The sequence below is a fragment of the Apodemus sylvaticus genome, chromosome 5 (genome assembly GCF_947179515.1).
Source record: "Apodemus sylvaticus chromosome 5, mApoSyl1.1, whole genome shotgun sequence".
In the NCBI taxonomy this organism is placed as follows: domain Eukaryota; kingdom Metazoa; phylum Chordata; class Mammalia; order Rodentia; family Muridae; genus Apodemus; species Apodemus sylvaticus.
Window position 1 is genome coordinate 45,408,244 of NC_067476.1, and position 135,923 is coordinate 45,544,166.

At 40.3% G+C, this 135,923-nt stretch overlaps 1 protein-coding gene and 1 non-coding gene across 4 annotated transcripts; both read right to left on the reverse strand.

Moving 5' to 3' along the window:
* Window positions 1-17,220: 17,220 nt before the first annotated feature.
* Window positions 17,221-62,598, reverse strand: Slc38a11 (solute carrier family 38 member 11). Of its 3 annotated transcripts, XM_052181145.1 has the most exons (12): window positions 62,560-62,598; window positions 62,035-62,155; window positions 60,047-60,121; window positions 56,532-56,666; window positions 54,809-54,874; window positions 53,264-53,370; window positions 49,521-49,600; window positions 37,218-37,288; window positions 35,439-35,600; window positions 30,928-31,040; window positions 26,893-27,024; window positions 17,221-17,533 (listed from the first exon to the last, which is right to left on the reverse strand). In XM_052181145.1, the coding sequence occupies exons 1-12, from the start codon at window positions 62,596-62,598 to the stop codon at window positions 17,240-17,242; spliced, it is 1,395 nt and encodes a 464-aa protein (XP_052037105.1). In that variant the 3' UTR covers window positions 17,221-17,239. The 3 variants fall into 3 exon arrangements, with proteins under 3 accessions (XP_052037105.1, XP_052037106.1, XP_052037107.1); XM_052181146.1 differs by lacking the exons at window positions 54,809-54,874; window positions 62,035-62,155; window positions 62,560-62,598 and having other exon boundaries at window positions 60,047-60,107; XM_052181147.1 differs by lacking the exons at window positions 49,521-49,600; window positions 53,264-53,370; window positions 54,809-54,874; ... (2 more) ...; window positions 62,035-62,155; window positions 62,560-62,598 and adding an exon at window positions 41,636-41,670.
* A 49,454-nt stretch (window positions 62,599-112,052) lies between these two features.
* LOC127686541 (small nucleolar RNA SNORA48) lies at window positions 112,053-112,193 on the reverse strand. The gene has a single exon (XR_007978158.1). It is a non-coding gene; the product is annotated as a small nucleolar RNA SNORA48 (small nucleolar RNA).
* Between the last annotated feature and the right edge of the window lie 23,730 nt (window positions 112,194-135,923).

A 135,923-nucleotide genomic window follows, 5' to 3' on the forward strand; every position in this document is an offset into this window, starting at 1 on the left:
CCTGTGAAATTTGTCTTCTGAAACTTTCTCACAGTTTAATAGAAATTCCGAGCCTTTTTGACTCTTCCTTCAGCCTATCGTTCTGTGGTCCCCAATGAGTGCTGTGGGTGGCTATGTCCTAACACTGCTATGTTGTTGTGAACAGTGTGCCTGGGTGTGCCTGGGAAGAAAAGTGAGAAGAGTCAAAGGCAAGAGATGCCCTTGTGTGGTCTTGGTGGGAATGACCTGACAAGTGTGGTTACGAAGAAACTTTTCTAAAATAAGAATTAGAGGAAGCATCATTAAGAGAAAGGTTTATTGAGGCTGTGTGGTTAGATACTGTAAGACTTATATGTTCTGTGTGTTTGTAAACTATATTTATGTAAAAGTTCCTAGCAGGTAATAATTATGTCTACCCATGGATAAATGCTAATCATTCTTTGGCTTAGATTCTACCAAGCTTCATTTTTAATGTTAGAAAAAGAAGAGCTCAGAAAGAATACTCAATGATGGCATTTTCATGTGAGTTTTCACTTTTTGAATTTTATAGTTTTATAACAATTTGAAAGTCATGACAAAATTAAGAATAGGGGATAGAGATTTCTCCATACACAACCCACATGCAAAGGATTCTCCATAGTTAGACTTTTACACTAGAGCAGCCCAGTGACTGCTAATGAACCCCTTCACATCAGCATTACCCATCTACCAGTTTGCACTGAGATTACTCAGTGTTACTGGACCAATGTATAGTGATATATCTATTATTTTATGTCATACAGTGTCATAAAGACAAAGGAGTATCTTGACCATGACCTGGTCATTCCCTCTCCTTTGTAAATCTCTATTAATTCTTCATCTACACTACCTGCTGACTAGCCATCTCTACAGTTCTGACAGTTCCATGCAACAGAAGTCATATAGTATGTGGCTTTTTCAGGTTGCTTCTTTTACTTCATAGTGTGAACTTGTTACTTCCGTGTATTTTCATTACGAGATAGCTCATTTCTTATCCTTGAATAAAATTCCAATTACTAAATAAAACATTCCAATTTCCAATGAATTAAATCATGTGCATCACAGCTAATGGGTTTATCTTCCCAGTGCAAGGAATCATTTTTGCTGAACAGTTTTCAATTATCCATAAAGCTGCTGTGGTGATCTGAGTGCAGGTCTGTGTGAGCATAATTTTTCAATGTCTTCGGGTAATTACTAGGTAATCTTGGATAATTACAATAGCACGCAATTGCTGGATGCAAGTGTGTGCTTTGTTCTGTAAGAATCTTGCCAAACTGTCTTTCAGAGTGAATCATCTGAGTTCTCACCGGCAATGAATGAGAGTCCTGTGGCACCCCATCCTTATCTACAGTTGTCATTGTCATAAGGTTTGGCCGAGTGGCTGTGGAATGGTATCTCATTTTAGTTTGTATTTCCCTGATGATATAAAACCATAAGAATCTTTTCATCACTATGTGCAATCTATATACCTCTTTACTTGCAAGGTATCTATCTGGGGACCATTTTTAATCAAGTTGCTTTTATTGGGTTTCCTCTTTTCAGGGTTTGATTATTTATTCTTTTGTTACTCTTAAGAACTCACATTTGACTGCAATTAGATTTAGAAGTAGAAGCTCTCTGTGAGAGCAGCCCATGTCTCCTGGCACTCTGGTATTTCTCTTTGGTGTCCTTCCTTCTCTGCCAGAAGTTTAGCATATTCACCAGACTTCTCCATGTTTTTTCTAGTTGTTTCCTCAAAGTAATGCAGCAGTGTTTTGAGTTGCAAAACACATGAAGTAATAAGACACTGAATCTTGGGGTGCTTTGGTCCTGGGCTTCTGACGTTCTTTTTTAAGGGCTTTCTGATAACATATTGGAGGACATCATCATCTTAAAGAGTTTGAAAAGTATCAGGATTTTGCTAGATCCTTTGGGCCATACCAGTAAGGCACAGTCATATGTATCAGTCCAGGAACATCCTTTTCTCCTTTCTTTACGATAACCAAGTTGAGGACACTCAGATTGGCATCCATTGTGCATCCTCAAACAGACTTGGGCTTCTTTTATCCAGTTCTTGATCTGTAACAAGAATTTTGTTTACTCAACAGCAGGCAGACTCTACTGTGGGAGGCAAGGAGGCTCTTTATCTTACAGATAAGCACCTGGGGAACCAGGAATGTTAAGCTCACAGCATTGTCTCTTCAAAGGGAGGAATGCACAATCTGTTTTCCTTCAAGAAGGCTGGGAGAAGGCATGGGTAATAGTCTGGTAGCCTTTCGGCTATCTGAGTGATAGAGACCAGACCAGACTGGATCCTCCTCCAGACCCACATGTTTGTCAACCTATAGAACCTATCTTTCTTCAAGGTGTCACTTGTACTTAACAAAGAATAGTGATGTAGTCATGTCTTAAATTTTACTGTACACAGAGGATTAATTATCACCAGGAAAGTTCTTACCAAATCATGCTGTGCTTAAATATGCCTAAAATAAACTACTCTGGGTCTAAACTACTCAGACTCAAGTTTGAACCAACTACTTAGTCTTGTTGAACCAACTTACTTTCTTCCTGTGGATTGTTACTCTGCTGGTCATGGTGGTCACAGAAACCACTGCACTCTGCCATCGGTTCAGATACCTTACTTCTTGGGAAGTAAGAACCCTTGACTGTCCTTCTTGCTACTTATTCAGACCACACAAACCTTCTACTCTTCACCTAGAGCACCAGAAGCTATTTCCATGGACATGGGCTTCCCATAGAAAATACAAAGTTTGCCTTCATCGTGCAATGAGTTTCTGACAGCTGGTGGCTAGGAAGGGGATACACAGCTTGACCTTGACACAGACAAAAGAAAAGAATTGTTTTTATTGAGTTTTAAGGAAAATAAGCCAGGCTTAGAAAGAAAAATGACATGTTTTCTCTCATATAATATCTACATTTGTGTTAAGTGCAGGTGGGTAGCTTTGGGTAGCATGTGAAACCAGAAGGGTGACCATGAGGATAAGAAGTCTACAAAGAGGGAAAAGTGTAAATATGAGAGAGTAATAATATATCATGAAGTAGAAGAGGCTGCTATTTGTGAGGAGGATGAAAATCAGCAAGAAATTGGGGGCAGAGGAGAACTTGGGGTGAGCAAGAAAAAACAAAGAACAATTCTGTATGCATGAAAATATAACAGTGAAACCCATTCCTTTTATGCTAACCAAAAACTTAATAAAAGTTGCATTTATTTCACTTTGTAGCCAAGAAAGTATCACACCCATTCCAAGAGTTGTGGTTATCCAATCATAATACACCGTTCTTTCTTAAGCCGGGCACAGATATTCCATGAATGAGAACATTTCTTTTACAGTGGCCAAAGATTATGAATGAACACATTTTTAATGCCAGCAAAATAATCATGCCTAGCTCCCTAACTGTGCCTTAATGCAACTTCTTCTCTATGGACCTAAAGTGTTGCTATGATTTCATTCGTACCTTTCTGGGTGATCTTCCCATAAATGTTTTGATTTTTTTTTAAGCATTGTGGAAAATGTCAGACATCTACAAGAGAGCATAATGTAATAACCCCCCTTTATGACCACTCAGCATTATAACTCATCCGCTATTGGTGATGATATCAGGCTTTGCTCTTTACATCTCTAGATATGCAACAATTGATGATCTGTGTTTCAGTCTATTAATCAGAGAACCATAAAATGATGATATTTTTACTCTCTTCACTTATAACCTGATTTTTTTTTAACAGAGGGGAAATTTTTCCACCAATTGTTTGGATATGCACTTAGCAAAGCACGTAGAGGAAAGGCTGTACAACTGTGCTTGATTCTCTTCCTTGAAATTGATTTGCCAATAACACATGAGATTCTTCTAATCCTCTAATCCTCAAAAGATAATAAGTTTTGCTTTTAAAAAGTGTACAGGCAAGAACAATGATTTTGGCCACCCAGACGCCCCAGCACTCCCAGGGACTAAACCATCAACCAAGGGGTACATATGGTTCCAGCCAAAAATGTGGCAGAGGAAGGCTTTGTTAGGCATTAGTGGGAGGAGTGGTCCTTGGTCAGGTAAAGGCTCAATAGATGCCCAACAAAGGGAAACTGAGGGGGGGGAGGTGGGAGTGAGTAGGGTGGAGGGGCATATAGGTGGAGGCAGAGGGTGGGAGGAGGGTTTGGGGGCCTTTGCGGAGGGGGAAAATCAGGACAGGTTTTACAATTGGCAGTGTAAATGAAGATGATATTCAATAAAAAAAGAATATTAGAAACAGTGACCATTAAAAAAAAGTGCACAGGCTATATTTTAAAACATTTACTATTCTGACTGATGCTCATGGTTCCCCATTTTTTTGTTGTTGTTGGTTGTTCCTTCTGGTTGATTGACAAATTCATTACCAGTGAAAATATTTTTTCTTTCACTGAATGCTGATAAATTCTCATATCATACTTTTTTGCCCTATGTCTGCAATTTCTCCAAAGCATTCCAAAGAAAGATATTTGTAGATCAAAGTGGTGGTGATGTGTTCAGTGATATGTTCAATAATGTGTTCAATGCATGTATTATCATTTCCAGGTCATTGCAATAAGCATAACTTGAAAATATGTTTTTCAATTTTTTTGATGATGAAATAGTTTTAATTTATGCAGCCATTTCCAGTTCACTTTTAGGGGTGAAGGAACTCTACACCCCTACAAGTTCATTGAATTTTCTTTATCCTGTGTCTAAGTTCTTGATTTTTTTAGATTTATTTTATTTTATGTGTATAAGTGTTTTTGCATGCTTGTATGTCTGTGCACCATGTTGCTGCCTGCTGTGAGCAGAGGTCATAAGAAATCATTGGATCATCTGTAACTGGAGTTACACAGATAGTTGTGAGCCACTATGTGTGTTCTTAGAGTTGAACCTGGGTCTTCTGCAAGAGTAAGTATTTTCAACCACTGAACCATAAATAAGGCATGGGAAAAATGCTGAATATAATGGTATTCACCAGTATATCTGAGTGCTTTAGACACAGGAACAAGAAAATTGATGCAAATTGAAGGCAAGCATGGGCTCCACAGTAAGATTCCTTCTCTCTCTCTCTCTCTCTCTCTCTCTCTCTCTCTCTCTCTCTCACACACACTTATACACACACAAAGAAAAGAAGCAAAACACAAATTATGATAGAATTCATTAAAATGACCAATAAACAGATAGAAAATCTCCCACATATCTTCTATTTAATTATTTCTTCATTTTATGGATGAGGACAAGTAATCATAAGATGTTCAAATATGGATGGTGAGATGGCTTATCACCTCCTGCCAAGCCTAATGGCCCAATTTTTATCCACATAAAGGTTGAAAGAGAAAACTAACTCCACAAAGTTTTTCTCTGACCTCTGTATGCACACACCATGGTATATTTGCACCTGCATGCATGTGCAAGCACACACACACACACACACACACACACACACACACATGCTCACATGCACATTTTTGGAAAGTTCAAATCAAACAAATAATGACAAGGTTGAGGCTTACCCTTATATATTTGTGGTGGTTTGAATATGCTTGGCCCATGGGAAATGGCACTATTAGGAGGTAAAGCCTTATTGGAGGAAATATAACTTTGTTAGAGAAAGTGTGTCACTATGGAGCTGGTGCTTTGAGTTCATTTTATGGTCAAGTCTGGCCAGTATGATCCATATCCTCCTCTGAGATGCCTATGGAAGACAGTTTCCTTCTAGCTGCCTTGAGATCAAGATGTAGACCTCTTGATGCTTCTAGCAACATGTCTCTCTGCAGGCTACCATGCTTCCCACCAGGATGTTAGTGGTCTAAACCTCTGAAAGCCATTGTAAGCCATCCCCAATTAAATATCAGCCTTTATAAGATTAGCTTTGTTTAAGTTATTTCTTCACAGCAATGGAACCCTAACTATGATAGTGTTAGATATCTTTCTGTTGCTGTGATAAGATACCATGACCAAAAAGCAACTTAAAAAACCACTGGCTTATTGTACCTTAAGGTTCCAGAGGTATAAAGGCTTCGCAGCCTGGAAGGCATAGGGTGGCAGCAAGAGCAAAAAGTTGGCTGTGAATTATATTTCCATCCAGACACAGGAGGCAAAGACAGAGAACAGGAAGTGGATGAGGCTATGAACCCTCAAGCCCGCCATTTTGTGACAGGCGTACTTCTTCCAGAAAGGCTTCACCCACTAAAGGTTCTATAACCTCTCCAAGTATTACCACCAACTGAGGATCAAATGTGAGAGTATATAAATCCATCAGGGACATTTCTCATTCAAATCACCACACCTTGGAACTTTTTTTCTCAAACTCTGCCACATGAAGGAACCTAAGGGGCCCAAACTCAACCCAACTGTTTTGCTGGTCCAGACCATACTTTGTGAGTTCCAGCAGGACAAACAGTTCCCAGATCTTTGTGTGTGGGAGTGTGTTTACTTGCATGTGCCTTTGTACCTTACAAACATGCAGTGCCCACAGAGGCCAGAAGAGGTTTTTAGTGGGTATGTGAGCCCTGGGAATTGAACCCAGGTCTTCTGGAAGAGTAGTCAGTACTCTTAACCACCAAGCTAAGCTGTCCTTTCAGCCCCACCTCCCAGATATTAATCCAATACGTGGTGCTGCAAACATGTGAACCCAATTGTTGACTCTGTGCACTTACATTATTATCTGTGTTCCTTTCTGCTTTGGGGGAATTCCTTTCTACAGAAGAAGATTGACTATGTAATTTATTTATTTCCTATCACTATTAAGCAATTTACTGTTTCTCATCCATTACCTGTCTGTTAAGTAGAAAAAGCAGGAAAGATTGTTGGAATGAAAAGAATGTAAGCTGGTGTCTCACACAGGAGTCTCAACAGTTTCTGTCCATGGAATTAGTGGTAGAGAAAGCTGTCCCAGAGTTCTCTGTGGAAGGCATCTTCCTTAATACCTGAACTTCAGAGATCTGGTTGTTCCTGATCTGTTTGAATCTATTTCATGGATTATCCTCTTTCATTTCCTACTCTATCCCCCTTTAAAATCATCTATCGGGGTCCAAACCATATATTCTTAATTCTTATTCTGTATCAGGTGGTCTAAGTCCTAGAAAGAAATGAATTGGCTGGGTTCTGACTGCGTAAGACTCGAATGTCAGTGCTTTGGAGACTGAGGCGGGAGAGTCAGGATTTCAAAGTTAGCCTGGGCTACTTAATAAGATACTGTTGAAAAAAAAGAAAAGGAAGGAAGGAAGGAAAGAAGGAAGGAAGGAGAGGGAGATAGAAAGAAAAGAGATAATGGCACACAGAGAGGCAGAGAGACAGAGAGGCTGAGAAACATAGGGACAGGGGCAGTCAGGCTAGGGAGAGTGCTGTCTGCTTACAGTCCTAGTGCTAGAGAGGTAGAGATAGGAGAATAGCTCGAGTTCACTGACAAGCCAGCCTCATCTAACCCTGAAAACTCCAGCTTCCAGTGAAAGACTTTGTCTCTAAAATAAAATAAAATAAGATAAAATAAAATAAAATAAGATAAAATAAAATAAAATATATTTTTAAAAACCATACTTTAAAAAAGGAAGATGAATGGTTGTTCAAATGAAAAATACCCCAAAGTTCACCTCTGGCTTATACACGCACACACACACACACACACACACACACACACACACACTTATGCACACATACATACATAAATGCATAAAAGGAAGAAAGGAAGGGAGAGTGAATGTCTGTTTCATGTTCTTGGATGTTTAATCACTGGGTACTTTTTTTGTTTAACCATGTACTTTTAAAAGGTCACACAAGCAGAAGTAGCAGCTGTATTTTATCTCAACAGACACAAAGCTCAGCAAGGGGCGGGGCTTTGAGGGTATTATATTCATTATGTGGATATCATACCTGTCAGACCCCTGTCTAAGTTATCCAGAACAGAAGGTCCACTAAGTTAAGGAGTATCTCACAGTAACCTTGGTCAGTTACAATGCATCGGAATGCTTATTCACACTGGATTGTTCCTTTCCTGTCATTAGCATGGGCTATCCACAGACTGCAGAGGAAGAAAAGTTATCATCCACTACAAAGGCTAGAGAACCCTCAGAGTGGAGGATGTATGGATGTCAACTTAAGATTCTGTGAGAATCTGAAGTGATGGAGAGGAAAAGGCACCCTTATTATTTTCCTAGAATCGGATTTACTAAGGATTAGTTTTGATCTTCTAACTTATTCTCCAATGTTAATGAAGTTACATATCTCATACTCTGTTTAAAAAATTCACTTTTATCTTGCTGTGTTGCAGATTGAACCCCAGGCCCTGCACTGCTGACAACTGCTGTATCACTGAGCTCTGTCCACAGCTCAGATGTATCTGCTCTAAATAAAGGAATCAACAATATGCCCAATACCATAATAGCATTCCAGAGATGATGATTTTGAAAAATAGATGAATTTAGAGTGTGCAGACACTTTATAACATATGGTGATCCATTATGGCTGGGCTGTAGCACCCGTCTAGCTCTGAGGGGCTATTTTTATCCAGGAGGCAAAGCATGCAGACATACAGCTGGTGTTTAAAGAAGAGAGACTATTAACTGAAACAATACAATAGCTGAAGAAAAATGATTAAGGCCCGAGAGAGCATGGTTTAAACTATGTGGATCAGTGCACTACGTCAACATCATGGGAGTTACTCATTACTGTCTGGATAAAGTAGCTCCTTCTTAAAGCTAGGAGCCCAGGTTTTGCTTTCATACAAACTGGAAGCCCGGTTTTCTCATTCCTTGGAATGCAATTCTGAATATAAATGACAAGAACTTATATGTCAGGGAATGGAAAAACAATTCTATTGATAGTTTATATCTGAATTGTTCCTAAGAGGAAAATAATACCTTTTGTGTCAGGAAGTGAAAGAGACACTATGGAGTAATGAATGTGTGTGTTGAGGGTCGGGGAGCTTCTAGAGGCTGCAAGGACTGAGGTCCCCCAAAGGAAGGTGGAGAAAAGCATTTCCTTGTTCATTTCAAAAAGTGAAAAAATGGAAAGAATGAAGGGAGGACTTGGATGACAAAGCATGAAGGTTGGTGGAAGAACCTCTCAAAAGGCTCAGGCTTCGAAAGAGGCAACAAGAAGTAGAAAAATGTATAAAATTCTTGAAGTGAGTGCATTTTAATGGAAATGATGAGAAAGTTGTTTGTTCTCTAGACAGAGAACAAACAACCTGTGGGTTTCCATCCCTTTCATAGGGGTCATATATCAGATATCCTGAATTGTCAAATATTTACATTACAACTCATAACAGCGGCAAAATTACAGTTATGAAGTAGCAACAAAAATGATTTTATATTGGGGGGATCATCACAACATGAGAAACTGTATTAAAGGCTTGTAGTATTAGGAAGGCTGAGAAACACTGGTCAAGAGTATTGTGAAGATTTATGCGAAAGAAAGAGCAGTTATGGTTTATAGCAGCCAAGAGAGTGTGAGAAAGCAAACCAGAAGATTTGCAGAAATTATAGTGCAAGCCCCTCTGAACTCTAGGATGGGGTTTAAGATGAAGCTTAAGTAAATCAACTGGGTACCAGACATACTCAGATGATATTTAAGGTACACTCAGCAAATTATTTATTCCTAGGAAACTTTTTACATGAATCTAACATTTTAATGGCTTCTTTTAAAAGTGTACTTCAAAAGTCATATTGTCTCTGAATAGCTCCTGGTGTGTTTCTGCACACAGACAGCCCCTCCAACAAACCCTGGGCTTTCAACTCCCAATTTCCCTCAATATTTAAACCTACTCTTCTTCTCTCGGATGCTTTTAATGCTTGAAGCAAAAAACTAACTTAAAAAAATAAAGAAAAAAAAACCTTGCATAATTACTAATAGAATGGTATGTCCCATTCTGATGTACTCCACGTTGTATAAAATGGTAGGTTTTGAGGCTCTGCTTTGCCCTAGAAAACTCCATTTACAAGCAATTTTGACCCCCTTTGGAGGAAGAGGGATGACTCACCACCCACCCACCCAACACAGAATGATAAGTGATTTATTCCTGGAAATAGAAAGGTAGCTGCCCTGTAGTAGAAGTGGGGGAACTGAGAGTTTTGGAGCACATGGGTATATTAAAATCATATCTGGGAAACCACAGCCGAGAACTTATTAGGCATGTGAGACCAGACGTGTACTCTACCACATAGGCCTCATAAAGTGGCAGACACCTTATTCTATGATAATATGGCTTCATACCAACCCATCAGCTGCTACCTGGTATGCGTCAAGTACTGAGGACTCCCCAACTGTTCTTGGAGCTTTGATTTAGGTCTGTTCCCTGTTGTTAAAGTAACCTACCTGACTACCTGTCTGCTCACAGGTTCACTGTTTGCTTGTCTAGACCTGGACCTGGACCGCAGTTTCCTGCTGCTGATCTACCTCTGGCGTTTCACCTTGAAGCTGAACTTGGCAGCTTCCTTCTTAAATCTGACTCCAGTAGCTCTTACAGCAGCTCCCTCATGGCAGTGGCTTGTCTGTTATCTCATTTGAGCCTCTTCCTCACTTCTGAAACCCCATGAATTCTGCTAAAGTCTGTTTAACCTGGATTTGTCTCATAAACCATATAGATGCATATAAACACATAGATATATTTACTGTGTGATCTGAGAGTCATTTAGTAGGTAAGCTTGGAATAAAAGAGCTTGTATTCACCTTGGCAAAGCTAGGCATTCTATGGCAAATGTGTGTCACTGGAACTGGTAAGCCTTACAAATTTACTGTTGTTCAATAAATTCTGACTTTATGGAAATACACATTTATGTTCATCTGTGTTTCTGGAATAGTGTCCCCAGGACAGTGGTGAAGACCTATAATCCCATCGTCACTCAAGTGGTAGAGACAGGAAGACCAAAAAAGTTCAAGGTTATCTTCAGCTGCATAGGAGTGTGAAGCCAGCTTGGTCTAAGTAAGACCCTGTCTCAAAACAAAACAAATCGAAGAGAATACAAAACAAAAATGAATGGGATGGCATTGAACTCATGTTGCACTGTTTTGAGGCAGCAGAGACCATCAAACCCGAGGACATTGAACTCAGTCTTTAGTATACATTGCTGTTCATAGAACCATTGTAGAGAGAACATCTTGTGCCTTGTATGGGCGTACCACCTGTCAATTAAAAGGCCTATGGCCTGCTGCTTAGGCAGGAAATAGAAGGTGGTACCTGGAGAAGAAAGAATTCTGGAGAGAAGGAGGCAGGAGATTTGCCAGGAAGATGTAATGAGCTGAACACATGATACCCGAGGACAGGTAACCAGACACATGGTAGAATATAGGCTGGAATAAATGGGGTATTTTACATCATATCTAGTCAGAGAAGAGCCTAGCTATATGGCCAACGTATTTGTAAATATATTCTGAGTCTGCGTCTGCACCTGGGAGCCCGGGACTAGAAGGAAGAAGCAAGGACCAACTTCTACAAACCATAGTTATTTCACATTTTTTCTTACAGGAGGCTCTACTGTTTTCTTTTCCAGGACCTAACAAGTTCAGCATTGGTGTTATGGAGTTAATCTAAGGAACCTGGGCTGAATTTCTTCTGTAATTAGCCTTATTATCCTTAGGAAAAGACAATTTTATACATATATAGACTTAGAAATAAAAGAATTTCAACATCTTTCAAAGGTTAAAGTCTCAACAGATATTGCTTGAATTTCTAAGTGTCTCTTCTCAGTGTCATACCAAACTACAAAGTCATCTGCTGATGACCAGCTAATGTTAATTGAACCTACACCATAACTGGTTTGATTTAAGTATTCAACAGATTCTGTTTCCTGTAAATCGAGTAAAGGGACCAGTGCAAGGTTTTCTGGTGGGATCTAAATTTTAATATGGGTTGAATTTATCCAGGTGAGAGACAATCAGGAAATGTTTATTGAGTGAGTGTATGGAAGAACATATTCAAGCACATACTGGCCAAAAATATGAGCTAGTGATTAAGAAAGCTGCATGAAGTATTAATTTAGCAATTAAAACAGCTGAAAAGATCAGCACAGGTTAGTATGTATGTGCTTGAGTCATTTGAAGACTATTACACACACACACACACAGAGATATACATATTAGATAGATATCATAAGACAACAAGAAATCACTTTAATTCTTTCAACCAGGTTTTTTTTTTTAATAATTGCTTATAGTTGCAAAATCCAATGAAAACATTTTTACTGTTACTGATTTTTTTTAACCAGTTTGTCTTTCATACTGTAAAATCCATGCCAAATAATTATTTACTATATTATAAGGCACAGTTAAGTCACAGAGAATAAGAGGTTTTAAAACACATTCTGTCCCCAATGATTTTTTTTTCTTTTTAGCCTTGATGGTTAGACAAGGCTCCTTCCTATTATAATAATGACAAGAATCACAGAAATACAGAGGAGGAAGGAGTCAGTTAGGGCTGCAGAGGATGGCATTTGGAGGGGACTGGTGAGCTGATGGAATTTGGGGGGTGGGTTGGGCATCTCAGATGGGAAGAGTGTAAGATTTCAGGATCAAGTCTGAAATGTACTCAGAACAGTTTCAGTGCAGAGTATTGGTTTCTGATGTTAGGATAATGGGATCCTTCTCTTGTAGTCATGGCCCACGTGGCTGCACAAGAATGTCGTGGCCACATAGTACAAATTTTGAATAGTTCCACTGGAATTTGCACTTTATCCCAGGAAAGATTTTTGAGCAGGCAGGCAATACTGTCAATGCGGGTCCAATGAGGTGGTTCTTGAGGAGAGCTACAAGTTAATTCTTAGAGAACCAAGGCAGCATGCTCAGATTAGGGGTCTTGCTTGTGTCTAGATATAATTTTGTAAAGACTGGAATCAGGCTACAAAAGGAAGAAGGAAGAACAGACAGAACCCAGTGCTGGTTGGCTGGTGTAGTTTTGCTTTAATGGAACACTTACCCATTGATATAAGTGACTAACAACACAATGAAAATGCCTATTGGTAATCTTCATTGTAGTTGAACGAGCATTCATGGAATAATAGTTATAAATGGGAGCAGTATGAACTCTTTATCTGCATGACTTCATCAAGAACCATGTTCCCAACTCCCAGTGTGTTTTACTTATACAGTTCATTAAATATTTGAGGCAGGCCATTCTTTGAAAATTTAAGTCCTTGGAAAGCTTTCTATACTTTTGAAGAGCTGGTGTATTTTCATCTGTCCCACAATGAAGGCTATGAAGGTCAGAGTTCCCTGACCCAGGCTTTCAGCTGCCCCACTGCAGCTGTGTTGACTAGGTTATAGTCTCTCTTGCATTTTTTGTTCTTAATTCCTTGCCCCTCCCTACATCTTGCTGCCATTTTGTCCTAACACCTAAACAGATGTCTCTCTCTGGCTGGCACTCTCAGCCCATAAGCAGATGTCTTCATCTAGCACTTTCTTTGCCCAAATACTAAGCTTATATCCAACCAGACACCTCCCCCCCCCCACCAGCTCCCAGGGACTAAACCACCAACCAAAGATTACACAAGGAAGGATTACACATGGCTCCAGGTGCATCCAGAGGATGACCTTATCTGGCATCAATGGGAGGGAAGGTCCTTGGTACTGCAAAGGCTCAATGCCCCAGTGTAGAGGAACACTAGGACAGTGAGGCAGGAGTGACAGGGGTCCGTGGGGGAGCATGGGGAAGGGAGGATAGAATGGGGGGCTTGAGGAGGGGGAACCAAGAGGGGAATAATATTTGAAATGTATATAAATAAAATAACCAATAAAAATTTTAAAAAATAAAAATGCTAAAGGTTGAAACACATTGCTTTTATGGGTATCACAATCTCTATTCTGGTCAATGTGTCCTCCTGCTGATGGAGTCTCTGCTCTACTCTGTATGTTTAGTCTGTTATTCTGCTAAACTCTATATAGATTCTCTAGAGTATAAGAATTCTTTGTGTCTTCATTAGGGTTTCATTACTGTGAAGAAGCACCATGACCAAGGCAATTTGCATAAGGGACAGAATTTAATTGGGGTTGGCTTACAGCTTCAGAGGTCCAGTCCATTAACATCATGGCAGGAAGCATGACAGCATCCAGGTGAACATGGTGTTGTAGAAGGACTGATGGTTCTGCATCTTGATCTAACCACAGCCAGCAGAGAAACTGGCATGTTCAGGTAGTCAATAGGAAGCTCTCACATCCCACCTCCACAGTGATGTACTTCTTTCAACACCTCCTAATAATGCCACACCTCCTAATAATGCCACTTCCCATGGGCCAATCATATTCAAACCACCACCCTTTGTTTCTTCTATCCTGGGTATTGAACTTTGGGTTTCATACATGCTTGGTTACAGTGGAACTATATTCTTAATCCCTCTTCTTACTCTTTCCTTTGAAACAGGATCTAAGTTGCCTAGGTTGGTGAAATTTTACTCTTTGCCCAAGGCTGGTTTTGAATTTGTAATCTTCCTTGTCTCAATTCCTAAGTATCTAGAATTAGATGTATATGTCACACACCCCCCCCCCCACACACACACATATGCATATATGCACACACACATATACACACACATATAGGTATACATACCTATACGTTTGTATGTATACCCGTATTTATACATACATATATATGGAGCCTATCTACTTGTAGTTAATTACAAGTCTTCTGAGGGCTGGGATTACAGACACATGCCTCCACACATGGTGCGTGGGTTACTCCCTCAGCAGGCTTGAGCACATAAACCTGGAGCTTGCTCCTGTCTAAGATGCTTGACCTTAAGTGAATATACACATGACCTTGGCAGAGAAATAGTTGGGAATTTCTTGGCTCCCCTAAACTTAGACTCCTTATAGGAAAGAAAAGAGGTGTGGACTGCTGCTTGTTACCTGCGCTGCAGCCACTGGAAATGGTCTAGAAGAGAGAAAGGTTACTTTTGTGTACGCACACATACATACATATTTCATAAAATGTGCTCTCGATGTGTGCTTTAGAATGCCCACACTCCATTCTCATTAATGCCTCTCTGACTTTTAGGAGACACTTTAGAAGTTTAAAGGTATGACAGCCTAACAAGTTAAATGACAGCTTGAGAGTTGCTCTGTGAGCATTATGGAAGGAATGAACTTTGGTAGAGATCTCTTACTAAGTGAAGGCAGGACCCGTGGAGGTGGATGGTTAGGCTTTATTTTGCCCACCATGTTGTTCTACATTTCTACAAAACAACATTGAGTCCCTTAACTTCATCCTATCACAATGTGAAAGATGTTGGCAATAATGCTCCTGATAACTGTGTCAAAGGTGGTTTTGTTTTCCATTAGATTATTAACAAACAAACTCACACGTATCTGTTCCATATTAAAGGTGCATTTGATTCCTACAAGGGGACTTTTCATCTAGCTGCAGATGCAACATGTTTGGAGCAATACCCAAAGAACAAGATGATAGATTGCTAAGTATTAAATTGCATTGTCCTTGATGCACTCTGCTCACTCTTGGGTTCTTCCTCCACCTCTAATGACATTTTCTAATAAGTGCATGGTGGGCCAGTGCTTCTCAGTCTTCAGTGATCTATGCATAAGCTGCTACAAACATCTCTGACATTTCATTAGCATGGGATGAACATATTCTCATAAATGTTTCAATATGCACCATTCTAAAAGCATGTTCTTATTCTTAAAAGGGCATAATGGTGTAGACATATGACACTTGGTGGGATGGTAAAATATTTATAAATTGAAAATTGGAAAATCATACAGTCAACAGAGTTTGTATTTCTTTGGTGACATGGACGATGCTTTACTAAGACAAAACCTACCACCAGTCCCTGGGTCTGTTAATGTATAGTCCTGGGGCTTCTTTGGATCTTTCTTTACTAAAGATTTATTTGTATTCTATTTAATTACATGTACATTTGGGTATGTGCATATCAGCACAGATGTTCAAGGAGGCCAGAGGTTCTATATCTCCTGAAACTGTAGTTACAGACAGGGATTAGAAGCCTGACAGAGGTGTTGGGAATTGACTCCGGTCCTCTGAGATAGCAGTGAGTGCTCCTAATGATGAGCCATCCATCTTCCTTTTGTAGGCCAGAGGTTCAGAACCTGTGGGTCTCCATCCCTTCGTGGGGTGAAAGACCCTTTCACAAAAGTCCTATATCTGATATTCTGCATATCAGATATTTATATTGCAATTAGTAACAATAGCAAAATTACCATTATTAAGTAGCAATGAAGATAATTTTATGGTTGAGGGTTACCCCGACCTGAAGAACTGTGTTAAAGAGTCATAGCACTAGGAAAGTTGAGAACCATTGCTAGGCCTACTGGGCTGTTTGATGACTTAACGCTCACCACTTGATCAAAACTACTGCGAAACAGATTTACATAGATCCTGGGGGATATTTGGCCTGTGTGTTATACTGTAAAAATTTGTCTGGATGAACTCTGCTTTTAATATTGTCTTATAATTAGCATCAGGATGGCCCAAACTGATTGAAACCTTTTGCCTTAGAACAAGAGTGTGTGTTTCTGTTTTAAAATAGCTTGTTTGTCAAATTCCCATAACCGCAAAAGCCTAAAAATAGTTTTGATATCCCACAGAGAGATTTCTCTGCTTATCCAACTTATCATTTTGCTTCATTATAGGGGATGGTGTTGCTTATTCATCTGGGGACCTACTTCCCCCTAAACAAGGGGTGCTCCCTACATTAAAGTAAAGACCTTCTCTTTGCTTCTGGGGTAGCTACCCTATCTAAGAGTTACATTTCCCTCTCCCTTCAATACCATACACCCATTCAACATTTTGTTTTTCCTGAAGAAGCTCACCCTCAGTTCTAACCTATAGTTGCCTACTTATTTGGGAGTGCCATACAATGACTAAGATACAAGATAATAACAATAATTGTGGGGCTCAAAGCAGGTGCTTATGCCTACACTGGTCCTTCTTAATTAGATTAGTACAGTCAGAATAATATATCCATCCTAGTTTAAGATAAAAAATATGTTCACCTTTTTCTTTAAATTTTTTTTTTCTGGTTTTTCGAGACAGGGTTTCTCTGTGTGGCCCTGGCTGTGCTGGAACTCATTCTGTAGACCAGGCTGGTCTCGAACTCAGAAATCTGCCTGCCTCTGCCTCCCAAGTGCTGGGATTAAAGGCGTGCACCACCACTGCCCGGCTTCACCTTTTTCTTTAATTTTTTTTTTCACATTGCCATAAAGAGTAAGGACAAGCAAGTCTTGATGCTCATCGGTGCTAATTTTGTGACAAAGAGACAGACATAGGTGCATGTTGTTTAAAGCAGCCGGCTCACTGAAAGGTGCTGAGGTTCCGAAAGGAACGCTGTGCTGTCAGTTGAAGATGAGACCAGGAGATGTTCGCGAGGGAGGCGTTGCCAGGAAAGCAGTAGAACATTTCCTGCCCGTGGGTGCAGTCCTGAGGATTTGTGATAGCCATGACGAAGCCTGCCACCATCACCACCGCCCCAACGGGAAACAAGATGCAGGCCATTATCTTATCTGAGTGTGTCCTCGGTTCTTCAGATAACTTCAGATAGCACGCAGAGGGGATGATAAAAACCAAAGGAGCCGCACAGAGCACACCCTGTGTGTGGAAGACAAGACACAAGTGAATGTTAGAGGTGGTTTCTTCTTCGGGAGGTGTCTGTGTGCTCTGTTTTCCTGAGACAGGGCTTCACTGTGTATTCAAGGCTGGCATCACATTGCCGGTGATTCTCCTGCCTCAGCCTCTCAAGTACTAGGATTGCAGACCCTTACCTATAGTTTTAAAAACTATTACAGAAACATTTATTTTTGGAGTGGAGGGGGAAATGGCTCAGTAGGTAAAGATACTCGCCACCCTAAAATGCAAGTTTGGTGGCTTAAGTTCCATCCCAGGAACCAACACAAAGATGGAAGGTGAGAACTGAGCCTCCAAAGTTGTTTTCTACATATAGGACAGGGAAGGTGTGCTCTTCCACCTCCCACCTTTATATCACATGCACGCACGCGCGCGCGCGCACACACACACACACACACACACAGAGAGAGAGAGAGAGAGAGAGAGAGAGAGAGAGAGAGAGAGAAAGATAGAGACACAAAGACAGAGACAGAAAGAGACGTAATAGGTAAAAATTTTAATAGTCCAGTTTTAAGAAGACTTTTTGTTGCACATATTAAAAGTTTCATAGGTTCAGTGGAGACAGAAAGAAACAAGACATTAAGGAAAAACCATCTAAGTTTTTACTTTCCAACGGGATAGTTGGAAATGAAAAATGAACAAACAATATGCTTAAGGGCAGATGACAAGGTGGACTTCCGGCAAACTTGCAGCCTTCATTTTTAGTCACATCATCTTTTCTAATACTATCTATAAATCCCTGGATATCTACAGTGCCTTTCAAATCTGAGTGGTTTATATGCCATTTATATACAAAGAGGGACATTGGGAGGTTTCTTTGCTACTGTATACAGAGAAGGACATTGGGAAATTGGATAGGCATTTCTCTTTTCTCTTCATCTAAGTCTGTTTGAAACTAGTGCCTGTTTGTGTCAGATGTCAGAAGGAAAAATTACCCTCAGGCTTTAGCATTTTTAAGTCTCCTTTCAAGTAAAGCTAAATTCATTAATTACCCTAGACAGGAGCACTAAACGACAGTAAATTGCTACTCTCCCCAACTAGGTGCCAATAAAGCCAACCTAAGGGGAAACTCAGGTTGAAAATTACTGGTAGTAGAGTTGTTTACTGGAAAAACATGGACACACACTGACTTCAAAGGGAAAGAGGTTGTCCCTTTCAGTAGAACTCATTTTCACTAGAAACTTCCACAAACCACTGTAAATATTCAAATTCACCGTATTTTAGACAGCACCTTCTCCTCCTCATGTTAAGTATTGTATGTTATGTAAAACACTAGACATTTCTGACAAGCATTTCTCATTCTCTGTAAGAGTTTTCTCTGTAAGTAAACCTCATTGTATATATTAGAGGCTTACAACACAGTACTATGGGACCTATGTGGATAACATGTCACTCTAATGGGACAGTTTTAGAGGAAAACTCAATTACTTTTGCACACATGAAAAGAATAACTGGATATTATTTGGCCTAATTCTCAAACACAGCACAGTGCTGTTAGTCTTTGTCACTGTAAAGTCAGCCTCTAGACTTGTTAAGACCATCTGTTACTCTGTACCTTCTGCCCTATACCTCTGCTCTTTCTCTTAAACCACCTGCCTCCCCATAACCACATTTCTAGTCTCTGACTCTATTTGCATTTCTCTTTAAAAAAATAAATTGCACATAATCATCAAGATCATGAAGGTTTTTTTTTCATTCTGTGTCTAGCTTGTTTCACTTAGTATGATACTCATGCACAGAACAGCAAACACAAGGTTTCCTTCTTTGTAAACCACTGTGTATACAGGCTCTGTTTTCTTCACTCATTCATCGTTGATAGGTTGTCTCTATCTTCACAGATGCAGATAATGCTGCAGTAAACATTCTATGCAGACATGCGTATGAGATGTCAGTGAGTCAGTAAAACTTGAGTATAGATCGCTGACACCATGGTAGTAGTCATTTTTTTGAGTTGCTTCAAGAACTTTCCCCATAATAGATGACAACCTCCATTTCCTCCAAGGAGGTCCCTTTGCTAACATTTGTTTCCTCTTGTTTCTTGATAGTAGCATCTTAATTGAATGTGTAATGGTTTATCAATGGTGGTTTTAACCTGCTGTTTTCTGAGAATGTTAGACCTGCCATCCATTTTTATGTTTTCTTGGAGGTTGTTCGGGTGATTTTCCATTGATTGATTTATTGATGATTGATTGATTGAAAGCCAGGTTCTCAGCCCTTATATTCACTCTGTAGCTCAGTCTGACCTCTAACTTACAGAGATCTGTCTGTGTTTCCTTACTGAATGAGTGCTTGGATTAAAGACATGGGCCACTATGCCTGGCTTTTATTTATTTATTAATTTATTTATATACTTATTTGTTTGTTTGTTTCCTTACTTGCTTCTGAAATAGGGTCTCATTAGCTGAATAATACTTGAAAAGGTATTCTCTAGGACCAACCAATGCAAACAGAGTTTGAAATAGGTGTTGTAAAATTACAGACTATACCATAAATATCTTTTAAAGAACAAGTTTTTCTGTACTGCCCAATAAAATTATATTAGTTTTTACAAGAAAAAATAGTGATATATAGTATCAGTAGATATAACAGTATTTTTCGAATTGTGCATGTTCTGATTCTACTATAGTAAAAGACACAAGAATAGGAAAATACTAAGAGATGCCAATTTTAAAATTTAAAATCTTTAAAATCCTAATTTAAAATATACAGGGCTGAGGAGATGGGTCAGTCACTAAACTTCTTGGCATACAAGTGTAAGGATCAGAGTTCTGATCCCCCAAACCCATATAAATACCAAGTAGGCATGGTGATCCACTTGGAACTTATCCTAGCCTGATAAAGATAGGACTCCAGAGCAAGCCAGTTAGAGCCTGGCTATATTGGCAAGCTCTGTGTTTGATTGAGAGACCTAGCCTCAAGGTGGCAGAGCAGTTGGGGATGGTTGCCTGTATCAACTTTGGGTTTCCACATGAATTTGTATGCACACTCAAACCCACATGTGCTCACATATATACAAACATGCATATATATGCACGTATTACACAGAAGAGAGTCGGGGAAGAGAAAGAGAGACAGAGAGAGAGAGGGAGAGAGAGAGGGAGAGAGAGAGAGAGCGAGAGAGAAAGAAAGAAAAAAAGAGAGAAGAGATTAAAAAATGTGGGCCCCTATTTATAATTGCCAGAAGCTGGAAAGAACCCAGGTGTCCCTCAACAGAAGAGTGGATGCAAAAAATGTGGTATATCTACACAATAGAGTACTATTTAGCTATTAGAAACAATGAATTCATGAAATTCTTAGACAAATGGATGGAGCTGGAGAATATCATACTAAGTGAGGAAACCCAGACTCACAAGTTGAATCATGGTATGCACTCACTAATAAGTGGATATTAACCTAGAAAACTGGAATACCAAAAACATAATCCACACATCAAATGAGGTACAAGAAGAACGGAGGAGTGGCCCCCTTGTTCTGGAAAGACTCAGTGAAGCAGTATAGGGCAAAACCAGAACGGGGAAGTGGGAAGGGGTGGGTAGGAGGACAGGGGGAGAGAAGGGGGCTTATGGGACTTTTGGGGAGTGGGGGGCTAGAAAAGGGGAAATCATTTGAAATGTAAATACAAAATATATTGAATAAAAAAACCCTGTGGGCCCTGGAGAGATGCCTCAGCAGTTAAAGAGTATGTACTCCCTCTTCCTGAGTTTGATTCCCAACACCCATGTCATGTGGCTCACAACCTGTAACTCCAGCTCCAGGGAATCTGACACCTCTGGCCTCTTTAAACACCTGCACTGATATGCATATACTTCCACTCACCATCAGATACATACACAAATAAAAGTAAATAAGTAAGTCTTTAAAAGAAAAAGTGTCAGGAGTCATTTGTTGCTTCTCTAACCTCCCCCCCCCCACACACACACACACAGAGAGAGAGAGAGAGAGAGAGAGAGAGAGAGAGAGTCTGCCTGCCCTGCCAGACAGAGTCAAGGCAGGTCAGGGATCTGTTGGCAGATTTCTGAACTGCTGAGGCATGGACTGAACAGAGGGGGTGTGCCTGAGGCTCAAGGTGAGGGGCTGAAGATTCTACTGATGTTAGTGGAAGGAACAGGGGGATTTTGGGGGTGAGAACAAATGTCTTGTGTATGTTTCAGCAGAACTGTTTCTGTTAGCTTATTGCTTTGCTTCTCCTGGTACTGTATAAGAGGACTATAAGAAATACACTCCGGCTGGCATGGTATAGACCTGCAGTCCTCCCATAGCTGTCTCTTGCATCTTTTATTCTATCTTTCCTATAGTCATCCTCACTCCCCCTAAGAGGACTGTCGGACTTCGTACTGGTCCCAGTTTAAAAATAAAAATAAATATATAGACTGGTTGTTTCTCCATCTAGAACTTGAATAGACATAAGGATTTATGAAAGGCATATAGCAAATAAAAATTAATTATCAAATGGCTGAAACTGAATGGACTGTGAACTGTCAACAAATACTTTGAGTTACGTTATGGAAAAATATTATGGAAATAATGGGAGACAGTGATGGGGATGAGGGTGGGGTCTCACCAGGCTCCTTGCTGCAGCTGTCCAGGTAGGAGAATCAACCTTTCTGGCTGGATCTACTAGCATAGGCCTCAGATCCCAGGATTTGCAGACATGGTCTCTCTAGTCCTATCTAGGTGACTGCACTGAGGAGGGGCACCCAGGCCCTGGAGACAAGGGTGACAAGGGTGACAAGTGTGACCCATTTCTGATAGTCTCTGTTTCTTTCCCTGCTTTTACCCCTCAAGGCAGTGAAGTATGTGGTTTCTCTGGGTATGGAGACACAGCTAGTGAGATTGTCAAAGGCTCTGCAGGGTCCAGCATGCCAGCTGATCCTCTCTAGTAGCCAGAAAGGGCTGCAGGACAGAGAGAAAAAACAGCCTGGTTTTCTCTGAAGCCCCTTTCTCCTTGCTATTGGTCTTTGCCTTCCTAGCAAGCCTCCAGCGTATACCTAATGACCCTTGAGCTACTTCTGATGAAGCACGACTCCCCGCAGGCTCCGCCCCCTCTTGCCGAGTCCATATTTGCCCTGTTCCTGTTTCCTTTGGCTCCCCCAGGAGCACTTCCGGATCTCCCTGGGTCCCTAGAGCTTCTCTTATGCCTTCCTCTGTCTTCCTCCTCCTCCACTGCTGTGACTATTTAAAAGTGGAAATGAAAAAAAAAAAAAAGAGAAAGACAAAAAATTATCTATCTTTTAAGTTTCTTCTTTTTAATCAGCTGATACTCATGAAATTTATATCTTATCTTAGGAAAAAGATAAAAGGCTTTCATCCTAGGAAGTATGCCAACTTGGACTCCAGTTTTCTCACCCGATGATTATGTTTCTCTGTCTGGGTTCTCAGCGACTGCTTTCTTCTGCCAAGCAAGCAGTACACCGTGCTTTTGGGGCTGGTTCCTGTGGCCACAGCACCAGCTGTTTCTTTCTTTCTTTTTATCCTTCTATTCCCCCCCCCACCCCCTTTGTACAGCAAGTAGAAACCCACAGGGCCCAATTACTGCAGATACATTCTTTCCCCTAACAGCAAAATCCAGCCAAGATGCTGGATGGCGTCTTGCAACAGAACAGGTCAAGGACGTTTTCTTTCCCTCTAAAATGGATTCTTTAAAATTGAGACTGTCTCTGCCTTGAGAATATTTCATTGCTGTTCTCTGCTATGAAAACAATGAAACAAAAGCAGCATTCTAAATGTACTTTGGATTTTACCAGGTAACACAAGTAAGTTACCTTGTATTTATTCAGTTTTACGGATAACAGTATTTTTCTAATTGTGCATGTTCTGATTCTAACATTTATCTCATCTCTGTGCTATCTGAAAATCCACAACAGAGAAGAGTTTCTAAAACACTACAGTTAGTGACCTGACAAGGCTATGGTCATTCCCATCCATTCACAGAAATTCTATTACTTCATATGAAAACTACAAACAAAAAAATGAACACAAAAATCTTTACTTCCAACTTATTTGCAGCCTGGTATTTATTTTAGTCCATTAAAAAAATCATTTCATGTGTAGCATGGATTATTCTTAAGCTTATTAAAGGTAAATTTAATCTCTCTCTTACTTGCCCCACCCATCATTTTTTTCTGTGCTGTGTATAGGACTCAGACCCTTGAATAAGTTAGAGAAGTGTTGAATCCCTGAGCTATATCCCAGATTTTGTATGTGCAATGAATGTTATGTATTCATATTCATGTCGATGTGTTCATGCGTGTGGAGGTCAGAAGAAGACTTTGGGTTTCCTGTTATAGCAATCTCTACCTTATTCCTCTGAGGCAGAGACTCTCAACTGAACCTGAAACTTGATGTTTCAGATAGAATGACTACCTACTGGGGTCATATGGTGAATTCCTACTGGGAGAGTTGGTGTCAGTGGGAAGAGCACTTGCTACTCCTGCAGAGGGCCCAGGTTCAGTTCTAAGCACACACACACACACACACACACACACACACACACACACACACGGTAGCCTACTGAAGTCTCTATCTCTAAATTCAGAAGATTTGGTGCCTCTCTCCACTCTATCTTGCCTCTGAGGGTACCAGACATGCATCCACTTACATAAATGCAGGAAAACCATTTATACACATACGATTCTAAAAACAACTATGATCACCTGGCAGTATGGCTCAGTGGGTAAATGTGTTCACAGCACAGATCTGACGGCTTGAGTTCAATTCCCCAATAATCCATGGTGGCTAGAGATAACCAACTCCCAAAACACTGCCGACTGAGCCTTGTGCATTTATGCAGGGGCAGACATGTGCCTGCCCGCTCCATTCTTGCTCACTGACTCTCAGTCTCTCTCTTTCTTACACACACACACACACACACACACACACACACACACCATGCATGCATAATGAGTAAATAACTTGAAAACTTTTTTTAAAAACGTAAAAAAAAAAAAAGTTGGGAACTCCAATCAGATAACCCATAAACCCAGAAAGACCAAACAACATCAAGGTCCTGTGGCTTGAAGGAGGACCACACCCATGCATTTGCACACTTGGTCCCCAGTTAGTGCTGTTGCTGAGGAAAGCCTTGAGTCCTTTATGAGATGTGTCCTTGCTGGAGGAAACACATCAGTGGGGGCAGGCTTTGAGGTTTTATAGCCCTGGACCCATTTCCTGTTTTCTCTCTCTTCCACCCTCCCTCCCTCCTTCCCTCCTCCACTCTCTCTTTCCTGTATAAGTGGATAAAATGTGGTCAGTCTGCTTCCTGAATGCCAGGCTGGCCTCATCCTCCTGCTGCTGTGGCTTCCAGTCATGATGAACTGTGAGCCAAAGTGACAAAGTTCCTTTATCAGAGTATTTTATCATAGCAGCAGAAAAGCAACTGTATAAGGGCTCATTATTTTGGACATCTCTACACTATAGTTGAAATGTTAATGCTATCTACAACACTGTGATACATATACATATATATGTATATAGATGTATATATGCTATGCGATAGAAATACATATTTTCCTTAATTTCCTGCTTCTATTCTAGTGGATGCTCTTGTGTCTATGAATATTTATATAACTGGGTCCTAAACTATGGTCATAAGACATAATCACATATAATAATTTGAGCCCAGTGTTCTCAACACAGTACCCATTGTGGTGGACTATGACGAATGTCATTAAATATGCTTGTCTTCAAAGAGCTTACAGTTTGGTTAGTAAAGATATTTCATGAACAATACAAATATTATGTGTTTGAAGTTCTTATATAAAAGTTATTTTATAAGGTTAAATGGAAACCATTCACAGGAATTAAGATTCCGCTATGATTTGATTTCTGCCACATGTTTTAGAGATGAGGTCTTAGAACACTGCTCAGAAAGGGTTCAAGTGGTCCTCTTGCTTAGTCTTCTGAGAAGCTAACTAGCTGGGATCACAGAGTTGTACCAACAAGGCTTTTTCCTGTTGTTAATATAATGGAAGATCCCCTAGTGTCCCTAATGTCTTGGGGCTTGGAGAAGATGGAGAGTCTCCCTTTCCAAGTTATCTGATATAAGAAAAGTCCAAATTGTTTGCTCCTCAGCAGACTATTCTCTTCCTTTCATCTGGAACTTGTAGTCACATTGGCACTGGGACAACATAGGGATGTGAGTGTGAGGGATAAGCCTTCAGCTATCCCATAATTCTCATAGCGGGGGTGTGCGGATGAGGTGCATGTCTCCCGTGTAACTCTGTCATCCCTGTGGCACATGACCAGGAAATGCCAACTGGTTTCCTTCTGATTAGAAATCCTGTAAGGCTAGTGTAAGGGAAGAATAATGACCTTGCAGTGGTGGCTTTCCTTCATTGCTATCTTATCAAAGGACATCATTATCCTAGCTGGACGAAATAGAATGGACTCTTTCTTGATGTGCTTTTCTGTCCCTCTATGTTCCCAGTGGAATCTGTCACCAAAATGTGGTAATTTTGTAATTGTGTGTGTGTGTGTGTGTGTGTGTGTGTGTGTGTGTGTGTGTAGGGGGGGTTCCTCATCATCTACAAAGCAGCTAAAATTTCATGTTGGTGAGAAATGTTCGATTTTCCTTATTTCTTTTTGTCACTGTATTTCTGCTGTGTAATACAGAGCATTGCTCAATTTCTAATAAATAAATGAGTTAGAAGTTGCACTTGGCAATATTCTTTGTAGGATTTAGACAGACATAGAAAAATAATCATTGCAGGAGAAGGAACAAATGGAAAAACAGATAAGGCAAAGGACAAGAGGAAAGATCGATACAGCATAGTTACAGGTTAAAAATAAATCTAGAAGCTAAGGGAGCCTTTGGAGAAGTACATTGGAAATAAGTTTCCATAAAGGCAAGGGCTGGGTTATAGGACAACAGCATTTGCAAATGCTTTGAAAGAAGTGGATCAATTCCAACAGGACACAATAGAAACTTACATCTGAGTGGTATTAGAGATGACAAAAGTTTGGGGAGATAAAAAATATTTAAAACAACAGAAATTTGGGTCCTCCAAAGTGATTATGTGATTAGGCTAAATTTTTCCTCCTTCTATAACTCTAGCAAATGCACTAGATATTTAAATTCCACATCCAGTGAAGAGTTTAGTCAACTTGAGAAATACCTTTATAGTACAGGAACAAGACTTGTAACCATGGAAGTTCTGCTGTCAATTCTATGTGTCCATAAACAGCAGAGTTTCATCATTACCAATACTTACTATTATGTTGTGAACAGATTTTCATTATACTTTAGAACCCAATATTTACAAAAAGAAAAGCATATTTTGTATTAAGTGGATGAATTTTAAGAAAGGGGGGCTCAGTGTACTTACATTGAGTTCTAAAACTATTCCAAGGCAATCAATCAGCAATGATACCAGCGTGGCTGCAGTAACGATCACCACTGTTAAGATGGTGTGGAACACTGATGAAAGAGTCCCACCAAAAAACACATTGGCGACTACCTGGCAAAGAAACAGATCAGACTGAGAGATGCTCTTGAGGCTTACTAGAATCACAGTATCACTATGACTGTGTCATATCACTATGACTACCAGTGAGGCAATTTGTCAAGCCTTAGGTTACTAGGAACATTTCTATCTTTCCAAAGTATTTACATATTCACATACATAGCAATAATAAGTATTCTTTACTATGTTCTTTGCCAATCAGTGCTGTAGACCCAGAGCATGGCACACCACTGTTTTATATATATATATATAAAGTGGTGTGCCATGTTTTTTATATATATGGGTAAGAAAGCTCTTGGATCGTTGCCTTATTCTTCTTGTGCTGGCAGGGTTACCACTAAAACAAACTACCAATATTAATTGATTATTTAATGACCTCTAAGGAAGGTGTTGGGTTTCACCCTCTTCATGATACTGGATGAGTACTATCCTTATTAATAGGAAATCGATGCGATACAAATAAAACTCTCAAAGAGGAAAGGCAAACTAAGATGAGTTCATCACTTGTATTCCCTGAACACAAACCAGGAAGCTAATCTCTAGTCACCTGTTGGATGCATCCCATTCTAATAAATTTACAGTAAGAAGATCTCTAGGGAATAATTCCTGTTCTCAAGAACTGACATCCCAGCTGGGCAGTGGTGGCTCACGCCTTAAATCCCAGCACTTGGGAGGCAGAGGCAGGTGGATTTCTGAGTTTGAGGCCAGCATGGTCTACAGAGTGAGTTCCAGAATAGCCAGGGCTATACAGAGAAACCCTGTCTTGAAAAAAACAAAAAAACAAACAAACAAACAAACAAACAAAAAAGAGAATTGACATCCCCAAACAAGACCTATAACTTGTATAAAGAAACAAATAAAGAATAGTTTGTGGCAGAATGAAAAAAATCAAATATAGTTTAGAAGGCTCTCCAGGTGTCTTGAATGGTCCAGTGTGGAGAGTAGAGAAATTTCTGAATGAACAAGTAGGGAGCAAATGGAGACCCTAGTAAATGTGTAATATTCGTGTGAGCACAGTCATGTCAACAACCCCAAAGTCTCAGGCCAATGGGACTGGCCCACCCTTCCCAGGGTCCATATGCAGAGTACGCAGAAGTATACTCTGTCTTGGGTTTCTCCTTCCAGATGTTTACATCCTGAGACCTCCTCCAGGATGCGCTAACCCCTTCTCCTTACCCTGTATATAATAAGCACATTAGTTTCTAGGCTTGTCATAGTAGGTGCCTTCCACCAGAGTAAGCACATCCCACCAGACTCCAGCTTTTCTGTATGCATGTCTGTGTTTTTTCATTCCTATGTCACCCCAGGCAGGTTTTTAGAACTATGGCACACCAACTTGACAACCTCCCTTAAAGTATTCCTCTTTATGCTATTGCTGAAATGTGAGTGACCTGTCTGAGCTTGAGCTGGGGATAAAATTTAGAGTAGAATTATAAGCTGAGGCCACAGGGTACAGAAAAACAAAGGAGAAAAAAACATTTTCTATAGAAAGGACATTATTTATACAGGACAGAAAGAAGAATCTGAACATAGTGGTGATCATGTGCAAAAAACCAGAGCAACAAGAATTGTCATTTGGGAAGAGAGGGCCAGGTGCTGGGTACCATGAAGATGACATATGTTGAATCATCTTGAAGATGATATATGTTGAATCATCCAGACAGATGATATTCCCACAGATCAGCTGCTTCAGTGCTGTTTCTAGAGACCTAATGGTGATACTAATAACTGTAGATGATATGAGTTTGATGTTTCCCTAAATTCATCTTTAAACACAACTCTTCCATATGTCTTTAAAATGAGATTAGGATGCTGAAATAACCACTTAGGCATAATAGTGAAGCGTATATATCAGGGAAAATAGTCTTTTCATCCTCTTTAGGTGTGCCTGGCTGTTTTACCTATAAAGAGAAATAGTTGTGTTTATGTTGGTTTTGTGTGTGTATGTGTGCAGACAGCACCAACAACTAGTGAGACTCATATAGCATCCTACACGGTATAAGCTATCAAGGCAAAGATCTTTGTTTCTTTCTGCTTTTCTGTCATGACAGCTATAATAGAAACTTTTTCCCCATAGGAAAGACAGAAAGAAGTTGCAGGTGAAGTGACTCAAACCATCCACATACCCTTGACCAGAAGCCATCTAAGCCTGCACCATCTGCTGCTCCTGTTAATCTGGAGATCCAATCTGAATCTGCCCAGTACTGTGTAGATGCTGACAATAACTAGCAAAGCTTTGGAAGGATCTTGAAGTTTAAAATCCCACAGAAAGTAAGCCTTGGTTCACTCCTCCCTTCTGTGAAGGAGGAGCCCTAGCCTTGGGTTACACCATCCGTGAATCTGGGTGTAACTGGAAAGAATGCACAGTATTGAACATCCCCTGCTATGTCCCAGCATTGCCTCTCATTGCCAGAACTGGCCTACAGTGAGAAACCAGCAGCCTTGAGAAGCCTGCGGATTAGATAGGGAATTTCAGGCTCTGTTGGTGCTTAGCTTCCTACATTACACTCATTCACACAGTGCACTGGGTAAACAGCCTGTAGGAATAGATCTGACTAAGCCCTTTTCACAGCGGCTCTGAAAGAAGCTCTGTGAGCCAGGATGGTGGGTGCTGCTACGCAGTACACTGGATATCTAGCCAACAGCATAAGATTCCTGACAAGCCATGTTACCCAGTTTTACACTGAATAGACTCTCTTCCATCTACATAACTACCTGTATTTGTAACTATGTAAAATTTATATAAAACATTATATAACTATAGGTATGAAAATATATTCGTAGACCTATAGTTTTAAGTTGAAGTTTGATTCCTCATGATCTAATATTTTAAATATGTAAACATATTATTTATATTGTATAACATATATTTATATATAATATATGATATATTATGTAAAGACATATTATATAATAAATATAAAATTATATATTAAATATAAAATAAAACCAATTATTCTGGCCTATGGTAAATAAACAATGTCTTATGCAACATCTTGGCAAAATATAATTTTGGAAACAATGTCTTTAAACTTTCACCCTTAAGTTATTTTTTTTTTTTGACATTCCTTTAAAAATAAAAGGAATTTTATTTTGATTTGGCTGTCCTAAAGACAGCTACTCACTTGGGAAAGAAGTGGTATATTTGTGTTTATGGTAACATAGACTCAACCCTGGAGCAAAACGACACGTGAAACATTTGATTCTGTAAATATCTGAATATATATTTGCATGAAAATGAAGTCATGACCGCTCCCAGGTATGGCTGAGGAGAACATTTTTATTGCAGATATGAGGGAGAAAAAACAGCCAGAAGCATCTTCAAGAGTCTGGAGCAGGGAGAGAAAGAAGTGCATTACACATGGTAAGCAGACTGAACAGGGCCATGAGGGAGGGACAGAGGTAACAAGGCAAGAGAAGACACGAGGAGAAAGAGGAGGAGAGAGGGAAGAGGAGAAAGGGCAGACAGACCAAGAGAGGTGCCAAGGACAAGAGACCAAGAGAGGATTTGACTGAAATGGCTGGACTGTATAAGAATCATAAGGGCGGGTGAGGCATGCGGGGTTGGTAGGGAGTGAAGCTCAGGGTCTAGAGAGGTTTAGGGTAGGGGGTTAGGATGAGAAGCGTGGAGAGGAGAAGTGTGCAGAGGAGCCAGGATTCTGTGAAACTTACTGTGATTGTCTGGCTGCCTGTGTCTGCTTTGATATGTTAATAGGCACCTCAGTTGGCCATTTGTTCCAGGTTTCTTTGGAACCTAAGGATATTCATCTGTAGATTCTGATACTTAAAAGCTTAAAAAGAGAAGGCTGTATGAATCTATCCCCTGTCATCATGTGTTTGTGAATCTGCATATTGAATTATTTGTGTCTTCCTAAATGCAGTAGAGCCTGTGCTTACCTCTCGGGTCACAAAGCATTCAATCGGGTAAGTCAAAATGACAGTGATACCATAGCAAAGCCTTCCAAAGGTCACCAGGTCATCACTTCTGCAGTAATTTTCAAACAGGTCTCCTGGAGAACAAGAGAAAACATATTTTTTTTGCAATGTTTTGGGGTCAACTAACAAATGAGATACCACCTTTGTATAAAAGTGGTAGCCAACACACACCACACACACATACACACATACACACACACACACACACACACACACACACACACACACACACACGCGCGCGCGCGCACATAAAACCTCCCAAAGGTCACCAGGTCATCACTTCTGCAGTAATTTTCAAACAAGTCTCCTGGAGAACAAGAGAAAACAATTTTTTTTACAATGTTTTGGGGTCAACTAACAACTGAGATATTCCTTTGTATAAAAGTGGTAGCCAACACACACCACACACACACATACACACATATGTATGTATATATATTTCATTTCATATCATTGAAAACATAGATTACCAGGTCTGTATAGCATACTGCCTTTAGTAGTGCCAGGTTTATTCAGCTACTGACACTAGTGTATATTCCACTTGAGGGTAAACTTGTCACCAGTAGAGTTCCTATTTGTTTTTGGTACACTTGCCTTAAAGTTGTGCCAACTTTTGAAAAGCTACTTTGTCCATTGTTTTTTTTTTTTTCTCTTTCTTTTAATAACAGTATCAACTCCCTAAATTCTTATGTGTTAGCCTTTATAAATGGCTTCTGGTCTTTGTTTCTGGCTACGGTGTTATTCTTAACAAATGTCTATTAAAATAAACAAAATTCTCTTTGAAATGCTATCTTTAGATTGAGGACAGCCCTACAAGGAAGAGGAGAAGCAGGGTATGTGGGGAGCTGGGTTTCCTGTGCTTTAAGTATTCAGGTCCTGATGACAAACCCAGGACTACACCAAGGAATTCCAAAGATACACTGTCTTTCACTATACATGACACACCCAAATGTAAATGCATATTTCACTGGTTCAAAATTTAAAAAGGGGGCAATTTCAGCAAAGTAAAACTTTTTGAAAATGCTTATTTTCAAACTAAGTCTATCTATCTATATATCTATGCCAGTTCTTATTGAGATTCCTTTTTTTTTTTCCAGAAGTCTATGAACAAACACAGGGCTCTATTCCTAGATCATATGCCAGCACATTCTTGCTGAACACAGCCTTCAGGCCTCTTTATTTCCTGAACATAACATGGTTAAGTGGGCACACCACGGTTGCCTTTTTTTAATTAAACCAATTAGAAATCAGATGGAAGCCATATATTTTACAGCACTGTTTCAATAGAGCTTGTTTTTATTAAAGAGTGAGGAGATAGCCTATTCGCAATCCTCTTTTTGAGACACACTTTAAATGGCCATGTTCTTTCCCTCCACCAAGGACGCCAAATGTGCGTTACTTTTCTGCTGCCCATTCTGGGCAGAAAAAGATGACAGCACAAAGCAGTAGTGGCAGAAAACAAGCTTCAATGTTGACTGAGGAATCAACACTGTGAGAAACCTAAGAACGGAGGTTCCCCTTGCTAATCACTAATAACTAGGCCCTCCATCTTCTCTGAAGTCCTAGGGAATAGCAAAAGGACTCTAGACTTCCCATGGCCTTACAGGCTTAAATTTACCTGATAAACAGTAGAGTATGTAGTTTATACAAACAAGACCAGCTCGACTGTAAACATATATTTGCCAGATGTAATTGTTGTCTCCAAGGCTTACTGCCTCAGTCTGATCACCTAGGCCTGTCCGAAGCTTTTAGCCTCTGTACAATCTTATCTACACCTAGAATGTTTTCAGCCTCTGAGACTTGCTGCTGAATAAGGTTACCCCTGCTAGTTCTTTCTGACCTTTGGCTGGCTGGTTCAATTCAGCTGTTCTGGTTCAAACTCCTCTCCCAGCTGACTGATTCATTATGGGTTCTCTTGGCTTCTCTTGAATTGCTCTGCTTGGCCTCATACTAACTTTGCCAAAGTATTCTAATCTTTTGGTTCATCCTCATTCTCTGGCTTGTTCTGTTTTCACTTGTGTCTGGCTTGTTCTTTCTCTCCAGTCTGTCTCGGTACAACTGTCCCAGTAAAATTGCCTTCTCTTCTTTTCTACACGGTTCTCTCTGAACTAGTTTTCCTTTCCTCTCCTTGTGAGAATTGAGCATACCCTATTCTGTCAAATCTTTCCCCAATTTATCACTATGTCTGCCACTTAATTAGACATCACTTTCAAACATGGATGCTTCCTTCTACAACCTAACTTTATCTTCATTGTTTGCAACTAAAGGTGTGTGCTAAGGGCTTGTCTGTATTCCAGCCAGAGGGATTAAAGATGCATGCCAAGGGCTGAGCCGCACCACAACTAGAAACAGGTTTTTCCAGTAAGCAACACAATCTCGAGGCTCACAGTGAGATCAAATATCCTACAACACTTGACCTAAAGAGAAATGAGCTAAAGAAGCAATGTTGGCCAATTCCAGCCTGAATCTAAGTGTGTTACAGGGCAATATAGTTAAGAAAAAAGCAAAAACAAAATCAAGGGCAAACACAATGACATCAAATACCTGTCAGCTTTGATATGTGAAGACATGTGTGTGAGAGAGTATGTGTTTGTGTATGTGTGTGTATGAATATATGTAGTATGTGCATATATATGTTTGTGGGTATCTGCATGGGCTGTGGAGGCCAGAGAATACCAGGTATCCTGCAAAGCATGTTCTGCCTTTTTATTTTTGAGATAGAATTTCTTGCTGAAGCTATACTGGCAGGCAGGAATCCCAAGGGATCCTACTGTCTCTTCCTCATGCACAGGTACATGCACATGTGACCATCCTCAGCTTAAAGAGCCTGTGTCACACTTGTTTTCATGAGACAGAGTACTGCTATATAGTTCAGGCCTTGCCTTAGCTTCCTGTGTGTTGTGTTGGAATTATAGATATTGGTGACCACATACAGCTGTCATAAATATTACAGCATGGCAATATCTTATGCTAAAAACATTACAAAGATATCACTAGCAAAAACAGAGAGACATTTATAAACCAAGGTTACTGTGCATGCAGGAGCCCTTAGGCCATTCAGCTTGGTATATTATGTAGTAATCATGACTGGTACCTGGCAGGGTTTAAAACAATTCTTATCAAGACTTTCAAGGCTGCTTTTAACTGTACTATCCTGGAATAGATAGAACATACACCCACACATATATGTATGTGTGTGTATGTATATGTATGTATGTGTGTATATATGCATATTTATATGTGCATATATAGTGTATATATATATATATTACTATATTGGTATAACATTAATCATTCAGTTTTTAAAACATCTTTCTTATTTTCTAAGAAATGGATGTATATAATCATGGTGACCTATGACATCTATTCAGGTCAAGGCATTTCAAGAGTGCCAGAGTGTCACAGAAAACTAAGCCAGGAGGATCTGGACACTAAGAGACTATTAGAGGCTCTGTGCAGATGAAAACTTGGGGAAGTAGACAGAGAAGGGACAGGGAGACTATCTGAACTTGAGCATCAGTTGCTAGACGGGCATACTGGTTGCTACCAGCCAGCTGGGGCAAGTTACTTCTATTTCTGTGTAAGCAGGAAATAGAACTAGTTATTCCACTTACATTCAAAGGGTTGTGGGAAGGTCAAGTGAGATACTAGACCTGCAGGAATATAAGCTGCGGAATATATGGATTGTGGCATTTGACTGCCGTCAGGCTACCCTGAGTATTAAACCTTTAATGATTGGATGAAAGTATCAAAAGCAGGAAAAAGCAGACCACATAGTTACTGGGATCAAGATATATAAGAAAAGAGAAGTCACTTTGAAGGCAGGGAGGGAAAAGACTTTATTGGAAAGATGATGTTTGCAGTTTAGACCAGAATGAGAGGATTAGGAAGAATCATCCTATAGGTCTGGGCTTCAAGGAGAATGGGAACATCACCCAGAGTATTTGTCAAGAGAAAAGCAGGACGCAATCTCTGGGTGTGGTGCGGGATTAGAAAGGTCTGAGGAAGAAAACAACAAAAATAATAGCATGGAAAAAGAAAAGATGTAACAGAACAGTCATTCTTTCCCGAAGTGGGAGGCAGTTCATTCAATACAGCTGACTCAGAAAGGTTCAAAGAGACCAGAAGCAAAAAGGTTATCAGCTTCAACTCTGGAAGGCTGTTAGTACCCAGGAAAGGAAAAGTACAAAACTGCAGTCGCAAGGGGAACCAGAGTTCACGTCTGGAAACAAACAAACAAATGCGCCTGGGAGCAGAGTACGGATCACAGAACTAAATCTGAGAGATTAAGAAGAGAGAACTTGTGGAGCAGATGATAGACAGGCAGGAGGAGAGAGCAGGGGGAGGGTGGAAGAGGGCTGGTGTGGGATAGCCCCCTGGGCAAACTTTTCCAGAAATGAGCAGAACACTGCTTTACTGGTACCAGTGCTCAAGTGTGCCAGGATGGGCTGTGGTTTAGTCTCTCACGTTACCTTGAGTAAAGCCCGTAAACGTAAGGTACCCGCACGTAGCAAAGAGCACGCAGATGAATACAGAAACCAAGATGGATGTGTGGATGATCCGGCGCCACTTCGCTACCGTGGGCTCTTCGAGAGAACCATAGACTAGGAAGCAGTTATGGTGGCAAATGAACGCTGCAACATGAGAGAAAACCTCATTACTAGGGAAACAGCAGGACTGTGTTTCTACGTTGTAAAGGTGAGAGATGTATACTGCCTTAGAATATCAAATATCTAAAATGAAAATATATTAATTTATAGCACTGAATAAGCCAGAACATGAGGCCTACATACAAGGAACTTCACGGAAGACTTGCCTAGTAACTTCGTGTAACTCTCAACATAAACCAGACCTGTCCAACAACTCTCCCATTTTTTAATTCATCTCCCTTTCCTATCTTCAGGAAAATCTGTACCTTACTTTATTTGGTAGCTGAGACATACCTAGCCAATTCTTAAATCTTTTCTGCAAAGACTTTATACAAGTCTATGACATTTGCTGGACTTTCAAGTTATCAAAAACACTAACCATTGGTGGAAATGGGGTTGTAAGATGGTACAACCTCTGTGGAAATCAGTCTGGTGCTTCCTCAGAAAACTGGACATGACACTTCCGGAGGACCCTGCTATACCTCTCCTGGGCATATACGCAAAGGATTCCCTGGTATGCAATAAAGACACATGCTCCATTATGCTCATAGCAGCCTTATTTATAATAGCCAGAAGCTGGAGAACCCAGATGTCCCTCAATGAAGGAATGGATACAGAAAATGTGGTATATTTACACAATGGAATACTACTCAGCAATTAAAAACAATGAATTAAAGAAATTTTTAGGCAAATGGCTGGATCTGGAAAATATCATCCTAAGTGAGGTAACCCAATCACAAAAGAATACACATGGAATGCAATCTCTGATAAGTGGATATTAATTAGCCCAGAAGCTCTGAATACCCAAGGCACAATTAGCATAACAAATGACTCCCATGAAGAAGTAAGGAGAGGGCCCTGATCCTGGAAAGGCCTGATCCAGCATTGGAGGGGAGTACCAGGACAGAGAAAAAGGAGGGAGGTGATTGGAGAATGGGTGGAGAGAAGAAAGTTTATGGGACATATGGGGAGGGGGGAACTGGGAAAGGGGAAATCATTTGGAATGTAAACAAAGAATTTAGAAAATAAAAATATATAATAAAAAAAAAGAGGCACATTTACCAAAATCACACTGTGAAACAGGTCTCATGTGAGGGTTTTATTAAAGGGAGGGGTGACGAAGGAAGGAAAAAGAAGTGGTTTGGGGGTTGGAAAAAAGTGGCTTTTTATTGGGACCATAACACATTCACAGGAAGACATTTGACAAGAGCAACAGAGGGAATTACTTTGCCTCTGGGCAGCCAGTGATGATACGATTTGTTGCCTAGTCCCTTGGGGCTGGCTAGGAAGGTACCTAATTGCTAACATTGTCATGGGGCTCCCTTAGGGATGGCTGGGAATATGCCTGACTCCTAAAGACTGTAATGAATGCCCAGCATAAAAACAATGTTCACCAATTAGAAGAAAAATTTAGTCATTAATAAAAAAGTTTAGTAATGGACAAGAAAGTCTTGAGCCTAATTTTTCTCAACCTTAACTAGATTGCATGCTGCTAAAGGGGAATCTAAAGGTAGAAGACCCTCTATAGACATGCATGGACCAGAACCTCTCCACAGAACAAATGTGTCATATTGAAAATAGGCTTTGAAAGCAGGTACTCACCAAAAGACATCACCCCAACAGCCTGGATGGCATTGGGCTTTGCAAATACCCAAGCATTGTCTGTCTTTGGTCTAAAAGAAAATAAGTTAATTAGAGACATTATTAAACAAGTGTAAAAATAAGTTTATTGGAGAATAAGAAATAATGTCCCACATAAAAACTGAGTATCTTTCAATAGGAACTTAATAAGTGGGCCAGAGAGATGACTCAGAGTTTCAAAGTACTTGGTTTCCTTGCAGAGGACCCAGGTATGGTGCCTAGCACTCCCATGGTAACTCATGGCCATTTGTAACTCCAATTCTGGGGTTAAATGCCCTCTTATGAACTCCTTGGGTACCAGATACATGTGATACACACACACACACACACACACACACACACACACACACTCACACACACAGAGAGAGAGAGAGAGAGAGAGACAGACAGACAGACAGACAGAGACAGAGACACACAGAGAAGAGACAGAGAGAAAGAGACAGAGAAAGAACAATTTTTATAGACAAGAATAACCATACATATAAAATAAATAGCTTACTGAAAAGAGAAAGAAACAATAAGTGGCTTCCATTCATGTCATCAACATACCTTTTCTGGGGGGCGGGGCATCAGAGTTTCCTAACCTTACTGCTCTAAAATGCCTGTTGAACACTTGGACAGATTCTGTGTTTAATTAAACATGTAAAATACTCACTGACTGTGTGATTTGGGGAATCGATTTGCTCAATCAGTATAACAAAAGTTAGTACAACGTCATCACACAAGGGCCTAAGGGAGATAGATATACAATTGCCAGTATCCTATAACTGCTCTCCATTCACCTCTTCAGCTTTTCAGGTTCAATCCGCCTGAGAGAGGTGTAATGGGAGCTGTAGTTCACTGAGTGGGGTACACATGAGTTGATGCTGACTAAGGTTGTACTGTCTATTTCTGGGGAAATATATTGTGTTATTTCATTTGTTTCTTGCAGGGACATTCAAGAATTATCATCAGTTAGGCCAGGCATAGTAGTGCACACTGTTAACCTTAGCACCTAGGAAGCAGAGGCAAGTGGATCTCTATGAATTCAAGGCTAGCTTGAAGTACAAATTGAGTTTCAGGTAAGCCAGGGCCACACACTGAGACTCTGTCTCAACCCAAAACCCAAATCAAAACAATTATTTTTGTTTAACATCAGGGTTGTCTCTGCCTCATGATCTGGTTTGCTTAGCTTCCTTATGTGTTTTGTATAAAATCTTTTGTGTATTGGCCTCACATTTCTACCTGTTGGTAGATGTCTCAAGAGGAGTTTTGATCACATATCCTTTTTAAAATTATATTTTACTAATTATTTGTCTTGAGACAGAGTTCTAGGATGGTCTCAAACTTGTGATTGCCCTGCATTAGTCTTTATAGCTCTGGGATTAAAAGTGTAGCTTCATTATGCCCATTTATGCACTTTAAATTCTCAAGCAGCATAAATCCCAGTGGACTTAAAACATCCAGAATCAGCATGGATTGGTCTACCTAATACATACCTTCCCCTCTACCTCCAGTAATAATGAATATTACAGGCCTGGAGTCTGTTCCTCTGGCCTCTTCTATTTATTGGCTAAAGAATGTTGTTAGCTAAATTAATCAATCCCTGTTTCAATTTCTGCATTTGTGAAATGGGTATAACCATATTATCTAATTCCCTGAACTATTGTACCGATTAAATGAGATAAGGTATGTAAATCTTCTGAACGAGGGAGTGTAAGGCCATATGCATTCAATATATAGTCAGTTTTATCAGTACTATTTATTAATATTTGATTAGCATCCTTTCTTAAGTGTTCAAAGGCAGATAAGCATCTACAAGCATGACTACTGACAGGTTTGAATGAGACTCAAAAGAATGTATGGAGATTGACAAGGATCCCTGGAGAACATGCAGTCTCTCAGGGGTTAAATAAAAAGGGGAATTCTCAAGATAAAACCTCAACACTCATGTTTGTTATTCATTGTCTGTATGAAGACGACACAAACGAATTCCATTTATTTTGTCAACGTCTGTAGAGTTTGTGCAGTATATCATCTTTCTATAAATGAAGTGAGCAGCTCTCAGGGGGAAAACTGTCTTTCAGAAAAGCTAGCCTGAGAGAGAGAGAGAGAGAGAGAGAGAGAGAGAGAGAGAGAGAGAGAGAGAGAGAGAGAGAGAGAGAGAGGCCCCCCACTGTTTCCGGACCTGCTGGGAATCTCTGTTTTTTGAGTGGGAGATACTGCCACCTGCTGCCTCCACTGCTCTCTTTCTCTCCAATCAGCCTGGCAAATTCCAGCCTTAATGAGCAACTGAAACATGCACAGTTATTTAATATATTTATTAAATGAAATGATCCCTGTTGGGCAGTATTAGAAGAAGACTCTAGTTTTCTGATAGGCTCTGAGTGAGCAATGTGTTCCAAATCTAGGAAAGCTATAGAGGTAACAGGATGTGGGTTGTCAATGGTTTGTCACAGACTAGGACTGAGTTCAGAAACAGGTTCTCAGAGAGAGAGGGAGGAAGGGAGGCAAGAACGAACAAAGGGATGGGGATGGGGATGGGGAGGGAGAAAGAGACACGGGGAGGGAGGAAAAGAGAGAAGAGAAGAAAAGGAATGGCTATCTCCTCCTGGTACAATTTATGAAATGACATAAAATTTGGTACCCAACCTAGCAGAAAACAAATCAAGTTATAATCTTTCTGCCTTTAGATGACAAATGTCAAATACAAAAACATTAGCAATACATCCAAGCTTTATTATATGTATTTGTATGATTAATATATCACCAAAATGGCCTTCATATTAAATTCCAGGCTAGTCTTATACAAACATCTGTTAGTGCATGTACCATATTAACAGATTAGTGCAGAAAAGCATATGAATTTTAGCAAATACACAAAAGCACATGATTCAGTATTTATTTTCATAGACATAGCAAGCAAGCTGTTAGTTTTCCATAATTTTACCAAATCAAACTTATTGGATGTTTTAAACAGGCACATGCACTTAAAACCCAATTTGTGGTTTTAAATGAAGGAATATTTTTAAGGGTTGACTCTCATAGATTTCTTCCCAAAGATTCCATCTAAACAATAATTCTGATGTTTCTTACTCTTTCTTCTTTTAATCTTTGGATAACATATAGAGTAACAGAGATTAGAAACTGGCAGGTAAAGAAGGGACTCAGAATAAAGCTGGTAGAACATTTGTTATGTTTTGTATTTGAATAAAAATCTGCATATGTATGGAGCACCATGTGATTTTGTTGTGATGTGTGATACCAGGTAATTTTTAAATCAGGATGAACACACACATACACACAAACATACATGTGTAGGGGATGCTTCTGATGTTTTGATCAGGAATCTGCATGTGAATACTGAAGGTCCTATTCCCCAATTGGTTCTTGATCAATCTACCCACCCCTGTCTCTCTTTCTCTCTCTCACATGCACACACATGCACATACAAACACGTATACATACTCAATCATTTATTCTTTATCATAAAAATATGTAAAATACTTTGTTCTAGCCTTTTAACAATAAACAGTACATTATCATTATCAATAACCATTCCACTGAATATAGAACATGGAACTTATTTTGGTTAATTGTGTCTTCATATACCTCCTCCTCAGCCTCCTGTGGCAACCATTTGACTCTTTAACTTGTACGAAAGTAACTTTTTTTCTTTGCTTTTTGGGGACAAGGTCTCGCTATATACTTTAGCTGGCCTGAGATTCCTACAGATCTGCTTATTTCCACCTCTCTAGTGCTGGGAGTAAAGGCATGTACCACTAAGCCCTTCCTGAGATCAGCTTTTAAAATATTACACAAGTGAGTGAGATCATATAGTACTTGTCTTTCTGTGTGTGGCTTTATTTTATATAATGATTTTTAGTCCCCTGTTGTGGCACATGACATGAATTGATTTTTTTTAATGGTGGAATATTATTATGTTGTATGTGTTTGCTCCTTATTTATCAGTGGGTAGAAACTTACATTGTTTCTTTATCTTCATTATTAGAAATAATGTTGCAGTAATTAATTGGGTAATTTTTGAGAAATAATTACTTATCTATCTGTGACAGCTATTCTTGGTTGTCAACTTGATTACATCAGGAATTAACTAAAATCTCCAAATGGAGCACAATTGTGAGGGATTTTTTTTTCTTGATTTGAAGTGGGAAGTTCTACTTCTAATCTGGATAGTTGCCATTGTCTTCTAGATTAAAGAAGACACACCTTTAATCTAGATCTTTTGAGGAGAGAAGACCTGCTTGTAATCTGGTCCACTCCTTCTATTTAAGGGCATGGAAGAAGGAAGATTTTGCTTTTTACCTGCTTGCTTTCATATTGATAGCAAGCCCATTCCTCATAATTGTCATTAGCGACTACTTCTATGGAATTCCAACATATATGGAATGCCAAGTGAGATATTTATCCTCATAGACTGAGTAACTATTGGATTCTTGAAACTTCCATTTATAGGCAACCATTGTTCAATTAAGTGTACCATGGCCATAAACATATATATATATATGTATGTATGTATATACTCATTCTATATATTCTGCTGCTCTAGAGAACCCTGACTAATACACCAACCTTCTCCATTAGATCACAGCAGGGTATAAACTTCACATAGAAATAACTTTTCTAAGGCCTAAAATGTCTGAAATAATTAAAATTGCACTTACACTTCCATGCAAATCAATACTGAAAATTTTAACCTGGGTCTAGAGAGATGATTTGGCAGTTGAAAGCACTTCCTGCTGTTCCAGAGGATTCTGGTTCTCTTCCCACTATCCATACTGGATCTCTTCTTGCCTCTGCAGGTATCAAAACATGCACTCGAACACACACACACACACACACACACACACACACACACACACACAGTCCACTATCTAACTAAACAAGAGCAGATAGGATACATGGATTCCCCTTCTGTCCTGAAATCCCAGAATCTTTTACTAAAAGAAGAGACATCAATATTTTGTGAAAGGAAACTGGATGTTTAAGTCACAACTCTGGAGAACCATATGGAAGACACACACCATGAAAAAGAGTGGCTTGTGTCACGCCCGCTGGGAGTGGGTGGGACTCAGACACCAGTGAGCTACCCTTGGTGTGCTAGAAAAAGTCGAAAACAAAACAAAAACAAAAAAACAAACAAACAACCCCAGGGTGCTTTGGGATCCTGGAGGAGAGGGTCTGGAACAGGGAAGAGGCGGAGGGTGAGGGAGGGGTGGGGCATGGGGTGGGATCCCAGGGTGGTGGGGGGCGGTGCAGGAATGGACTGAGAGGTTGATCTCTCTAGAAGGCGCAGCAGGACAGGAGGCCTAAAAGTCAACAGGGCAAAGGGAGAAGAGGGTAGGAAGAGTAAGAGAAAGGAAGGGACTTCATTTTGAAAACTTTAGTGCCTATGAATTACAAATTGTGAAGAGAGGAAAAGATCATTTAGGGCTTGGCATAGAGCAGTTTGCTGCCTTAGAACAACCAGCACTTCAAAAAGAAACGATTGCTTCCTTTATATTAAAAAAAAACTTAACAGTTGTTCATTATATAATCTGTTTAGCCTGTTTGGTGGGAGGTACTGGGGTTCAAAAGCAGGTTTTCCTGCACGCTAACCACAGAGCTATACATAGTCCTATATGCTTTTAAAGAAATGACTTATTTTTAATCATTTTTATTTATATGTATGTCTGCGAGAGTATATGTCATGTGTGGGGATGCATGAAGAGGCCAGAAGACACAAGATCCCCTGGAGCTGAGATTACAGCTGGTTGTGAGCTTCCAGATGTTGGTGATGGTTTGGATTCTTGGATTCAGGCATCTTATCTTGATTAAGAACTTAAATTTGTTATCTTCACAATGGCTGAGGGATCAGAAATGTTGTCCTACCAAATAAATCTGTCTTCATGAAGTGGTAGAAACAAGCTTCAGGCTGGGCATGGTGTCTCACCTGAAATCTCAGCACTCAGGAGGCAGAGGCAAGTGGATGGATGTCTGTAAGATTGGGGCTAGCCTGGTCTACAGAGCAAATTTCAGGCTAGCCTGGGCTATATAATGAGCCCCTGTTTCTAATAATAGCAAAACAGCAACTAAACTTCAAGGTATTACTACTGGGTCTTAGGACACTGCACCTCTGGGTCCAGAGGCTCAGAACATGTTGTACCTTCTGGTAACACAGTCCAACTCTTCAGCAGAGCACAGGATGCTTCGGAGTAATCCAGTGTGGGTAGAACCTGTTCTAAATTAACTGCTTCAATCAGACACAGCTTAGAGTTAAATGCTCTGGATACCCCTAGGCACAGCTCAGCACTTCCTGTTTTCTGTCATAGCACAAGCTCTAAGTGACAGGCAGACCTGACCACTTCCCCAAGCTCAGCATCAGCTGGCCTCTCAGCCTCTGCTCCCTCCCATCTCATTGGTGTCTGACTCTGTTAGAGATCTGAGTTTGACATGAGCTGCGGGTGTGTGTGTGTGTGTGTGTGATCCTCCACTGTGATTACTCTCAATGTCAAAATGGATTCACTTACTTTAAATACAATTTTTAAAAATTGATTTAAAATTTCAGACCACTTAATGCTGATTTGGGAGAGGGGTGGGGCAGAATTTAGTTTTGCTCTGACAAAAACCAATCTATGTGAAACAAGTCATATAATCATGAACACGTTTCATCACTTGAGATATCAACTTCCTTTGATTCTGATTATCATCTACTCTTTGATTCCCCTGGACTGATTTGGCACAAACAGGCAGGTGGGTGGGAGTAGAGTAGGATCTTACTTCAGAAAGCGCCCCAGTGTAGGGAAATGCCAGAGAGGGAGTGGGTGGGTTGGGGAACACCCTCATAGAAGTAGGGGGAGGGGGTATATGATAGGAGAGGGGACGGGGAAAGGGGATAACATTTGAAATGTAAATAAAGAAAATATCCAATAAAAAGAAAAGAAAATACTTATGATTACCATCATTATTATCATTATTGGTGTGTGTTTTGTGTATCACTTGAAGAACACCATTTTGGGTATGGGTAAGAACATGAGCATGTAAAGGTCAGAGGACAACACCAGGGTCTTCCTCAGTCACTTTTCCATCATATCCTTCTTCCCCCACCATAATATTTCTATATATTCTTTGAGGATTTCATATCATATATCCCTATTACATTCACTTCCCAGTCCACCCTCTCCCCTGTGACCTTCCCCCAGCAAAAAAAAAAAAAAAAAAAAAGTCTAATGTGTGTTATCTCTATACTTTCTAGAGCTTGCTCAAATTCTCAGTGGCCTACCCCTTCAATAGGGCTGAGCCTTTCCCCTCCCACAGCCCTGCTGGAAGCCATCTATTGTGGAGAGCAATATTTTATCATCTTATCACAGTTTTTAAGAGGTCTCTTTAATGGCTTCCTATTATGATGTTAATATCTATTTGGGAAGGGGGAATGAACCTGGATTGGTTCAGACTGGTTGTCAAGCAAGCCCAAAAATCTTCCTGTCTCCATTTTCCTAGTGCTGGGATCACAAGCATACACCGATGATTTGGCTTTACAAAAGGGGTGCTAGAGAGTTGAATTCAGGTCCCCGTGCTATGCCATAGACACATTATGACTGAACCATCTCTCCCCAGACTTCCATTTTTTAATATTATGAATGTTTGTTAGAATTATGAGTGTTCTTTGGATTGCTGATGGTTATATGCCCAACTCTACCTTCAATAAACTTTAATAGACCCATAGAGGCATAGTGGGTTATGTTTACCTTTGTAACCCCACAACCTAGAACAACTGACTCAGTAGGCATTGATTGACACTAGACTCATCTATTTCAGCCTTTGGTGGTGAGTTCTGGATCACCTATGAATCCAGTTGTCTAAGCTAAAAACCTTGGTGTCAACCATCACCCTACTTAACTACTCTTGCTCCCTTAGCCCCTTCATGTAGTCACTAAGGCTAATTAACTGTATCAGCTTAAAGGCTCCTTCTTCTTCATGTCTACTCTCCATGTACATATACTGTACCAGTTTTCCTGTGCCTGGACTCTTGCCACGGGCAACCTTCTTCCAGGCTTCTGTTCTCCCCTTTGCCCTTACCTTGGGCTGCATGAATAGCTCAATTAAAATGGGAGCTTTATCTGGCCACACTTCTGTTTCAGAACTGTCAAAACTCTAGCTATGTCTTAAACACATTATCTATATAGTGGGGGAAGCAGGTGAAAGGAAAATGGGGGTCAGTTGTCATTATGATCTGGGTTTGAAAGTAAACTTAGAAAAGTTTTCCTTGATAGTAAATGCTTTCACAAGAAAATTACATTGCTTCAAATTGATTCCTATTTTTTAATTATATCAAAATTGGGTTCAGCCAATCCCGGGGATGAACTGACTTAAGCAAGAAAGCGTATGATAGCTTTCCAACTGGTGATCTGGCAATTCTTTACTGAGCACCGAAGGCTGTGCTGAACTTTCTGGAAAGCTAAGCATACAGCATGAAAGAGCAAATGTGACCTCTGTTCTATGGGTTCTTGTAGCAAGATGAACGACATGAAGTATCCTACAAGAAGATGCCTAAGAGATGAATACAGAAAATTCAACAAGAAAAATTACTGTTTTATCTCTAAGTAGAGAACCCTTCTCATTTCCTTTTGGTAAAAAGCTACAAACTTACAAAGCCAAAATACTCAAGTTCTGAGTCCTTTTCTGATCACCATTCCGGGACAGCAACAGAAGTTCCTGATGTCAAACTCGCATTGCCTACATGATCTCCATTGCATTTTTCCCTCTGTATCTTTAGGCCACAATTTCAAGAATGAATATCCCAGCTAAGGACCATGCAAACAATGCCCCAAATGCCTTCAAGAGTTCCTAGAAGCCGGATGTGGTGACACAGACCATTAATCCCAGCATTTGGGAGATAGAGGTAGATGGATTCTGTGAGTTTGAGGCCAGCCTGGTCTTCATGTTGAGTTCCAGGACAGCCAGAGCTACATAGTAAGACCTTGTCTCACCCCTTCCTTCCCAAATGAGTCAATATAGCACTTTTAGATTCATCTTTTGACTTGATCTATAATTTGCTCGATAGTTCCTACCTTTAAAATGAAACAAGGTATTTCAGCTCCTTTTTCACATTAGGCCAGTTTTGCCCACCACTTCACCTCATTCATACCCTTTATTAAACAAGAAGATTGGGAAGACAGAAGAAAAAAAGAGAGCTTTGTCTAGATTGTTTTCTACTAAAATAACTTACTGAACAGTTATACCATATGGTCTTTAAATACATAAATGACATGAAACACTTTGTTAGAAACACTGTGGGAGTTTTCTTTTTCTTTCTTTCTTTCTTTCTTTCTTTCTTTCTTTCTTTCTTTCTTTCTTTCTTTTTTCTTTCATTTTCTTTCTTTCTTTTGTTCTTTCTTTCTTTCTTTTTAAAATTTCATTAAACCATTTCTCCAGGTTCCAATAGGAGTATTTTTTTCCATGTGGATATTTATCATTTACTTATATCTTAAATTCTTCTCATACCATGTAATGAAACCCCTGTAATCTAAATGGGTACTGTAATTTGCAGGGCACACTGGCCCCCTCCACATTTCTAATCATTACTGCTTTGCTGTCTTTAGGGGACACTCATTTTCCTATTCAGTCTGAATGCATTCTTGGTGTGAGCCTATTCTTAGTTCCAAGGGTGGGTACCTAGCACCAGATCACAAGCAACTCAACACAGATCCTGGGGTAGGAATCTTTTATAGGGCCAATTGGAAATAATCCTTGCAGTGGACTGAAAGCACCTGAAAGAGAAGACTCTTTCTCTTTCTGTGGACTTAGACCTGAATAGATAAAAGCTGAGACTACCTGCTGTTCTCTTAAGACACTGAGCAGGCATTTCAAACAAGAGTAGGAAAAAGGGATGGAGATAAAGAAGAGCCACTTCTGACTTCATTAACTGAGCTCCTGGATATAACATACTGATTACCATACCCAGCAGCCAACCTTGAACCTTTAGTGTTGGGTTAATAAATTGTCTTTTACTGCAGTCATATTACCATTTGGTGATTATCATTTACAACAAAAGCAGCAACAATTCTTATGTCATAACAGTTAAGTGATTGACGTTTGTCAGAACTAATCAGAACTTTTCCTCAAATATGTACGTTTACATATTTTTTTCTCATTTTTTCCCTGATCCTCTCTTGAATCCTATCTAGTTTATTAAATTGTAGAGTTTCAGGCTTAGAATGGACAGAGTAAGGAAATTAATGTTTGCCAGATTCTAAGGTACATTTTTGTATATCTACATGTCCGTGTATAGTATAGACATATATACTCCAGTTGTGTTTAGAATGCTAAGTTATTGACTAAAATCCTTTAACAGATGTCTTACAAAAAAGTTTTAAGTTTGATTACATGTTATCATTTCCACACTGATTGTAAGATATAAATATTAATCATATTTCAAATAAAGAATGTTTTAAAATGCCTCTTATTTCAGTTACAAAAAATAGGAAAAAACCCAGGTGTGTTATTGCATTGTTATACTTACACCCTTTTTGGAAAACAATTAAAATGCCTTTCTACCCCAATTTTTATAAAGCAAAGATCTAGAAAATACAATAAAATTGAACATAATTTGCAAGAGGAACAGAAAGTTGTTGGGCTGTGGCTATTTGAAATCATACCAGAAAGCAGAATTTATGGCCCTATGAGTTATGGAAAAGGAAATTGAATTGTGTTTTATTTTTAAAACACAACCACTAAAAAGGTGTTTCCATGGTAACAAGGTCAATACCAGCAGCCGTTACAGACCTGCCTCTCTTCTGATAGTGGGTTTAAAGATCTTTTTTCAAATACCATTTTCGAAGACCTAGGGGGAGAGGAATCTACAGCTTTTCTGATCATTCATCTGAACTGAAAATGAAGAAAAGCACACACGGCGTATTGGATTTCTCATGTTTTATGGATGATAAGCATCTTTGCCTGTCTTATTTCCAGAAAGAAGCCTGCTTGGCTAGCTACTGTGCCAACCTCTACAGAGATTTCATTAGCCTGGTTGTAAACAGGGCAAGCAGAAGTTGTTTGCAGAGCTATTCAAACAGAAAGAGAAGGTGGCACCATATGAAAAGGCCTACGTCCTAGACATCTAAATATTGGGAGAGTTAAATAAATAATCCCCATCAGTGTAAAAATCCAGTCTCAGATAAAATATATTACCAGTAGAGGAAATTAAGGCTACATTTTGTTTAGAACCCAAACAAACAAGAGATCTTTAAGCTCTTTAGCCACAAAACGAGCTCATGTAACCCGACAGGAAGCGAGCAACCTTTCCTGATAGTTTCCCTGATAGTTATCTACGGAGGTTATTTCCCCACTAAATGGGGAGACCCTTGAGAGCAAAGACATTTTATTTCTCTTTGTATTCAGAACAGTCTGTCACATGACACTTTCCACATAAAAATAAATACTGGCAAGCACAGGTGAAGAATGAACCATCAACCATGGGCCAACAGGAAGAAACGGAAAGCCCTGGTTTCGTGTGGGGATGGAGGGGGGCAGCTGACCTATACTTGTGGCCAGTCTCTGGGTCAGAGGTTCTTTCTAGCTCCTAGCTCATGGATTCTAATTGTTCTGTAAGGAGTACAGTTGCCTGGCCCCTAAGCAGATGCTCTCAGAGGCTCTGTGGGTGGGGTGCAAGCACGTCAGTGATTTAAGCTAGTCAGGTGAATAGAATGTGCAGTGGAGATGGGAGCATTGTTTGCCCCTCCTGGAGCATAAGTGAGTTCTGATCCATCGACTTCTCAAGTTTCCTAATTCTCTCTCTCCCTTTCCCCTCTTTGATACTGCCTCACAGTGTTATATACATCCAGTGAATAAAACCCTTTATTATGTACGGCTGCATAGATTTATTTCTCCGTATAAAAGTTTAAGTCATTATACTTAAATTTGCACTGTTTAAAACATAGTGTAAATTAACTTCTATATTGTTTAGTACATTGCAGGTCTCTCAGTGCATTTACTGACTGTAAGTCTTTTATTCTTTTAAGTACTAACTATATGGTGTTTCTTATGACCTCCTTCTTTCTTCCTTTTCCCCATCTTTTCTTACTGATTTCCTATTTTGAGACTGAATCTCCTGTGTCTCAGTCTGGCCTTGACCTTGCTACATAGCTGAAAATGACTTTGAAATCTCGAACTGGCTGCCTCCTCACATCTGGCTGTATCTTTTCACTTCTGTATTTTACTTGCTTTCCAGAATATGCTATGTTCAAGCAAATCTCGATGTAAAATCAAAGATGCAACAACACTTACATGTTTGGCCCCAAGGAAATGGCCCTTGTCATTACAATTCCAAGAATTACAGATGTTAAAATTGTAGAGATGAAAGAGATCTGCAAAAAGAGATGCAAAGACATCATCAGTATAGGATGCAGATACATTATGCAAAACAGCGCACCATGTTAAAAATCTACCAACAAAGGAGAAGGAGAATCTTTAGAGACAATAGCCAGAGATTAGGCATGGCCTCCTGGTTGATGGATGAGGCCACCCACCCATCTCTAAAATTTTAAACCAGATTGCTCCTGTCTAAAGGAAGAACAGGGACAAAGAGTGAAGCACTGATTGTAGGAAAGGTCATCCAGAGACTGTCCCACCTGGAGATCCATCCCTTACGTAGACACCAAACCCAGACACTATTGCTGATGCCAAGACGTGCTCGCTGGCAGGAGCCTGATATCGCTGTCTCCTGAGAGGCTCTGCCAGAGCCTGACCAATACACCTGTGGATGCTTGCAACCAACCATCAGACTGAGCACAGGGTCCCCGATGGTGGAGTTAGGGGAAGGACTGAAGGAGCTGAAGGGGTTTATAGGAAGAACAACAATATCAACCAATAGACCCCAAGAGCTCCCTAGGACTAAATCACCAACCAAAGAGTACATATGGAACGTCCATGGCTCCAGACGCATATGTAGCAGAGGATGGCTTTATCTGCCATCAGTGGGAGGGGAGGCCCTTGGTTCTGTGAAGGCTAGATGCCCCCGTGTAGGGGAATGCTAGGGCAGTGAGGTAGGAGTGGGTGGGTGGGGGAGCACCCTCATAGAAGCATAGGGGGAGAGGGGATGGGATAGGGGGTTTGTGGAGGTAAAACAGGGAAAGGAGATAATATTTGAAATGTAAATAAGTAAAATATCCAATAAAAATAGAATTAACAACAACAAAAAAAATCTATGAACTTTTTCATAGATTGTCTTTATCCAGTCCCCAAGTGGTTCATACACATGTAGACTGGTCTCTACATTCGTGGGTATGTGACTACTTATCATATCATGATTTTTGTTCCTGAGCCACAAACAGAGGATCAAGTGTCCACCGTGATTTTGCAACAAAGCTTTAAGGGTTTTTATTTACTTCTGGCACAGGATACAAAGTGAAGATTTGCCCTGGAACTTCCTGTGTAGACCATGCTGGCCTTGAACTTATAGAGCTGTCAGCCTCTGCCCACCAAGGGCTGGGATTAAATGTGTGTACCACCACTGCCCGTCAATGTGAGGACTTTTAACTTAGGAAAGTAAGAGTGGAAATATCTTGTTTTCTTTGGGCTCCATTTTAGTATTGACTTACGGGGCTTTCTATCTATAATTGCTTCTATTTTTATCGCCCGCCCTTTCTTTTAACATAACATGCCAAACTATGCTACTCATACACTCATCCCCATTTTTTTTTAATGTCTGCCATTTCCTCTTTGTTCTCCAGCCCAGTTCGTCTATTTGTCTGGTGCAGTTTGCCCTTTGCTCTGTTTCTGGGTCTGTTCTTTGTCTTCCTCTCAGCGCTATACCTACTTCATCTGGTTAAAGCACAAGCTGGTGGGTGTGTGCATGTGCTCCCCTCCATATGTACACTTATTCCAGTAGGTTTGTGTCGTGAGTCTTCATTTAAAATGAGTAAGCACATTTGAGAAGGTTTCAATGACAAGAGGGAAAAAGTCTCAGAATGCTTTTGTTTCATGTGATTATTATTAACATTGGGTTAAAAATTTTAATGTTTATTTTGAAATTCATATCTATGATGAGTTTTTGGTCTTGTGAAGAACATGAAGAAAAATCAGCAAATTGAAGTTCACAGCTAGACAGTAATAGGTGGTATTCAAATGTCAGAGGCATATTCCAGAGGGGGCCAGTACTATGCTCTGTTCATCGGGATTTCAGTATGATACCTTCAGGGGACATGGAGGTAATTAATATGTTCAGTATTACCATTTTCCCCATACTGTTTTCCTTTCTACTCTCAGAAGGTTACATTTATATATCTATATTGAACTTGTGAAGAAAAAAATTGCTTACTCATTCATATAATAACTGACACATAAAAAATTTCCTTTTGATGCACTATTTTTTTTTTAAAGACAAGATCTTATTCTATAGCCCTTACTGGCCTAGAAGTATGGGTAGATCAGGTTGGCTTCAAAGTCATAGAGATTTGCCTGCCTCTCTCTACAGCTCCCAAATGCTGGGATTACAGGTATGAGCTGCAATGTTTGGCCTGCCTTTTAATACATCCTTGCTTCTCTCTGGGTGGACATTAGGGATGGAAAGCTTGGTGGTAAGGACACTCAGGAATGGTGACTGCCTAAATCTGCCTGGAAAAGGGGGACTCATCACTGAATGTACGATGTCAAACATGAAAGCAAGGAGTATTGCTTGGTGGTTGCAGTTTTCAATACAGACTAATAAAGTAGACTTAGTTTAAATATAGTATCTCATAATTTATCATTATCAGAATGTTTGACCATATAGACATAGTACTAATTATATTTTGGGTAAAACAGAAACATTTTTTGGCAATAAGAAAATAAAGTATAGGCAGATAGGGGGCTGGAGAGATGGCTCAGTGGTTAAGAGCAAGGGCTACTCTTCTAGAGGTCCTGAGTTCAATTTCCAGAAGCCATATGGTGGCTCCAACCATCTGTAATAGTAAAAGGTGCCCTCTTCTGGTGTGTCTGAAGACAGCAACAGTGTACTCATGTACATAAAATAAATTAAAACAATATACAGGCAGATAATAGATAGTTGATATAAATAAGCTTCTACGGGTAAGTTGAATAGTAATTTAATTTTATTTAAAATATTTAGCATCATACATCATATTAATTAATTAATCAATAAATTGATATTTAAATTTACTGAGTGGAAAATGTGCATAATAGATGTTGTAATTTACAAATAAAAAGATTTTACATTATTTCCAGGATAATTGGATTTACTGTTAATTTTGATTGATACACAAAACATAATATAGATTAGGGGTACCACAATAAGCATATATTATACAAAGTTACATGCATATATTATATAATGTTATATGCATATATTATACAATGTTACATGTACAGATTGTACAATGTTACCTGTATAGATTGTACAATGTTACATGCACAGATTGTACACTGTTACAAGTATAGATTGTATAATGCTTAACTAAGATTAAGCATTTATGTCTTCAAATGCTCAACCTTTCTTTGTCACACTTAGTTTAACTGTTGAAATTATCCATGAGAAGGATGGAACACTTTCTAATAAAGTAGACTTAGTTTAAATATAGTTCTCTATATTTTCTAAATTTAAAACTATTGTCTGATATCATGTTACCTATGTTAGTGAAGAAAAAGGAAGAACATATTTTCTTCACATTCAACCAGCAGTTTCCTCCAATGAGCGAATCACAGTTTGCTCAAGCATACTTGTAGCTAGTATACTAGCATGCTTGTAACTTGAATAAGCTGTAAATCCATAAAGCTGAGGGCTATTTAAAATGCAAACATGAGGCTGGAGCGAAGGCTCAGTGGTTAAGCGTACTGGTTGTTCGTACAGAGGACCTGGGATGGATCTCCAGCACCCACACGGCAGCTCACACCCTCTGTAAACACTCCAGTTCCAGAGATCGATTGTTCTCTTCTGACTCCTGCAAGCCTATGGTGCCGATCCCTACATGCAAGCAGAACACTTGTATACATAAAAAATAAAAATAAATCAATCTTTAAAATGTAAAAATTACCTTCCCAAGCTTTGCTATATCTCGGTACAGCGACAATGGCAGAGTACATGTAACCGTTGAAACTGCAATAATGAAGTGTCGACTAATAAACCAGCTTCCAGGATCGACTAAAATATAGTAAATAGTATTTAGTTTGCAGCTATAAATAACACACTGGTGACATATTAACTACCTAAACATTTCATTATGAACAATGAATTAAAAAACATAAATCATATATAAAGATTATTTTGAGTTAATAAACAAAAACAATCATGTTACAATAGAAACATACGAGGGCTGGAGAGATGGCTCAGTGGTTAAGAGCACTGACTGCTCTTCTTCTAGAGGTCCTGAGTTCAATTCCCAGCAACCACATAGTGGCTCATAACCACTTGTAAAAGGATCTGATGCCCTCTTCTGGTGTGGCCAAAGACAGCTACAGTGTACTCATATACATTAAATGAGTAAAAAAAAAATGTTAAAAAAAAAAAGACTGTGCAAGCTAAAAAAGAAAAAAGAAAAAAGAAACATACCACAAAATATAAACAATAATAAAAAATTAGCCTATACTTCATATGTTGTCATAGAATTTTGCATTCCTATAAATAGCCTCTTTAAAAATTATTTATTAATTTGTTTGTTTATTTAATGTACATGGCTATTTTGGTGTATGTGTGTCTTTGCATTGTATATATGACTAGTTCTCAGGGAGGTCAGGAGAGGGTGCAGGATGCCCTGGAACTGGAGTTACAGATGGTTGTGAGTCACCATATAAATACTAGGAATTGAACCCTGGTCTTCTGCAAGAATAGCCAATGCTCTTAACCAGGGAGCCATCTCTCTAGCCCCAATAGCCTCAAAGTCAGAAGGCAAATATATATGTGCCTTCTGAATCACTCTCATAACCAGGACATGGTAACATGATGAACAGGAAGTAGTTCTGTGATACATGCACAATTGCCCCACCATGGAAACAATACAAATGTTCCTTAGTGGAGCGACACATTAATTGTTTTCTATTACCATAGTATGGAATACTCCTAACAGCAGGAATATAAATGGGCTCTTGAGAGCGTCCTAGGGAGTGACAAATCTCAGCTACATACAGCCCACTGAATGAGAGAAGCAAGACTCAGAAAACTATATGTTCTTTGGTGGCATTTACCTGGTAATCTGAAAAAAAAAAAAAAGCAAAAGGAAGCTTATGAAGACTAGCTTCTTGGGTTTTGTTTTGTTAACACAGGGTTTCTCCATGTAGCTCTGGCTGTCCTAGAACTCACTCTATATACCAGTGTGACTTGGAATTTGGAGAGATCTATCTGCCTCTGCTTCTGGAGTGTTGGATTAATAAAACCATATACTTCCATGTCCAGAGAAAAATAGCAACTCTTAAAAGCTAATATAGATCTATGGCCTGGGATGGATGTGTATCGTGGGAACTGTGAAGTCTGTGAGGTAGTGCAACCTTTCATCAAATATTTTATTTATAAATATTTATGAATTACATGATGGCTATGCAACATAAGCTTATGCAAACACATCACATCTCTCATTTTTACCTACCTCCTGGGAGTCTTTGAAAAACTTTGCTCAAAGTGTCTCCAGTTATTATGTTGTAACTTATCATAGCTGAAAACACAGGGACAAGAATGGTCATTAATAAGGATGTAATATTTTTATCTTGCATATTCTAAATGCCAGAAGTTATTAGTTTCTAAATATTTACGTATTTTAACATGTATTATATATACTTACTAGTATATGCAGATTAAGGATAACTTGTAAGTTGAGGTTTGTTCTATTGCTATGTAATGTAATGCTATGTATTGTAATGCTAAATTCTATACCTAAAGGTCTATGAGTGACTTCTCATGTTTGCAAGCTTTTGTTGTGCAAATCTTGCTCCTTCATTTAAAACTATTGGTTAAATAAAATTGGCTACAGCCAACTACTGGAGGGATTAGAGATAAGTGGGTTTGGAGTGACCAGTTTGGGCGGGGAGGGAGATGAGAAGAGGAGGAGGAAGAAGGAGAGAGAGGAAGTGGCCAGGAGGCGAGATTGAAGATAAGCACACAGCCAGGAGAACTTGGGGTACACAGCAGGCCAGAGAGGTAACCAGGCCAACAGTTAGAAGAATAAATTAGGGGTGACCACCCAGTAATTGTCAAAGCCAAATAAAATAACCATAGTCTGAGTCGCATTTATTTGTAAGCTAGTCGGGGATAAGTTTAAATTGGTTGTACTACACTTTATACATTTACATCAGAGTGTCAGCTTGAGCTTCAGGAAGATTTTCACTTTAAAATTGGTTTACCCTAGAAAGCTCTCAAATATTGAGTTTGACACCCATTTAGAATGTGATTTATTTTGTTGTTGAAGGTTAGTTTCCAAACACTTTTTCAGGAACATATTGTGCTGCTTAAATTGAAATCAAATAACCACAGTAAAATTTAAAGGCATAACCCTCCTCAAATAACCTCAATAGAAATGCAGGGAGGATATTTTTATATTTTTGTGAAAACATGTGGACTTGCTCCAGGGTTCTTTGATTTTAATGTAAAATATGAAGTCAACATTGAAACTCTCAAAGAATGAATAAGATGTTTTATAAATGAAGTAAATTTGGTCATTCATTTATATGAACATTTTATCTATTTAAGAAAGAGTGGGGCAACATTTTCACAACTGTCATACAAACATGGGTACACAGCTCCCCCAAATCCTTATGTTTTCAAAAAACAAAATAAAACAAAAATAACTGTACTGAGCCTTAAGAGAGACTTTTTGTCACTCACTTTAAATCTCAAATCCTTGTGATTATACCTATGTGTTTGTGTGCATTTGTGTGTGTATATGCATGAATATAGGTGTACACATGTCTCTCTGTGTGTATGTGTGTGAGTGTGTGATATTTTTGTATATATGTTATACTTATATATATTCTGATGAGAGAAAGAGAGACAGACAGACAGACAAAAAGACAGAGAGAGAGAGAGAGAGAGAGAGAGAGAGAGAGAGAGAGAGAGAGAGAGAGTAGGACAGGTAAGGAAAAGTAAATCATTTACTAACTCTCCATTCATTTTAGAAAAAATGTTGACAGAATAGGTTGAAAGTACCAGAAAATCAGAAAGAAAATGGTTAATATGCAAACACTTAATTTGGAAAACACTACAACTACTAATTGTCTCTGATGACTCTCAAATGTCTACTTAAGCTACTGTTATTCATTCAAAAAAGACCATGCTGGTACCAACTATTGTGGCATCTGTCTTCATAGCCATCTTACCTATGAAAGGGTACATAAACTGCAGGGTAGAGAGCAGCAGGTACCCTGGAAAGCCAAAGGTCTTGCTAACCAAAGACTGGTAGGAGTCTGTTCCAGAGAGGGCTCCTCCTTTTATCAATAAAACTAGGGAAAAGTCTGAAGTGAAACAAAAGAAAACACAAATCATTTAATATAAAATGTATTTGATTAAAGCATTTGATACAAAGAGTTTGCATGCCCCAACTGAATTATGTTAGAAAACAAAAGAATGATCTTTAAAGCAAACGTCCATGTAGCCCAGGCTGACCCCAGACTTGCTATGCATGGTAGGATGACTTTGAACTCCTGATCTCCCTGCCTCAACCTCCTGAGTGCTGAGATTATAGGCAAGTGCCACCATGCTGGGACGCTGGAACATGGTCCGAGAATGGAATTGTGGGAATGCCTGTGAGGAGATGCCAAGAAATCACGACAAGGGGCTTGAGACCTCAGTTTCCTAAAAATACAGAACTGTTCTTGGAATGTGCTCTCCTGCCCCTCCCGGGTGTAGCAGAGAGGAGTGAGTCTCCAACATGCTTGCAGTAGAAGAATGACTAACATTTACTACCTGTTGATCTGAAGATTTCATCAGAGGCTTTAGGAAAGCAAAGGAGGCTTGGTGGGATGCATACATACACATATACTTATGCATATACATACATGCACACACCTTTAACACTAGCACTTGCAAGGCAGTGGCTGGTGGATCTCTGTGGGTTTGAGGACAGCCTGGTATACACAGTGAGTTCAAGGACAGCCAGAACAACACAGTGAGACTTAGTGGCATACATAGGCAAGAGAAAAACCATAGATGTCTGGAGATGGAGCTCACTTGTGGAACGCTTGTCTATCATATACAAACCTTGTGTATAATCCCCAGCAATACAGATGCCCCCTGCCTGTAATACTCAGTACTCAGGAAGTGGAGGGAATAGGAAGTTCAAGGTCATCTTCTACCCCATAGCAAGTTTGATGACAGCCTGGAAGTAAGATTTTGTCTCAAAGAAATCTAGAGATAAACCACCATTTAGCTGAAGTGTTCCTAAGTAATTTCCATAGGGCCAAATGGCTAATAAGGACCACAGGATTAAGGACACAGGATTTAAATTGCAACCTAACTTGAAAACTTAAGATTTTTAATTCCAATAGAGCCATAGCTTTTTAAAACAAAGACTGGTTGGAATACCCATGACACAATGCACATATCAAATGGTGCCCAAGAAGAAGGAAGAAGTTCCCCCCCCCCCCCAGTCCTGGAAAAGCTCAGTGCAGCAGGGAAGTGGGAAGGGATGGATTGCGGAACAGGGGGAGGGAACAGGGCTTATGGGACTTTCCAGGAGGGGGGAATCCAGGAAAGGGAAAATCACTTGAAATGTAAATAAAGAATATATCAAATATTAAAAAAACAATTTTAGTGTTAAATTTTTCTTTAAAGAAAAAATTAATATACTGTACTTGCAGATTTTGCTCTTAAAACATAAGAAAGGAAATTAATATATTGAGATATAAATTGTTTGGCTTTTGTGAAGGAAATCTTCACTTGATTAAAATTATTTAAGGATTCGGATGCTGTTAGTAAGTGAATTGGTCAATCATTACTACTGAGAGTAAGCTTATAATGCATGACTTTGGCAAGATTATACATTGTGGGTAGACCAGCAACTGAACATTCCACTTCCATTATGATTTATTTAGATGTAATAATGACATAGTTTTACCAAACTATTCATTTTCTTCCAATCCTGACACACAGGTATGATGTTTAATTTTGTCTGCCTGCTGATTTATAATTATGTGTTTACAATGCACTAAAGCTATGGTAATACACCTGGGTGGAAATTAAATATTTGTCATCACTAACTGGGAATCAGGAAATTAAAAAATGACGTGGTGGCTTTTGAAGATACTTGTATTCATATGCATAGATTACTGTTTCTCTCAGGACTGGTCAGAGGAGCTGCATTTTGCTGTGGGAAAAGGTTGATGGAGAGGATCCCAATGAGGGCTTGACCCTAAGTGTGACATATTTATTGCTCCTTCTAAAGTTCGGGAACATTGTATAACAGCGAGCCAAAGAATGTAGGAGCCAGCGGAATTGGAGGGGCTATGGAGCAGTGTCTTCCAGACATGACACAACACAGGTACTCATGAACTCTTTACACAAGATAGGGGTCTATTAACACCCCATCATGCTCACTGGGGAGAGGCTCATGAGACCCTACCCTTCCTTGTTAATGGTGTCTGGGCAGCAAGGGAATTTATCATTTTCTTCAGTGGTATAGCCAATGGTAAGTTGCCCGTGTTCTATTAATAACCTGTGCCTTTGCTTATGCAAGCTAGTGTAGTTAAACACACACACACACACACACACACACACACACACACACTTCATGGACTGAATGGATAAGGCAGAGGAAACAGGTGTCAAGGAGGAAGTCTTGAGTGGAGACTAGCAACACCCCAAGACTGATGGTGTATCTCTGGAGCCCCAAGTGCACCCCCCATTGCACTACCCCTTCCCCACAGTGGCAACAAAGTTTGACTGGTTTTTGGATTATTGACAATAATCCCTTGTAAAACTAAGTATATAAACTTCACAGGAGGGGATTCCTTGAGGCCTAGGCCATAGGTTTAAAGAGGGGACAGTTGAGGGATTTTCCACTAGTTGGGCCAAGGCATCTATCTAGGTTACTGCTGATAACTGTCACCACAGCAAAACAACCCTGTTGATAACTTACACCACAGCAAAACAACAACAAAACAAAAACAAACAAAAAGCCCCCCAAATGTAAACAAAAGCTCCCTGCATCTTAAAGACTGTTGGCTCTTTCACAGTGATCCTAAGTCAGAGGAAAAAGTTTCAGAAAGTAAGCCAGGGATGGCAGAACTGGCTGAATTGAGGATTACAGCGAGGAGACCTGGTCGGAGTGCTGAACCTGCATTTATCTGAGGAATGGCAACCTGTGGGTGTGAATAGATGTTGGATGAGTGGGGAGCAGAAGACAAAGTGATTTAGAAGCAGCTTTCTGCTGCGCAGGAAGGCTCTGGCAGACAGAGCACATGGGCAGCACAGGAGAGAAGGGCCAGCCTTGCCAGGTAAACACCCAAAGCCCAGCACCACCTACACAAACACAGCCGACAATGGCTGCCCATCTGCATGCACCTGCCACACAGCTCTGCCTTATATACTGGGGACCCATGTCCTCTCAGCTACAATCAGTCATGGAAAGGACTTTCTCACCCACCATGTTCTGCGTGAAGTGACAAAGGCACATGACCAGCTTTAGGCTTGGTGATACAGAGTGCTACTTCACTAATCTGTTTAAAGGATTAGGAAGTAAAGCAAATCTCCTCAGATGTGGTGCTTAAATTCCTTAGGACGCTTTGATGCACTTTTCTTAATTAAGTAGGAAATCCAATTGCAGGGTATATTTGTGTAAGCAAAGAAGTCGTTGCACAATTTAAGTTGTGGGGAGATGCAGTTGTATGCTATTTACCTGTGATATATGAGACCCAGAATAGAAGCAGTATTCCCAAGGGAAATCCAGCTTGCTTCATTGAATAAGGCAATCCTGGGAACACATAAAATGCACCAACCTCACATTAAAAAGACATCTAGAAAATGCAAAAAGCTCTCACAATTCATATATAGAAGGTAACATAAATTATGTTAGCGATTAAAAAATTGTAATGTGGGGTAGGGTAGTCCTAAATCAAATATTAGCACATTAGCACTTATTTCAGAATGGAATGTCATTAAGTTAAAGACCTGTCATGAAAGCAAGCACATGAGATGACAGAGGAAGAATTACAAAGCAGCACGTGAAAACCTGACTCCTGGTCACGCAAATGATGCTTATCTCAGAGTGATGGTTAGTGCCCTGGACCCCCGTGGAGAATGAAGACCCCTTCCTTCCATGCTGCTGTGGAAAGCACCAGGGAACAGCAGTAGGATCTTAGGGAAGACTGACTCTGGAGCCAAAATGGGGGAACCATGTAAAATATAGAGAGACTGTGGAGGAATAAGAAAGCAAAGTTACTTCTTCTCAAGCTCAATGAGGTTTATGACCTATCAGTTTCACTACCTTGTACATATGGGTCATTTTAGATTATAGACTATAAAATATCCAAAGTAAAATAATTTAAGCACTTCTTTCTGGAACATTTCTGTTTCAGAAAAAAAGATTTCTCTTTTAAATAATTCTGCTGAGGGCAGCGAAGGGGAACGTTTTGATATTGCTGGCCTGGATTGGCCTGGAAAAGTGTTCACATCAGGAATAAATCCTGAACCGCCCATACTTCCATGTACACGGAGATCAGCTTTTGGACAAACATGTGTCCCTGCTTGCCTCTGCTTCACCTCAGGGACCTTCAAATTATTGTTCACTTACAAAGCAACCATATGGATTAATGTAAAGCCGGAAATCACAGTACCTTGGGAAAAAATAAGGAAATTAAACTCAGGGGCTAGAGAGATGGCTCAGTAGTTGAGTGCTTTTTGCTTTTACCAAATACCCATTTCCCAGGACCCATGTGGCGACTTCCAGCCACCCTGGAACTCCTGTTTTGGGTTATCAGTCACCCTCAACTGACTTCTGTGGGCACCAGGCCTACATGTGGTATATACACATGCGGGCAAAATACCTATACATGCACATAAAATGAGATAATAAATAAATGAAGATTAAAAATCAACCCATTTGATCAACTTACACTTTTAAGTACATTAACATCTGGAAATTTTGTAGTTAAAGAGTTACATATTTGGTGGGCATCGTAGTAGATAGGGTCTTGTTTTCCCTGCCTTTTCTGAAATGGAATGCTTCCATCTACAAAAAGAGTAATAAACACTGGGAAATACTGCTTCTTAATGGAATGCAATACCTTCTAAGGTTTTTACTTTTTTAGAAGTTTCCCCTTGCTTCTAATTTGTTGGAATCACAGGGACTGTTCTTTCCAATTGAAAGTACTGTGGTAAATGAACTATATTAATGACTAGATATAAAAAAAACATTTCATAAATTCACATTTTAAATCATATAGGTGCACAAGAAGATATTATCTAGTTTAATTTTCATAGAATAATTAAAAGTCTCTCATTAAGCTTTTGTACACATAATATATGCAAGAATCTTCAGGTTTCACACTGATACTATGATTTTTGTAATACATTCTGCTTCAGAAGGAAGAAACAAATGAATTAGTCGAAATGATCAACTGACTAGGCAGTCTCGAAGAGCCCATTTTCCCAGTCCCTGTGCAGCCCCTCTCCCCAACTGGAGGATGCTATTGTCTGCCGTGGAGGGAAACAGGGCATCTTCTGCATAAAGAAGGCAGAACATGACTATGATGAAATAAATATAAAAGCTTTTAGTGTAAGAAAACTAGCAATTTCCCCATTGAAGTTTTAGCGAATAATGACACTTGGAAAAACTTGTCTTTTTACTTGATTCATAAGCAGAACCAGCAGACACAGGTGGCTTACCTATTATCCCAGATCCTATAACAGAATTGACTACGTTGAAAACAGCTGCAGACAGACTTGATTTCCCTCGGTGTTCATGTCTGGAGACCAGGCTTTCTCTGTCACTCGAGTCTGTCTCTCTCTATTTTAATAAATAAAATAATAAATCAATATTTACTAGTTTGAACATGAAAAATGTCAGACAAATTAGCAATTCACGGTTCAAACAGTAATGACATCAAGTTATGCCTACAGTGTTAATAATATGTCAATTCGCAGGGAAAACAAGAGTGGCCGGTAATCCAAAAGAACTTAAAGTCTATCCTTAAGTCTCCATGAGTCTCCATGTTGTGGCTACCCAACTGCTTTGACCCAACTCCAGAGTCTGTTAGGAGTCAAGCACATGATTTCATGAAATTAAAGAGGTTATTGATGTTATTGAAAAGTGTTTGCCAAATAGGTGTATGTCAGATTAAGTCAGATCTACCCCCTTTTGCCAAACCAAGATCCTAGCCTGAAACTTAAGGAAGTTGTTGCCAGTTTTACCTGCAGAGGACCCCTCAGCTGTGGCTGCTGATAGCTCATGTCTGCGCCAGGGAACGTCTGGGGAAGCAGGCTCCCAGATGGCCAAGCTCCTCCTACTTTTTTTGCCTGCAGTCAAGTTCCCCAGAGAGATGGAGGGAGCCAGTGCTGCAGGTGCCTGGGTATGCTGGGCGCTAGGCTGCAGCTCAGAGGTCTCCGTCTTAGCAGGGCGGGTACACCCTGCTGGCTGCTGCGGGTGAGGACACAGTGGGAAGTTTCCAACCCTGTAGCCCAGACTCCCCTCACTCAGGGTCCACCGCACCGATCTCTCTTCCTCCCTGAAACGTTTCAACCTGTTCTTCCCACAGCAGCGTTTCCCCTTGCTTCTGTCGGTTCCTGTGTCAGAGTCTAAAGCCACCTAAGAAAGCAGCAACCCAGAAGCACTCTTTTCCACAGAGTGAGTTTTCTACGGGGTGTTCCTCCCCCTACATCTATTCTTGGATAGAAAAAGGGCGGTGAAATGTTAGGGCTTTTATAATAAGTAGAATTTGGAAGCCGCATAAAGAAATAAACAGAAAGCAAACTAAAACACTGATCCCGGGACTTTAGCCAGCTTGTTTGCTGTGCGTGCCTTAGTCAAATGCGCCCTGGAAAATTTGGAAAAGGAGACACAGAAAGGCAAGATAGATTGATACTGGATTCAGGTAATGAACCTTTAAAAGGGGAAGGGGCAGAGCAGGGGCCAACAAAGTGAAGGAACCTAGAATATCTGGGTTAGGAAGAACCTCAAATGAACTATTTATCCTTTTGTATTAAACAGGATGAAACAGACTGGAAGTATAATCGGCCACTCAGATGGGTAGAGAATACTCTCTGGGATAATACAACAGGAATACATAGATGCTAACCGAAAAGAGAGGTTCTTTATTTTTGTTTTTTTGTGAATATTTAAAATTATGAAAAAAGTTTTAATATAAAAATCTGGGGTCTGGGGAGGTGGCTCCGTGGCCACCTTGGCATGAAAGCATAGAGACCAGAATTTGGGTCCTCTGAACCCCTTGACTGCCAGGTGACTGTAATGGAGACGGGATTCTCAGAGCAAGATGGACAGCTGGGCTTGCTGATGGGCAAACATTGGGTTAAACTTAGACAGGCTTCCCCAGTGAAAGAAACAGGGATCCACCTCAGTCCTGGGCCTTCGCTCATATAGGCAAACACATACTACACAACATGCAAAAGAAAGATAAAAGTTTAGAAAAACTAGAGCTATATTTTTAAAATCCTCCACTACTCTGTACCATTAATTAAAGAAGTTCCAAATGGACACTCAGTGTTACAGTAAAATCCCCACTGACTCCTCCCTTGTTCTTTGTTCCTCACAGCCCTAGAGTCAACCAATTCATGAAGTTATCAATACTTTTCCATCTATCATTCATATTTGTAACCATTAGTCTACACACACATACACACACACACACACACACACATCATTAATGGTCTATGATGTTGTAAACCACATTCAACACACTGTAATGTTTTTTTTTCAATTTACAGAATTATTCAATTTCTGTATTTCAATTATAGAAAATATTTGATTTAATGAAAGAACACAGAGAGATGGCAAGATATAATACTAGCTTAAGTATATGCTATTTTCCTTACCACAATAATAAACAATCGGATAGCATTTGAAAGAATATAATACTATCAGTGAATAGCAGTACAGTATAGTAATAAGTGTACAAATCCTTAGTAATAGTTGCAGCAAAGTACAATTATATATAATCTCTTCAGAGAAAGTCAGGACAATCAAGGGACACCAAATAAGGTATAAGTGGACAGATATCCTGTATTCATTCACAGAAAGGTTTGATGTTCTAAGATTACCAATTCTAAGTTTATCATACAGTTAATTTTACCATAGGCACCACGGATAACTGAGACTATAAACTGAAACATTTTGTAAAACTTAACTCTTCAATCAAAAAGAGAAATTACATTTGTAAGAAGCATAAAATAATGGGGAAAAGAAGACAGATAGCCAGGGGGAGAGGGAGGGGAGGGGCCGTAGAGAACAGGATGAAGAAAATGGAGTAGATGATGTAAAGACATGGTACCACACCGCTGTTACTCAGTGTGCTAACTTTAAAAAACATGGCATCATGGAGCCGTTGCTTTGTGTACTAACTTAAAAACTCATGTAAAAAAGAGTAGAGGGGCTGCAGGATGGCTCCATCAGCAAAAGTGCTTGCTACATGAGCCTGGTGGATTGTGTCCCATTACAACCTGCAATCCGTGGCTGAAGAAGAGAAATGACTCAAGAAAGATGTTCTCTGGACTCCCCAAGAACACCCTGATGTGCATGCCTGTTGGCTCCACCCCTGCCAATAACTAACGTTTTAAAGGAACAGAAAACAAAAAATAAAGTACAGATAGTTTTATAAATTGTCTTATTTCTGCTCCAGAGATCACTTTAAGATAAAGAAAACTGTGTGTGCTTGTCTGTGTATTTATTTATTTTTCTATTGGAGAACATAGAGTATGTGAGTTTTAAAATATGTCCATAAAGTCTCTCTCTGATGTTCCTGTCAAAAGTCATTTAGTTTATTTATTCATTCATTCATTTTTGTGACTGGACAAAGCTCAGTGATTCCCTTCTAGTAATCAGCTTTTGATAACAGAGCTGTGTGCCAATTCGGATACCAAGTCATAGAAGCGTCTGGGACCACTGAATTGTTGCTTCTTTGGTCATGTTAGGAATTCTAATAGTGTCTGGAGAGGCTCATGTGGTCAGGAATGCTGCAGTGTCATGTGGCTGACACATAAAGATTCTTCAGCCTCAATCTCCTACTTGGATCCTCTCACAGAAACTTAACTGTAACTCCATGAAAGACCCTGAGCTAGGCTGTCTAACCAAATTGATCCTAATTTCCTGATACACAGAAAATGTCTGATAACAAGTGTTATTGATTTCCTACACAGTCCACTAATTTTACAATTGTTTGCCAGAAAGAAATGCACAGCTAAAATAAGATGTATGTGTGTATGTATGTAGTATGTGTGTATATATGTATATTGGTTTATATATGCATGAATAATTGTTGAATAATCTTTCTTTACATCTTTAAATGATATTTTTTGAATGGACCTTCCCATGATTTCAAAATTATTATTATTTAGTATAATTTCAAAAGTACTAGATTCCCAATGAGAAAATCTGAAGAAGAAAGGTCAACATAGAATCACTGACAGTCCTCCCCCACAGAGGTAAACATAACCAATGCTCCGGAACCCTTTGGTTTAGACAAATTATATACTGCTTTCTCAGTAGGATAAGTGCATATTCACATGCAAAAGGAAAAACAACCACCAATATTATTGAATCTGTCTGTTGTAGCACCAGACTGAGGCCAGAAAACCAGACTCTCAGGAATATAAAAAGCCTTAATTTGATCTTTTTATAGAATCATACAATTATATAAAGCATATACTTTGATCCTGTAGGATATTGTTTTTCTTGTTTCTTTCTTTATAGTCTAGGCTAGTTAACTTCTAATAGCCCATGGCTTTCTTAACAATTCAAGGACAAAGATCCATGCAGGCACAAGTCTGGATTTTGAAAGCTCTTCCTAATGGTTAAACTGACCATTTTCTGACAGTGTTAAGGTGTGAGTAAGGAAAGGATTGTTCATTGGTCTGTAATAAAGCCTTAATAAATGTTTGCTGTACCTAAACAGAAAAATACTTTGTTGGGCCAAAACTGTACAACTGTCATCTAGCACAAAGCATCTATGTCTTAAGTTGAGTTTTCTTATTGCTGTGATAAAACACTCTGGGCAACAGCAGCTTGGGGAGGAAAAGATTCATTTCACCTTATACTGTCAGGTAACTGAAGGGAGTTACATTCAAGCGGAGAACTGAACACAAGAACTGAAGCAGCAACCAAGGAGGAGAGTCACTTGCTGGCTTTCTCTCATGACTTCCTCAGACTGCTTTCTTGTACCATTAGGACCATCTGCCCAGATATGGCAATGCCACGGTGGGTGGGGTCCTAACACATTAATCACTGATCAAGAGAAAGTTCGTACAATGTTAAAAGTTATAATCTTTATCTGGACTAGTTCCCAAATAAATGAGACATAGACATTAAAATTTATTTAATTAAGCTTTAAAGCACAATAGCTGAGCAGGTACTAATCTACTCTCTTCCTCAGAGGTAATCTGGCTACCTCCCAGCCAAAATCCCTGAGATCCTTGCATTTTGGTAGTGATCTGGCTCTCTCTGCTTCAGGTGTGTTCCCATGGTGGCTCCTAGACCTTTTACTCATGGAGAGCCTGTCTTCCTCCTCTCTCTACCCCTCCCCTGGCTAGGATCAGAAGCCCTATTCTCTGTTTTGCTCAGCCATTGGCTGATCAGCTTTTATTGACAAATCAGAGAATAAATAAGGGAGTAATGTTTACACAGTATTGAGACCGACCAGAGATTCTTAGAATAAGGTTTACAATGCCATGTCTTGATTGCAATCAGATATGGGAGCAGAGAAATCAGCATTCAAATAATACAAGGGTGACTTGACACAGTTCAGAGCAACATTATGCCTACAAGAAAATATCCTACCCTTTCCTACAGGCTAATCTTATGGAGGTGTTTTCTCAGTTATGAGTCCTTTTTCTCAGATATGTCTAGGTTTGTATCAAGTTGATTACAAACAATCAGCGTAATCGGATTCCTTTTCTTCCACCAAGAGTGCCTCTGAGATGGTCTAAGGCTTGTTGAGGAGAGTTGGAGAGTTCACCTGCACTTGGCTATGGGCATGTGGAGATGCAGGTGGAGGGGGAGTTCTGAAAGGGAAGGATGATTGCGTCTTTTCCTCTCTTTGGCACTAACTGAAGTTCAGAGCTGTGACTGATGTCCAGAGAGGGAGTGTTGTTCCGGAGCAGCCATCTCCTGGAAACACAGTACCAAGGATAACAAAACAACGAGATAAATATCTGGATGTTCATTAGCCATGTGAGCTTTGGAAGATATAAAGTTAATATTGTCTTTACCAGAGTTAACCTGAGGTCTTCTGTCATTTGCATTCATTCATTTCTTAATGTATTAATATTATAATCCTAACAGTCAAACAGGATCTGTTCACTTTAGGTTTTTTCACATGTGTAGTACCAGGAAAGGTTCTGAAATAAGAGTTCTCTTCAGATGCCACAGGGGAATTCAGTTTGTTTTCTTAGAGTGTACATTAGTAAAAACAACCATCCCACTCCTCCATGCATCATTAATAATCTATGAACCATGGGATTCTGAGGTGTGTAGTTTTGCCTCCCCAACAAACTGTTAAGAACTCTAGGCTGGGAGAATACTCTGGTTCCCGGTCTGCAGGTCACATGTGGGTTTTATCTGAGAAACTTGGGTGTGTGATCAGTGTGACTGGCCAGGTCTTGGTTTGGGATGTACTGAGCAATCTTGCTCCCTTTATGGAAGTGAGTTTAACTTGGAGAAACTGCATCCTGGTTGTCAAGTGCGTTTTCAGTGTCAGCTGCTATGTTGCTATGACTCTCTTGTAGAGATGGAGATTACAGTTTGAAAGCTTTGGTGGGGGAGGGGATGGCAATCTGAACTCAGTTAATCTTTCCTGTTATAGTTTTAATTCTTTCCTTTGAAAGGTGATGAAACATTTCTTAGCCTCTAGGCCAATGAGATGGCTGCCTGATCTTTTGATGCTCACTCTCGGGTGACTAACACAAAATGTGGGAAAACCAATTTGCTTTAAAAATATTAACTTTTACTCTTCATAAATAATTTTTCAACACATACACAAAGTGGCAGGTTGGAAAGAATGACGTTAGATGCTGTGTGCTTTTGAATGTGTCTTTGTCAAAGAATCTATGGATGTTAAACTGGAGTAATTAAGAGCTCATATATTTATCGCTTACCCCCTCCTGATTTTACAAAGTTTAATTTGACACATTTTAGTCTTATTATTATTAAACTAGAGAAAAGGATATTATTACCTGATAGGATGGGCTGGTTAAGAATTCACAAGAAAGTAGTTGTGATGACCAGCTAAAGTAACAAAAGTGAGGTAGAGAGTGGCGTGAAACTCTGAAAATAGAATGTTGGAGACACTTGTGGCTGCATCTTCTGTGAGTAGAGCATTGTCTTCTCATACATGATGCTTCCAAGAACACATTTGTGATAAAGAATGGCAAATGGAGCTAAAACTAGGATGTGAGTAAAGAGGCCAACGACCCTTGTGACTATAATCCCACATCTTCCCAGTGACAGACACATGGGCCAAGCATTCCCCATAGCTCCAAACCTTACTTACATCTCTGCACTTGTTAGCTTTAGTCAACTTGACAGAAACTGAAATCTGGGAGGAGCGAACCTCAACAGGTTCCATCAGACTGGCCTGTGGTCATGTCTGTGGAGCAGTTTCTTGACTAATGACTGATGTGGATGGGCCCAGACCACTGTGGATGTTGCCACTCTTGGACAAGAGGTCCTGGTTTGTATAAGGAAGGTAGCAGAGCAAACCAATAAGCATCATTCCATCCTGGCTTCTGCTTCAGTTCTTACCTCCAAGTACCTCATGAGTTCCTACCTAGATTTCCCGCAGCCATGGACTGTTATGTGGAAATATAAGATGAAATAAACCCTTTACTCCTCGAGTTGCTTTGGGCCAGTGTTTTATTGGAGAAACACAACTCAAATTAAAACAATTCCCTTCTTTCTGAATGTGAGTAATTTTGTTTACTCCTGAATTGTATTAATTCATTTTTTTTTACTTCCTGCTAAAGGTATGTGTGGTCATGTCTGTGGGAATAGTAATTCTATTGAGGGAAGGATTTATAATTGTCTTCATCAATCCATGCAGTGGTGATTCATATCGCTGCTGTTGCTCATTAAAAATGCATCAGATGTACATTACACCATGGAATACTCAGCTGTGAGAGTTTAAGGTAAATGGATGGAACCAGAAGAGATGACATTAAGTGAGGGGATCCAGACCCAGAATGATAAATGTTTTCTGTTCTCATCTGTGGCTCCTAGCTCCAAATCTTCAGATATAAATATATAATGTAGAATAACTGAAGAAACAGGAAGATAAAAAGGGCTAACGTCCACTACACGATGAGGTGTTGGAGAGAGCAAAGAGAAGAAGCAGCAGTGATCTGAAGTGGAATTAGGAAAAATGAGAGGGCTCTAATTACAGACAGGAGAGGGAGATTAATACAGAAGGAGCAAGGAGAGGAGATTACTAGTGAGATATCTAGAACATCCATAAAGAAGCATATTGTTATCGATATATCCAAAAGAAACCACAAACAGGATATATGTAAATGAATATACATGTACACACACACACACACACACACACACACACAGAGAGAGAGAGAGAGAGAGAGAGAGAGAGAGAGAGAGAGTTAGGGGCTGACAGTACTCCCCCCCAAGAGCCATAGCCTATCTAACAAAAACTCTATCGTCAGGAATAAGGAGGCCTCTTAGAACTGTTGGTCAGGAATGTCCAAGAAACTCCTGAAACATAATAGACTATTGCCGTTGTCATGTTGCCTCCTATTGCTGAAGATGCCATGCCCTTCAGACACAGGGCTCAGAAGATTTATTATGTTCAAACTGAACTGGAAGCTTCCTCTGTAGGCATATATTACGTTCCTCAACGTACTTTTAATAAGTGTTCAACATCCCCTCTAGCCCACTACCACCCACCAGAAGTAGTGGAAAAGAAGGGTTATTGGGATACAGGGAGAAGTGTACCTGTTGAGAAATAGTTCTTTGGGGTGATTCCAATCTTTGTTGTTCTCAGTTCAGCCCATTAGCAAATACCGAACACGAATCAGCCGCTGCAGTCCTATCTACTTGGCAGATACCACACATGAATCAGGAAGGGTAGTTCAATCCAGAAGAAATCGTGAGACTTGCCAACCAGCCCAAGTCCTCCTCAGAAGCAGCAAGAAGCTGCAGGAACCTCACAAGAAGTTCTTGGGTGAGTTTCTCTCTATGAAGTCGCCACAAGGGAAGCTCAGCAATGCAGTGTAAGATGAATCAATACATGTGTGTCTTTGGTGAAGACTAGCGAGGTGGAGCAAGGCAAACCAATGCTATAGCTCCCACTGTCTGTAGGGTCATATTCATTTTATTTCTAAATATCACATATCCTTTCAATTGTCTGCTTTAGCAAAACTTCCTTTTACCTGTGTGCCCCAGCAAAACATCATTTGGTAGAAATGACTTTCCAAAGAAACCAGAAGTTTCCACTTCACTCCTCACTGAGGATGAGGTTTCATAGTACCACAAGGTGCCATTTTAGCTTCTAAAGGAGGAAAGCAACCAGGAGGGAACCTAGTTAGGATGCCCATGAACCACAAGGAGGAGCATGCCATGATAACCCCAAGAATGCAGTAGTGGGATGCCTATCTAGGTGATAGCCAAGAGATCTATACCTGGAATTACATTCATTAAGACTGAAATCAAGCCTAGTACTGGAAACCCAGCCAACCCAGGGCTAGTGTGGCCATGGATCTTGGAAAAGAACCTTCAACTGCTACTTTATTAAACCATTTCTGGGTACAAACAAGTATAGTTTTCATCCCTAACCAAGAAAAGTTCTCTTTGCAACAGAAGGAGAGCATTACATAAAACTAGAACTGATTAAAATGTAGAGTTGTGGTGCCCAGTCCCAGCTGATAGATACATCTACCCAGTCCCAACTGATACATCTACAACACAATTCCTGCATACTAGGCTCAGTGATCACTGTATAATGGGGCAGAAATACTGTAAGATCCACAGAACAGTAAGTTTGCTGTGAGATTATCAGATTAGAGAAGGAACACTTTTGAATACTCATGAACATGACTGTTTAAACATAATCCAAAGAGGGAAAAAAGGAGACATACTGGGAAAGACCATGAGGTCTCAACCTTACACAAATAAATACAAGAAACGAAACTAAGAAAGGCTGAGAGTTGACAAAATAGTCTTCTACAGGAAGAGGATACCAGTTGATGATCTATACCAAATGGCCATCCCTGAAAATATACATATAGGTAGCACTATAGAGACTTAGCAGGATATATATATATATATATATATATATATAACCCTAAGAATGTAGTAGTGGAATGCATATGCATATATTGGTGATGCTGTGTATGTGTATATTTATATATCCTAAGTTTATAAATATATACATACATACATACACACATACAAACAAAAATGTAACAATAATTTTAAAAAGAGACATGAATATGAAAGAGAACAAGAGGGAGTATGGAAAGAAGGGAAAGGGAGAAATGGTAGAATCTCAAAAAATAAAAAAATGTTTTTTAAAAGGTCATATGCCACTATGACCCACTCAAAAGTAATACAATTTTATTTGTAGAAAATTTTATTGCTGAGTCTTTTGGATTTGTGAATTTCCTTTTACAAATAATAATAAATGAGTCTTACAAATAAATCAAATAGAAGGATGTTCTCAGAGGAACTTTCTAGGAAAAAACTGCAGGTATTACGTGGCAGTAACATTAGTGTAGACAGCAATAAGGAGCACCAGAGAACACTTAAACTAGAGTTGTGAACTCATATGCCTTTAGGGTCTCTTCTGAGAGGGTGAGAAATGCTTAGTTTGTTTCTGTTTATTGACATATACACAAAGTATTAAAAGATATTTCTGTGTATGTGATCTCTCTCTCTCTCTCTCTCTCTCTCTCTCTCTCTCTCTCTCTCTCTCTCTCTCTCTCTGTTGGGGAAGGGATGAGCAGGGGCTGATCATACAGCCCTGGCTGGCTTAGAACTCCCTGTGTAGATCAGGATCATCTAGAATTCACGAGATCTGCTTGCCCATGCCTCACAAGTACTGAGATTAAAGGTATGTGTCACAAGGCCTGGGAAAAGATACATTTTAGAAACAGGTAACAGAGCCATGCACATCACATCACATCTTTAATCCCAGCACTTGGAAGATTGAGGTAGGAAGATTGTTGTGAATTTGAGGTTAGTTTAGGCTACTGTCTTAACCACAGTTCTATTGCTGTGAAGAGACACCATGACCGAGGCAACTCTTATTAAAACAACAAGAACAAGAATACTTAATTGAGGGCCTGCTTATAGTTCAGAGGTTAGTCCATTATCACAGTGGGGAGCATGATGGCACACATGGCACTGGAGAAGTATTTGAGAGCCTTACACCATAAACTTCAGGTTCGGGGGGGAAAAGGGGGAACAGAGAAGGAGAGAGAGAGAGGTAGGGAGAGAGAGGGGGGGAGGGAGGCTGGGCCTAGCTTGGACATTGAAACCTCAAAGCTGACCCCTAGTAACACACTTCTTTCAAAGGCCACTCCTCTCCAGCAAGGCCACACCTCCTAATCCTTCTAATCCTTTCCAACAGTTCCACTTCCTAGTGACTAAGCACTTAAATAAATGAAGCTGGTGAGGGCATTCTTATTCAAACCACCACAGCTAAGACAAGAGATTTTGTCTCAAAATATTTTAAAAGGGTGGTAGTATTAATATAAAATCATTATATAATTTAAATGTTTCCAGTGAATAGGCTGATGTTGAGTAATGTTGTGAACTCAAACATAATAGAATGTCATTGTTAGTGAGACAGAAATGAGAGGATATTGCTGTATTCCTGTGTCTCTGAAGATGGACCTAACTGGAGTGTCCAGGGAATGAGGAAAGGAGAGACATATCTGAACACACAGACAAAGTAAAACAGCTTCTGGGTAGACTGTGCTCACTGATGGAGAAGCCGTTGCATGCCAGAAGCTCCCTATGTTTATTTTATACAGTTTAGCATGGAAGTGGGGTTATTATTATATACAGCTGAACACAAAGGCAGGTTTAATTAATCTTGGTAGGAGCAGTCTCTGTAGGAGAGCAGTCTTCAGGATGTAAACATCTAGAAGAAGAAAACTCGGTAGACATTTTCTGCATATGCCATCAACATTCATGGTTGGACTGAGGAAGTCTTTGCCATCCCACTGAGCCTGACCTAGGGAAGACTTTGCCACTCCTATAGGGCTGAGGATTGATCTTTGATATGGCTGTACCCCTGTCAAACAAGCCACATTCACTCAGAACTTCATCAGCTCCCTACAGAATGTGGTAAAATGTCTTGTTCACTCACAATGCTTGAAAATGGACTGTATTATAATGGGACATGCATTTAAAGGTTCCTATGAATACATATTTTAATTTTAACCCGTGTAGCTATACATATAAACTCTTTAAGCATTGAGGGCTGAAGTCAATGGCTCTTTTCAACCTCAGTGCAGGTCATCTACCTTAGAATAATGCTTAGTAGAAACATACTTAAAAAAAAAAAACAACTAATGATGCCCAATGATTTAGAACTGAAGTTATAAGCCATATACTCCTAAGTCCATGGGCTTATCTACTTGCTTTTTATGAAAGGAGTTGGAAAAATGTAATAGTTTCTCTTGACTAACCCACAGTAGTCACAAGTCTAGAAAAATCAAAAGTATTAACAAGAAAACACCATAGGATTCCCTGAATACATTTAAAATTGATTTTTTAAAAAAATAATTGTTAGTTAGAAGCTGAATCAGGTGGAGTTCAGTAGAGGAATATAACAAGAGAATGGATATATATTACCAGGCTGTGGATTAGACTATCTTAGATGATATAGGCTGGGAAGTATAACAATGGCGGTCTGCATGTTGTAAAGGCTGAGATGCAAGAGTTATTCAATCCACCATATCTCAGTAATTCTGATATGGTGCTAAAGGCCCAAGAAATTCCTGAAGATCTGATTGTTTTCAGACCGCATTGGAAGTCTGAAGAACCTGCGTTCTGGTGTCAGGGGAGGAAAGCAGCAGCAAAGCAAATGCACTCATGAGGAAGGAGGGGAGGGCAGGCAGGCAAGCAAACAAACTCTGCTTTTCTTTTCTTTTTTTTATTAAACATTTTGTTTATATTTCAAATGATATCCCCTGTCCAGTTATCCTTCCACAAATTCCCCATCCCATCCCCCACCCCTCTCCTTTATGAGGGTGCTCCCCCACCCATTTACCCACTCCGGCCTCACCACTCTAGCATTCCCTACACTGGGGCATCAAGCCTCCACAGAAACAAGGGATGTCAGATAAGGCCTTCCCCTGCTACATATGTAATTGGAGCCATGGGTCCCTCCATGGGTACTCTTTGGATTGTGCTTTTCACTCAGATCTTTTATATTTGGGCAGTCATGGAATCTGTTGCCTATAATGGGGAACTGTCCTTTCCTCTCAGTTAATCCTTTCAGAAACACCCTTGTAGACCTACCTAGGCGCAAGACTCCTACTTTGTTTTAGATGCTTTTAAGTTGACCATCAAGTTTGACCATGACAAGTTTTTTGTTTGTTTGTTTTTGTTTTTCCAAGACAGGGTCTCATTATGTAGCTGAGGATGGCCTCAAACTCAGGACCTTTCTGAGTAATGCCTTAGGCTGCCTTTCTGACCTGTCTTAGGCTGAGTAATGGTATTACAGGTATGTACCACCACGTCCAGTGTAAGTTTATCTAATGCAGCATGCTATATACTCTAAAAGGAAGGTATGCTATTCTATCCTTTGGACTCAACCTTCATTAAGAGATGGCTAGGCTAACAGGTTTCAAGTACTGATAGTAATATAACAAGTAACTGAACTAGAACATATTAGAGGAACATGTGAGCAAAAGGGGTAGGTGGTCAGGGAAACTACAGACTGAAAGTATAAGATCTAGTTCAGCAAACATAGAGCCTGCATGTACACATGTGCATGCATGTATGCATTCCTGCATGCATATATACACAAACAGAAACATAAATACATAAAAAATAAATTGTTACAGAAAAGAACTCAGTGTACATGGAACCCAGTTTAGTGATGGATTCTTTTCTGGTTCAGCACTGTGGCTTTTCTAACAGGCCACAGATTTTCATGCCTGAGATGCTGCCCATAGCATAGTCTGATGTAGGCAGTTCTTCAGTGGAGAGTTACTTTTCACAGGTGACTCTGGTTTCTATCAAGTTAACAGTAAAAACTGACTAGCGGAAAGTACTTCGGGGAGAAACAGTCTTTGAGCAGAGTGTAGGCACAGAGAGGCCCGTGAACCACGTAAGGTATTGTATGGCCCTTCAGTGTAGCCTCTGACATTTACAGGGTAATGTCAGCAATGAGGAAGAGTAATTTGCTCTGAACCAGGAGCCAGACTCCTCGGTGTTTGTTTGGAGCTCAGTGATAACAGGAGCGACATGACATTGAGCAGGGCAGTGAGACCCTGGAAGAGTGGGGGTTGATGATCACGCTACACATTAGTGTTGGAGCGCAGGAGACTCAGAGAATGCCAGCATGGTCCTGTCTAGGAGGATGAGAAGAGAAGGGGCAAACTCTGCTGGAGGAGTGTGTGTGACTGAGAACAAGGGTAAGTCAAGATGTGTTAAGGAAAGGAAGTAGGAGAAGCACTCTTTAGAGACTGCCAGGCCTCTTGGGAATGGATGGTTACTCAGGGAGTGAGACAGAAAGCTTAAGGAAGCTCTGTGCATTGGGGCTCATGAGAAAGAGCCTGGGGGACGATGATGGTGGATCATGGATCTGAAGGAAATGGAACTATAAAATAATGACTCTCATATTTAGACTCTGTAGTGTGGTTTAAGATTCATCTCCTCCCTCTCTTTCTCTCTTTGTGTGTGTGTGTGTGTGTTCAACTGTTTCATGAGCTCCTCCTATGCCACCTTGAAACTGACCTTTGTGATCCTCTCCTATGTTACCCCGTCTTTGTTCATGTATCCCATCCATTTTCTAAAACTGTCTTAAGTCTCCTCAGGAATAAGATCTGTATTCCATAAGACCATGCTGGTCCTTGCCTCTTAAGACATATGCCTTCATTTCTGCCCTCTTCCCTTATTTGGTATGGCTATGAAGATTGGTGCCCATGTTGTTTTATATTTGTGAAGAGACTGCATATATGGTGCATTCCCTTTGTCATCTAGCAAGTTGTGTAGTGTTTTATGTGTGTAAAGATAACTGGATGGAACTGCAGGCTTTTCTGCCTGTGTCTCAATTTCCATAAAAACTCAACAGCATATTTTTGTTAGTAAATGTCTGGTCTTAAGCTAGGTTTGTTCCCTGACTAGCTCATAACTTAATTAACCCGTATACACTATTCTATGTCTGCCTCATGACTGGTTACCTCTCCCCTGTTTCATACATCTGACTTCCTCTGAGGCCAGATGGTGAATCTTCCACACCTTACTGGTTCCCAGAATGCCTTTCTCTTTGTGCTAGATGTCCCACCTTCTCATCTTGTCTTAGCTTATTGTCTATCAGATTTTTATTGATGGGTGGGTGATGCATCTCCACTGTACACAAGAGATTATCCATACAGATGGGCACTCACAAAGGACATGAGGTCAGGGGACATAGTACACTCAGCGAAATGCTCAAAATACAGTTGGGGGGGCCCAAGTTATTGCTAGAACCAGTGTAAACAGTTGCATGTAGCGGGATGCATATATAATCGCTGCATTTGGGGAAATAAAGATGGGCAGATCCCTGGGCTCCATGGCCAAGGAGCCTAAATCAACCAGTCAGTTCCAGGCCAAGTAAGAGACTATCAAAAAAACAAGGTGGACAGCAACCAAAGATTGATGCTTTAGGCTAACTTTTGCTTCCAAATGTGTGTGTGTACTCATGCAATCATATAGGCACACATGCAAAATAAAATTAGGATACTATTATGAGATATGTCCTCTATATTTTGATTCCAGTATAGAAAGAATTCATTATTGATTTCTTTATGCCTTCTTGATTGATTTCTTTATGCAGTAGTGCATTTGTGCAAATATGTTCATGGGTAAGAGAGTCAGTTGGACTTAACACATTTTATGAAACCAAAGTTTTAGATTTATTTTCTCTTATTGTGTTTCCACTCCACAGACATTCCCTCATTGCCTCAGCTACACATTTTCTTGCTGTCTGTTTTTAAAGTCTCCTTTCTGGGAGATGAGAGAGGAGAGAGAGGATTTGTTCTTGCTGCGTACTTTATACCAGAGAAGATGTGACCAGGTTCCCACATCAGCCTCCTAGTCTCCTTTCTTTAGGAGGAAGTCTCAGCTGTCCTTTGTTAATTGTCTTTTTTTTTTTTTTAACCTTTCTTGGACTCAACCACCAGTGAAAACCTTCAGCAAACAGAATAGGTGATGACTAGAACATCATACAGGGTTTGTTTGTTACCATAGCAACCCTGAGGTGTCTCTTATTTTTTTGATCTCTAAGTTAACATGAAAATGTTTGTGCAGCTTCCTGCAGTAACCACACTGAGCATTACTATTTTAATCTTCTGATTCATCAGAAGGACTTTGACTGACATTTTTCTTTTAAAAAAGAGGGGGCAGGGGACAAGAGGAAACCTATTTAATAGTTGAGTTATTTCATTCATGGGGTTTTCCAAAAGCTTTATGGGACTGCCAGGTGGCCTGGCTGTGCTGCCTTCACATAGTACCACAAACTGGGTGATTTATAAAGAACAGAAGGTTATGTTCTTGGTGTCCTGGAGGCTGGCCAGTCCAGGATCAAAAAGCATAGCTCCCAGTGAGGTGGTGCATCTTCATGTAGTAGAGTGCAGAGGGTAAGGAAAGGAATTCACTGCCTTAAGCCTTTTGTAAGGATATTAATTCTAAATGCAGACTCTATAGTGCAGTGTGTTGTCAGAGTAGAAGTAGAACCAACATATTGGGAAAAGACCTTTATCAATCTTATATCAGATAGAGGGCTAATATCCAATATATACAAAGAATTCAAGAAGTTAGACCCCAGAGAACCAAATAACCCTATTAAAAATGGGGTACAGAGCTAAACAAAGAATTCTCAACTGAGGAATACCAGATAGCTGAGAAACACCTAAAGAAATGTTCAACATCCTTAATCATCAGGGAAATGCAAATCAAAACAACCATGAGTTTCTACCTTAGACCAGTCAGAATGGCCAGGATCAAAAACTCAGGGGACAGCAGATGCTGGAGAGGATGTGGAGAAAGAGGAACACTCCTCTACTGCTGGTAGGATTGCAAGCTGGTACAACCACTCTGGAAATCAGTCTGGTGGTTCCTCAGAAAATTTGGCATAATACTACCAGAGGACCTTGCTCTACCACTTCTGGGCATATGCCCAGAGGATTCACCAGCATGCAATAAGGACACGTGCTCCACTATGTTCATAACAGTACTATTTATAATAGCCAGAAGCTGGAAAGAACCCAGATGTCTCTCAGTGGAGGAATGGATAAAAAAAAAAGTGGTATATTTACACAATGGAATACTACTTAGCTATTAAAAACAATGAATTCATGAAATTCTTAGACAAATGGATGGAACTAGAAAATGTCATCCTGAGTGAGGTAACCTGATCACAAAAGTATACTCACGGTATGCACTCAGTGATAAGTGGATATTAGCCCAGAAGCTTGAAATACCCAAGACATAATTCACAGATCAAATGAAGCTCAAGAAGAAGGAAGAACAAAGTATGGATACTCTGGTCCTTCTTAGAAGGGGGAACAAAATACCCACAGAAGGAGATACAAAGTGTGGAACAGTGTCTGAGGGTAAGACCATCCAGAGACTGCCCTACCTAGGGATTCATCCCATGTACAGCTGCAAAACGCAAATACTATAATGGATGCCCACAAGTACTTGCTGATTGGAGCTGGATATAGCTGTCGCCTGGGAGGCTCTGCCAGTGCATGACAAATAGAGAGGGGGGTCACTCTCAGCCAGCCGTTACTGAGCACAGGGTCTCCAATGGAGGAGCTAGAGAAAGGACCCAAGGAGCCAATGGAGTTTGCAGTGCCACAGGAGGAACAACAATATGAGCCACCCAGTATTCCCAGAGCTACCAGGGACAAAACCATCAACAAAAGAGTACACATAGAGTTACCCATGGCTCTAGATGCATAGGCACCAGAGGATGGCCTTGTTGGACATCAAAGGGAGGAGAGGCCCCTGGTTCTGGCAAGGTTGGATGCTATAGTATAGGGGAATACCAGGACAAGGAAGCGGGAGAGGGTTGACTGGGGGACAGGGGGAGGGGAGATGGGTTATGGGACTTTTGTGGGGGAGAGAACCAGGAAAGGGCACAACATTTGAAATGTAAATAAAGAGTATATCTAATAAAAATAAAAAGAATAATAAAAAGAATAACTTCTAAACAGGTCCACATTCCCTTGTCCTATTTACCATCTTTTCTCCCCTACCTTTGGACAGTGGGCTATAAGGAGGAGTGGTGAAAGCATTTGTGAACCCTTATTTGAAAACATCTACACATACATGGAGAGAGGTATCTACGATGGTTAGCCCACCTGCTCTCCAGATCTGTTGCTCTCACACCCTCAGGGCCAGCTCACCTGTAAACTCCTGCAACCAGGGTCAGCTCTACCCTACTACTCAGGAAAGATGCAGGGCCTGCTCCCTGGAGTGCTGTAGTAGGTGATGGGTAGGGGCAGCTCTCCAGCTCTCAGGCCAGCTCTCCTGAAGCTGGTGGTAAGGGGTGAAGGGGAGGAGGTTATCTCTTCCTCTAGCTCAGCCAAGATAAACATTAACAGACAATTATAACATCCTGATATTGGATGTAAAATTCAGTTCCTGTATGTATAGGTGTAAGGTGGGAATAGACCTATGTGAGAGCCTGCGTACATGTGTGTGTCTATGCATGGGCGATGAGGTTAGAGCCATGTCTCCCACATTTGTATCCTCAGGGCCACTGACCCTCAAGTCCCACAGTGTGCTAGGATTAGAATAGATATGCAGTGAATAAGAGCGAGTCCAGGAAGCACATACAGATGACAAGGCAAATCCATGGGTTGTTGTAACAAGAAAACCAATGAACAGGAGAGGCAGTTAGAACCACATTAAATGTGAGTCCCGGTCAGTTTTAATTACTGTTATTATTTTCACTTTGCAATACCACATTTTGCCATACATTTTTTTACTAACTGACAAGGTCCAACGGGCATGTGACCAGACAAAAACAGTAGTGTGGGTTCCCAAATTTTAAAAATTAGAAACTTTGAAAATGTGAAATGCTGATTTGGTGAGTTAAATTTAATATGCTCTCCAAAGTGTTTTGTGGATAGCCCTTGTGCTGTTCGTATTTTGATGCTAATTCCGCTTCCCCAGGAAGGGCTGCCTGGGATGACAAGCGAATTACTCAGGTGACTTCTTTTGAATCTTCCCCTAATGAATAAAGATTTCAAGGAACCAATCACTGTGCCCGAGGAGTAGGTGGGGCTTCCGGGTTGGAGACCGGAAAAGGGAAGCCAGAGAAAGATACTTGCTTTTGACTGGGAAAGATGATGAGGCCAAAATGTAGGTAATGGTGCCCCCCCCCCCCCCCATTCAGGTGGCAGATATGTTGGGATCCGCTACCAGAGGATTTAACTTAGAATGGCTTACAAGTTAGGATGTTGTTGTGCCAGTGATTGTGTTACCTTCTGATCCTAAACTAAGTTTGTGCGGTACAGTGGTTTATTTGAAGGGTACAGTGGCAAAGCATGGATTTGCAAGAAGTGCACCCCCAAAAGCTGTGGGAATTTGGAAGCGTGGGGTGATCCGAGTTTGATCCCCACATGGTGGAAGGAGAGAACCTCTTCCAGAAAGTTCTCTGACTGCCACACACATATTGTAGCAACATTGCACACACACACACACAGAAATAAATGTAAATAAATGAAGAAGAAAATAGTAAAAACTAAAAAAAAAAAAAAAAAAACCCAGAATTTTTCATGGTACTGTTTGGGGGAGGCATTGATTTTCCATTTTAATCTTTTTTTCCCCCTTATCTGAGTTTCTGTCTCATGGTTGCTACAAACTATTTCCTGGTGGGCAAAGACTCCAAGATATTTCTAAGACAGTATCACAGGGACCACTTGTCACATAGACAAGAGGAGCTAAGCTTGACCTGAAGCAGCAATACTACACCCTAAGCAACGGAGGACTCAGCGTGGATTTGTAATAAGCACTGCTACCTTCTTTATTTTGTGTCCTGTTTCATAAGCAGCACTTGCCCCATTAAAAGAATTTGCAACTCCCTACGGGCTTGAGAAGGAATGTCCCAGACTTCAGTCACATTCCCATGACCTCCCTTCCCAGGGGCCTGTCCAGATGTGGTGGGAAGGACAGGGTGGAAAAATCTCTTCATGCTTTATCCTGGCCTGGCTTTACAAATCCCCACTACAAAGGAAGAAAATGCTGATGTTTTTCTTATCATGAAATATGTAAAGCCTATTGAAATAAAATATAAATTTTCAGAGAGGTTATGAACTTAAAGATTGGACATATGAAATACTAAGAAGAAACAAAACAAAGCCTGAGAGGACAGGCGTTTTAAAGTCTGATTATGAAATTCTGTCAATTTGGGGGCATAAAGGGTGTTATACTAAGAGTCTATGCGTTTTATCTTTAGAGAGCTTTGGGGGTAACATAAGAGCTATCTAATAAATTCAATGCCTTGTTATGCCTCTGCTCTCACATAGCATAATCTATTTTGGTAGACAGTGAAAACAAATGAGGTTTCTATTCCCCTTTTAACTTGGATGCCCAGAGGCTCTCGGGCATTTAACTCTTCATTGATTCAGTCAGAGGGACAAACAATTACATGTTTTTCTCATTTGCCCTTTTTGATGTATCCTCCTTAGAAGAAGCATCATTCCCTCTTAGACACCTCTTTTGAAATGATTTTCTATTTCACAACAAGCTCTGAAATTATTTTTCCCAGCATCCATTCATGACGGGCGCTCTTACCACTCCCTTTATCTGAGCTCACTTTTCTTAGGAACTAAGACAGACTCTTCTTTGTCTAACACATCACTGACAGCACTTAAGCAAAGCAGCTTAACTCTTCCTCAGTGAGTTCATGGTAATACAATTGCACACCATCAGGAATCTGGTCTTAATTAACTGTGACGTTCTCTACACATTTCAGTTATCCGTGGTCCTCATCATTCAAACAATGGCAAGAACAAGCCTGGGACCAGTTTAGCAGTAGCTTTAGCTCACAAGCCTGAGCCATTGACCACACAGGATCCCTGGGCAGTGGGGGTTTGTTTTTGTTCTTTTGCTTTGTTATATTCTCAGGCAGTCCACATGCTGTTTATCTAAGAGAGGAACCTAGGAATTCCATTTCTTGTTTTATTCTCCTTTTATACCCTTTCCCTCACTGATTTTCTCAACCTAGTCTTCATTTCTGTCTTCCCAGAGGCCTCAAGTCCATTTGGGTGGGGTAGTATCTAACCCCTTTCCTCTCTGGAGAAGTTCCACTATTATATGAAATAAAAACTGATATGTTGTTGTTGTTGTTGTTGTTGTTGTTGAGGCAGGGTCTTACTTTGTAGCCCTGGCTAACCTGCAACTATGTAGACCAGGCTGGCCTAGAACTCACAGTGATCCACTGTACTGGCTAGTTTTGTGTGTCAACTTGACACAGGCTGGAGTTATCACAGAGAAAGGAGTTTCAGTAGGGGAAGTGCCTCCATGAGATCCAACTGTGGGGCATTTTCTCAATTAGTGATCAAGTGGTGAGGGCCCCTTGTGGGTGGTACCACCTTTGGGCTGATGCTCTTGGGTTCTATAAGAGAGCAGGCTGAGCAAGCCAGGGAAGCAAGCCAGTAAGAAACATCCCTTCATGGCCTCTGCATCAGCTCCTGTTTCCTGACCTGCTTGAGTTCCAGTCCTGACTTCCTTTAGTGATGAACAGCAACGTGGAACTGTAAGCTCAATAAACCCTTTCCTCCCCAACTTGCTTCTTGGTCATGATGTTTGTACAGGAATAGAAACCCTGACTAAGACATCCACCTTCCTCTCCCTACTGGATATCACCACAGTCACCCCGTTCTTCACATTCTGGCATCTCTCTCTCTCTCTCTCTCTCTCTCTCTCTCTCTCTCTCTCTCTCTCTCTCTCTCTCTCCATCTCTCCCTCTCTCCCTCCCTTTCCCTCTCCCTCCCCCCTCTCTCTTTCTCACACACATGTTCTAACTGTCATTCGTAAGACTTTTCTCAAGCTGTGCCCTGCTCTAAGCTATTCAATACTATGAAATACCCAAGAGCTATTTCATAAGCAGCATTTAACTCCATTCTGAGTGCAGACACAGACACAGAGGTAGGAGGACTCTGCAACTTGTTGGACACACAGATATCACCATCTGTCCCATACAACCAGGATGCACAGATTGACGACTTAATTCTAAAAGTAGAATTTGTGCCACCTTATAAATTTATCCAAGTGAATTGGAACTAGACCATATGGATAAATCGTCATATTAAAATCATAAAGAAAACTAGGCCCAGCAACTTATTAACCAATCCTGACAGTAGGAAGCATGTAGTATTTTCATTTGGACCCCATAAGGAGACAGACAGACACTAAACACTGAGATTCCAGTAGTCCCCCAAAACCCGCTATCTGATCACCCAGTGTGTGCATGAATGAACCCATGGGCAGAAAAATACCTATTGCCCAAGAAGCTTCAGTTTAACTTGGTCCCTGTTGTTGGTGTGGCCTGCTAAGACTGCTATATCTGTACCTGCTCATCCATCTGGACCTGGGATCTGTCCATTTTTACATTTGTCTGTTAGAACCTGCTATTGATCTATTTGCCCATTTACTCAACAAGATCCAGTGCTGCTAGAAACGTGGAATAAGTCATAATCCACATATCAAATGATGTCCAAGAAGATCGGAAGAGTGGCCCCTGGTTCTGGAAAGGCTCAGTGCAGCAGTATAGGGCAATACTAGAACAGGGAAGTGGGAAGGGGTGGATGGGGGCACAGGGGGAGGGAAGAGGGCTTATGGGACTTTCGGAGAGTGGGGAGCCAGGAAAGAGGAAATCATTTGAAATGTAAATTAAAAATATATCGAATAAAATAAAAAAAAATCCAGTGCTGTCCTCTATCTCTATGGCCCTCATGCTCTACTTCTGTAGCCTGACACACTCTGAGGCTAAGCTTAATTCTGAATCTGCAATTGGACTCTGCCACTGTCTTAAGAAAACCCCTAATGGGGTACACTACCTAATTCCCACTGTCTTAGTCAGGGTTTCTATTCCTGCACAAACATCATGACCAAGAAGCAAGTTGGGGAGGAAAGGGTTTATTGAGCAGGTCAGGAAGCAGGAGCTGATGCAGAGGCTTTGGAGGGATGTTTCTTACTGGCTTGCTTGAGTTCCAGTCCTGACTTTCTTTAGTGATGATCTGCAACATGAAGTGTAAGCTCAATAAACCCTTTCCTCCCCAACTTGCTTCTTGGTCATGATGTTTGTGCAGGAATAGAAACCCTGACCAAGACAAATTGGTACCAGCATAGTGGGGTATTCCTGTGACAACCTGACCATGTTTTGGGGAGGACTGTAGAAGGACTTTGGAACTTTGAGCTAGAAAAGTCATTAGAATAATTTTAAGTGCTCGGTGGAAAGTTCTGTAGGAGCTTGGAAGACATTGTTAAGAACAATGCAAAAGATGGAGGCCTGGCTTGTGAAATTTCAGAGGGAAGATTAAAGACTCTTACAGTCGCCATGTTTTGATTGTGAAGATTCTGTGGTTTTGGTTAGCTAGGGCTGAAGAATCAGCTGTGAGTAACAAGATACCAGAACCACTAAAGCAAACCTTTGTGTTACTAGGACTATTGATGCTGGTTAGCTGGAGCTAAGAAATTAGCGGTGATTAAGAGGAGACCAGCATCATTGAGATGAAATCTTCTTGGAAGTGTTTTCTGAGAGCATGGAGAGTGTGTTCCAGAGATAAGCACAGTTGTATTTTGTGCTGTGGCTGGACTTGGTACTGTATAAGAGTCACCCAGATTGTACTGGTTTTGAAGGCATGAAGGGGTCATGAAGAGCAGCTGAGGCTCTTGGCACAGTGAGAGGCCATGGAAGGCCATCGGTGAAGGTGCAGCCTCAGTTGCAATTGATGGCCCAGGACTTGAAGGGGTCATGCATAGGAGCAGAGGCTTGTCACCCTGAAGAGAGCCTATGAGAGGCTATTGGTGAAGCCTAATTACAGTGGAAGATAGCAGCGTTTTGGAGATTCCAGTACCATGCGATGACCACCAAGAACAGCAGCAGCAGTGGAGTACAGGCAGCTGGAGCCTAGAAGACAAACTGTGTGCTACAAAGGGCATAGCTGGAGAAGTGACCCACGCCCTTGGAGGAGCCCGGAAGATTGTGAGTTGGATCCCAGACATTGAACCATTGGAGTTTGAGTTTTGCTTTTGGTTGTGACTGTGCCCTGATATGTTTCCCTCTTGAAGGAAGAAAGTATTTTAGTGGAGCCCACAGTTAAAAGACTTTGAACTTTTAAAAGACATTGAATTTTAAAGATATTGGACATTTTAAGGTGATTAAACTTTTAATATGTAAAGACTGTGAGACTTTTAAAGTAATTTAGATCTTGGGGTTTAATAAGAAAGTAAGGGTTGAGGCTTAATAGTGATGTGGTTGTGTGTCAAGTTGACAAGGGGTCAATTGTACTGGCTGGTTTTGTGTGTCAACTTGACACAGACTGGAGTTATCATAGAGAAAGGAGTTTCAGTTGGGGAAGTGCCTCCATGAGATCCAACTGTGAGGCATTTTCTCAATTAGTGATCAAGTGGTGATGGCCCCTTGTGGGTGGTTCCACCTTTGGGCTGGTGCTCTTGGGTTCTATAAGAGAGCAAGCTGAGCAAGCCAGGGGAAGCAAGCCAGTAAGAATCATCTCTCCATGGCCTCTGCATCAGCTCCTGTTTCCTGACCTGCTTGAGTTCCAGTCCTGACTTCCTTTTGAACAGCAATGCAGAAGTGTAAGCTGAATAAACCCTTTCCTCCCCAACTTGCTTCTTGGCCATGATGTTTGTACAGGAATATCTCTATTCCTGACTAAGACACTCACAATATCCCCTTTACGTCATTAGTAGTCAGGTCTCTTTGGACCTTCTTGTGCTCGGCCACGGCCCCTTTAGCCTTTTGTAGCTATTCTGTAGCCTGTATAAGCCCAAGCATAGCAATGTCTTTCTGTGCAATATGAAAGTAATTATTAGTGGTGAAGCGCTGAATGAAAGAGCTTGTGTTTGACTATCAAGAGATGGCAGGATTGCTTGGGAAGTTCCAGTCAGACAAAACAACATAACTTATGAGTCGGTTGTTATTAAATGGATTCTGATGTTGTTAAAAGACACCAAATTATCTACCTCTTTTTCTGGCATTGTATGTTCATGACACTATTTAAAATGTTAACATTTGCCTCTATCACACCCATACCTCATAGAAGGAAGTACAGACAAGGACTTTGGAATGAAATTCAAATTTCTGTCATTTTACCAAGGTCAGTCAATCTCTTAGAAGTGCCTGGAACTGTGGTAGCACACATGTCAACTGTATCTTCTATTGCTTTTGGAAATGGTATATCTGCCTATCAAATGTACTTCAGGCAATTTGCCCAAAGCAGTGTAGGTAGGTAGTAGAACATGGTAAGAATCCACATATCCTCCTGCTCAATTGAATTCTCCTTATACATGCAAGGCAAATTTACAACATTGGTTTCTTGATGTAATTTTATTGAATTTGTGTTTTATTTGATTGTGTTTACCACAGTTATCTCTTCCCCTTCACCAGAACAAACTTCGGTCCATGATGACAATCTCACCCTTCTTTAAAATCTATTTCCCTTCAGGAAAATACATTGCAGTTTCTAGATAGCGGATTGGCAAATGAATCTTATTCATGTCAGAGGACATACAGATTAGGTGTTATCTTTTGTGGCTACATCATCATTAATTGGTAATCAAGGAGAGGTTTACCAAAGCAGAGGTGAGTTGCCTTTTTAAAAAGTGCAATTCACATTAGCTCTGAGTCCTGTTATTGCATTTAGCTGTGACTCAGATGAGCTGTGCATGTACATCTAATTGATGGACTGGAAAACTCCGTAACCCAGACCAAGGTATCAGTGACATTTAAAAGATTTGTTGAGTCAAAGAGCTAGCAAAACACAGTTGTTTCCTTTTTTGTTTTTTTGTTTGTTTGTTTTAAGGTCCCTGGTTTCTAAACGTTCAGATAAAAACTTGCCTACAGCAAAATTCTCTTTAGACAAAGAAATTCAGGAGCCAGGCATAATATTGTGCCTTAGATGTTAGAAACAGGAAACCTATGTAAACATCCGTCCATCTGGTTACTTTCATTAATCTTTTAATAAATAAAAATAAAGCAAAATATAAATACCTTTTCGCATTCATATTTAGATGGGATAAAAAGGAAAACCATTGTCTGTTTCAGCTCCCGAGGCACGTTTAAATTATTATTCATTTCTAACACGGTCACAGAGTGCATTAAATCTGCAGTGTGCACTTGAAAGTATGGACTCTCCTTTGTATAAGCTGTTTTTCATTGAATTACAGTGTGTGATGAGCCCAAGCCTCTTCAATCACTGGGTAGACTACTGAAAATCACGTTAGTTTGTAGCCAGTGTTCATTATTCCTCTAAGATACTGTATTTTGGTAGTTTAATCACAGTTCTTGACAACTGTCTTGAAATTTAGAGATAAAAGCAATGTCTAAGTGCAGCATCCTTACTACAAAAATAGCTGCAGAATGAGCTATTGTGTGAGACAGATGGGTGTGGCCCAAAGGGCTGTTTTATATTAGTTGAAGGAAATGTCTTAAAATGTTTCTGTTTTTCTCATTTATGAGTGGTTTGGATGAAGAAAACAGGGAGTAAGGATTAATTCACTGGATACTCGATACCTGGGTGGCACTGTGCCGAACAGTATGTGTACAGTGTGTGTCATGAGCTGTGCCTGACACAGTTCACACTGCGAGCTATTAAATGGTTTCAATTAACCTTTACTAGGGTCCTACAAAGGTCACCACTAAATACTGAGGGTGTAGCTCTTTGGTTTTAATAGTTACATAATAGCACAGGCCTCTCAGGTCTCTGAGCAGAGACTTCAGAGCGCGGTTCTGAATTTCACATTTCTCCCAATAACATGCAATATCTTGCTGCTTGTCTCATGAGAGATATTAATATTTGGACAATTAACAAGAATTTATGATTAAACACTTATGAAACTTCCCAAATTCACCAAGCATGGTAGATTTTTAGTTCTTCTGTGTTTTTCCAAAAATATTTTAACAGTTTTTAAATGTTTGTCCCATTTAGGAATAAGATTAGGTTGTTAAGATTAGGTTGTTAAAATATACTTGAAAAAATTGGCTTGAGTCAATGACCTTGTACTTACATATATTTCTGTCAGTGGTATTTTAATGTTTTTGTGTTTATATAAAATGCTTGTATGTAAGAGGAGTTATCCAGATGTGTACCAGGTACAAGCCCCAGCCCCTTGTCTTCTGTTCTCTGATGCTTGTTCCTTTGATGGGTGTTGGTGAGTTCTTTCTGAAGATTGGTTTGTTCTACATTCCATTGTTTCATGCTGAGCTGGCTACTTGCATCTTATATTGGTTATTTATCCTATTTTGTTTGTACTCTGAGCCTTTGGTTTTAGAGCACTCGATTCATTTTTGTTTATTCTCAGAATGTTTATTTCTGACATTAGGCCCATCATCCTGACACCCATCCAGTATCTACTTTTGCATTTTTGAGACCTCTCCTGCTTCTGCAACCTTACCACCTTAAGTTTAATTGCCGATCATAGCAAAGATGCTGAAAATAAGAGGTCCTTCTTCCCTTCATCCCAACAGGGCTGAAGGTTTAAGAGGGGTAGTTTACACTGTATAATGAGTCAGTAGACTGCTCTCCATATAGTTTACTTCTTAGTTTGAAAGAACTTTACTGGTATACCTGGGAACATACCCAAAACATTTGATCACCCAGTGTCTTGAGCATTCTTACATTCTTGAAAATGATTAGGGCAAGCTCAAGACTCAGTTGCTGGAACCAATCTCAGGGAGAGAGCCTACTTCCAGAAGCAATGGACCAGTGTGATCCAAAACTTGCATAGCCCCATAGAAGGCATGGAGCAGCTTGTTAAGTTTTAGGAGAAAATGGGGAATAGGGATTCAAGGAAGGAGGACATATTTGGAAATAAGTCACAGTTTGGAACTCTGACTGGTTTTTAATCCTGGCAATTATGTCTATTCCACAAATATTTGGCGATTAAATAAAATCTGATAAAAAATCTAAGTAAAGATAACTTGGTGCATGCTTCTGTCAGTGAGGGAGCATTCTTTTCTGCATGTTCACTGGAAGTTTTAGGCAACTAGGATTGAAGATCACGATTAGGGGGCCATCTTTAACTTGGTAAAAGCATTTAACGAAAAGAAATGATGGAACTACTGATTTTAAAAAGTGAGTTTTAGAAATGGCATGAAGTTAAAACTGATGTCAATGAATAGGAAATAAATAACATTCCATAGACTGTGTCGGAATAAAAGATAAATCTTGAGAAATCTCACTTTTCTCATCTATGCCCCTTACCCCAGCCTTGCTGCTTCCATCTTTGACTCTGGTACAACACAATTATATAGCAAAGGAAAATATTGTTAATGGTCTGCCTCAGGGAAATACACAGGGAGGAGAAATCACATAGGCCATTAAACACTTTCATTTATATGGGTGTCGTGCCCTTTCCTGGTTTGCGTCCCAGAACCATAATTTGGTACCACAAGGAAATGAAGAACAGACAGACACATGGATGCATAGGAAAGCTGGAATGAGGTAACCTGGGCTCTATGACTGGGAAACCTCGGCACCCAGAAGCTCAGTGTGTTTACTGTATACAACTGAATGAGGAGGCAGTGTTTATTTTACACAGCTGGGTCAAGGAGACGGGTTTAGCCAACCTCCGTAGGAGCAGCCTCTTTCTGCTGCTTCAAACTGCAAATATCCGAAGGGAGAGGATAGTGATTAATGTTTTCTTCACATGCTCTCAACATTCCCACTCAGATCTGAGGGTAGCTTTGCCATCCCCCTGAGCATCATCCTGAGGGGAAGGCTTTGCCAATTTCCCATGAGGCTGAGGCACTGGAGTCTTTGGGATAGCTATGTCAAAAACACCCATTCCCTCAGGACTTCATGGGCTCCCTACATCTCCACCATTAATTAGATGTTTACAGTGGATCCTCATGCTTAGAGCAGGGGCAGTACTTCAGTGCTGGACACAGGACTGTAAGGGTGATAGGAGGGAAGATCCCTGTAGCATCTGTGCCCAACAGAAACACCAGAAATGTTTAGCATGTTCAAGCAGTTAAAGCCTTGCCGTGTGGCAAGGATTGTTTCTGCTGTAATGGCAGGAGAGCAATCTCACTGCAAGCCTTTTGAGTGTCAAGGATATGCCAAGTAATTGGGACACATCCATCTCATCATTACTGTGGGTCCAAGTACCCACAATGGGGAGGTGGGACCCAACTATTCTCAAATATATCTCAAGTTATAAAGAGCTGCTGTCACCTAAATATGTTGGGTAGTCCAAGAGACATAGTAATCATGTCTGAATGATAGGGCTGTCACCCATCCCAAATAGTTTAGTGGAGCTCATTGGGACCCCAGGTAGTTTAAGCAGTAACCCCCAAACAGAGGGAGTCAGTAGTATAAATAGGTATGGAAGGCTGTGGCCAAGCTCCTGGATGAAAATCATAGATCCAGTCAGCAGGCCTCCTCTGTTGGCTGGGTTTATCTGCATCGATGCAATTACTGGACGTGCCAGAAATAAAGCCTCTGGGTTACTTGGGCCAGGTTGTTCAAAAATCAGATAGTATTTAACGCAGCTAAGATTTCCCTCTTGGGCTACATGTCTCCTCTACCAGATAGATCCTGCTGCTATTGACCGCTTGAAGTACCAAGGTAGTGCTGAGACAGGGCGAGCTTTGGTGGGACAAGCTACCAGTGAAGGCTACTGCAGAGTTAACTTGCCAGGTGTCCTCACAGCTGACTCAGACATGATTACTATGTCACCTGCCCATGCTCCACGAGTGTCACCTATTCCCCCCCCCCCCCATTTTTAGTCTGATTTAACAAGAAAGCAGTAAAGTCCAAAGCAAAGCGGGAACACGTTGCAGTCTCTCACCCTTTATTTATTTACTATTTTCAAGTTATGTGTAGTTCTAGACAAACTCCCTCCCTCCCTGGAAAATCTGGAGCATCCCTCCAGAACCCAGCCCAAAAAACGTGTGAAGCAAGTTCCCCTGTCACACCACTTTTGTGGTTCTCCCAAATCTCCCCTAAGCACTAACAGAACTGCCCATCCCTAGACTCTGCTTGTCCAGGAATTTCATCTGGTGCTTAGAATTCCGCTCGCTTCTTTTATTGATCTATTTAACTTTTGTTCGTGTGCATCTCCCAGGAGCTTTTCCTCCTCCGTTCAGTGCAAAGTTTTCTACCCACCACCAGGGATCACTTGGCTGAATCCTTGCTCTGTTCCTGGGATTGACCTAAGTGGCACAGCTAGAGAGGATGAGGGAATGACTCAGCGGAGGAGCTGGGGTCCGGTGGTCTGGACTCTGATGGAGAAGCCAGACGTAGGTGTCGTCCTCTGCTGCTCGCTGCCAAACAGGGAAAGATCTCAACTGCTTTACTGTCCACCCTTCGCCTTGTGACCTTTTATTTTTATCAGCCTTTCTTATCTGTCACAGGCAGTACGACCTTTGTACCCTGTTTCTACTGAAAGTACACTCTGACTTACTGCGGTCTGGTTATATTCTCATGTGGTGACTGTTTCCACAAACTGTGTCCCAGTTTGAGCCTAAAACATGGAAAAACTCAATTCCTAAGATTCCTGAAGATAACAGAATAGCAAGAATCTGTGGCTTCTCCATTCCTTATTTTACATCGACGGACCTGGAGTGGCTCTCCAAGAAATACCCAGTTTAAGGTGTGAGTGTGAATGTGAGTGTGTGTGTGTGTGTGCCTGTGAGTATGTGTGTGATTGCATGTGTTTGTGTGTGTGTATGTGTATTCCTTTTCTAGTATGACTTTTTTTTTTTCAATTTCAGGAGAGCATTTCTCCATGTAGCCCTGGCTTTCCTGGAACACACGCTGTAGACCAGTCTGGCCTGATACTTATAGAGATCCCCCTGCCTCTGCCTCCTGAGTACTCAGATTAACTGTGTGTGCCACCACTACCCAGCCCTAGAATGACTTTTAAATTTACAATTATGATGTTGTACATGGAAGCTGTTTCCTGGCTGCTTATGTATTCTTCCTCTAACCCTTTTTTGCTGCTTTTTTACAAAACCAGACCCTTTTCGAGGTTTTTATGTTAGTGAAACCTTGGTATGATACAAATCTGAAATACTGGGACTAAAGGGGGAAAACGGTCATTTTTAAAAGCCAAATCATTGCTGTCTGATTAGTGCTTTATGGAAACATCTCAAACTTTACATGTGTGTGTGTGTGTGTGATCTTAGTGTATTTCATTATTTATGTGTTATCTATGCCCCACTCTCTTTTTACTGTGTTTTTGTGCTTTTAGCTTTAAAATGGAGTAGAACAGTCTAGGGGAATAGGAATTAAATGATTCCCATCCTCACGACACAGGTAAGCAGATGATGGAAAAGTGAAAGCAGAGAGGCCGAGCTTTCGTCCGCCTTGTTAGTAGCACTGTGAGCAGAACAAGAAAACGTTTGTGAGCAGAAGCGCTACGGGCCTGCTGGTGGAGAACTCGAATGTTAGCAAACGGTCAGTTTAAATTTTGTTAAGACAACAGAAATGCCTGCAGCATATGTTGCCTGTAACTGTTAGATATTTAAACCGCTCTTCATGCACAGTGTCTTAGAGGTTTTTCTGGATTTTCATTTAGGACAGAGATATTTTATAAAGAAGGAAGCATTTTCTAAATATTTGCAAAGGGTGTGTGCGTGTGTGTGTGTGTGTGTGTGTGTGTGTGTGTGTGTGAAAGGAACCAGCAAGTAAGAAAAAGATGTGAATACTTTTTTATAATGAAGGTTATAGAAAATGTGATTTTTTTAGATGACAAAGGATTTTCTTTTTTAGTGATAAAATGATATTTTTGTCCTAAAGGCTAAAAATGGAAAGAGATGAATGAGGACAACCCTGATTAAAGTAATATGGCATGGGAGAAACCAAGGTATGGAGAGTTAGTAAAGCTTCTCTAAGAACAAGAGATGGCTCAGAGGTTAACAGCACTGGCTGTTCTTCCAGAGGACCAGGGTTCAAGTCCTAGCACCTTTATCGCAGTTCACAATCATCTGAAACTCCTGTTCCAGGAGTCCAATACTCTCCTCTGTTCTCCATGGAAACTGCATGCATGTGTGTGGTACATAAACATACATGCAGGAAAAACACTGAAATACACAAAAGAATAAATAAATGATGAAATTTCTTTCTTTCTTTCTTTCTTTCTTTCTTTCTTTCTTTCTTTCTTTCTTTCTTTCTTTCTTTCTTTCTTTCTTTCTTTCTTTCTTTCTTTCTCTTATTCTTGTATGTGAATACATTGCCACTGCCTTCAGATACACCAGAAGAGAGTATCAGATTTCATTACAGATGGTCGTGAGCCATCATGTGGTTGCTGGGAATTGAACTCAGGACCTCTGAAAGAGCAGTCAGGGCTCTTAAACTCTGAGTCGTCTCTCCAGCCCAGTGAAGAAATTTCTTAAGGTCAGAATTCAATATTTTATGTAGAATTGGAGGTGGATCTTTGTTTTCAGTAATAAGATGTTCTTTAAACATTTAACTGGTTTCAGTAGCACATTAAAAACTGACAAGATTTCATGTATTATCATTTTTATGGACTAGTTAATGCCTGGTGTGTGTGTGTGTGTGTGTGTGTGTGTGTGTGTACACATATGGATGTTTTAGCTGACAACCTAGTAACAATTTGTCTAGTAAAATTTTCCCTTAAACCCATCATGAATTAGATGGTGAGCTCAGTCTCTAGGCAACATATTCAAAGCTGAGACTTTTTTTTTTTTTAAATGACACAAACAACACATGTCGTCAGGTTAAAAAAAAAAGAAAGAAAAGAAAAAGTCCATCTAGGACATTTGAAAATCAAGGGAATTATGGGATAGCTGCCAAGGAGAACTTCAGACAGGGAGTGAACCAAAAGAAAGACATATGTTGCAGGCAGCAAAGAGAAGGAAGGGCAGCACTGTCTGAGCCCTTCAACAAGGGACATGGAGCCTCTGAATTTGGTCTTTTCCCTTCTGGGTTTTGGTGTTGATTTGTTGCAGTATTTCCTTACTATGCCCCCTTTCCTCCATTTTGTATTTTTTGGGGTGGGCATTGAAAGTAAGAGCTTGCTTGCTTCAAGTCTCAGAGAAACCTGGACCTTTGACATTGAAAGAGCATTGAGATGGAAAGCCTGGAGACTTGCGAGCTTGTACTAAATGCATTTTGCAGGATAAGGTAGCAGCTAGCCTGTGAGGAGCGGGGAGTGGAATCGGGTGCTTTGAGTAAGAGTGGTTCTCACTGCATTTCTCTTCACACTCCTGGTTCTGTGTACCCGGACTTCCTTCCTCTTTGGTAAAGCCATTTTTGATGTTTAAAAGGATTTGTAAATCTTTCCAGGGCTTTCCTTCTCCTTGGTTGTACTGGCAACAGCTTTGCATATGACATCAAGCAAAGCTTTGATGTCCCAGTAGTTTGCAGCCAGAATAACTTCACAGAGCATTTCTTGGTTAGCTTTCAGGACTCTTGGTCCTAAATAGGGATATCATCTGTCGTCTTCTCTTTGTTCTCATCTTCCCCAGGACAAGGAGGGTCATCTCTCTGGTGGACACACTACTGAAGGACCTCCTTTAATGCTGCTGTATTAACATTTAGTAAACATCATCTTCTCCTGGCGCTGCTCTTGAATCTTCCAAACATGGTCTTGATTGTCATATATTACTTGGCAGTTTCTAATCAAGTTTCTAATCTCTTCTTCACATTGTTAGAAATGTCTCTTTCAGATTTAATGAAAATCTGGTGCTCTGTCTCAAGACCACAGCCCCAAGTATAACAGGCACAAAAAAATGTATCCACAAAAGAAAAGAAAGATGAACCAAAAAGCCACTACTCCCTAGCAATCAGATAAAAATTTTTACTTGCCAAATATCTTGCCATCATAGCAGTAGGAAAAAAATTCAATTATTCTGGGTTGATGAGATGACTCAGCAGGTCAAGGGCTTACTACACAAGCCTATGAACCTGAACTCAATCCCCTAAACCTAGGTAAAATTAGAAAGAGAAGGGTTGTTGGGAGAGGGGTAACTCAGCAATTGAAGGCACCCACTGCTCAGGTCTCTGAAGAAGGAAATCGAAGAAGACCTTAGAAAATGGAAAAATCTGCCATGCTCGTGGATTGGCAGGATTAATATAGTTAAAATGGCCATCTTGCCAAAAGCAATCTACAGATTCAATGCAATCCCCATCAAAATCCCAACTCAGTTTTTCACAGAGTTAGAAAAAGCAATTCTCAAATTCATCTGGAATAACAAAAAACCCAGGATAGCTAAAACTATTCTCAACAACAAAAGAAATTCTGGGGGAATCAGTATCCCTGACCTCAAGCAATACTACAGAGCAATAGTGTTAAAAACTGCATGGTATTGGTACAGTGACAGACAAGTGGACCAATGGAATAGAATTGAAGATCCAGAAATGAATCCACACACCTATGGTCACTTGATCTTTGACAAAGGAGTCAAAAACATCCAGTGGAAAAAAGGTAGCCTTTTCAACAAATGGTGCTGGATCAATTGGAGGTCAGCATGCAGAAGAATGTGAACTGATCCATTCTTATCTCCATGTACTAAACTTCACTCCAAGTGGATCAAGGACCTCCATGTAAAACCAGACACACTGAAACTAATAGAAAAGAAACTGGGGAAGACCCTTGAGGACATGGACACAGGGGAAAAGCTCCTGAACAGATCACCAATAGCTTATGCTCTAAGATCAAGAATTGACAAATGGGACCTCATAAAATTACAAAGTTTCTGTAAGGCAAAGGACACTGTTAAAAGGACAAAATGGCAACCATCAAATTGGAAAAGGATATTCACCAACCCCACATCCGATAGAGGGCTGATATCCAATATATACAAAGAACTCAAGAAGTTAGACCCCAGGGAACCAAATAACCCTATTAAAAATGGGGTAGAGATCTTAACAAAGAATTTTTACCTGAAGAAATTCGGATGGCCGAGAGGCACCTTAAGAAGTGCTCAACATCATTAGTCATTAGGGAAATGCAGATCAAAACAACCTTGAGATTTCACCTTACACCAGTCAGAATGGCTAAGGTCAAAAACTCAGGAGACAGCAGGTGTTGGCGAGGATGTGGAGAAAGAGGAACACTCCTCCACTGCTGGTGGGGCTGTAACATGGTATAACCACTGTGGGAATCAGTCTGGAGGTTCCTCAGAAAACTGGACATGAGACTTCCAGAGGACCCTGCTCTACCTCTCCTGGGCATATACCCAAAGGATTCCCCGGCATGCAATAAAGACACATGTTCCATTATGTTCATAGCAGCCTTATTTATAATAGCCAGAAGCTGGAAAGAACCCAGATGTCCCTCAAAGGAGGAATGGATTCAGAAAATGTGGTATATTTACACAATGGAATACTACTCAGCAATTAGAAACAATGAATTCACAAAATTTTTAGGCAAATGGTTTGCTCTGGAAAATATCATCCTAAGTGAGGTAACTCAATCACAAAAGAATACACATGGAATGCAATCTCTGATAAGTGGATATTAATTAGCCCAGAAGCCCTGAATACCCAAGGCACAAATTGCATAACAAATGACTCCCATGAAGAAGTATGGAGAGGGTCCTGATCCTGGAAAGGATCAATCTAGCATTGGAAGGCAATATAAAGACAGAGAAAAAGGAGGGAGGTGATTGGAGAAGGGATGGAGTGAAGAAGGTTTATGGGACATATGGGGAGGGGGGATCCGGGAAAGGGGAAATCATTTGGAATGTAAACAAAGAATATAGAACATAAAAATAAATAAATAAATAAATAAATAAATAAATAAATAAATAAGAGGGCATCGGATCCCATAAAAAAGAAAGAAAGAAAGAAAGAAACAAAGAAAGAAAGAAAGAAAGCACCCACTGCTTTTACTAAGAACATGGGTTTCATCCCGGCACCCACAGCATAGCTTACAATCATCACACCTTCAGTTCTGTGAGATTTTCTTCTGTCTTCTGATCACATTAAGCACACATGTGGTGTACATACATACATGCAAGCAAAACACTCATGTGCATTAAAGACAATCTTTTTTAAAAAATAGAAGGGGAAGACAGAGTTCCTCTTGTCCCCACTGTGCACTAAAATGTTCAATCACCCATGCACACTTATCATTCACACTTATGATAATTATAAATAACAAATTTAAAAAGAATTATTCTTACTTGTGGCATTTATACTAAATTACATAGTAATGACGAGAGACATTTTAGTAAGCAAATATTTAAATCTGTTCCAATATTTTGGCCTGTTGTAGAGAATTTTCACTGTGACTGTGAGCTTAATCTAGATGGTTGGTTAAATGTACCATGATGCTAATTGGCAAATTAACTAAAGTCTTTAGAATTTGTTAGTGCAAGAATACTAACCCATCGGGGCCTGTCATTTAAGATTTATATCTTTTAGAAAACATAATTTACTTATATAAAATAACTAAAAAACATACAAAGTACTTTATGAGCCATTTTTGATAAAGGGAGACACTTTACACTATTATAACAGATTTTTTTTTAAAGCTCATAGATAACTGAAAATAAGAATTTAGAGTTTTCAACAATGAAATGAGATGAAGAACTAGAAAATTAGAAGCTCAAACAAGATCATCACTTGGACAAAAGACACACTTCAGAGACACCTTCCAGCCCCGAAGGAAAGGCCTGTGCCAGGTCTTTCCCATATCTCCTCGGCTACGGATGCCAGGAGACACATTCTTAGGTTCATGTTGATCATTTCAACCTTGTGCCACCCTCTGAAAACCATGTGGAACGTCGTGATAAGTTCCCTGTGGACTTCTGCAAAGCTGGGCTCCTCCTCAGCTACTTGACCTGCAAGTACCCCAAGTTAATATTCGAAACCCCTTCAACAACATTTATCCTACCATTTCTTGCTGTATTTTATGTCTTCATTCTTTTAGATTTAGCTAACATACATATTGTCTGACGTTATTGGAAATTTTCTTTGGTATATGCCTAAGCGATCAAAATAACACTAATTTTGGTTTTGGTGGAGTATAGATGCGGATGGTATTGGGTTCTCATATTAAGCGTGTTTTGATTGTTGGCTCATGCCTCCATGAGCCACTTGATACAAGATTTTATGTTTAAATTATGTTTTCTATGATTTCCATAAGAATGATTCTCATTATTCAATATAATTCAGATGAAGAAAAGACCCAATGTTTAAATTGGCAAAAACTTCAGGTTTTTCAAAAGGAGCTTCATTTGGGAGGCATATCCATTTTAAATTCAAACTCTTAGAGCCAAAGCAAAGAAACTCCTCCCTACTAAGACAAAAGGGAAGATTGTTGACTGGGTGCAGCCAGTTGGACTCTGTTCTATTACTTATATTAAGAATGCTAATGGGGCATGCTCAGACTCCCCTGGATCTTGTTAAAGATGCCTGAAAGTTTTGGTTAAAATTTTTTATCCAAATCCTCTAAGAGGCATGATCTCCAAGGACAACGTTCAGGGCACTTTATACCTTAAAGCACTATATTTAAATCCCACATTTCTTGATTAAATGAGTACTTAAGGTGCTCTGTAATACAGTTAGGTGAGGTTTAAAAGTTTAACCAGTCTCTATATTTTACAAATATAATGTTAATGTGTAATATTGCAAAATGGCACCTATTAGAGTCCCATTTCTCCCTTTGACTATGGAATAAAAACATGTTAGCTGTGTTGGAATCCTGTTTTCCTCCAATTCTAACTTCCATTTCTGCTAATAGTACTTGTTACATGGGAAAGATAATGTCTTGAAATGATACTTGATGGTTACCTGATTTCTGTAATACCAAAATAGTAGGACAAAGAAAATTTTTAGTCACAAATAATGACAGCAGTAATTTAGATAAGAAAGACCAACCTTTTGTAAAATTATGAAACATGAGACAATATTCATGATATCCACAATATCAAACCAAAAGGAAAGCTAGATAATACTTTTAAAAATACTTTAAAAATACTTTTAAATACTTTTTTAAATACTACCAAGTATTTCACAGAGTATAAACAACTCTGAGCCCATGAGAAAACAGAGAGCTAACTTACTTCACATATGATTTTTGATTGGTTAAGATATCTTTTTCTACCAGGCACAGTGGCACATACTTTTAATCCCAGTTCTAGGAAGGCAGGGAGAAAAGAGGTAGGCAGATCTTGCTGAGTTGAGGCCAGCCTGATCTATGTAGTTAGGTCCAGAACACCCAGGGAGGGCTAGGTAGTGATACCATGTCTTAAAAAAAAGAAAAACTTCCTTTACTTCCTTAGACCATACAGTGCTGCTGTTTATTTTACCTTAAGTCATAAAACTCTTATATTTATATGTCACATGTAAATGTTATATATTTTTTATTATATATTCTTTATTTACATTTCAAATGATTTCCCCTTTCCTGGATCCCCCCTCCCCTAAAGTCCCATAATCCCTCTTCCCTTCCCCTGTTCCCCAATCCACCCCTTCCCGTTTCCCTGTCCTGGTATTTCCCTACACTGCTGCACTGAGCCTTTCCAGGACTATGGGCCTCTCCTTCCTTCTTCTTGGGCATCATTTACTATGTGAATTGTGTCTTGGGTATTCAGAGCTTCTGGGCTAATATCAACTTATCAGTGAGTGCATACCATGTGTGTTCTTTTGTGATTGAGTTACCTCACTTAGGTAATCCAACTGATATTTTCCAGTTCCACCCATTAGGCTAAGAATTTCAGGAATTCATTGTTTTTGATAGCTGAGTAGTATTCCATAGTGTAAATATATCACATTTTCTGTATCCATTCCTCCGTTGAGGGCCATCTGGGTTCTGTCCAGTTTCTGGCTATTGTAAATAAGGCTGCTATGAACATAGTGGAGCATGTGTCCTTATTACATGCTGGGGAATTCTGTGTATATGCCCAGGAGTGGTATAACAGCGTCCTCTGGCAATATCATGCCCAGTTTTCTGAGGAACCGCCAGACTGATTTCCAGAATGGTTGTACCAGCTTGCAACCCCACGAGCAGTGGAGGAGTGTTCCTCTTTCTCCACATCCTCACCAGCACCTGTTTTGTCCTGAGTTTTTGATTTTAGCCATTCTGACTGGTATGAGGTAAATCTCAGGGTTGTTTTGATTTGCATTTCCCTGATGACTAAGGATGTTAAACATTTCTTTAGGTGCTTCTCAGCCATTCGATATTCCTCCGGTAAAAATTCTTTGTTTAGCTCTGTTCCCCATTTTTTTAAATTCTATATTCTTTGTTTACATTCCAAATGATTTTCCCTTTCCCGGTTCCCCCTCTCCATAAGTCCCATAAGCCCTCTTCCCTCTTCCCGTTCTCCAATCAATCCCCTCCTACTTCTCTGTCTTGGTAATTCCTTATAATGCTGCATCAAGCCTTTCCAGGACCAGGTCTCATTCAAGCTACCAGTCTGTCCATAATAATCTAGGTATGATTTAGTCTCTCTCTCTTTTTTTTCCTGCCCTCCATATCAGATACAGCATTTCCAGGGCCCTGGGGGGGGGGGGAGAGACTAAATCATACCTAGATTATCATGGTGGGACTGGTAGTTTGAATGAGTCTCCACTAGGCCCACCTGTTTGAATATCTGACACTCAGTTGCTGGTGCCATTTGAGGAGGTTGCAGAACTTCAGGAGGTGGAGCCTTGCTGAAGGAAGTACTTCTCTGGGGGAGGGCTTCGAGTTCACCCCGCCCCCTGCTTCCTGTTTTGTTGTTTGAGGATGTGCTTACTCTGCTTCCAGATTTATTGCTGACATTTTGGTATCTTAATTTTTTTTCTTTAAAAATGTCATTATAAAATTGGAACTAGAAGGGCCCTGAGAATCACAAGGCTAAAGGGGATGATTAACAGGGACCAAAACCCATAATTTAAGAAGCAAGAAGCTGGGGGTCAGAAAGGCAGCAAACGATAAATACTTGTGGCTACATTGATATTTGCTCATATTGATAATGAAGACTCTCCCTTTTCGTATTTCATTTCTTTCAAAACCTTGTTAGGTTTTTTTCCCCCACAAAAGTCACTTTAGCAATGTGACAAAACTGGAAAGTATATTTTTTCTTGAAAATATTACCTTAAATGTTTCCTGAAATATTACCCTGAATAATTTCTTGAAAATATTAAATATCATTTTTTACTCCACCTTTTGATTTTTAAAACTTCAGTATTAAACATGATGGGGTGTACTTATAATGCTAGTTGAGAATCAGGAGTTCAAATCAAGGTTATCCTTGGCTACACAATGAGTAATACCAGCCTAGGCTACATGAGACCCTCTCAACACAATATTTCAAAAGCAAAGAAAGAGAGTAGAAATAGTGTGATAGACACACAATCACCTTTCTGCTTCATGCCAACATTTGCTTATATTTTCCTATAACTCTCTCTTATCCTCTTTACATACATGTGATGGTTTCAATATGCTTGGCCTAAGGAGTATCACTATTAGGATGTGTGGCCTTGTTGGAGTATGTGTGTCACTGTAGGCATGGGCTTTAAGACCCTTGTCCTAGCTTCCTGAAGGCAGTCTACTCCTAGTTGCCTTTGGAACAAGATGTAGACTCTCAGCTCCTGTAGACCCAGGTCTGCCTGGACACTGCCATGCTCCCATCTTAATGATAATGGACTGAGTCTCTGAATCTGTAAGCCAGTCCAAATTAAATGTTGTCTTTTATAAGGGTTGCCTTGGTGATGGTGTCTCTTCATAGCATCAAAACCCTAACTAAATCAACATACATGCATGTACACAATTGTATACATGTTTTATATGTTTACAAGTTGGCATATATTGGATGGTATTTATGTGGCTATGTGTGCACTAATATATCTTTGTGACTAAAATATTTGTGAGAAAGTTTAGACTTCATCATACTTTAATTGAAGGTAAAATTCTTGGATCAGTATTTTATTAACCGCGTGGACATTCTCTGTGTCAGCAAAACTATAACATTCAGAATTAAACCACGGCAAAAGTATACTTAGTGTCTGACTCATTTAAATATTTCCATTGTCCTAGCCATTCCTGTTTTCAGTGGCTGACCTCCTCACATCCTTAATCCAATCAAACATGAAGCCTTGCATTCTGTTTGTGGAGATGACCCCTCCTTGGGGAGCACAGGTCTGTTCCACTCTATCAGGGAATTATGTCATCTATCAGAGCCTGTTGTGCATGCTGGCCTCACAGACTCCAGGATGTATGGCATTGGTTGGAGCTGTTGTTCCCCAGCAACAGCTAATGGGACCACTTGAGGTCACCATCAGCCCTGGGGACAGAGGCAATGCTCTGTGGTCTGCCCCCAAATGAGCCATAGCCTGGCTGCTTCTCCAGGGAATACTTGGAAGCCGAGGCTCTGTGCATTTTTCATCTCAGGGTTCACTTTTAGGAAAGCTAGTCTCAGCAGCTGGCCTGGGCTCTCCAGAGCCTCCTTGACTATTTCTTTTTAAATGACTTGTTCTCAGTTATAATTTTTCTGTTTTCATGCTTAAATTTACAGAGGACATTTAGCAAGAAGTCTATATAGTTGATGATGTCTTTCTTTTATTGATTTATTTTTATTTTGAGACAGTATTATTTTGTATTCAGGCTAGCCTAGAACTCAGAATTCTCCTGTCTCAGTCTTTTGAATTCTGGGATTAGAACTATGCCCTAGATACCTAGAGGTATCTAACAGAGAAGACTACTTGGACATGGGTTTGATGAAGTAGAAAGTCTGTATTAGCCTGCTGGTGTTCAGAATCCTAATACAGACCTAAGCCTTTCTCATGATGAGCTTTTAAGCACAACAATCCACATCCTGGGACGACACACTCCAGTTAGCAAGAACAGTCGACAGAGCACATTTGGGGATGTTTCCAGAACTGTGGTCTTTGAGGGACTGGGCCTCTGCTCTCACCGTGGCAGGTGGGAATGCCTATGTGCTGGGTTCCAAGGCCTGGATGGTATTTCCATCATGGTGTCAGTGGTGCTAAGGTCTGTTACAGTGATGTACTTATTTTCCTCTTCCTTTTCTTCATCTTGGAGGCCTTTGGGAGAAGTTTGTTAGATGCTTAAGACATAAAAATGATCTTCCAAAAGATTTTTGGTGGTGTCTGATTTACATAATATGTGTAAGGTTTTATTTAGGGCAGAATTATCTAGGACACAGTCCCTGGAGTTTGCATTCTGCTGAATAAAAAGATTTTTTGTAGTGAGTTTTTAAGAACACTTGATAATTACACGCGAGAGCATGAACACACACACACACACACACACACACACACACACACACACACACAGTGTCTGTGGTTGAGCATGAATTCTGAACTTCCTGCTCTGGCTGAGACCCTTTGTGGTCTGCCCACTATGCCTGCCACTTGCAGCTACACGTCATGTACCATGAAAGACTCTAATCCCTCAGGAACCGTAAACCCTAATAAACTCTTTCTGCTGTAAATTGTCTTGGCCATGTTGTCTTCTCACAGCAACAGAACAGAAACTAATGGGAAGGTGGAGTAGCTGTAAAGAGGAAGGCAAGCATCAGGAGAGTGAGAGTGATAAAGAGGCAGTAATGGGCCACCATTATGGTAATAATACATTGCCATACTACATTGTATGGAGTTATTAAAAGTGGCCATTTTTTTTTTTACTTTAAACGTTAACATAATGAGGTCCATAAGATGACACAGTGAACCAAGGTACCTCCTGTCCTGTGGTCCAAGCCTGACCACCTGAGTTCTAATTCCTACTCACACATGAAGTTGTGAGTAAGATGAACAGGGCATGCTCAATGAAATTGTGCTTCTGGAATATAATACCTTTTTTGTACTATATTGATTATACATCCTTTATAGTTTTTATTGCTGTAGGAAAACCATTTGGTCCCATGTCCTATGTTCTGCAAGCATGCACGATTCTTGACTGTCTCACTCCTTCCTCTAGCTGTGTTGGATTCCTTTCAGCAACAGAGACTTTTCAATCCCTTCATTCGAATCTTCTGTCATCATCCTTCAATGGAAGTTTCTTGTACTTAGCAGTATCTGGAGTTTATTTTTTGATATAATCAAATTGTAGGAGTCTTGTTATAGTAGGGAGTTTATACTTGTCATGCTAAGCTAATGGATAACACCTAGGGAGTGCACACCTGAGATGTTCCAGGGCCCCAGAAACTTCTCCTGCCTCTGTCTTGTCGACCCAGAGGCTCCAAAGCCTCCAGCCTAAGAGGGAAACTACAGAAAATCACCTGAATCTGACATACCTCCAGGGGTATGTCAGTTTATGCCATCTTCAAGATAGAACACTTAGGAAAGACTGGGTGTGGCCCTAAATTCAGTATCTGGGATTCCTGGATGATTGTCTCCTGCTCCCCTAATTTTAGTCTATGTGATCTCCATCCCTGGTTGTCTTTACTGTATGTCGTTTCTGTCAGTTCCATTGGTTGGAGAAACAACTCTAAAATGGAAGGAGGAGCTAAGAGTTTCAAGACCTCAGCTGGCCCAGGACAATCTGAGGTAGTTGAGGACAGCCAGGATGTCACAGAGAAACCCTGTCTCAAAAAGCAATCAACAAGCAAAGAAGCAAACAAACAGAAACATCTCAATGTAGTGTGATTTAGAACTTAACCTCCGAAAACTGGGCACCTCACTTCCAGAAGATCCTGCTATACCACTCCTGGGCATATATCCAGAGGATTCCCCACCATGTAATAAGGATACATGCTCTACTATGTTCATAGCAGCCCTATTTATAATTGCCAGATGCTGGAAAGAACCCAGGTATCCCTCAACAGAAGAGTGGATGCAAAAAATGTGGTATATCTACACAATGGAGTACTATTCAGCCATATGAATTCATGAAATTCTTAGGCAAATGGATGGAGCTAGAGAACATCATACTAAGTGAGGTAACCCAGACTCAAAAGGTGAATCATGGTATGCACTCACTAATAAGTGGTTATTAACCTAGAAAACTGGAATACCCAAAACATAATCCACACATCAAATGAGATACAAGAAGAAAGGAGGAGTGGCCCCTGGTTCTGGAAAGACTCAGTGAAACAGTATTCGGCAAAACCAGAAGGGGGAAGTGGGAAGGGGTGGGAGGGAGGACAGGGGAAGAGAAGGGGGCTTACGGGACTATCGGGGAGTGGGGGGCTAGAAAAGGGGAAATCATTTGAAATGTAAATAAATTATATCGAATAAAAAAAAGAAATACTTGTGTCACGTAACTGTGCTTCTGCGTGCAGACCATGGACACACACATTGGGATTCTGCCTCGGCTTTGATGGTTTTTGGGTAACAGAATATTAGGATGGTGTTTGCATCAGTTTTGTCCATCAGCCACTAGATGGAAGCATTTTGCTTCTTTTGAGCTTTAAAGCTCCTCTTAGAAAATGCTGACCTATACCCGGTTCCTTTGTGGAGTTGAAAGTCTTTAGGCATCCTCAGTGAAATCTGCCATTCTTTGATCATAGTGAGAGGAAGGAAATGTACTGTGCGATTACCTTTCCATATTCTGGGTAGAAAATTAGATAGTCTTGCCAAGTCGTTAGCCTTTGTGGCTGGGAAGTTGTCAGAACAGTGAAACTGAATACAATTTAGATGGCTGGAACCACCAGTGAAGCTCTGCGCTGGTATATTCTAGGCAGACTGTAATTTCACCTGTCAGACTAGCGGCACTTGTCTCAGTTACTTTTCTATTGCTATAAAGAGACATCATGACCAAAACAAGTTTTACAAAGGAAAGCATTAAGAGGCTTGCTTATGGTATTAGATGGTTAGTCCATGGTCAACACTGTGGGGGAACAGACAAACATGCCACTGGAGCAGAAGCTGAGAGCATAACATCTTGATATGCAGGCAGTAGACGGACAGACAGACAGACAGAATGAGAGAGGGGGGAAGAGACAGAGACAGAGAGAGGGAGACAGACAGACAGAATGAGAGAGAGAGAGAGAGAGAGAGAGAGAGAGAGAGAGAGAGAGAGAGAGAGAAGAGAGAAGAGACAGAGAGAGGGAGACTGAGAGAGAGAGAGAGAAGAGACAGAGAGAGGGAGACTGAGAGAGAGAGAGAAGAGACAGAGAGAGGGAGATGGAGAGAGAGGAAGAGAAGAGAAGAGAGGAGAGGAGAGGAGAGAAGAGGAGAGAAGAGGAGAGAAGAGAAGAGAAGTAGAGGCAGACCATGAGCATGCAGGGGGAATGGGGAGAGAGGGAGAAGGGAAGGGTCAAGAGGACAGAGTGGGGAGCTAGACGGCAAGAGAGCAAGAAGGAGGGGACAGGATGAGGAGCCCCTTTATAGTGAGTCAGGCACACCTGGCTGTTGCAGGTAACTTTGGGGTGGAGCTTAGACAAAATGCCAACACATTTCCATGGATGCAATCTGTCTGCAGACCCCACTCTACCAGCTGCTTCTCTCTGCTTCTCTCTGCCCTTCCTGCCCATCTCTTTTCTACTGTCTTTTCTTAACCATTTGTATAGCTTTAATTTTAATGTGGTTTTGTGTTCTTGCTGTGTGTGTATCTGTCCTCAGTTTACTCACAAGCCCAATGAGGATGCTGACTACATTTTACACTTCTCTTTTGTCTCCTACCATAGTCAAGAGATGGGAAGTAAAAAAAAAAAAAGGCTCAACAAATCTTCCTGAACCCAAGACAGTAGGAAACAATACTGCAGAGACAGGCCAGTTGCAAAGTGAATTGGTGAATTTCCTGAAGGCCTCCAGGAATGCCTATAATTTTGTAGGCAGACAATCCTATTTCCCTCCCTAGGGTCCACTGCCACTCTGTCCCTTGTCCAGTTTTCCTGCTTTATATCTTGGTTCATCGGGCTTATTAAGGAACTAATGAAAACTAGTGCCCTGATGGAGCCACATGTTTCCCTATACGTGTCTAAAGCAGTGTTCACGCAATCTATAGAATGTATGCTGCTTCTCCTGTATCCTGTTTCCCAGCAACCTCTCAGCAATGCATGCTATTATTTGCTGAATTCCTGCTTCCCTCATAGGCCTGGACCTTGAAAGCAAAAACCAGACCTGTTTGGCTTGCTTTCCCTTCCCTATTAAGCAACCTCTCGCTATGCAGCCCACCCTGACCTGGGACTCACAGTCCTCAGTGCTGGCATCCAGGCGTTCACCACCTTGTCTGGCTTGGATATCCACTTTGTTCACTGCGTTAGGCATCCTGCTTCTAACTGAACTATGCTCCTAGAACGTAACCTATATACACATAAGTACCAACATGGGGTACCGCGCCTTACTCACCTTATTTGATTTGAATGCTTCTTCTTTGCCTTTTGTTAAGTTGGAAACTCATAATCCCCCCAACAATTCCAACCCTACAGTCCAGAAGCTGAGCCCATCCACATCTTGTTTCTTTGTTTTGGCCAATTATAGTTTCTAGGATCCGCTGAGACTTTTTTATATTACACAGTTATGATCTGAGAGCAAGTTCCCTTCTGGGGATGTTTATTTAACTGCAATTTTAAAACTACTTTGTGAACGATTTCTAGTTGTTCCACAAGAAGACCAGTTTTAATGATAGCTGTTTAAAGTCAGTACATTCTGTGTCATATAAGGCAAAGATTTTTCTTTAGCAAACACATCACCATAGCTCAGAAAGCACTATATAGTCTGAAGAACTGGTATAAAGTATCTACTCTGTGTAGTCAGAGAACTAGCTCCAAATCAACGTGTCCAAAGGAATGAGCACAGTACTCCCTTCATAAAGATGCAGGAACAATGGATGAAGAGTGAGCTCAGTAGAGAGAAAAGGGACACATTTTCTTTCCCCTTTAGTCACACACATGATGAAGTTAGTCGTGCAGGTCGATTTGCAGAGACAGGCAACGCCCCTGTGTGTGCTTCAGGCATTTGTTAAGTTTCTAAAACCGAAAATATTGGAATTCAACCTTTTAAATAAAAAAAGGTGTACAGAGGCATATTGTTGTAGAGCATGAACATAGAATAGTGTAAAAATATATGGGGGGGGGGGAAGCAATGCTTGCCTATCGGGAACGAGGCCCTGGGCTCAATAGTTAGCACAAGAAGAATGGGGGATTATTGAAATCTTAGTTGAAAACCCACGAGGTTCTATCATTTTCTGTTTTTGAAGAGGCAGTAAATTTTCTCAGAGATCTCAAACCTAATTATGTTTACCATTCTGTTTCTAATCAGATATTTAAATGTTCAGCATGGCTGTAACTCACTTACTGTGTTGTTGAGAGAGAACAGACTAGTTACTGACATTAAGTGAACTTTCTTAGTATTAACCGTAAGTCATGTGGACATATTTGTGCTGCACATAGAGGCACTCTTTTTATCCCATGTATAGTAGCTATATCTAATACGTTATTTCTATTTTCATGTTCACATCATTAACAGAGGTGACAATGCTCTATATTAGTGACTGACAGCTTTCTCTGGGCTTGGAATTTTAAGGTGTTTTTACATTTATATAATTCTGTTTGTATAGCATGCATTTATAAAATTCTGACTATATTCAGTAAGAAGATCATTTAAACATGCTCTTGTCTGTACACTGATGAGCTCAGATTTTCCTGAAGTCTTTCTATTTTGATTAAGACCCAGAGGTGCATGTATTTAAAATAACAAAAACATAGCCACACATAGCAAAAGGTTGAGACTTGCTAAGATGAAAGCCAGATCTAGTTGCTTAAAAAAGAAAAGCATGTAGGAAGAGTGTATAATTTCCCTACTATCTTTGGGCTTGGAGAAATGCCCAGGTTAGTGACAAAGGAAACTTTGGGAAGAGACTCTAAATCTACCACACTGTAAGAGAGAAAATGGAAAATCAGATGGATAGCTTCATTTAAAAGCACAGCCAGGAAGAATCTCGGCAAATTCAAGACATAATAGTAGGATTTCGATTGATTTTCTTCTTGTCTAATTGAAATATTACTATGATTTACCAGTTCAAATTATTTTGCCATAAACGGCAAGGCAGCTGTGAGGCATTAGCTACAGTCAGTCACCACGAGCTGCCTTTTGGCCAATTTTTCTCATCCCGCAGTCATCCATCCTTAGACCCATTGCCCTCTTCGGCATTTGCCCATTTTAAGCGATTTTTATTTTATTTTACTTTTATTAATTTTGTATTGAACTCTTGTGAGTTTCACGTCATGCCCTGTAGTAGTCCTGCTCATCCCCCATTCCCTCATGTCTGCCCTTCGCCCTTGCAGTCTCACCCCCGATATGAAAAAAACAACAGACAAGATGAAAGCAGAGAGAACATCTCATAGTGGAAGCTGTAGTATCCCGCAGTATATCCCCTATCCACACATCGCCACTTCCGAGATGTTCATTGCAATGAGTCGCTGGTCCGGTTCAAGGCCTCTGGCTTTTGGGACACCACCAATAATGAATCCTCACTGAGCTATCTTGTTGCTCCGTGTCTCGGAGATTCTGCAGCTTTGGATCTGCAGGACTGGCCCTTTTACTTATTTGCAGACGATATAGATTTTGGGGTGGGCCAACTCAGAGCCCTGGATTTGGGCCTGTGAGGTAGCTGGCTCCCCCTTTTCTGCACACCAGGGCAAGCTCTCCAGCACGACTCAAGCTAAGCCACCCAGTGCTGCGCTGGCAGGAGGCAGGGTCAGCTCTCCTGCTCTCACTCTCTGGCTGGCTCACCTGTGCAGTCACCATTAGGGACAGCTCCACGGTGTTGTTCAAGTGAGGTACAGGGCTCCACCTTCTGAGTGCTGTAGCCAGTGACCGACAGAGACAGCTCATCTGCTCTCATGACCCCACATCCAGCTCTCCCGACTGCCTCAGGCAGTAAGGGATGATGCAGGAAGAGCATCACTCCCGCACCTACACTACTTCACGTATATTGTGCAGATGAGTGGCAGAACCAGCTGTCTCTTGCTCTTGCCCTCCAGGCTGACTCAACTTCGACCTCTCCACTAGGTGAGAGGCAGGGCCAGCTCACCCCTTCTCATGACTCTAGGGTCAACTCTCCTGACTGCCTCAGGTGGCAAGAGAAAGAGGGCAGAGGCCAATCCCCACCCCCTCACACCCTCAGGACTGGCTCACCCATGTCCCCTTCACTAGGGCCAGTTCTACTGTGCTGTCCAGGTGATGTGCAGGGCCTGCTTTCTTGAGTGCTGCAGCTACAGAGCTGCAGGGCTCTCCTGTGCTCATGACCCTGTAGGTAGCTTTCCCAGCAACCCAAGAGGTGGGCATTAACTCTGCACCCATGCCACCCCACAACAGGGTCAGTGTTATGGGGAATAGTAAAATAAGATCTACAAGTTCCCGCACTATCATCAGCAATTCTCCATCCTGGTTGGGTCCTGCTAGCTCTCTGGTGCTTCTCTCCAGCCCCATGCAACAATCGTCCACCCTGTGGTAGAAACAAAACTCTAGAGCCTTATAATTTACAAGTCAGATTTATATGTCAATAAATTCTCAATTTACAAGATGCCAATACAATAATTTCAGAACCAACTGGTAATGATATAGCTCTCCACCTAGATTAGATTAAATTATCCCAATTATTCTAACCTTTATGATATCATAAACTACCTGTGGCTATTTAAAGCCACGCTGGTCAGGTTCTTCTTCCTGTTCTTCGACCTCCATCTTGGCCTTCTCTCTTTTCCCCAGAGCTATCTCTGCAACTCTTAGATCCACCTCTCTTTTCCCTGTCCAATCACAGGCTTCCTACTGCACTAATATTTTCATGTGATTGGACAGGGAAAATCCTATCACAGGTCAACTCTCCAATCCTCGCACCTTTGGGCCACCTTATGGAGACAGCCACCAGAACCAGTTCCGCTGTGCTGCTTGGGTGAGAGATGGGGCCAGTTCTCCAGAGAGCACAGCAGCCGGTGAGGGGCAGGGCCAGTTTTACACAGCTCCTGGACATCCACACGCTCCCTGGAGGCTGCCTTCACCAGGGATGTCTATTGAGCCATGGACATTGATACAGACCCTTTCCATTGTGTAGCCAAGGACTCAGACATTGCCCTCAGTGGCAGGTCAGGTTGGAACCTCATGGCCCCAGGCAGTGGGGCTGGACACTCACAACAGGCTGCTTCTCTCTTCCCTCGAGTATTCAGTTCCATGTCTCTTCATACGCTTAAGCTATTCCATCTCCTTTTCTCCCATCTGACTACCACAAACACTGCACAGTGGTGACTCCCACTGCTAGATGGCTACGTGGCTGATGGGCCCTTAGGTGGCATCCTCCATCTGTGCCACTTGAAGTGGTGGCAAGCTGGTGTCTAAGGCCCACCTGTGCCATTTACCGGAGGGCGGGTCTGTGGGTGGCATGGCGGTCCACAGGTGTCTCTGTCTTCCTCCTCCAGTGCTGCAGTGCCTGGATTTGACTTGATTTTTGACTTTGATTTGTCCTGGGCATAAAATAGCTTTGGCCACCAAGCCAGTCATCAAGCTAGGATGAACAAAGGACTGCTGTCTGCTCTGCCCCTTCTATAAAGAAAACTCCACCAAAAAGGTGTCTCTTTGTCCATTGCCAGGGGGTATTTTTTTATTTTTAATTATGCATAACATGTGTGTGTGTGTGTGTGTGTGTGTGTGTGTGTGTGAGAGAGAGAGAGAGAGAGAGAGAGAGAGAGAGAGAGAGAGAGAGAGAGAGAGGAGGTGCAGGTGCTCTAAGAGACCGGAGGAAGGTTCCAGATATCCTGGAGGTGGAGTTACAGTCAGCTATGGGACCCTAATGGTATGTTAGGCACTGAAGTCGGGTCCTCTGGAAGAGCACCCAGCACTTTCACCACCAATCACCTCTACATCCCCCCTTTATCCTTTTTTGAAACACAATTTCTCTTAGATTCTTCCTTTCCAGTATTCTCATCCAGATGATGTCTTGAATCTAGAGCGTTGTTTCGCATTGAAAGCACTCACCCAGGCTCTGGAGATCTGGATGCTCAGGCCTGAGGTGGGGGCTTCTCACAAGTCCCTAGCACTGATGATGCCTTCCTGTGGGGAGCAGGGACACAGGACAACAGCTTCTAAAATCACACACCAAGAGCTGTTTTTACAACACTACTTTAATAAGGGTTTTCCTTGGCAGGAAACCACCCGGAAGCTGACAAATCTAGTTTAAAGCCCAAATCAAATCATTTTCTGAAGAAAGAATCTCTTGTACTGAATGGAAGCTTCACCCATCAATTAAAAGCTGATTGGCCAATGAACTGCGGCAGGAAATAGGAGGTGGGAGTTTCTGCAGAGAGAAGAACTCAGGGATAGAGGCAGGCTTAAAGCATTCAACCAGAACTCTGAGGAAGCCAGGCACATGAAACCAAAAGAGAGGTAACCAGCCACATGGTATGGCTTAGACTAGTTTAAACCAGATAACTGAGCCATGATGTAGGTGAAAGGAGCCAAAGCTATTGGCCTGGGCATTTATTAATATATAAGAAGTCTCAGAATTGCTATTTTGTAGAACTTGGTTACAATTTGCTGCCCTGTCCCTGAAATAACTTTCTCATATTAATTCTAAAATAAATTTATGACCTTGTCTTTTATGCCACCCTTTTAATTATGATGAGTTTTTAAAGTAAAAGTCAGTCAATCTTATTTCTTTCTCTGTAAAAGTGTGTTTTGCCAGTGAGTGCAGCCAGCAGGCTGCTTCCCTGCTACTTTCCACGTGTAATTAGGAAGAAAAGATGGAAAATGGAGGAGCCTGGGGCACTCACAAGTGGGTAGTGGGGAGGCACAGATGCTTAAGTTTGTGAAAAAGTTGATGGCCTTAGTCTGGAGCGAAGGCAGCTGAGCTTCCTTGTTGGAATCAATATGGACTCCTTGTCCCTTTGATCTCTCTGGACATTTCAGCACCAGACCCCATGACTGCAATGTTGTGAATTACCCAAGCTCAGGTGTCCCTAGCACTGTGTACCCCTGCCCTGTGTTTGTAAACTGACCTGTAGCGTTTCCCAGCTCAGTCCACTCTATGCCCCAGAGATGAGATGTTCAGCCTCTTCCATTTCTGTGAGGCACAGTAATTAAGGTTCTCTTCCATTGTTCTCATTAGGTTTAACCTACCCGTGTCATACCCACTCTGTAAGAAAATCTACTTTCTACATTCTGAAGTAATTAATATAGAATTAGGGTTATTTGATGGTGGAGGTCATGTAAGGCCAACTGATTAGTTGACTCGTGGATGAGGTAACTTCCTTCTATGGAATTTAGTTGACTTGAGCTAATCACATTTAATGGATAAAATCTGACCAATTAAATTTACTAGAACATTATTATCTCTATAGTGTTTTATAGAGTTGTATAAAACTGTCTTAAATTAGTCTCTGAAGCATCTTTTAGAGGTTATTTCTTTTCTGCATGTGTAGGCAACTTATCTCCAAGTAAATTAATGATTTTTCCCAAAACAAAGCAATTTGATTTATTTTTCTATTTCCTCTAAGAATTCCTTTCCTCCCTCCCATCCTCTCCCTCCTTCCTCGTCCCCTCCCTTGAACCTTCCTTGCCTGTTGCTTAATTTGTTTCCTTTCCCTAAGATTTTGGATTGACTTTGTAGTTCTTGTATTTTCATACTTTCATATCTATCGATACAAATGCTGATGGTTTTGCATTTCCCTGAAAATGAAAATACACATTCATATGACCTTCAGGTATAGACCAGCAATGTTTATGAGTACATCTGTCTTCCCTGAAGCTACTTCATTTAGGGCACCCATACTTGTTGGAGACTACGGAGGGCTGGGGCTGATGATAGCTAAGGAAGTCTTCGCTTTGTAGCAGTGGGATGTTTGGAGTTCAGGTCAAACTTGGACCAACTCCATTGCCTCAACTGGTTACTCAATCTTATCTTAATGGTGAGCTAAAAAAAACAAAAACAAAAAAAAAAACAAACAAAAAAAAAAACAAAAACAAAAAAATTGAGGCAGATGTCTTTGCAGGAAGGTTTTCCCTCCATGTCTTAACCTGTCAGGCTCTTTCTCAGGTCAGGATGGTTAGGAAGGAAGACTGTAGGGTTATTTGGTTTTCTGGGGTCTAACTTCTTGAGTTCTTTGTATATATTGGATATTAGCCCTCTATCTGATGTAGGGTTGGTGAAGATCTTTTCTCAATTTATTGGTTGCCTATTTGTCCTTTTGATGGTGTCCTTTGCCTTACAGAAACTTTGTAATTTTATGAGGTCCCATTTGTCAATTCTTGATCTTAGAGCATAAGCTTTTGGTGTTCTGTTCAGGTGCCCATGTCCTCAAGGGTCTTTTCCAGTTTCTTTTCTATTAGTTTCAGTGTGTCTGGTTTTATGTGGAGGTCCTTGATCCACTTGGAGTTGAGCTTAGTACAAGGAGATAAAGATGGATCAATTCGCATTCCAAATAACCCTATTAAAATTTTGCATTACCAAATAACCCTATTAAAAAATGGGGTACAGAGCTAAACAAAGAATTTTCACCTGAAGAACTTCGGATGGCTGAGAAGCATCTTAAAAAATGTTAAACATCATTAGTCATTAGGGAAATGCAAATCAAAACAACCCTGAGACTTCACCTCACACCAGTCAGAATGGCCAAGATCAACAACTCAGGAGAAACCAGGTACTGGCGAGGATGTGGAGAAAGAGGAACACTCTTCCACTGCTGGTGGGGTTGCAAATTGGTACAACCACTCTGGAAATCAATCTGGCATTTCCTCAGAAAACTGGGCACGTCACTTCAGGAGGACCCTGCTATACCACTCCTGGGCATATACCCAGAGGATTCCCAAGCATGTAATAAGGATACGTGCTCCACTATGTCCATAGCAGCCCTATTTATAATAGCCAGAAACTGGAAAGAACCCAGTTGTCCCTCAATGAAGGAATGGATACAAAAAATGTGGTATATATACACAATGGAGTACTATTCAGCCATTAGAAACAATTCATGAAATTCTTAGACAAATGGATGGAGCTGGGGAACATCATACTAAGTGAGGTAACCCAGTCTCAAAAGATCAATCATGGTATGCACTCACTGATAAGCGGATATTAGCCTGGAAAACTGGAATACCCAAAACATAATCCACACATCAAATGATACCCAAGAAGAAGGAAGGAGTAGCCCCTGGTTCTGGAAAGGCTCAGTGCAGCAGTATAGGGGAATACCAGAACAGGGAAGTGGGAAGGGATGGATGGGGGAACAGGGGGAGGGAAGAGGGCTTATGGGACTTTCCCTATTTGGGGGAGTGGGGAGCCAGGAAAGGGGAAATCATTTGAAATGTAAATAAAATATATTGAATAAAAAAAAATGCAACTTCTAAAAAAAAAAAAAAGAAAGGAAGGAAGACTGTAGATAAGTTCCAGATCTCGCCCTCATAGCACAGCAGCGTTGCTCACACAGATAGCAGGTTCCACCTGCACTAGTCAGCTCACCTGATTAGGTCCTCACAGGCTATAAACCCCTTAAACCCTTCTGCCAGGTTGAGAGACCCATGAGGTCAGGGATCTGTAATGTACATGAATGTGATCCCTGAGAAAGTAGCACTGGGATGATGCTGTACTCACAGCAAAAGTATGGACAGCTCCATCTCAGTGAAGCAGGCTATCTGGCCCAAGTTGTGCAGGGTTTCAGCTACCACTCTCCAGTTTCCCAGAATTGCATGAGTATCTGGACCTCCTGCAACTGTACACCAGTGCCTGTCAGAGTGTTGGATTTCATTGTGGTCACAGCTCTGATTATGTCATACATAGTTTTTTTTTTTTTAACCACAACAATAGCATTGAGGATCAGTGGTCAGTGCAGAGGTGTCCAAGACCTCTTGAGCTACAAAATCCAGGTGATGATGATGATGATGATGATGATGGTGATGGTGATGGTGATGGTGATGGTGATGGTGATGGTGATGATAGTAGCAGCCAGCCTTTCCAAAGGAAAGCTGCTCCTATAATTCATTTTCCCTCTTATTTGCTCTTTTTTCTTTCTTGCTTTTGATTGTGGCTTATGTTCTCTATTTCTTTGATTTGGGGTTGGCATTTCAATTCCTATATTTTATTCTTCCATTAATATTGATATAAATGCTCATGACTTTGAATTATGAGCACAGCATTTTCACATGTTAACTTGGTGATTATTATTTTTATAGAAAATCTGAACTTCTGTGTAGTGTTTCTCTTTGTTCCAGGTGCTTAGTAGGGAAATTTACACATTTTCAATTGGCAAAGACACTTTTTCATTCTCCTTAATTTTATTTATATGGTCAGAGAATGTGTAGAATACTTCTACTTTAAGGATATTAAGAATTTCTATTTGACATAATATGGAGTCATATTTATATTTATATAAATATATTCATTAGATTTTTCTATCATATTTTATATGTTTGCTTTCTCTCTCTTTGTGTGTGTGTGTGTTCGTGTGCACACACGTGTCATAGTGCATATGTGCAGGAGTTGGTTTTTCTCTACCACACTGGACTTGGTAATCCAACTCAAGCTGTCAGACTTGGCAGCAAATGCCTTTACCCTGTGAGCCATTTCACCAGTGTGATGTGTAAGTTTTGATGACACATTTACAGTATACTCATAGGCACTTTCTTATTTGCTATGTAGTAAGTGTTAACATCCTTTCTGGGATTTTTTTCTTTTTCTTTTCTTTCTTTCTTTCTTTCTTTCTTTCTTTCTTTCTTTCTTTCTTTCTTTCTTTCTTTCTTTCTTTCTTTCTTTCTTTTTTTGCTTGCCTTTCTCTGCCTGGGGTTGCTGTTACAAGGACCAAGTTGTTAGTATGTTTCTGGCCATTTCTTCGGGCATTTCCTGGGGTTTCTGTGGTTTATATTATTTAATAATACTATTTCCACCATTCATTATATACGTGATAATTTTTTATTGTTTTACTTACTGCCTTTTGACTTCATTTACAGCTAGTCCAATTTTAAAATTGTCGATGCTACCTTGTTGATCCTGGAAGAAGAATTTCCATCATTTCGTTTTTATCATCTCTATATTTGATTTAAGGGTACTTTAGTATATCACCAAGGGCTGGGTCTCTTTAATAAGCATGAAGTGTGTCTGCATATTGATGAGCATAACCTGGCCGACTTCCATGGGGACATGTTATTTTATGCTGATTTGATATATTGTCATTTTGCCAAGTTGCTGCCTACTTGCCTTTTGAAGTAAGAGGCAGCATATTCTGCATGTAGGATGTTTGTAATTTTCCTAGTGATTACCTTTAAAGTAATGCCTGCACTCCATACATAGGATTCTGCCATTCAGCTTGTCCATTTAAACTCCTGCCCTCTACTACTACATGATGTTCAGTGAGTATATTTCTTTCCTTTCCATTTTGTCTTTTATATTCCAATTTGTCAGTTGTATATTTTATCTTTGTCAGAGTTATATCAGTTTCATCTTAGTTGTTCATCTTCTCCCCTTCAGCTTCAGATCTACGATTACCTATATGTAATGAGTAATACCTATGCATATCACATATCAATAATGGATCCATTGAAAACATATGGTGTCTCTGCACCTGCACTGAAATGTCTCAATCTCTGTTAGGAAAAACTCCTCTCTGTCCATCACTGTGGGAGAGCCCTTGTGCCCCACACCCTGGAACTGTTGTATATCAGAAGCTGTCTTCTGTCTTTGAGGTTGTGCGCACAGGTAGCATGTGTGGTTTACAGGTTCACAGATGGTCTCGTGATAGAACAATGAAGTCCAGCTGTTAAAACAGATAGTTTTATATCTTTACTTTCCAGCTCTTGAAAGGGGAGCTGGTTTGTTTTCTGCTTCTATTTTTTCCTTCCTTCCTTCCTTCCCTCCCTCCCTCTCCCTCTCCCTCCCCCCCTCCCCCCCTCTGTGTGTGTGTGTGTCTTCCTTCTAAAATTTCTAACCCATCTACTTTTCATTCGCACTGATATTCAGAGCACATGTGCAGCCTGGCTCCAGCTGCTGTCTTCTGCAGAAGCCCTAAGACTCCCCAGCCCACTGCCTCTGTTCCCAGCACAGCCCGTCCACTTCTGCAGGAGAGGATACTCTGGGTCATGATGATTCATCTTTGCTCTCAAAGCTGGTCTACTCCTGGGAAGCTTTTCCCTTCTAGGATTGATTTATTCTCTTCCATTTCCACTCTTATCTGTTTTATTTCTAAAAATTTAGTTGGTAGATCCATAGTACTTATTTATCACATATTTGTGAACAGTGATTAAGTTAGAGTAATTAACATATCTATCACATAGAATGCTTGTTATTTCTTCATGGGAGAATATTTAAGATCTTTTCCTTTAGGTATTCTGAAATATCCAAGGAATTACTGCTAACTATAGCTACCTTCTTGTTTTGTAGAATGCTGCAACTTATGATTCTTTTATAATGTGTTTTCTTTATTCATGCGCCCAATGGTGAATACTTAGGTTGCTCCACCACCTTGGTGATTAAGAACTCTGCTAAAATAAACGTTCAAGGGCAAACATTCAAGGACAGACATGTCTGTCTCATACTGATTTCTTTTCTTTTGACTTGATACCCAGTGGTGGCATTACTGAATCACTGTGTTTCTTTTGTTTGCTTGTTTAATTTTGCTTTTTGCTTTGTTTTGTTTTAAGGTTGAAATCTCTTGAATTCTAGGCAGTCACCAACAACCTGTGAACTCAACCAGTGACAGATAGCACACTCTTGTGTTAGTTGTGTTGTGGAACACAGAGGGACCACCCTGTAGAGCAGTAATTGAAATGCTCCCTGGCAGAAGCCAAGGAGGATCCATTCTAATATTAACAATCAGTAGTGCTATATTTTTTGTCTAAATTTACTTAGTTGTTGATTCAGTGATCTAGCCTTCCTGTCATTGATAATATATTAGTGAACTTAAATATATAATTTTCTCTATTCATTTGGACAAAATCCTGAAAGATAAATTGATATGAATCTATGTTAATATAAAAATATAATGTGGTAAAGATTTTTTACCTGATAACATAAAGAATAAGGTTAACTCTTTATTAGAGTTAAAAAGAATACATTATGTAATTATATTTTAACCTTAAAAAAAAAGACCATATATGTTAAGATCTCTTCTTGAAGCTACTTGGAAAGATGTCATATAAGAAAAAGACACTTGAAAAGAAATCCAGAGGCTCATGCCAATGATGCGTTGAAGCAAAGCTGGCAGAGAAAAGGATGTATCTGATCAAAGAAACCTTGCCAAATAATTCTGGTGTGTACAGTAGGCGCTTTACTTCTGCTGAATTGTGTAGAGATACGATGACACAAAGCAGAATACCTGAGAGATGAGTCAGCATGGCTTCTAGGGAATGCAACTTGTAGTGGCTGCCATCTTTTTATAGAGCAAAACTTGCTGTGGTGATGGATGTGTTCTGGGTCTGAGCTTTTCTAAGGAAAACCACCAGTGGTAAATGGCATGAGGAACTGCATTCTAAATTCTTTATCATAATTAAATTATATAGTCAATGTGATTCATGACTATTATATTAGACACAAAAGAGACACTGTGGCACTTAGTTTTGGAGAGAGAAAAAGTTAAGAAGAGTGAGGTGAAAGTAAAGTATGTATGTATATATGTACGTATGTTATCTATCAATCAGTCTATCTATCTGTCTGTCTGTCTGTCTATCTATGTTTCTATCTATCATCTGTCATCTTTTTCCATCTATTTATCTTCTGTAAAAGAAGGGGAGAAAGTGACTGCTTTTCAGCTGGGAAAAGAAATGAAGTACAGCTTCTTACTCTTTGGTAAGCCCAGGTCTACTCTCTTACAAACTGTAAAAGACCTTCATTTGCTGTCTCTGTTACTTCATACTGAACTATGATATGTAAATCTGTGTTCACTTCCATTCCCTAATAAACACTTCATACTTGTTAAATGCATTCATAGAACACTCCTTGACCAACTGAATATTTTTGAGTACCTAGAAACATTCATTCACACTGGCCCAATTATTACATTAGTGCATCTTCATATTTGTTCTACCATAGCCAAAAGCTATGCATAGACTTATTAACTATATGTGTGCCTCACTGATTTGGAGTGTCGCCTAGAGTTGAGGCTAAGATCTAGAACCCAGACTGACTAAGTTTGACCCCCCCACTACATTCTCCACTTATTAGGTGTGGAACTCTTGGATAGATACTTGTACATTAGTTTCCCATTAGTGTTGTTATAAATGCTTAAATGGCCCCATGTTTCCCCAGTGCATACCATAGTGCTTTGTGGTGTTTGTTGATAAGTTAAATGCAAATGAAGAGGTTAGAAGTTCCCAGTTAATACTAGCATTCATGCCATTTTCCTCACAAGAGTGTGTTTAAATGCCCATCACATGACAGACAGCAGAAAGGCCCATCAGTTAACCAGATTGGTGCTGGTCTATCTGTCTTACACCAAAGGTATTTATCTCAGGGGATTTGACAGGATTGCACAGACTTTTTTTTTCCCTCTGCCAACATCGAGGAGTTCAGTGCGACCTCTATGAATAACTACAAGCAGGAAAGCTATGGCTCCAGTCTCACAGTCTTGAGCTGTATCTGTTTCCAGAACATGAAGAGGTGCCCAAGTTATGCCGGTGGAATTCAATATTCTGTTGCTAAGGATCTAAGTCTCTTCATGGCATCCTATTTTTAGAGTGCTCAAGAGTGAATCAGAGACCTATGATTAATTATTAATGATTATGAAATAACACTGTTGGGTGACAGAAAGTAGAAACTTCTAATACCAGCTGCTTTGAGGATTACTTTTAACAAACACATGAAAGCTTTTCTGAAGTTATATTTACCTCTTCGAACACTGCTTATTTTGAAATATTTTTTCCCTAAGTGTCTATTGTGCCATCCTCTCTCGGAGAGAAAAGACTGGAATGACAAGCTTTGGAAAATGACACCTACTGCTTTTTCTTTATTACCATGCAGACTAACTTTCTCAAATGAGGAAATGCTTGCTTGACAGCCTGTCAGACTAAAAGAAAACTTTAAACCATTTGCCTTAACAGTGCTGTAATGACTTGTAATGTTGGTCATTCAGGTTCTGTTCTCTGCGTTAAGTGGATAAGAAAATTCAGGAAGATTAATTACCAGGCTGTACATGGTTGGCACACAATTGTAATCTTAGCTCTGGGGAGAGGGAGAAAACATGATCCTGAGTTTGATGACAACTTAAGCTATACAGTAAGGCTATGTCTTAATAAGCCACTTTGTGTTCAATATTTTAAAGGAGATCATGGATTTTCCTCAAAAAAGACAGCATGGCCCAAGGCAAAAAATGAAAGGACCTTTTAGAATATTTTTCCCTTTACTTCTATAGTAAATGTCAGAAACAGACTGTGTATTTCAAGATCATTATCCATTGACAGCCATTTACAGAAAATGCTATTCACCCACAATCAATCCTAAACATGTTTGAAGAGTGTAGAGAGTTCAATAAGACCATTTTAAGAAATCGCCTTAGTGCAATGCCTTTGCATAAGGCACGTCCTTGAGACTTGTTTTGCGTCCTGTATTCTCTGTCACTATTAGGTCATAATAACCTGTATATTCTCAGGTATTTATAATATAAAGGGTACCCCAGTTATGACAGCCTGTAAAAACATTATGACTGTTGTTCAAAGCTTTGGCTAGAGCACTGGGAAGTCTAAGTAGGAGTTACTGTTTGGAAAGAATATGATGGGACTTCCAAGGCTACCCTATATACAGAGTCATAAGTTGAATGTAACTAGATAATAAGACACTAATCGATCATTAAACAAAGACAATAGTCCTGATTATGGATGCTATGCTGTGATGTAAGAGGCAGCTCAGAGAGCTGAGGATATATGATCAAAGTTTAGCAGGACTGGGAAGGAGAAGGAGGGTGAAGACATTTAGTTGAATGTATGGATGTATGAACAAGGCCTCCATTTCTTTCTGTTTCTCATATATATATGTATATAAATACATATATATATATGCATGTGTGTATATATATATATATAGTCTTAATCTATCTATCTATCTATCTATCTATCTATCTATCTATTTATCTATCTATCTATCTATGGTATCTATCTATCTATATCTATATCTATATCTATATATGGTATCTATCTATCTATCAATCAATCTATCTATCTATCTATCTATCTATCTATGGTCTTAATCTACAGTTCAGGCTAGCATTGTGCTCATATATAGGCCAGCCTAGCCCCCTGGCTGAGACTTGTGTCAATCCCGCCCCAGCTTGCTGAGTCCTGGAAAACAGGCATAAGCAACCATGTGGCTTGGGCGAGCATCATCAAGTCTAGCTTATTACTCTTACTATTTTTTTTCTCCTCCTTCTTCTTCTTTTCTGGTTTGTTAGACAAGACTTGTATCTTGCCCTGTAGCCAAGGTTGGTCTTGAATGGTGGAAATTCTGTTTTAGTTTCTGAACTGCTGTGATTCTAGCATGAGCCACCACACCTGTCTCTGACTCATGGTTTACCCTTCTCACTTCAGCATTCTTCTCTGTAGTGCTCAACAGAGACTCTATGAATGGTTTTGAAGTCTTTCTTCATGAGATCTAATTTAGCACACTGTCATACAGTAGGGCAGCAGGTCAGAGGTAGATACCAGACAGGAGGGAAGGACAGTCAACTAATTCCAGAACACCAAGAACAGTGAGAGTGGATGACTTTACAAATAATCAGCAGAAACTATCACCTTGGATTGCTCTGAACCACAAAAGCCGAAACTCCTGTTGTCTAAGCCCTCTGTTTGCTCACAACCGAAGTCCCTCATGAAGGCCAGCCTCTTCTGTGTTCTCTAGATGGCATCATTTCCAGTTTCTTAAGAACTTTTCATTCTGTGCTGCCTTCTGTTATCCCTTGATATCCTTGTGGGGCCATTCATCATTCCTAAGTCTCTTCCATCTTAAGGAACAAAATTTCCTTCTGTAATAGTAGCCCAGTCTCTTTTTCTCTGATAGACATTTTAAAAGAGGAGTCTAGAATGTCTGCTTACATTTCTTTAGCAATACAGGGTTAGATATTTAGACAAGGTGAGCAGTAGTTCCAGTATGCGACCCACTCCCAATTTATCCTCTCAATTCGTGCTCACTGAGGTCCATTGCTTCCCAAGTCTATGTCATATAGCTATTCATCTTGAATGGTTTGAGCTATTAATAGCCTTCAGCACAGTGTTGGTGTCTTAATACTCCTAATATAAGTCCCATTCCCTCCTGTCTTCCTAATCTACTGTTTTTCCAAACTTCTAAGACACCTTCCCCTGAACTCTCACTTTGGTATCTCCTTGGGCAAAGGTTCTAGGCATTAAACCCACACGTAGCTGATGTTGCCTTAGCTCTGAACATGATTGTTTCTTCGTGTGAGTGACAAGCCTATGTCAGCATCTCACACGATTTCAAATGCTACATGTTTAAAATTCAACGTGTTCTTTTTCTCAGAATCTCTTCCTCTTGGGTATTTAATACACTGAGACATCATTTTCTCATTTTCTCAGCACCTGAGCTATCACAAATGTCCTTAGGTGCTTTTCTGGTGTATTCCTGATGCCCCATCAATTATTGTATGAAGCTCATTTTCTTCTTACTTTAAATCTCCCTGCTCCTCTTGCTATCTACTTCTGTGACTGTCAGAGTAAAACACACATTCCCTTATTTGAGCCATTGCAGTTGCTTCTTCATCATGACCGGATCCCTGAAGAGCATCTTTTACCTACAGTCTGTTTCCCACCTGAGAGCTGGAGTGCCACCTTAATAGCACGATGGCCATTGGTAATTAAGAGATTGAGCTGTAACATGATTTGTGATCGTTTGCTGTTCCCATTCTGCCTCTGCTCTTGAGTGGGGGTCATGTGAGCTTCTTTTGTTAAGGGGATTGAAATTTCAGAAAGGTTCTTCTACTGTTCCAGTCCAATGTTCCTTGATGGTACCCGAAACACATCTTGGAAATCTCACCTGCACTGCTCAGAGTCATCTCTGCGCATTAATGGCCTGTGAATAACTGCTGACAGACAGTGCTGGACTGAAGTGAAATCCAAGACATCACCTATTGGAATTCGATAGCTGTTTTGGATAACACACCCCACAGTCTGCTGCCCTAGTAGGTCTATATGGTGACTTCATTAACTTACTATATAATGACCATGAAATGTTTTGGATCATGCTGTGTTGTGGAAAAGTATTTACTCTCTCTTTTTTTTTTAAAAAGCATAAATGTCCATATGTTACTTCACTGGTTAAACCCTTCTACTATTATCTTTGCCCTTGGGATATAATTTCTAATCTCATTGGCTGTGAAATGCAGTTTCAACCTCAGAAGCCCTAGAACAGGCAATTGGCACGAATGCAGGATCAATCCACTTCCTTGAAAGTCTACAGCATTTTGTAGGGCTAGGGATATTTGCATGTCCTTCTGAAAGGCATTTAGATTCATTTTCAATTGAAAAGAGGACCAGAGAGGTGGCTCAGAGATAAAAGCACAGTTGCTGCTATTTCTAGACCAAGGAACTGAATTCAGTTTCCAGCAACCAAATTGGGCATCTCAAAAATCTAACACTAACTTCGGTGAATCAGATGCTTACATTTGATTCACGGCCTCCACAGTAACACACACACACACACACACACACACACACACACACACAGAGAGAGAGAGAGAGAGAGAGAGAGAGAGAGAGAGAGAGAGATACTGATGAAAACCAAAAAAAAAAATACACTCTTTAAACAGATGAGACAGCTTGTGATTACTAAGTAGGCCAATGGGAAAGAAAAACTAAGACTCTTGCAAAGTGACCACTTCCTCACAGCCCTGCAGTCCTCTCCCCTGCCCATTCGGTGGCTTTATGAAAATGCCTGGCTTCTCCCTACACAAGGGTTAGGAGCAGACATTCTCTGTGTCTGACACGCTTTTGCTTTTATACCTTTTATACCTGATTTACCACCTTGTTCTTTTGCCATGCATAGATTCTATCCCCCATTAAGGCACACCTAGCCATTTAACATTCGTTCAGCTTTTAAATTGTCAGATATAAACCTTTTCCTCTCTCTCAACCTACCCACTCTTTCTCTTCACCCATTTTTAACCTCTACCATTCTATCAATCTTTATTAAGCATCAACTTTTCCTCAGGGAGCTACAATAGCTCATATGCCTTGAGTTTCTAAACTGAACCAGCTGGCTACTGAACACAGGGACACGACAAAAGAAATGAAAACTAATGTTTGGGTACTAAGTGAAAATGGTGAGGGTACTCTTTAAGACAGAACGGTCAGGATGGGAGGAAGGTTGCAGGTAGGAAAAATATCTTCTCTTATTCTGAGCCATTCAAAGACCTATGCCTAGCATGTGAATATCTGGATAACCATTGGTAAATCATTCGCAGAAGTATGATTACCGAACCAGGAGATTACTTAACAGCTCCAAGGCCCAGGATAGAAGGAAAACAAAACAAGCAACAAAAAGTTAAAGATTAGCATATTTGAAGGCCACACTAGAAAAACTGTCTCAAAACAGAAAATTTCCTTTCACATTTTCTATGTTATGCAACTTAGAAAAGGACAATTCTTCAATTTCTATTTTGTTCCTGTATCCTAGGAAGAGGTCCGTGGTGTCTGTAATGTCATGGGGGAAGGGAGGAGGGTTGACACAGCTAACATGGAAATGCGTGTGCACAAAGTAAGGTTTGATCCTTGCTTGATTTATTACTGCTCTCTAGCTGTCCAACGAGGAACCTTAATGAGCCAATTAAATCTTGCTTCCTTGTCTTTTCTATTTCTAAAAATATTCTTGAGCTGTCTTCGGAGGTGGAAAAAAACTCCCATCTATTTGTAACAAGACATGAAAATATTATTTAATAGAAACTCGTCTGCATAGTGATTGAGTCAGAGCACAGCCAGATTCCTGGAATGTGCGGGGAAAGGACAGAGTTTACTGTCTTCCCTCCATTTTCAATGAGTTTATAGATAGGATTTTCGGTAGTGTTATTCTCCATTTCCGCACAAGAGGGCAGCAGAAAGGCAGAGATGGCCCCCCAGAGAAGCAGATCTGAACCTCCTAAAGCTTTAATTTTGGGCGTAGTGTTTTCAAAACCATGGTTCAAAAATTAAAATCATATTGTATCCTTTTAAAATAACCCCAGTCAGTCCATTGCCTGTGTCTCGGCAAAAGAAAAATCAGATCTTCTTACAGGTGTTTGTGTTTTAATTCAGAGTTTGTCAGGCTTGTCTGCTTTGCCCAGATTATGTTCCCTGATTTTCCTTTGGGGGGAAGGGTGTCACAGTTTGTCAAATGAGTACTTAGGAATCACTCCATCACGTTTATTTTCTAGCTCTTTAAAGACAGTCATTCTGAGCATAGTCCAAGTAAAATGCTTCATTTTGATCCACAGGAAGGAATCAAGCTTTTATTATATACAATTTGAATAACAGATTGATGAAATAACATTCAATATTTTGAGGTTATATCTTAGGATGCAATACAAAAAAAATACCGTGTTAATTTGAATATCGTGAACAAAACGTGTTTTGGCACTGCAAAGGCTGGAGGTTCTGCACAACGCAGGCTGCAGGCTTCCTGTCCCCTGCGGGCCTTTGTTCTCTCATCCGTAAATCCCCCAAGCCCCGCCCCCATCAGCCTCCAGATCAGTTTTCAGCCCCACCTACTCTTTTGCCGGAGGAATATCCCAAGCCACTCAGATCTCAGAGTGGAGAAAGCACCGCCACACTGGCTTCCAGAAGCCTGTAGGGTTTTCTGGTCATTCCATGGTTCTCTTATTTACTTCTAATATTCCTATAGGGCATATTAGAAGTAAATGTTTCTATGGAAACTATGCTCTTGATTTTATCAGCACCTAGTATTAGCTACTCAGTAAAGACCCAAATAAAACAAAAAGGATCAGTACTTAGAACCATTTTCAATGATCCGGGTAGGAATTAGGGAATAGGAACAGATTTTTTTTTTTTTTTTTTAACCTGTGAAGAGGTTAAAGGATTTGTTACCCTGCACATTTTAATAGTCAGGTGGGAGTTAACCATTTTAGGTCAAAGCAAAAATAATCTCTCGGGGCATATCACACATCTCAGAGACTTGGGTAAGACGAGTAGACCTCGGGTCTGTGATTAGTGGGGGGCGGGGGGGGGTCAGCAATGGAACTCCATACTGATGGGAGCTAGAGCCTTAAAACACATAGATTTGAATAGTGCTAAGTGCAGAGGGCATGAACACAGCGTATCTATTGCAAAAACAAACGGAACATAGACCTTGGAGGGATCTTAGCAGAACTCCTCAGTGGAAGCTTTCTGGTTGTTAAGGTGATTCTCTCAAGGGCATCTGCGTGTGCTGGAGGTCATTGCTGCGTGCAGCACAGTGGGGAGAGGGGGAGCAGTTTCTAGAGAAGACTCAGCTTGCTGCGAGCCTTCTTAGCATCTTGTTGCTAGGCAACGGCTCCTCTGCGAAAGCTCATCTCTTTAAAGATGGAGCTAGGTCTTGCTGAGGGAAATATAGTTTGTATAAAATTGAACCATATGCAAACACCATTTAGTTCCAGTCCTTAAAACCACTTTCTCCTATAAGGAATAGAGATATTTTTTACTTAAAACTCATTACTTAGCAACCATGTGCTAGAGCCTCCCTACAACCCCCCCTTGCAAATAAATATACTTCCTTTTTAATCTTATTGATTTATTTTTACCTCCCTACCCATATGCCTTTCCAAACTGATTTAATGAGATTCTAGAGGGCATTGTTTGTGATAGTATTTCCCTAGACTGCTGAATTAATTTCCATTTGAAAAATTACATAGGATTTGCAACTTCCAGCCAGCACAGAGGCTTTTTCTCCAAGAGCAAGCTATGTTACATAATGAAAACTGCAGTGGGCTGTCAATGTGAAGGAGTAACATGTTAAGAATGTAATTTTAAAAATCAAGTTGTAGACAACTTTTACTATTTGTATGTATTTGAAAATCTAGAGAGTACTTGCTAGACCTTAAAATTTCAGAAATCAATATAGACTAGTTATTGATTTCAGAAATACAAATGATTTGCTCTAAGAAGAGTTTTTGGCATTAACATTTTACCATTTTAAAGTGGTGGCCAGTTCAGAGCTAAATTTGCAATTTACCTTGATTTTCTTGTCAAGACCTTGTTGGGAGCCAATGACCAATGCTTTCTTTTTTCCCCTTCTTTTAAGTTCTGAAAAGCTTCAATGGTAGTGTATCTTGCAATTGTTTTTATACAAAGCTTTAAATTCTCTACCAATTATTATTTTGTGATTTACATGGCAAAACCTTGTGCTCAGTACAAAGCATTTCTTGAGTCCTGAGTTTGATTCTGCAAGCCTGACACACGGTTGAGAATCAACACCAATCATTTGATTGGAAACTGCCGGTGTTCTGATTGCTTGCATACTTTTAGTGATGCTAAAACGGTGTTCATTGGAAGGCTCCCTAAGGGCATGTGATGCAGTGTGGAAGGGGGAAGAATGGGGTTGGAAAGCTTCAAGCTTGAAGACAGGGATAGAAGAGAGGTGGGAGGGGGTAGGGAAGGGAGGGAAATCAACCAAAATTAACAGTATATGAAAAAGCCATAGTAAAATCTGACAATGGGTAAGCTAATGAAAAAGCCAGTTTTAGAAGAGGTACTCTATGTACTAGATAAGTGTACTCATACGTGCTGTCGTTCATTATAAAATAACCCCAGTGCCAGGAGTAGGCTACCGCCCTATAAACTGAGATTCCCTAAGATCCTACGGACAAATCCACCAGAAGTAGTTGTTAAGGCCCTATTCTGAAAGATACTATATGATCTGGTCACTGGACATAGAGAGATCAGGATGGCATTGCTGCTTTCTGGTTGTTGGCAAATCCTCATGGTGCCAGGAGGTGCTAGGCAGGCAGCTGAGAGAAATTGTTATCAATAGCCTTACTCAATACATGGATACTGATTGGTTGGTCAGGATGTGGCCACTGCTGCAGCAATGCTGGTGTACTATGAGGGTTACCAGATATTTTGGGTTGGGTTTGAGGCTGACTATACAGGCGGGAATTCATACCTTGTACTGTAAAACCTAGTCAAAAGACCATGGCTGGGGAGGTTGTGAAAGCCCTAGTTGGGAAGCTACTTTCATTGCTTTGCTAAAAGGGTGTGATGTGCTGATCAGATTGCCTTTCTAGATAACTGTGTCTCTAGCCATAGACCAGTGCTGTTTGCCAGAGAAGCTTCTGTTTATTGTGACCATCAGTAATTGCAAAGATGCAGGTCAACATGCTGACAAAAAGCAATCTGGGATGAGCAGTCATAAATGGGCTATCTGTATCACCTTCTCCAGGGAAGTTGTAGAAGGAGGAAGAAAAAGAAAGTAATGATTGGAGGAAGAATGGGAGTATAGAATGCTCGCTTCAAGGTATATTATGGTTATTGCATTCTTGGACACAGAGAACAAGATTACCTGCACAAGATTGTACTTCTCTTCGTCTTGCCATTGCACAGTTATCGGCTAATGGGAGAAACAGAGTGTGGTGATTTGAATATGCTTGCCCCTTTAGGAGGTGTGGCCTTGTTGGAGGAAGTGTGTTACTGTGTAGGTAGGATTTGAGGTCCTATGCTCAAGCTTCACCCAGTGTGGAAGAGAGACTCCTTCTGGCTGCCTTTGGATCAAGACGTAGAACACTCAGCAATGTCTAGAGCACCATGCCTGCTGGCATGCTGCCATGCTCCCCCCTATGATGATAATGGGCCATATCATCATTTGAAACCATAAGCCAGACCCAGTTTTCTTGTATAAGAATTGCCTTGATCCTGGCATATCTTTGTAGCAATGAAAGACTATACAAGACAGAGAGACATTTTCTTCAGTGTTGTAGACACTGGTAAGTTGCCCACGGTCCTGTCAACAAGCCCTCATCTATGTTCCTGTAGTCAGCCCCAGTGAAAATCATGGGTCATTTGAAAGAATGAGTAGAGATGAGGGGTTAACTGAAGATCAGGAGTGAGAGGGAAACAAGAGGATAATGGGTTAGGTATCGTCTCTGGAGCATGGTCAAACTCCCAGTGGCTAGCCTCTGAAAGAAAACTGAGTCCTTTCTGAAGTTTCTGAAGTTTCTGGCTATGTCATGTGATGCAGCCTCACATGGTGATATGCTGAGGCAAGACCCATGGGAGAACATGTGATGTTTGAAGAGAGTATAAATAAGAATCAATGGGCAGTGACATGGACTTGCACAGCTAGCTGTCCACTGCTTTACTGATCTCAAGTCTTTGTCTTTCCTGATTTTCACTTCCTTGAGAGAGGCACAGCAGAGAACTTCTCCTGACATCCCAGCTGGTCCTGGCCACTCTCACTGAGACTTACTCCTGGTAGTTTTGCTGGATCGTGCCGCTGCTGCTGATTTGTGTTTGGTATCTTAGCACTACTGAAATGGACTGCTGGTATCCTGACAAACAGATTGGAATTGCCCAAGGAACTACTTGTAAACAGGTCCACATCCCCTTGTCCTATTTACTGTCTTTTCTTCCTTATCTTTGGACAGTAAGCTAGAAGGGGGGTGAAACACTTGAGGACCCTTATTAAAAAGTAGGTTTAAAAAAAATCTAAGCCTACCCTTTCCCCATGCCCATCACCACCAGAAGCCATCAACTAAGAAGAGTTACACTTCAGTGTCCCTATTATGATTTATAAATTTTAAGCATTTTCTTCAATGGCTTCCTGTCTAGACATATAGACATATTTTCTTTTTTGTTTTTCTTTCTCCTTCCTTTCCTTTTTGACTATAATGGGTGAAAAATTAGTGTTGATACAGAAAAATGATGATGGTCTGGAGGAGATATTTATAGCACAGAGGCCCTGGCCAGAACATCTTGTCTTTATGGAAGAGGTATTTGGTATGTGCTCAGACCACAACCATTTGTCAGGTTAATTGGGAGACTCCAACCTTCAGGTCTGAACTATCAGGGAAGTGTGAATCTCTCTCTACATATTAGAACTTGTTTTGACAGAGGGCAGGCAGAGTCTTTTGGGTGGAAGCGTATTAAGCTGGGAAATGCTTCATTCCTTAAAATTCTTTTACCAATTTCATATTGTGACCTTCTTAGCAACTACAGAGTTGTTGTAAACAATTTCTTGGACTTTGGTGAATTATGTTTTAAAATTTAAATTTTTATTATTATTCAAGTATGACAAAGACCCCAGATTGGATGCTAGTTGACATCAAAATGAAGGTTCATCCTTCACAGTTCCCACAAGGAGAAGGTGGCAGAGCTAACAAGGAAACACAGTGAGGGAATAATGAAGGAAGTGAATTTCCTTGTCCTCTGTCTGGGAAAGAACAGGTAAAGCAGGCCAACCTGGCTAAGAACCATCAGTGTGGGCACTTTCCCTGGCTCTCAAGGCTGGAGGATAGATCGAGTGTCTTGCATTGTGACAGTCCAGGAAGCAGAGGGGAGTAAAGGCTCACCTATGTGAAGGAGGCCAGTGGGTGTGGCCTATTAACCGGTGAGCCCATGGATCTTCTGGTGTCCACAAGATCTCAAATGTCCAGTTATAGGAAATTCAGAAAATTAAAAGGGCATGACTAATCCAAAATTCATTACTCTTGCCAATATTTTGGTACTGTATATATGAACAGTCCAGCAATTACTCCATAAAATATATGGGAAAAATAAAATTCAGACAAATCCAATTAAAAGGCAATGGAAATATGCCTGGTGCACCAGAAACACGATGCTTGTAAAGTTATAAGGAGAATTCTACAAACTGTAAAGTACCTTCTCTTTTATTGACTGGTAAGGAAACTAGTCCTGATTTGCTCATAAAGTAAGAATCGCTTCAGCACAAATTACTGTGCTTGACTCCTGCTAAGGCATCAGCTGTTTTATGATAGGAATAATATCTATTATGCCCAAACTGGAATGTATAATTCAAAATAGCAGCCCAGGATTCAAAAAATGCGATGAACACACACTGTGATTTTCCTGGCCGTTTTCTTTTCCCAAGGATGCCGAGCCAAGGTGAGTGTCAAAGTAAGCTTTTATTTCTTAAGCTCCCACCAGCTGGGCAGCTGAGATGTCCGAGAAAGAGCATCGTGCAGGAAAAGGAAACCTGTCAAGTTACAAATGTCTTTTATTTCATCTCTGCAGACTTTAAAACACAGTAAGAAAAAAAATGGCAAATGGAAGATGAAAATTTTGATGCAGATATAACAGTATATATTCATAATTAAAGTAAAATGTGGGACTATAGAAATGGCTACATTAATATGAGAACCAGGTTTTATTGTTTTACTCTAATTCCCAATTTTCATTAAGTTACCTGTCTTCAATGACTTTATTTTTCATTTTGACATGACTTCTCTTCTCCAGTTCTTCTAAATAGCACATAATGCCTCCCATCAACTACAGATACAGTCTGAGAAATGCTAGAAATGGATAAGCTTTTTGAAGTAAAGATAGTTACTGTATATATGATATTTAAAATTCATTTATTCAGTCTCTCGGGCTGTTTAGCATTGTACTATATACATAAAACATGCCAATTTTCTAAAATGTAGCTAGAAAAATGCAGGACTTATGATGTTCATAATAATTTCAATTATAGTAGATCTGCAGTAAATAAATATGTTACAAAACAAACTTGACTTTTATTGTGTTTATTCCTGTGAAAGATCATAGCTCTGCTGATCACATTGCATCTGTGTGCTTTTCTGGTGACCTTTCCTTCTTTAATCCAGGCAGTGTCATTAAGAGTTAAAATAATTAATGTCTTTCTCATGGATTTATGTGCATTTATGTCATGTGACTAGTTGAGGTATTAGCAAAGCATTTAACTGAAATTTCAATGTTCATGAAATCAAAAGCTGGAGACAATATTGTTCTTGCCCTTGGGGTGGGATCACACACATGGATGGATTTGGGAAATATGGTCTTTAAACCCTGTTCCTTGCCATTCAGAGTTACATGCTTGAATGTAACTTCAGGGGAGTTTCCATTAAAGGACCATTGGAATGACAGTGTTGCAGATGCAGGTAAGTTCCAAGAAAGCACATCTTTTAGAAGTAGTCTTTAGACTGAAATGTAGCAATTGTCAAATGAATAGCAGTAGTTTGTAGCACCGAGCCTCCTATTATGACAACCTAGAAGTAGATTTGTTTTTGAATCCAAATATATACCATTACTAATGCAAATGATGGATTTGTCATGGCAGCAGTGGAAATGCCACGCCTGTGTATCTCCTACTAATGCAAATACAGACTGCGGCCATCCAGCACAGGATGGCTTTGTTCATAATGCTTTGATATTGTTTGATCCAAGTTAATAGTGACTGGGGAAATATGCTTTAATACAGAGGCTATTTCAATTTGACTTTCCTATTAAAGCCACCAGGGGAACTGAATGCCATTGCTAAGATTTTTCAGATAACCCAATTACCGATGAGGTGACTCAGCAGAGGTGCCCAAGCCAAGCACAGATCTGAACTGGATGACAACCTACCTGCAACAACCCTCAAAGGGCTGTGTGACTATTTGGAGCTATTTGGGTTGATATGTAAATTATCTCACTCAGCATGTTCAGAGAGTTACTGTGCAGCAACATCATAGATCAAAAGCAGTGTGAGTTGTTATTCTATTGAACTTCAAAGACATCAAAAATCATGACGTGAAGTGAAAAGCATTTTATATTCAGTTTCAGCAGGCCTTTAACAATGTCAGCCATGCAGCCTTGGGTGAGCTAGCAGATTCTTGCTTAAAAGGTCTCCAACCAGTTTTCACTGCAGCCTCTGCTGACTTTCTCTGTTCATGTGAACAGACAAAGAGAAGGGAATTGTCACAACCCGAGGCTGACATTTAACCTAGTGCTACAATCGGAGAGGAATTGTCAGTAACTCAAAGAACCATGGGAAGAGCTTCTAAGTATAGGGACTCCTAACCTCCTGCTATTGTATGTGTTTGAAAGGAGTAGAAAAATGGTTTTGTTTCTATGTCATGTCTGTTGTCACCCTTGCCCTGAAGACACACACAATTCAAAGGCTGAAGTAATAGACATATGGGGAAAACTGGCATGTTTGACATCTTTTCCTTAACACCTGCTGCACATTGGGCAAATATGACATACACACATGAGAGAGGGGGAGAGGGAGTAGAGAGAGAGAGAGAGAAACAGAGAGAGAGACAGAGAGAGAGACAAAGAGAGAGAGAGAGAGAGAGAGAGAGAGAGGAAGAGAGGAAGGAAGAGAGGGAAGGGGAGAGAGGAGAGAGAAAAGAGAGTCCAGAAGTTGTAGAATTTGGAAGGACATCGGGTAGAAGAGGGTGGTGGTCTATTTATTGGAAGTAGTAGAATGAAACTGAAAATTATGGTACTTACAAGTTAAGTGCATAGAGATTCCTAGAGTTGAAGGCATCAGATTATCAGATTGTTGTTTGTTTGTTGGCTTGTTTTTTTGTGTGTGTGTATGTGTGTGTGTGTGTGTGGTTTCTACTGTTCTCAGCTGTAGCATTAAAAAACAAAACAAGACAAAACAAAACAAAAACAAAAGCAAAAAGTCATACTGACGAGCTAGAGAGGCAGTGGTAGTTGTAGAGCGCACTTTAGTGCAGAGGAATCTTGTAGGTTAAATGCTATTTATTTAAAGTAGAGTTAAGAGGATGTAGATCCTGGAGAATGACTTAGGGCAAGAGGTTAAGTTAATTTGTTTACCTACTAAATGTCTGCTAACAACAAGAGTTCATAACTTGGACAAGAATATTGTGGTTACTATGGAAAATTGAGGGAAGGCAGTCCTAAGAATACTATTTTACAGAAAAAAATAAAAATAAAAAGAGTGACATCTGATAGGCTGGATTTTAGAGAGGACAAGGAACGTTCTAGTGCTGGACCAACAATAGGATAAAAGTAAAAAGGAGATTCCCAGAATAAAAGGGGATTATAAGGAATAAAAATTATCCAGATCAGAAGTCATGTGAAATGCATAAAATATTTAAAAATGCTAGTGCAGAGCAAAATGTGCACCAGTAAAATAGGTGCAGAGAAAGATCATAGATAAGAGATCTTAAAAAGAGAAAGTCAATCTCAAAACTGCATACTCAGAGGTATTGTCCAGAGCCCTAATCCCAGAAGTGCTTGATGAAAACGTTCTGGGCTAAGAGAAGCTTGAGAGACTCCCAAATAAAAAGAGGTCATTTCTGTTGATAATGTTTGTCCACCAGAAGGAGATGGTAAAATTTTATGGCTGAAGAACCTGCACATGTTGGGTATAGGACGTAGAGAAATCATGCTTGATCAGAGACAAAAAACTTTCACAGAACCAGAAGGTACCAGGAAATCCATGGCTTTTCTCAGGG

Coding starts and splice junctions, on each gene's coding strand:
- Slc38a11 (XM_052181145.1), bottom strand. CDS start 62,598: ATGAGCTATCAGCAGCCACAGCTGAGGGGTCCTCTGCAG. Junction 49,601..53,263: donor ATATAGCAAAGCTTGGGAAG/GTAATTTTTACA, acceptor CTCTTTTTGCAG/ATCTCTTTCATCTCTACAAT. Junction 27,025..30,927: donor AATGCTTTGTGACCCGAGAG/GTAAGCACAGGC, acceptor TTTCTTTGCCAG/GTAGTCGCCAATGTGTTTTT.